The 144,179-nt window shown below is 44.1% G+C and overlaps 2 protein-coding genes and 1 pseudogene across 11 annotated transcripts; 1 reads left to right on the top strand and 2 right to left on the bottom strand.

Annotated features, from left to right (window-relative positions):
* Positions 1-11,856: 11,856 nt before the first annotated feature.
* On the bottom strand, positions 11,857-21,081 carry LOC113628561 (cytochrome P450 2J2-like). Its single transcript, XM_027122361.1, has 9 exons — positions 20,868-21,081; positions 20,036-20,185; positions 19,178-19,338; positions 18,517-18,690; positions 17,950-18,105; positions 16,987-17,112; positions 16,329-16,333; positions 12,194-12,412; positions 11,857-12,073 (listed from the first exon to the last, which is right to left on the bottom strand). Exons 1-9 carry the CDS (start codon positions 21,079-21,081, stop codon positions 11,857-11,859), a joined length of 1,422 nt encoding a protein of 473 aa, XP_026978162.1.
* Positions 21,082-37,087: 16,006 nt separating this feature from the next.
* Positions 37,088-125,587, bottom strand: ABCC5 (ATP binding cassette subfamily C member 5). Of its 10 annotated transcripts, none has more exons than XM_027110507.1 (30): positions 125,462-125,587; positions 122,026-122,209; positions 97,995-98,152; positions 97,654-97,809; positions 96,831-96,978; positions 91,778-92,011; positions 91,454-91,627; positions 90,643-90,790; positions 87,921-88,069; positions 87,406-87,513; positions 82,863-83,334; positions 79,215-79,286; positions 76,903-77,027; positions 76,711-76,783; positions 74,437-74,640; positions 73,416-73,559; positions 70,898-71,000; positions 67,498-67,682; positions 66,725-66,871; positions 66,294-66,423; positions 64,655-64,808; positions 64,435-64,563; positions 61,618-61,804; positions 59,818-59,907; positions 57,069-57,258; positions 53,156-53,315; positions 42,283-42,361; positions 41,139-41,252; positions 40,316-40,480; positions 37,088-38,554 (listed from the first exon to the last, which is right to left on the bottom strand). In XM_027110507.1, the coding sequence occupies exons 11-30, from the start codon at positions 83,205-83,207 to the stop codon at positions 38,453-38,455; spliced, it is 2,898 nt and encodes a 965-aa protein (XP_026966308.1). In that variant the 5' UTR covers positions 83,208-83,334; positions 87,406-87,513; positions 87,921-88,069; positions 90,643-90,790; positions 91,454-91,627; positions 91,778-92,011; positions 96,831-96,978; positions 97,654-97,809; positions 97,995-98,152; positions 122,026-122,209; positions 125,462-125,587; the 3' UTR covers positions 37,088-38,452. The 10 variants fall into 10 exon arrangements, with proteins under 10 accessions (XP_026966308.1, XP_026966267.1, XP_026966258.1 ...); XM_027110466.1 differs by having other exon boundaries at positions 82,863-83,219; XM_027110457.1 differs by having other exon boundaries at positions 82,863-83,219; positions 122,026-122,275; positions 125,462-125,566.
* A 9,418-nt stretch (positions 125,588-135,005) lies between these two features.
* Positions 135,006-140,218, top strand: LOC113628514 (5-hydroxytryptamine receptor 3C-like; annotated as a pseudogene).
* Positions 140,219-144,179: the final 3,961 nt, after the last annotated feature.

The following is a 144,179-nucleotide window of genomic DNA, read 5'->3' as shown; positions in this document are numbered from 1 at the left end:
AAGCAGAAGGCTCTCTGGGGGTTTGGAGGAGGGAGGAAATAATGCTGTCAAGGGATAAGGAACGGGAGGCAGGGGAGAAGGCTTCCCAGAGAAACTGATGGTAGTTACCAGGAGAAGAGAAGGGATGAAATGTTCTAGGTAGAGAAAGTAGCATTTGTGATGTCTTCCAGGGCATGACTTCTTTGAGAAACTAAAATAAATTAACTTTGGCTCTGTCATAGGTGTCAACTATGAGATTTGATTTTACCCTATTTGCAAGCTAATTAGTTTAGATGGTGGCAGAAAACAGGAGACTCCCGGGTCAGAAAGAAAAGACTTTATTACCCACAGCACAACAAGCATCATGTGCATCGTGTTTGCAGGGGCGCGCCTTGTTCTGCAAGTCCTACAGGGCCAGGTGAATGCTGAACATGCAGTGGTTTTGCATCTCAACTAAAGAACACTGAGCTTGGGGTATCTACCATTTTAATAGTATTAAGAAAGAAACAACAAGGCCAAAATGGAGTCACCTGTGCTAAGCCCCACATCAGGAAAACAAGACTTAATACGTAACCTAATTGCATTTTCAGCCTCTCCCAGGAATGTGTCCTTTAACCAGTCAATATGGAATTACCTGGTCAGCACTAGTCGGGTAATCTGCCTGATAGACCCACAGCTTCCCCCAAATGAAGGTGACCTTGCCTGAAACAATCCACTCTTTTGCTAGAAGCTTTCTTTTTCCTCCCCCTTCTGCCTATAATAAGCTTCCATTTCGGACAGGTCCTGAGAGCTCCTTTCTAAGTGCTAAGATGGGATACTGTCCAATTCATGAATCATTAAATGAAGATCTAATTGAGATCTTCAAATTTACTCAGCCGAACAAAAGTGGTAAGCAAGCAAACAACCTTGAGATAAAGGCATTTTCTTCCAGAGCAAAGGGGTATATTTGCTTATAGCCTTGCATCTTAGTCTACTTGGGCTGCCATAAGAAAATACAATAGTCTGGGTGGGTTAAACAACAGAAACTTCTCTCACACAGTTCTGGAGGCTGGAAATTTGAGATCAAGGCACTAGCGTGGTCAAGTTCTGGTGAGAGTTCTCTTCCTGGTTGCAGATGGCTGACTTACTGCTTTGCCTTCACGTGGCAGAGAGAGACAGCAAGCTCCCTGGTGTCTCTTCTTTTAAGGGCACTAATCCCATCATGGAGGCCCTACCTCATGACCTCATCTACACCTAATTATCTCCCAAAGTCCCCATCTCCAAATACCATCACACTGGGGATTAGAGCCTCGAAATACAAATTTTAGGGGGGTCACAATTCGGTCCATAACACCTTGGAAGATAGAGATTAGTATCACTTGACAGAGCAAGGGCATGCTTACTGCCCATTATAGAAGTTTCCAGTTCCCTAAACTCAGCATTCCTCTCCTATAATGCAAGCCACTCAGTGTGCAGGTGTCATTTAGCCTTCATTGCATTGTCCCGTGGGAATTGGAACCCAGGGAATCAACAGAAAAATGTTGATATTCTGGCTAATGCTATTGCTCTAATAAGTTGTACTTCATCTTTGACCCAAGATTCTGTGTTTTCTACCAGCATCCATAAAACTGTGTCAGGCTAACTTGTTCAGAGCCCTCACAGTTCTTGATAGGGATATGTGAATTTGTCATTTTCTAGGGGGAGCTTCTCTAGCTGCTAACAAGAATTTGGGTGTGGTCATACGGTTGATGGCTAAAGAGGAAGGAAGCTGGAAGTCACTAAAGATGAGGCAGCCTAGAAACTGAGAGTCCTGGATGTTGACTGGGCTACTCACATTAACTTGGCGTCACCAGGATGACAGCAGGACTTGGAGAGGAATCCTGAGGCTTCAGTGAAAGAGAAGCAGTGACCAGAAGATTAATAGTGCTGATGAACGGCTAGAAATAGAGGACAGAGTGTCAACAGAGGATAAATACAAGCTCCAGGTGATCTGTGGACAAGTGATCTGAAAGAATCATTAGGGCATGAGGAGGATGTGGTCCACCTCCAGAACCCAAGGATTCTGAGGTGGGGATGTGCTGGATGTTCTCTTCTTGCTCCTCCAGATCACTCTTGTATCCTGCTCCAGGCCCCTCAAGACTAACCTTTATGGACCAGATCAATGGGCTCCCCTGCCCTCTGGCTTTCAGCTGGACTCAGCCAATTGCAGGCACCAACAGGAGATTGGAGCATGGGAGGAGAAAGGCACTTACTCCATCCACTCTCTTCCTCCTTGATCCACACGGGTTGGCCTCTGTGTTCTGTTATTTAAGCTCTCCTCATTGCTTTGAGCGAGGCTGCTATTTCTGGTGAGAACCTGAACTGACAGAGGAAGAACAAGCAGCCTCAACTCAAAGTCTGAGGCAGAAGCAGGGTCCTCAGGGGACAGCCAGGAGTCAGGATGAGTGGAAAGGATCTATGGAGGTGTGCTGACTATAATCCAGGCACAGGAGTATTTATTATTATTTGCCATTTATTGTGCACTTAGTATGTACCAGGTACTGTGATGGGTATTTTGCATACATTGTCATATTTAATTTAATCTTAATATCAACCAAATGAGTTAGCATTATTATCTCCACTTTGTAGGTGAGAAAACTGAGGCTATTGATAATCTGACACTTTGACTCATTTCTATGAATTCAGATAACTTCTACCTTGTCATTTTGATGATTAAATGACTTTGTATGTGTCAGGTGGCCAGGTGCACATTGTTGAAACTCAACATATAGTAGCGAGACAGCAGAAGCAAGAACTACAATCCTGCAGCCTGTGGAACAAAAACCACATTCACAGAAAGATAGACAAGAGGAAAAGGCAAAGAGCTATGTACCAGAAGAAGGAACAAGATAAAACCCCAGAAAAACAACTAAATGAAGTGGAGATAGACAACCTTCCAGAAAAAGAATTCAGAATAATGATAGTGAAGATGATACAGGACATCAGAAAAAGAATGGAGGCAAAGATTGAGAAGATGCAAGAAATGTTTAACAAAGACCTAGAAGAATTAAAGAACAAACAAACAGAGATGAACAATAACTGAAATGAAAAATACACTAGAAGGACGCAATAGCAGAATAACTGAGGCAGAACGGATTAGTGACCTGGAAGACAGAATGGTGGAATTCACTGCCATGGAACAGAATAAAGAAAAAAGAATGAAAAGAAATTAAGACAGCCTAAGAGACCTCTGGGACAACACTAAATGCAACAACATTCGCATTATAGGGGTCCCAGAAGGAGAAGAGAGAGAGAAAGGACCCGAGAAAATATTTGAAGAGATTATAGTCGAAAACTTCCCTAACATGGGAAAGGAAATAGCCACCCAAGTCCAGGAAGCACAGAGAGTCCCAGGCAGGATAAACCCAAGGAGAAACACGCTGAGACACATAGTAATCAAACTGACAAAAATTAAAGACAAAGAAAAATTATTGAAAAAATTATTGAAAGCAACAATTTGTTATAACATACAAGGGAACTCCCATAAGGTTAACAGCTGATTTCTCAGCAGACACTCTACAAACCAGAAGGGAGTGGCATGATATATTTAAAGTGATGAAAGGGAAGAACCTACAACCAAGATTACTCTACCCGGCAAGCAGCTCATTCAGATTCAACGGAGAAATCCAAAGCTTTACAGACAGGCAAAAGCTAAGAAAATTCACCACCACCAAACCAGCCCTACAACAAATGCTAAAGGAAAGTCTCTAAGTGAGAAACACAAGAGAAGAAAAGGAACTACAAAAACAAACCCATAGGGCTTCCCTGGTGGTGCAGTGGTTGAGAGTCCGCCTGCTGATGCAGGGGACATGGGTTCGTGCCCCGGTCTGGGAAGATCCCACATGCCGCGGAGCAGCTGGGCCCGTGAGCCATGGCTGCTGAGCCTGCACGTCCGGAGCCTGTGCTCCACAACGGGAGAGGCCACAGCAGTGAGAGGCCCTCGTACTGCAAAAAAAATAATAATAATAAATAAATAAATAAAATAAAGAATGTTACAAGAGACAAGGAAGGACACTACATAATGATCAAGGGATCAATCCAAGAAGAAGATATAACAATTATAAATATTTATGCACCTAACATAAGAGCACCTCAATACATAAGGCAACTGCTAACAGCTATAAAAGAGGAAATCGACAGTAACACAATAATAGTGGGGGACTTTAACACCTCACTTACACCAATGGACAGATCATCCAAACAGAAAATTAATAAGGAAACACAAGCTTTAAATGACACAATAGACCAGATAGATTTAATTGATATTTATAGGACATTCCATCGCAAAACAGCAGATTACACTTTCTTCTCAAGTGCACACGGAACATTCTCCAGGATAGATCACATCTTGGGTCACAAATCAAACCTCAGTAAATTTAAGAAAACTGAAATCATATCAAGCATCTTTTCTGACCATAATGCTATGAGATTAGAAATAAATTACAGGGAAAAAAACACAAACACATGGAGGCTAAACAATACATTACTAAATAACCAAGAGATCACTGAAGAAATCAAAGAGGAAATCAAAAACTACCTAGAGACAAATTACAACAAAAACACGATGATCCAAAACCTATAGGATGCAGCAAAAGCAGTTCTAAGAAGGAAGTTTATAGCAATACAAGCCTATCTCAAGAAACAAAAAAATCTCAAGTAAACAATCTAACTTTACACCTAAAGGAATTAGAGAAAGAAGAATAAACAAAAGCCAAAGTTAGCAGAAGGAAAGAAATCATATAGATCAGAGCAGAAATAAATGAAATAGAAACAAAGAAAACAATAGCAAAGATCAATAAAACTAAAAGCTGGTTCTTTGAGAAGATAAACAAAATTGATAAACCATTAGTCAGACTCATCAAGAAAAAGAGGGAGAGGACTCAAATCAATAAAATTAGAAGTGAAAAAGGAGAAGTTACAACAGACACTGCAGAAATATAAAGCATCCTAAGAGACTACTACAACCAACTCTATGCCAATAAAATGGACAACCTGGAAGAAATGGACAAATTCTTAGAAAGGTATAACCTTCCAAGACTGAACCAGGAAGAAATAGAAAATATGAACAGACCAATCACAAGTAATGAAATTGAAACTGTGATTAAAAGTCTTCCAAAAAACGAAAGTCCAGGACCAGATGTCTTTACAGGCGAATTCTATCAAACATTTAGAGAAGAGGTAACACCCATCTTCTCAAACTCTTCCAAAAAATCGCAGAGGAAGGAACACTCTCAAACTCATTCTATGAGGCCACGATCACCCTGATACCAAAACCAGATAAAGATACTACAAAAAAAGAAAATTACAGACCAATATCACTCATGAATATAGATGCAAAAATCCTCAACAAAATACTAGCAAACAGAATCCAACAACACATTAAAAGGATCATACACCATGATCAAGTGGGATTTATCCCAGGGATGCAAGGATTCTTCAATGTATGCAAATCAGTCAATGTGATACACCATAGTAACAAATTGAAGAAGAAAAACCATATGATCATCTCAATAGATGCAGAGAAAGCTTTTGACAAAATTCAATACCCATTTATGATAAAAACTCTCCAGAAAATGGGCACAAAGGGAAGCTACCTCAGCGTAATAAAGGCCATATACGACAAACCCACAGCAAACATCATTCTCAATGGTGAAAAACTGAAAGCATTTCCTCTAAGATCAGGAACAAGACAAGGATGTCCACTCTCACCACTGTTATTCAACATAGTTTTGGAAGTCCTAGCCACGGAATCAGAGAAGAAAAAGAAATAAAAGGAATACATATCAGAAGAGAAGAAGTAAAGCTGTCACTGTTTGCAGATGAGAATCCTAAAGTTGCCACCAGAAAACTACTAGAGCTAATCAATGAATTTGGTAAAGTTGCAGGATACAAAATTAATGCACAGAAATCTCTTGCATTCCTATACACTAATGATGAAAAATCTGAAAGAGAAATCCATTTACCACTGCAACAAAAAGAATAAAATACCTAGGAATAAACCTACCTAGGGAGACAAAAGACCTGTATACAGAAAACTATAAGGCACTGATGAAAGAAATTAAAGATGATACAAACAGATGGAGAGATATACCATGTTCTTGGATTGGAAGAATCAACATTGTGAAAATGACTCTACTACCCAAAGCAATCTACAGATTCAATGCAATCCCTATCAAATTACCGATGGCATTTTTTACAGAACTAGAACAAAAAATCTTAAAATTTGTATGGAGACACAAAAGACCCCGAATAGCCAAAGCAGTCTGGAGGGAAAAAAACAGAGCTGGAGGAATCAGGCCCCTTGACTTCAGACTATACTACAAAGCTACAGTAATCAAGACAATATGGTACTGGCACAAAAACAGAAATATAGATCAATGGAACAGGATAGAAAGCCCAGAGATAAACCCATGCACCTATGGTCAACTAATCTATGACAAAGGTGGCAAGAATATACAATGGAGAAAAGACAGCCTTTTCAATAAGTGGTGCTGGGAAAACTGGAAAACTACATGTAAAAGAATGAAATTAGAACACTCCCTAACACCATACACAAAAACAAACTCAAAATGGCTCAGAGACCTAAATGTAAGATTGGACACTATAAAAATCTCAGAGGAAAGCATAGGAAGAACACTCTTTGACATAAATCACAGCAAGATCTTTTTTGATCCACCTCCTAGAGTAATGGAAATAAAACCAAAAATAAACAAATGGGACCTAATGACACTTAAAAGCTTTTGCACAGCAAAGGAAACTACAAACAAGATGAAAAGACAACCCTCAGAATGGGAGAAAATATTTGCAAACGAATCAATGGACAAAGGATTAATCTCCAAAATATATAAACAGCTCTTGCAGGTCAATATTAAAAAAAACAAACAACCCAATCTAAAAATGGGCAGAAGACCTAAATAGACATTTCTCCAAAGAAGACACACAGATGGCCAAGAAGCACATGAAAAGCTGCTCAACATCACTAATTATTAGAGAAATGCAAATCAAAACTACAATGAAGTATCACCTCACACCAGTTAGAATGGGCATCATCAGAAAATCTACAAACAAATGCTGGAGAGGGTGTTGAGAAAAGGGAAGCCTCTTGCACTGTTGGTGGGAATGTAAATTGATACAGCCAATATGGAGAACAGATGGAGGTTCCTTAAAAAACTAAAAATAGAACTACCATATGACCCAGCAATCCCACTACTGGGCATATACCCAGAGAAAATCATAATTCAAAAAGACACATGCACCCCAATGTTCATTGCAGCACTATTTACAATAGCCAGGTCATGGAAGCAACCTAAATGCCCATTGACAGGCAAATGGGTAAAGAAGACGTGGTACATATATACAATGGAATGCTACTCAGCTATAAAATTGAACGAAGTTGGGTCATTTGTAGAGACATGGATGGATTTAGAGACTGTCATACAGAGTGAAGTAAGTCAGAAAGAGAAAAACAAATATCGTATATTAACACATATATGTGGAACCTAGAAAAATGGTAAAGATGAACTGGTTTGCAGGGCAGAAATAGAGACACAGATGTAGAGAACAAACGTATGGACACCAAGGGGGGAAAGTGGCGGGGGGTGGTGGTGGTGGTGTGATGAGTTGGGCGATTGGGATTGACATGTATACGCTGAAGTGTATAAAATTGATGACTAATAAAACCTGTTTAAAAAAGTAAATTAATTAAATTTAAAAATTTAAAAAAAAAAAAAAAAAGCTATTGGAGCAGTTTACTAGGTGTAATAACAGGAGACTTTTCTTTTCTACCCACTACAACCTCTGGACTCTTGGGCTTATGAGATATATCACAACACTGTCCTCTGATTCAAAGCTTGTACTGCATCCTGTAAGATAGAAGCCCATTTAAAAAAACAAAAACAACAACAAAATAAACATATAGCAGCTATCATCGTGAGCTATTAGAAACTGAAGTGGAAGCCCATCCACAGGGGAAGGGCGCCTCTCATCATCATTTTCATTTTAGGGCCATAAATGAAGATGTAGTGCTTATGTGTGTGTGTGCATGGGGGAAAGAGATCTCCATCAACATCAGCTGAGCACTTATCATGTACCAGGCTCTATGCTGAACATTGGCATTCACACAGTCCTAAGGGAGAACTCCTATTATCATTCCATTTGACAGATGAGGAAATAGAGGCACACAAGAGTTTTATTGATAGCAAAACTGATATTTCAACCCGGGTCGAAGCCCATGTGAAAGAAAGCTTCCTGGAAAAGTTGGCCTTTGAAAGGAATAACATGCAGGGGGACAGGCAGGCTCAAAGACAGGAGGCTGGATGGGGGTGGGGGTGGGTGTTAGAGGGTGCTGCAAGCTTGAGATAGTGGCTCCAATGCATGTTTTTCACACCACAAAGCAATTCTGACATGATCTACCTGGAGATTCCACAGGTTATGGGCTAAGTCCCGCAGGACTGCTCCCATTCCCCAATTGTGATGTCAGTCACAAATTCAGGGTATCACCCGTGCCTCTGACCAACAGGCTATAGGCACTCCTGTTGCTTGGGAAATTCCAAGGGTTTGAGGAGCTTTGTGCCAGGAACAAGGGACAGAGACCAGATGCATTTCTTATTATACCACAGGGGCTCTAACAGGGAGAGAATTGACAGAGGATTAGGAGAGTGAGGCAAGAAGTAGTTGCATCAGGGCCCACTTTATTTTCTCCACACTAGAGCCTGCCTGGGTCACCAGAGGCTGCCAGCCCTGGGAGGGGATCACCCAGGCAAGAGAACCCTAGACTTTCTGCTGCTTTCTGGGACCCTGCTTGCCCAGAGGGCCCCACTCTGGACTCCCCAGGCCCTGGGTATGGTTCCACACAGAAAATGAGGTGTCTGTGAGAAAGCTTCAAGATTTCTAAAAGCCTATAAGAGAATATTACTCAGCCATAAAAACGAATGAAATATTGCCATTTGCAGCAACATGGATGGACCTAGAGATTATCATACTAAGCGAAGTCAGATAAAGACAAATATATGATATCACTAACATGTGGAATCTAAAAAAATGATACAAATGAACTTATTTACAAAATGGAAATAGACTCACAGATATAGAAAACAAACTCATGGTTACCAAAGGGGAAAGGGGGAGGAAGGGATAAATTAGGAGTTTGGGATTAACATATATACACAACTATATATAAAGTAGATAAACAACAAGGACCTACTGTATAGCACAGGGAACTATATTCAATATCTTGTGAGAACCTATAATGTGATAACCTTTTTACAAGAGAATCTAAAAAAGAATATATGTATATATATATACACACACACATATATAACTGAATCATTTTGCTGTACACCTGAAACATTGTATGTCAACGATACTTCAATTTAAAAAAAGAAGAAAAAAAAAGCCTAGAAGAACCGTACATTTGCTTGCAAAAAGGCCAGAGGCTAACTAATACAAGTTTCCTCATTTCTGGCTGGAATTTTCCCAGCTCAGTGTAGCAGTTGTGGATGAAAAAATTAATAGTCGATCTAAGAAAGAAATGGAAAATTTTACTGGAACCAACCTGAGGATTCTAACCTGGGAGACAGTCTTTCAGAAAGCTCTAAGGACTGTTCCACCCATTAGAGGTCAAAGCACAGTTATGTACATTTTGAGACAAATATACATCAAATGACGCATTATTGACAATTTACACAATCCAGATCTGTACGTATAAAGCGAATAGTGGGTCATGTGTCATCATGGCCCCTTACGAGATTAAGAAGGAAGGTTATCTCCTAAGGAGGTCTGGTTAATGCAGATGCACGACACACACTTAAGGGGAGGGAGGAGGCCCAAACCGGCAAAGAAAACTTTTGTTTAAATTTGTTCTTGTCTTGCCATAAAATATGAATTTTATTTCATCACAGTGATGACTGATGTCCTACTAATTAGAACTGTTGGTTCATTCTGTCCACTGAAAAAACACACAACTTAAGAGCGGGAGCAGTGAGTTTCAGTTTTATTCAGGGACTGTACTGAGGACTGTAGCTCGGGAGACAGCCTCTCAGAGAGCCCTGAGGAACTGCTCCAAAGAGGGAGGGGAGGGGCCAGTATGTATATGAATTTTTTGGTGGAAAATACATGTAGTTAAGCATTAAAAAGGTTACTGCTAATCACAAAGTTAATGATTTTAGTGCTTATCTATCTATGCATAGGAAAATGCAAGAATCTGGGGGTCATTGAAATTCTTCCTGAGGTAAGCATCTTAACTATCAAGGGGCCTTTATACCCAAAATACAGAAGCTTCAACCTGTTTTTTCCATCCTGAATTCCCCTCAGAGTGCATTGTCATGGGTGACTACACTACCACTGGTAAGTGGGTTGCAACTTAACCCTTTGTATAAGGGGATGATGAGTGACACCCTTTGTTTGTTTGTTTGTTTTAATTTTTATTGGAGTATAGTTGATTTACAATGTTGTGTTAGTTTCAGGTGTATAGGAAAGCGAATCAGTTATACATACACATATATCTTTTTTTTTAAGATTCTTTTCCCATATAGGCCATTACAAAGTACTGAGTAGAGTTCCCTGTGCTATACAGCAGGTTCTTATTAGTTATCTATTTTATATATAGTACTGTGTATATGTCAATCCCAATCTCCCAATTTATCCCTTCCCCTGCCCTTATCCCCTGGTAACCATAAGTTTGTTTTCTACATCTGTGCTTTGTTCTAGTTGTTTACAATTCATAGGTACATCTTTTAAATAAATCAAAGGAGAAAGGTAAGACATTTCTTTCTTAGAAGTCAGATTTACTGAGATATGATTTATACACAATAACATTCACCTTTTTAAGTAACAGTTCAATGATTTTTGACAAACACATACAGGTGTGTAACCATCACCACAATCAAGACACAGAACATTTCCATCATCCCAGAAAGTTCCCTTGTGTCCCTTTATAGTCAACCCAGAACCCTACTCCTAGACCTTGCCACCAGTTATGTTTTATGTCCTATAGTTTTGTCTTTTCAAATATCACAGAAAATGGAATTCAGATAGTATGGTTTGTTGTGAACATATAGTTTCATCTTTTTTAGTTAAATACCAGGAGTGAGACAGCTGGGTTGTATGGTATAATGTTAATTGTACCAGGAATTCCCAAACTGTTTTCCAGTGTGGTTGTACCATTTTACATTCCCATCAGCACTGTGTGAGAATTCCAGTACTTGGGCTCAGGGCTTTGTTTTCAGCAATTCAAATAGGTGTGTAGTGGTATCTCATTTTGATTTGAATTTTCTTAATACAAGTTATTCTTTTTTAATAAGCAAGACTTGTCTGGAGACACGGTGTTTCAAACCTTGGGGCATCCTAATTTGCTGGCTTTGCCTGATACAGAGAGTCGGGAAGATCTTTCCCTGTCCCGTGTTGGCAGGGACCTGCACTTCTCGCATCCAGTCAGTAGAGGGCAGGAGAGGACAGAAAATAAGCCTCCCAGTTTTGGACTATCAGGGGCCAGCATGGATAATACTTGGATGCACTACTGTATTTATAGTTTTTCTCAAATGCCTCTCCCTCTGAACCTCTTTAGCTGCCACCTTGTGAGGCTTGAGTCCCCAGATTAATCTTGTGAAGTGATTCAAGGCCAAACCTCTTAACCAACCTTGTAAAATCCTAAGAACTGAATTACCCAAACTGAGCCACCTTTGTAGAGTCCTTAATACGTCTACTCTCCAACGTCACTCACCAGAGCCTGTGTTAGGGGGAACCACAGGCAGCTGAGTTGGTGAACCTCTGTCCTTCTTCAACTTTTCAGGAGCCGAAAGAGACTAAGGAAGGTCTTTGTGGGGGACAAGTCTCCAGACCGCCCCCGCGCCCTGGCATTGGCTACACGCCCTCCTCTCCAGGACCTGGGTTGGGGCAGTTCAGATGGGGCACGGCACAGATCTTCTGGGGCCGGGGCTGCCGAGTGCCCCCAAAGACGTACTCCCGCCTGAGCCCTGGGCTCCCCTCTGGCAGTTGGAACCAAAAGGTCCTGAGGAGGGTGGCAAACATCAGGAAGAGCTCCATCCAAGCCAGCTGGTCCCCTAGGCACACCGATGCCCTGTGTGAAGGAAAGGTCAGAGGGTGGCAGCTGTCCCTGTGCCTGTCCTGTCACACCCACCACCCATGACCCAGTGCTGTGTCCAGTACCTGCAGAGAATGGCAGGAAGGCCTCACTGACCAGGAAGTTTCCATCCTTGTCCAGGAAGTGGCCAGGGTTGAATTGTTGGGGGTCTCCCAACACTCAGGGTCATAGAGCACAGAGGCCAGGTTGGACAAGATGATGGTGCCCTCCAGAGAGGAGCTGGTATGGCTCAGGGAGCTCAGCTGGCCCAGCACCCAGCCCTGATGCTGGGCTGATATGAGCTCAGAGAACACTCGGTGTGCAGAGGAGAGTTGCCTGGGACCAGGGGGCCTCAAAGAGATTCAGCAGACAGGCCTTCACATCAGTGAAGTTGTTGGGCATTATGCTCTCCCGGCTAAGGGGCACCCACCTCCATCCTAAAGACTCCTGGCCCAGGCTAGAGACTCAGCTTCTGCCTCCTAGGAAGAGGGCCAGTGGCTATTGGGCATGAACGGAGGGGACCAAGTTCTGCACAGGGCAATGAATACTGGTGGTGTGTGTGTGTGTGTGTGTGTGTGTGAAAGAGAGAGAGAGAGAGGAGAAATGGAATGGCAGACAAACAAAGTGAAAGAAAGACTGAGTAACAAGGCAGATACAAGAAGAGACAGAAAACTTCAATCCTTAGGATTAGGGAGAGGAGAGAGTGACCTCTAACCCTAACCTAACCCGAGCCCTCACTCTACCTCAAAGAAGTGAGTAACTGGAAAGAGAATCAGACTGAACAGATGGGAGAAGAAAGGAGCCAAATGCTCCTGTTGGTGACTTCAGCTCCTTATCACGTGGGCCCTGGGCTGACCAGGAAGCCAAAGTGGAACCAGGATGGGGTTGGCTATGGACCCGGGACCTGGGAGGTGCAGCTCCAGGTGCTCTGAGGAAGGCCTCATAGCCTGTGGCTCATTAACCAACACCAGAGAATTAAACTGGTCACCCCTGTGGGGACTAGAGAACTAACTGGCCACGAGATTCTCAGTTTTGACAAAGGCATCTTGAAATTAAAAACTCAGCAGTTTGAAGCCTGCACACCAAAGAGAAGCCGGTGAAGAATGCAGAAGTTCAGACAATGTAAATACTTTCAGAAGGCACTTTTCTTTTTTCTTCTTCTTCTTCTTTTTTTTTTTTGTTTTTTAGTTGCTCTACTGAAGCCTTAAGGGAGGGGCCTGACCTTAGCCATCCAGACTGACAGGCACCCAGACCTCTTTACTCCGTGGCTTTAATCAGAGGGATTGGGAAGCACGTGTTCTCGCTGCTGCCTGAGTGAGCTGTTTGTTTCTTAGTTATAGTCCTGGGAATTTCCCTCCATTTTCACTACCAGGGATGAAGTAACCTCTGCATTACAACAGTTCTTAATAATCACCTTCAGATGCAGAGGCTCCTGGCAAGATGCTCTTTTCCCTCCAGAATTATTTCTATCCTGTTCTGGGTAATGTTCTGGACTCCTTGCAAAGTGATTAACTTATATTAATTTGTGGGACAGGCTCAGACCATAGCCTACCCAGCACACAACATGGGCAACCCTCCTTCTCCTACAAATTATAGAGCCATCTGCCTGCTGGATACCTCCTGGGGATTCTATCCCAACTTCTTCCCAGTAAATGGCAGCTTGGAGCTTACAACCAAATAGAATGTCTGAAGAGAGACAGGCTTGAAGCGCCACCTCTGTATTAGGGACCATTGCTGTTGTCGCTGTCACTCGACTGAACCGTTTAGGAATATCTGTAACATTTACTGATCTACTGTCAAGCTTTGATTCTACTTTCAGGAGACATCTCTCGCCCAAGTTGGAAAAGCTCAGTATTGATTCCAGGCTGTTAATGGCTCCCTGGAGCTCTTATCACAGAACACCTCCTAGAATCAAATTGGCAGGAATGGGCTATTAATAAGGAAATTTCTAATCCCAAACGACATGAAGCAGAGCTGAACCTTAGTTCCCTCCTTTTTAACTTGACCTTGGAACAACTCTTGGACAACCAGGGCCTGGGGGCTTCTACCAGGATAACAGCAAAATGAGTTGATGACATGGTCCTATCCTCACAATTAAGGAGACATTTGTCTAACCTCTGAACTTGATGGCCAAATACTGTCAAGGACTGTTCAGTATTAGCCAATCTGGCAGACCAATAGACAATGCAAAACACCTCCTTCCAACATGCTGATTCACTTAACTTCCTAAAGAGGCATTTCTAGAGCAATATGAACGGCAGGGAGTATGGTAGAGCAAAATATTTGGAATCAGAGGGACATGAATTCGAAACTCAGTTAAGTACCTTACTAACTGTGTGTTTGCGGCAGTTACTTGAGCTCTCTTAAGCTATCTGTTAAAAAAAAAAAAGATTAACAGTAGCAACAGCATCTAAAGGACAGGGTTATTATGAAGAAAAAAATGCATGGAGTCAGGAATCTCAAGTCTGATCAAATTAATAAGAATTTAATAATCACATCCTGGCAGGGCCCTTCCTGTCAAGTCTTCCCTGAACCATGGTTGTAAAAGTTGAACAAAGATTCTCATGATGGAAAAAATTGGGCCCCCATACCTTCTATCCCCATTGTTTTCACGGTGTACCACCTTGTACCATTGAGGCTTCCTCCAGGGACAGGCTGGAGCATCAGTGCTGAGCCAAAGTCCCTTTCTGAGGAAAGTCTTAACACAGCGCACCTCTGTGCATAGGGCACCAAGATGAGTGACTCTGTTTCATCTTCATTAAAATGGCAACCTTGCCACCTACACACCTGTGCTACATTTCCTTTAAAATGACACCCCACTCCCAAAATGATTCATGATGCCTGGCATTCACTCCCCGTACAACCATCTCCCCTTGACGGTGGGCTGGCTCTAGTGACTCACTTCTAGCAAATAGAATATGGCAAAAGTGATGGGATACCACATCTGAGATTAGGATACAAAAAGACTGTAGCTTCTGTCTTCTCACTTGCTCTCTCTAGTGAAGGTCAGCCGCTATGTTTTGAGCTGCCCTATGTAGAGGCCCAATGTTAAGGAACTGAGGGTGGCCTCCAGCCAACAGCCCAGGAGAAACTGAATCCTGAAGAAAGCAATGCAAGTGCTCTGACAGTGGAACCTCCCCATGGAGCCTTCAGATAAGACTGCAGCCCCAGCCAACAACTTCATCATAACATCATGAGAGACCTTGAATCAGAGGCATCCAGCTAAGCTGCACCTACATCCCTGACCCACAGAAACCCAGATCCCCAGCCCACAGAAGTGCTGTTTTTGTAAGTTGCTAAGTTTGGGGGTAATTTATTACATAGCAAGAGAGATAGACAACTGATTCAATAAATATCTCTTATCTAGGATCTGCATGACAGTCAGTCATTGTGAGGACTGAGTGCTGTAGTGGACTCAAAGCCCTTAGCACACAGTAAGGCTTGGAAAAGAGCAGGAATTATGATGTTATGATCCAGTTCATGTCAGAAACCTGCACAGAAACCTGTTTCAAGCTGAATCACCAGAGAGCTACAAACCTGAAATCTATTTTTTAACTCCATGCAGAAATGTGTTCATGTTAAACTTTCATCGTTTAAAATGGGTTGAAGAGGGCTTCCCTGGTGGCGCAGGGGTTGGGAGTCCGCCTGCCGATGCAGGGGATGCGGGTTCGTGCCCTGGTCCGGGAAGATCCCACATGCCGTAGGGCAGCTGGGCCCGTGAGCCATGGCCGCTGAGCCTGCGCATCCGGAGCCTGTGCTCCACAACGGGAGAGGCCACAGCGGGGAGAGGCCCGGGTACCGCAAAAAAAAAAAAAAAAAAAAAAAAAAGGGTTGAAGATAAGAAGAAGCTACCATATGAAAGAATATTTCTGTGTCTTTAAACTCCTACTGAAGGCACCACCCAATACATCGTCCACGGGCCCTCAAAAAGGTATTCTGATTGATGATCTTCATAATAACTTCTTGAAGGGTGATAAGCCAGTTTTCCTGATTCAGGCATGCCTCCTTTTATGACATAATGCGAGTCATACCTAATCGGGATTTCCTTTTTTGACTTGATCCAGGGAAGCTCAGACTCAAGTTTTATGTACATATACAGTGGCTGTTCTTGACCTAAACAGTTTGATTTAACTTTATTCCTCTATCTCTCCTTATTCAGTACTTGTTCTCTTAACCTAGTTATAAAATGAAAGAAATGAGAAAGGCGTTTCTACTAGAAATCAGTTCTAAGGATATAACACAAAATGCAGACCAAGCCTAAGGCACATAAATGGCAAATAGGCTAAAAGTTCACCAATAAGGGTTAAGAATTAGAAAACATCCATCTGGTGGAACATTATGCAGCCATTTAGAGTGACGTGGAACAGTGGTTTTCAAAATGTGGTCCCGGGGCCCAACACATCCACACCACTTGGGAACCTGTCAGAAAGGCAGATTCTCAGGCCTCACCCCCAATATTCTGGGAATGGCTCCCAGCAACATACATTTTAGCAAGCCCTGCATGTGATTCTGGTGTACCTAGAAGTTTGGGAACCAGTAATGTAGAAGAATCAGAATGATATGTTAAGTGAAATGAAGGATTCAGAGTTATACATTCAGCATAATCACAGCTACGTAAAATATATGTGGACAAAAAAGACTGGAAAGAGGTGCATTAAAATGTCTGCAGGGGTTACTTCTGAACAACACAGAACATTTAAAAATATCCCTAATTGAGTGTATTCTTTCGCAATCATAACTCTCCATCCGGAATGCCATGGATAGAGATGAAGGGATGGATGGATGCATGATTGACTGAGTTGGCAGACAGGCAGAAGCTGTAGCAGGTGGCTGTGCTGGGCAGGCAGCCCAGCGAAGGGTGCTTTCTGCAGGCACTGGATCGAGCATGAGGTCACACTGGGGCCACCTACCTTGGGCACGGGGTGGCCGTGCACATGGGTGGAGGTCACGCACTGGCGCACGGCATCTGTGGTCACGACGCGGCTGAGGCGCTGCACCTCACGGACGGTGCGGGTGTAGGGCAGTAGCTCGCGGTCCTAGTAGCGGATGGCCTGGGAGGTGCCCAGCACTGCATCCAGTTCCCGCTGCACCCTCTCTGCAGGCGGCTCTGCGTGGGTCCCGGGAAGGGCTGCAGCCCGACCTCCCCACCACGCCCTACCGTCCTCGTCCCCACCCAGAGACAGTCGCCAAGGTTCATCGCCCCTAGGTTGCCCTACCCCACTCAGCCACCCCTGGTCCCAACAGTGGCAGTCCCTCTCTGAGGCAGAGCTTGTGAACAAGATTTTGCAGGACTTGCTCCTCCGAGGGGAACTTGAGGGAAGGGCTAGGACCCAGATTTCAGCACCCACTGTGTGCCAAGTGTTCTATATACAAAGAGTCCTATGGGGTAGGAACTGTTGTCTCCACTTTACAGACAAGAAAACTGAGGCTGTGACAGGACCGGTACTTTTCTGAAGGCCACAAAACTAGTGGAACCAGGATCTGAACTCAGGTCATGGCCAGTTTGTCCCTGAGAGAACTCTAGCCGCCTTTCTTTCCTTTGTGATCTTGGTGGACATTGACACAGGGCCTGGCACTTAGTAGGTGCTGGATCATTACTGAATGGGTGAAATAATGTTGCCTCATTTCACACTGTTCCTAAGTGGTTGAATTACTTACCCAGGATCACTCAGTCAGTAGCAGGGTGGGACTAGAAGTCCCCACCCCCCAGCCCCTCCATCTGATTCAAAGCCATGAACACCTCCTACACCACAGCAGTGAGAGCAGGACCCACCCCTGGGGCCACAGACCAAAGACAGTGATGGGGACAGGTTCCTTCAGCCCAGAAGCCCACAGCAGGGGTAATGGGCATGGGGCAGTCAGCAGGGTGTAACCATGGCCCCCTTACCCCGGATGGCTCCATGCTGGACCACGTAGATGAGTGCCCAGCACAGGGTAGTGGCCGTGGTGTCGGTGCCTCCCAGAAACAGGTCGACCACTACCTGGATCAGGTTTTCTTCATTGAATGTAGAGACAGGGTCGTCCGTGGCCTGGTGGGTGGGGGATGAGTGGTGGGGAGAGCAGCTCTGAGTCTGAAGCTCTCCTCTCACAGAGCCCTGGCATCTCCCTGACTGAGGCCTGGCCTGTCCCTAAACTTGTGGGACCAGAACTCCTCTGGGGTCAGAAGGGCCTGAGTCCCAGGACTGCACTGACTTTTGAGGGGAAAACTGCCCTGACATCAGCCAGGTCCCCTGCTTCCCACCCTACCCATGTCTGCAGGAGCCAGCGCCGGCCTGGGTAAAGATAGGGAGGGAAAAACCCAAACGGCTGCTGCTTCAGCGTGTTCTGAAAAACTGAGGTCAGGATGAGGAACTGAGGCCGTGGCCTTGAAATGAGATGCAGCCGGGAAGGCAGCCCCCTCCGTCCCTCCCTCCCTCCGTCTGCAGCTGTTTCAGGCCCACCTTAGTGATCTGGGCCAGGTAGCAGCTGATGAACTCCTTGGGGGCCTCAGGTGTCCTGAGTTTGTGTCTGCTGATCTCCCGGCAGATATAGCTTCGCACAGCCTTCTGGTACCTAAACATCTCCTGGTGGGGGCCTGGGAGGCGGTGGAAGGCCCAGGGGAACCGATCATACAGCTGTGGGGGAAGAGGCCTGCCCAGGGGCTGCTCAGGTGCTGACCCTGAGCCAGGGCAGCTCAGAATGGTGCTGGGGGCACCAAAGTGGTCTGGAACCTCTGACATGGGCATCCCAGGACCGCTCGTCATCTGGAAACTCTCCACACTCCCAAAGTAATCTAGACAGTAATGAAGGCAGTAGTAGCAGAGACTGGACCCAGGGCTCAGCTAGGATGTTGCAGGCCCAGACAGCTGTATTTAAGGGGGTTTAACCTGTCTCTTACTCCCTGCCCACACTTCCATGCTCAACCACAATAAAGGAACTTTGATGCTGTGAATCGTCATTTTGCTGAGCAGAGGCTGCCTGAGGAACCCAGAATCAGGCCCCATGGCCTTCCTCCTGCCTACCTGACACCCTCCCTGCTATGCCCTGGCTGAGGCCCCTGCCTACCCTGGGCCCCCAGCTGTCCAATGGTCGGCACACCTGCCTCCCCGAGGGCCAGCTTACCCTGCACCAAATGGTGCTGACAAAGGCCAGGCCAAAGTCGATGGCTTGAATCAGTTCCTGGAAGAAGGGATCCTCCAAGAGGAAGCGGCAGCCAAACACGAGGGTCCCAATGACTCTGGCCGTGGACGTGACAATGTGTACCCGAGGGTCGAAGGGTCTACCTGAGAACAGAGAGGCAGGGCTCAGGGCGAGGAGGCAAAAAGAGCACTGCCCTGAGTGTTCATCCAGTCTGTATAAGGTCACTCATTGCATCACTCATTCATTCCCAGTCTTCAGTCATTCACTCAGCAAATGCTTACGGAGCAACTTCTATGAGCCAGGCTTGGTGACAGGCGCTGGGTTTGCAGGGAGAGGTGTGGGAGACAGACCCATTTAAACACACTAGAACGTGGGGCAGGTATGTCCCAGCTGGGAACAAAGGATGCAGGGACCAGCTGTGCCTGGGATTTGGGGAGGGCTTCTTAGGCAGGTGATGTCAGCCAGGTCTGAAAGGAGCAGTGGTTTCTCACAGGGAGGAAAGGGGAGTGGATTAGGACATTCCAGAGGGGGAACAGCATGTGCAAAGGGTCTGTGGTATAAAAGGCTCAAGATGTTGAGGGAGGACATTTCCCCATCTGTAGAGAAGGGCTTCAGGCTTCTCAATGGACTGGACGTTCCTGGGCCTCTGTCTGCCCACTTGCCCACCTTACAGAAACTCCTGATTTATTGATGTAGCACAAATCCCCTACTGGACCCGCAAAGGGTCCACCCCTTTACACACACACACACACACACACACCCGAGGGCTCAGCCTCCTTGCAGGAGTGTGCTTGTTTGTTGTGGAGGGATTAGGGTGGTCTTGCCCCAGCCGCTCCTTACCCTGCTCCTGGTGGAAGCCCTCTGCCAGCTCTGCCGCCTCTCCCTGCAACTGCAGCTCCAGTGCCAGCTTGCCTAGGCCTAGCTCCCGAAGCGTTGCCAGGCAGAAGCGTCTCTGCTGCCTCCACGTGTGCCCATTGCTGCAGATGACCCCTGGGCCCAGGTTGGGGGACAGTCAGCAGCCCATCCCAGCCTCCCAGGCCAGGGCCACCTGGCTCTCACTCAGGCAGGGAGAGCAGACCCCTGGGCAGCCTTCCCAATCAGCTCGCGGCTGGTGTTCTGACCGAGGGGCATTTGGCGGTCATGTGGTCCGTGGGCCTGGTACCATCAAGGTGAGCTCAGCTATGCCCTCCTCCCAAGCTGCCAATCTGATTTTGCCTTTAAGAGTCCCTACAAGAAATGGAGGAGGAGATAAAGAAGGGAAGGGAGGACGGAGCCTGGAGGGGAGGAGGCGGGGGGAAGGGCATTTGCTGAGCCAGGCGCTGTCCTGGGCACTCTTGGCTGTAGGGCTCACTTAATCTCCCCCACATCCCGAGGAGGCGAGAGCAGCCACTATCCCCATCTAACAGATGGGCACACTGAGGGACGGAGAGGGAGGCTGCCTCGCCCGGTCACACAGCTGGCAGGGGCACAGCGGAGACTTGACTCAGGTCTTTTTGACCCTCCAGAGCTGGTTCCTTCCCATGCTGCCCCCTCCCCTCGCACAGCGGTGTTTGAGGAGACCCGAGTCCTCCTGGCAGATTCCTCCCTGTTAACAGTTCTGGGTCACCCCAGGGGACTCCTGGGTGCAGTCACCATCCAGCCACCCCGTTCCCAGCAGAGAGGGTAGCCTTGCCTCTTTCTCCAAACACGTCCCGGAAGAGCGGGGTGAGGGGCCGGCCTGAGAACTGCTCCGAGTTGGAGACCAGGGCTTCCTTCACCACCCAGAAGCCACTCAGCACCACCACGGGCGTCGGGCCCACCCACGTGGTGAACACGTTGCCGTGAGCCTGGGCCAGATGCGGAGAGACAGGGTCCCAGGGCTGCAGAGAAAGCTCAGCTGGCCCCATTCCCGGGAACCTTCCTCTTGGCATGAATCTCCACCTTCTCGCACCCAACACTTACCTCGGGTGCACCTTCTCAGAGCACCCGCCACCCCATTCGTCAGACAAGCCAAACCCTGGGTTCCCACAGCCAGCACTAGTGCCAGCTGGGGTCACATCACAGGCTCCCTGAGCACCTAGAATAGTCAGGGCCCAGCACTTACACATACGGCGTCTGGTTTGGACCCCAAGGATCCTGGGAGGTGGGTATGCTCTACCCATTTTACAGATAATAGTCAATTATAACTATACTTTCTTCAGGGCTCAGTGTCCAGTGTGGCCTTTACATATATTACTTGAGTGCACTTTCAGTATAAGTGTGCGAGGTAGGTATCATAATCTCTAGTTTATGAAAATGGAGGCCAGGGAATTCCCTGGCGGTCCAGTGGTTAGGACTTGACACTCTCACTGCCAGGGGCGTGGGTTCAATCCCTGGTCGGGGAATGAAGATCCCGTAGGCTTCACGGTGTGGCCAAAAAAAGAAAAAGAAAAACAAAGAAAGAAAATGGAGGCCAAAAAAGAAAGCAAAAGACCAGGGGTCATACCCAGGTGTCCCGACTCTCAGTGCAGTGCTTTTCCTACTACATGAGGAGCCTGGGGATCGTGGTCATCTAGAATCTTCAACCAGAATTTTATAAAATACTTAGTCAACATTGATGACAGCTGAGCATTGTCATGGGGAGGGGAATTGTCTCCTCCAGTTCTCAGCAATAAGTCGGCTCTGGCCCGGATTTCAGACCCCCCACTCAGGGCAACAAAACCCTCCCACTGGTGGGATCCACCCACCCTAGAAGGGGGCTTGGTGTAGCAGTGCTACCTGAGTGTGCCCTCGGGGGTCCCATTCTCCCCAGTTCCCATCTCAAGTGGTTTTTCAGAAAATTCCTTCCAGCCACAAACAGTGCTCTCCTGGAGCAGAGTCCTGTTAAAGAGTGTTCTCCACCTCATTACATTGGCAGTGGAGCTCTGCCGCAGAAACCTCTTGGGTGACCTCTGTGCAAAGTTTTTTTTTTTTTTTTTTAAATATTTATTTACTTATTTATTTGGTTGCTCCAGGTCTCAGTTGTGGCATGTGAACTCTTAGTTGCCGCATGTGGGATCTAGTTCCCTGACCAGGGATTGAACCCACGCCCCCTGCATTGGGAGCGTGGAGCCTTAGCCACTGGACCGCCAGGGACGTCCCTGTGCAAAGTTTTTACATTCAATGTTTGCAATCCCCCAACAACCCTGCATTTGACAGATGAGAAAACTGAGGCTTGAGGTCATAGAGCAAGTGAGTGGCAGGTGCAGGATTCACCTCCCCAGGCGTGTCTGAGCCCAGTTCCTTGCTTCTAGTGTCCCTGGGCTGAGGGGGAGGGTCCATGTGCCCCCCTCTCCGGAGGGCCTCCAACTCAGGACGGATTCCCTACCTGGAGAAGTGTCTCTGGGTGCAGCTGAAAGCTTAGTTGCCATAGGTTTCCAAGGATGGGGAAGGGGAAAGGACCAGGAGGAACGGGGCTCCTTTCCCAGTAGATGGTGCCAAGTTTCAAGAGCAGGAAGGAGACAGCCAGCAAAGCCAGCCCGCTGAGCAGGGAGAACATCTTGGGCCTGCACGTCCCTCACCCCTTTGCCTCCAGCCCTGGGCTGCCAGTGCGCTCCAGCCTTCTCTTTAGCTCTGTCCGGCCACCCTCCTCTCCAGCGCCTTCTGACCTCCGCTGTTATCCCAGCACAATCAGGCAGTGTCACGTTGGGAGGCAATCCCAGGAGTCTTCTCACAATGGAGTAAATCCACTTGGTCACGCTAGTCACACCCAGGCCTGGCTACTCAGCAGGGCCACAGGGCCCCGGCCTGGGACAGGTTGGGACAGCTTCATTCCCAGAGCAGCCTCACCTCTGGCCCATGGAGCTCAACCCCAGTCAAGGTCCTCTCGGCCTCTTCCTGCGAGTCTCAGCCGACCGCCTGGGTCAGCTCGGCGAGGGACGGGGCAGCCACTGGCAGCGGCGGTGTCTCCCCTTGGGATATGCTATTCTGGCTCAGCATGATGCAGACTGCGCTCATCTTTCCTGCTCCCCTCTGCCCAGGTGCTAAACAGTGTCTCTGGAGGCCTCTCCAGCCTCCCAGTCACCCCCACCCCTGCTCCAGCCTCTGGTCAGCTTGAACTCTTCACCTGCCCGGGATCCCCGTGTTTGTCAGTTGTCACTTTCTGTAGCCTTTGCTTTTATCTCAGCTGACCTGGAGCCAGATTGCTGAGTCGAAATCCTAGTTCTCCCCTTACTAGGTGAGGACCTTGGGTAAGTTATTCAGCCTCCCCCTGCCTTGGTTTTCTCATTTGTACAATGGTGATGATAATTTTAGGCACTGCCTCAGAGAGTTGTTGTACCAGGTGTGGCGGGAGATAAATGGTTCACTCAAGTTGAGTAAATTGAAGATAGTTTAAGAGAGATTTACAAAGGTGTGTGGGCAGGAGGTAGTGGAACCACAAGGCACGGTGCAGTGCTCCAGGGTAGCCACGCGGGGGGAGTCCTGCCCACTCAAGGCTGAGAAGGAGAGGGGCATCGATTAACCCGTGTGGAGTTTCAGTTCAGATAGATGGAAAAGCTCTGGAGATGGATGAGGGTGATGGCTACACGACAAAGTGAACGCACTTAATGCCACTCAACTGTACACTTAAAAATGATTAAAATGTGGGAAATTCCCTGGCGGTCCAGTGGTTAGGACTCCTTGCTTGCACTGCAGGGGGCCCAGGTTGGATCCCTGGTCGGGGAACTAAGATCCTGCGAGCTGCACGGTGTGGCCAAAAAAAAAAAAAAAAAAAAGATTAAAACGGTAAGCTTTATACTGTGTATATTTTACCACAATTTTTAAAAAAGCCAAGGGACAGAGACATCAGTAGAGGAGCCTGGAGCCCTTAGTTTGGTGGAGACCCACCAGTGACTCTTGGTGGATCACTGACAAGAACTCTGGCCTTCAGTAGTGAGATGCAGCTGGTTTATGGCAATCCTGCAGAAAATAAATACCCCATCCTCACTCTGCTCTACCCTCTGATGTCTGTAATGTAATGTGCCTCCCATTGGTCAAATCCAATTAGAAGCTGGAGGGCAAGAAATCCTGTAGAAAATGTAAAATGGTGCAGCTGCTTTGGAAACCCTCTAGCAGTTCCTCAAATGGTTAATCATAGAATTAGCACATGACCCAGCGGTTCCACTCCTAGGTGTATACCCAAGAGAAATGAAAATATATGTTCACACCACAATGTGTACACAAGTGTTCATAGCAGCATCATCCATAACGGCCAAAAATGATGAATGGTCCATCAACTGAGGAATAGTTCTCAGACTTCACTCTGCATGTGGAAACCCTGCACTAATCTCTCCATCCACACAGTCAGTCCTTCCCCATCTCTATGCCTTTGCTCATGTAGTTCCCTCTGCCTGGAGGCCCTTCCCCCAAGTCTCCTCCTCTAGAAGTTCCATCTATCTTCAAGGCCTCTCTCACCTGGATGTGATGACAAGGATGCTCCCCTCACAGGGCTGTTGGGAGGATGAGCTGAGACAATGTGAGATGCAAGTGCTTGTGGATAATGTACACACTGGTACAAATACTGTTACTGCTGCAATTTCCACAAAACTGCTGGCTTCCGCTTTTTATAAGTTGCCTTCCCCTCTTCAACATGTCATGTTCCTTCTTCCTCAAATTGTTGCTTAAGAGCCTACACTTCTCGAAATGCTTCTCTAGCCAACCTCGCCGGTCTCTATCCACTACCTCCAAACACCCCAACCCTCTCCCACAGTGGTCCTTGCCTTGGCTCTGTTAACTACATGGGTGTCCACTCCATCTCTTCCACAATATGACAAGGTCCTAAGGGCCTTTCTTTGGGTTTCTCCAACAGTGTCACCCGATTGCTCAGAGTCCCAAGGTGCCATTAGGTAACGTGGACTTACTAACAGAAGGACCTGGTGGCCCCCCAGGCCAGTCCCACTGCTCACTTTCCTCTGTGTGAGCACACCAGTGTCCACTGCATGAGAGCTCCTGCATGGTGGTCCTTCCACACACGTCTAGACATTTGCTTTACCCCCTTCTCTCCCCCACTGCAGTGTGGGGACCTTGGAATATCTCACATATAACCTAGTGCACCGTTGCAGCCTTTGAGTTAACTCAGATGGTTTTGGTGGTTTGGGCACATGGGGATGGTGTTCTGGGGACGGCTGGGGTGGGTGGTGCTGGCAGGCATGAGGGTTTTAGTAGAGGCTTTTGCACAAATGCAGGGAATTGGGCAGTGGCTGTGACGGTGACTCTGGTTTGGGAGATTGTCGTAGGATAGAAAGATGGGTCGGTCCTCTGTCTTGTGACCCACGGACCACATTTCATTCGGGTCCAGCTACATTCTGGGTGTCTTGGCTAGGTAGGAATGTTTCTCAGAGCCTCCTCAAAATCAGATATAGCATTGGAAGCCTTTTCTTTAAGACACAGAAATTTATTCCCCTAATGGGAGACTTGCCTGGTCAACATTTCTAAGTGTGTTGAACTTTGACAAACTTCCTCCCCTCCTTCTGGCTCCTGAGGGTGGGATGTGGCTCCTGGAGGAGAGACACACACAGCACACAGGGCCAGACCGCAATCCGATTCTGGGGATGGCAGGTCCAGGACCTGGAACGGAGGCTCCAGGACACTAACCCCCTCCTCATTGCTTGGCCAAGGCCCTCAGTGTTACACTGTGAGGTGTGGGCTCCCCAACAAGATGGTGGAGGTAGGCCACACGGTTCCCACTTAGAGGGAAGTCCCCATGCAGTGTCTGATCCTGGGGTAGCCCACCCTCAAGTCATACCTTCAGAGATGGTCCCCTTATGATTCCAGCCACCATCACCATCCAGGCCATGGGGCTCCCTGTTTCCTGTTTAGAATTCTAAGCCAAGGGCAGACAAAGCTCAGACCCCCATCTCTTATTCCTCTAGGAGCGACTCAAATCAACTAAAGATGTCTTGGCTGAGAATCTGCCCTGTGTGAGGTATCTGCCCATCGAATTCCTAAACCAGTGCTTTCTATGACACTGTGATGGATGTTACTATAAGCAGGTAAGGTAGGGGATCCCCGGAGAAAGAAAACCAAGCAAGCCTGGCTTTCTGGACATAAAAGAAGCCATTTTGGGCCTAAGTCATTTTGTGATCTATGCCTGGCCACAATGCTGGCCCTTGATCGTTAAAAACTAACGACCCTAAGGGAACAAAAGAATGCAGAAACAAACAACTGTTATCAGGCAAGAGAAGTAAAAATAGCAAAGGTAATATGGGCTGTCAAGACTCCCGGTTCTGTTACCACGGTAAACATTAGCCTGAAGGGTTCAACCACCAGATCAACTGGAACCTAAGGGATGATGATGTTGACCTTTTCTGACCCTCGTGACTTCAATCAACTAAAGCTTGGACTCTGTAGACCGCCCAGGCCCCTTTATGAATATACATCTACACTTAGCTTAAAACGCCCCAGTTTTGCTGTTTGGGGAGAAACTGCTTTGGGAAAGATCCCAGTGTTCTCCTTACCTGCTGCGAGTAGTAAATCCTTCTCCTCTCCTGCTCTTTGGCTTGGGTGCATCTTTTGGCTCGACACCCACCGGGAGGCGAACCCAGTTTCTGCGTACCATTATTGCTTCTGTCTTACAGATGAAGAAAGCAAGGGTGAACTGATTTGCTCAAGAAAGTGGTAGGGCTACAATTCTAACCCAGGTCTTCTGTCTCCAAGTTCAGTTTTCTCTTTCCACAGCTGCCTTCTCAGCTGGGACAAGCCAACATACTCAAAAGGGAGTTTACTAAAGGCCAAGAGAAAAACAAATGTGAGAAACCCTGAGCCAGTCATGCTTCCAGAGATCCTGATGCGGCTGTAGAGGCCTCCTTCACAGGGCCCAGGCTGCTCCCAGGTCTGGCTTTGCACCCTGTCTGATGCTGCACCCAGGAGCCCCTTCTTCAGAACTGAGATGCCTTTTCCACTCCTCCTTTCTCTCCTCTCCCCCATCCGGGGGGACCCCCTTCTGTGGCCCCTGGAGAAACAGTGGCTATGGACAGCATATCACAGCCTCAACCAAGGGGCCTGGGCCCCAGGCAGAAGGTATTCTCCAAAATAGACTGCTCCCTGCAATGTGATGGATTCCAGATAAAAGGCTGCTTCCTCCCACCTCTAGATCTCCCCAAACCTGGGCCTAATCCATGCTCACTTCCACTCCACACCCGCTCCAGCAAGGTTTGGGCTAGCTGTAGCCCCACCCCTACCTCTCCCTCCACTCTGAAGGGGAGGAGACAAAAATAAGGAGGTACGGAGACCACTAGAGATAAAAGAAATAAGAAGAGGTGAGGAAGGAGAGGTCCCTCAAGTTATCTCCGTACACGTGAACGAAGAGAGGGACTTGTACTTCCTACATTTGTGTTGAATTTGCACAATGCGCCTTATGCCTCCTGGGAGTGAGTGGGAAAAAATACAGGTGGCCTCCGGACAGCTAGATGAAGTCCCCAAAGAACTGGAGCTATTTCTGGGGAAGATCGGGAGACCCACAGGTCCCTAACTGAAGGAGGGTCAGACTCAGAGACCATAATACCCAGGCAACCGGGACAACGGCCGGCCCTAAAGGACATGTCATGCTTTGCACATTATAACATTAATTGTGCCTCTTTCATTCTCCAAAGTATCCCAGTTTGACCACTCCCCATGAACACCCTACAGCCTCCGACTCCGAAAGTCTCCAGGCTTTACAGGCAGGGAAATGATGATGTGATGTCTCACTGTAATGAGATCTCGGCATTGAGAATTCTGCTGAGCGTTCCAGTTCCCACAGGGAGTGGCTTGCTTTCAACCTCAATTTGAGAGGGGGAGTGGGGCCACAAAAGACACTCCCATGCGCCACTGCTGTGCCCCAGGAGTAGGATCCCAGGGCTCGGGAGGAGGCTTGGTGTCTGAAGAGCGCGGCAGAGGGTAGCCAACACCCTCCCCATGTACACGGGCACACCCACTCCCAACACCTCCTGCCTTCACGGAGCTCCGGAGTAGTTGAATTAGTCATCAAACCAGAACGATGTTTTCATTATACTCAGCCTATTCCTCTTATGCAAACAAGATTTATGGAAGTTTTTTGTTAAAAATATTAACTATATTTTAAACAGTCAAAAGGAAAGACCCAAAATCTTACGGAGGACACTGGAAATAGACGGAGACAAATGTACTTACAGTGCCTGAGCTTAAGAATAAGAGTGGAGACACCATGTGTTCCAGAATCCCCCCTGAGAAGGAGAGAATTTTCCCAGCAGCAAATTCTGAAAGGGATTTACTGTGCGGACTATTATCTAGTAGACAAAGTTGTCAACAGAGATTTTCTGGAAGACGAGCAGCAGCTTTCCTCATGGGTCCATTTCTGAGAGTGACTCTAGTACTGACCAAGGACAAAGAATTGAAACCAGAGGAGTGACGGTCTCTCTGTAAGTACAAAATGGCTCGCCTAGTGTGGCGTGATTTACAGGGAGAATCCAATCATACCTAGGAGTGGGTAGTATCACGTTTCTTAGTCAAACACTGTTTTGCTTATCTAACTATGAATGCCAGCGGTGGTATCACATGGTGGGTGGCCAGGACCGAGCACCTACAATCTTGACCAGCTGCCAGGCTCCCAAAGGAAACATCCACCAAGGACGCTCTAGGCAAAAACCCTTCCACTGATTACTTCAAGGCTCTGCCCTCTGTGAGGCAGCTTGGTGGGTTAGTCTGGACAGTCTGGTGCAGAGGGCTCCTGGGGCTGATCTCAGAGAGGCCCCTTTTTGGCCTTTTAGCACCAGCCCCGGGCTCACATCCTTATATTAGACCTTCAGACCTTTCCACACTCAAGGTGAGAACGCATGACCCCAAGGTAAAGAACACCGCCGACAGGAGCAAAGGGTGTCTGTACAACCCAGGCCAGAACCGGTCCAGGCACCTCCCCAGTTATGAGAGAGCCTGGCTGCTCTCAGCATGCTGGCTGCATAGAACAAGAGCAGAGAATCGTGGAGGAGGAAGGAGGGAGAGAAAAAGAGACAGCTACAGAGGGTACATTGTTTCAGTCTCTCTTTTTTTTCAGCCGCGAGCTCCATGTGTCTGTTTTTGGTCTCCAGCGGCCAGCAGAGTGCCCAGCACTTAATGGGTGCTCCATAAATATTTTTTGGGGAAAGGAAAAAGTCCAGAGGAAGCTAGAGTCCAGGTATTGGGAAGCTGGGAGGGAAGAGATAGTTGGGTCAATAACATGGGAAGGAGAAGTGAGAGCTTGGAGGGAAGGCCTCTCTCATAGGCCCATGGGGATGAGGTAGGGGAGGACCCCAAGTGGGCCTGTTGACACATTTTCTGTCATCAGTGGACAGAATGGTCCCAGGACCACAGCCCACTAGATTCTTTGTCAAGGACACAGAAGGTTGGTCAGGACAGTGTCCCTCAGCCCCTAGAACCGTTCTGGGCAAGGTGAGTGTCTTGGCCCCAGCAACCGTGTGCCCACACTCCTCCCTGGTTGGCACTGGGCCAGTCCTGGGTGGGTGATGGGGCTCCTCTTCAGGAAGGCGGTTGTACCATAGCTGTGGGAGAGCAATTCCAAGCTCTGACAGTTCTCACTCAGGCAGCAGCTGGCTTGGTCTTCCTATGCTGAGTCCACCAGAGGGGGTGGGTGGGAGTTTGCCGGAGCCCAGGCCAGAGACAGCAGCAGGATAGGGAGAAGATCCCAGGAAAAGAGGTGACCCCCTGCCTCCAAATACACACCATCTCCCTCGTGGGAGCTAGGAGGGATGGACACGGTTCTGGAGCTATGCTTCAAATGAGGTTACCAGGACCCAGGTTTTTCAGGACATATTTGTTGATTCACGTTAATCAGAACTGGAGCTGGAAGAAATCTTAGAGACCATCTGGTCCAGCACATTCATTTATTCCTGAAGCAGCTGAGGCTGAGGTCATCAGATGCAAGAGAACCACTAGAAGTCTGGAATCAAACTGTCTGGGTTTGAATTCTATGTAATTTACCACGTACTGGATGTGTGACCCGAGAGAACTTAATCTTCACGGACCTGTTTCTTCATCAGCAAAATGTGTTTAATAACACCTACCTAGTGCAATAATTGAGAAAATTAAATAAGGTCATATTGCAGGCGCCTCCACAGTGCTTGGCACACAGGTGCTCAGATAATATGAGTACTCTCTTTCCTTGTTGAAGGTGACAACACTGATAGGTTATAAAGCTTATTAGGTTTAAAACATTAATTAAAATACAACAAATCAATACTTATTATGAAATAGACATGAGGATTTTATGAGACTAGTATTTTGTTTCTATACCTGTAAACAGGCTCCAACAGGTCACTAATTCCCTGCAGCAGAGGTGGCTAGATGTTCACCAAAGCTGTTTTGTCCTCAAAGCAGTTTTTGCCTCCTGGGCACATAGCTAGACATTGCCCAGCTTCCCTTGCAGCTACAGAAGTGAGCTCTAGCCAGTGGAATTTGAGTGGAAGTAATATATAATATCTTTAGGTCTGGCCCACAAAAACTTCCTGTTCAACACTGCATGCTCTTTCTTCCCTGGTTTACTAGCCCACACAGAGGATCTGGCTGAGGACTTCAAGCCTAGAGGTTGGCAGAATGACCAGAAGGAGAAAGCCTGGGTTCACGAGTGACTCTCACTCCCCACCTCCCAGCACCACACTGCTCTGTGACAGGCTGGGGTCATTGTGATAAGCTGCTGAAAGCAGTTAGCAGATTCTGACTATCTACTTGGACTCAGGGAATTATAAGCCGTGAGAGGACAGAATGGTGATGTGGAAATTGCCTTTAAAAATCAAATTTAGGGACTTCCCTGGTGGCACAGTGGTTAAGAATCTGCCTGCCATTGCAGGGGACACGGGTTCAAGCCCTGGTCCAGGAAGATCTCACATGTCACGGAGCAACTAAGCCCGTGCACCACAACTACTGAAGCCCACGCGCCTAGAGCCCACGAGCCACAACTACTGAGCCCATGTGCCACAACTACTGAAGCCCGCACGCCTAGAGCCCATGCTCCGCAACAAGAGAAGCCACCGCGATGAGAAGCCCGCACACCACAACGAATAGCCCCACTCGACACAACTAGAGAAAGCCCACATACAGCAAGGAAGACCCAATGCAGCCAAAAATAAATAAATAAATATTTAAAAAATCAAATTTAAAGACAACATGGAAAACTGAAAACTGAAACAACCTAAATATCCATCAAAATTGGATTGTTTAGAGACTTTCCTGGTGGCGCAGTGGATAAGATTCCATGTTCCCAATGCAGGAGGCCCGGGTTCGATCCCTGGTCAGGGAACTAGATCCCACATGCATGCTGCAACTAGTTGCATGCCACAACTAAGGAGTCTGCATGCTGCAACTAAGGAGCCCATGAGCTTCAACTAAGGAGCCTGCCTACCACAACTAAAACCCAGTGCAAGCAAATAAAAAAAAATTGGATTGTTCATATAAAAAGCACATCAAAGTCATCTTCTCAGTGAGACTGGACAGCCTCTCTATAATTTTACCCTCTGGTGCCCTTCGCTGCTTTATTTATTTTTTTCCTGGACCTTATCATTATCTAATATTCCATATATCTTACTGACTGACTGTTCTCCCAATAGGATGTAAAGTCCATGAGGGCAAGGATGTTCTCTGTTTTATTCACTACTATACTGTCAGTTCTTAGAACAGTGTCTGCCTTATACTAGATGCTCAATAAATACTTTTTGAATGAAACAAATAAGTGTATCTCTACAAGACAATGCTATAAAACTATTAAAATCATGTTTCTGAAGAATAGTTGACATGAGAAAATGTTCATAATATATTAGTTGAGATCATACAAGTTGTATATGTAAGTTATCCTAATTTTATTTTTAATGACTTTTATTTTATTTTGGCTGTGCCGTGAGGCTTGTGGGATCTTAGTTCCCCGGCCAGGGACTGAACCTGGGGCCATGGCAGTGAATGTGCCAAGCCCTAACTACTGGACCGCCAGGAAAGTCCCTGAATTATATTTTAAATGAATAATGCTGTTATGTGTTTTTAAAAAATGCCTGGAAAAATACAGATCAAATTATTAACAGTGGTTGCCTTTTTCTGTAGGGAGTGATTAAGATGCATTTCTACTCTCTACATTTTTTATGTTTAAGTGCTACTTGGATTTCTAACAAAAATGCATACATAGTATTTTTCATAATTTTTTAAAAAGGAAAAAAATACATGTTTAGAAAAAGCTATAAAGAATACAACCAGGCATGAAGAACCTAGGGGCAAGACAGGAATAAAGACGCAGACCTACTAGAGAATGGACTTGAGGACACGGGGAGGGGCAAGGGTAAGCTGGGACAAAGTGAGGGAGTGGCATGGACATATATACACTACCAAACGTAAAATAGATAGCTAGTGGGAAGCAGCTGCATAGCACAGGGAGATCAGCTCGGTGCTTTGTGACCACCTAGAGGGGTGGGAAAGGGAGGGTGGGAGGGAGGGAGACGCAAGAGAGAAGAGATATGGGGATATATGTATATGTATAGCTGATTCACTTTGTTATAAAGCAGAAACTAACACACCATTGTAAATCAATTATACTCCAATAAAAACATTAAAAAAAAAAAAAAAAAGAAAGAATACAACCAGGGACTTACCTGGCGGAACAATGGTTGAGACTCTGTGCTTCCACCGCAGGGGGCGAGGGTTCGATCCCTGGTTGGGGAACTAGGAACCCGCATGCTGCATGGCACAGCCAAAAACAAACAAAAAACCCGTTAAAAAAAAGAAAAGAAGGGGCTTCCCTGGTGGCGCAGTGGTTGAGAGTCCGCCTGCCGATGCAGGGGACACGGGTTCGTGCCCCGGTCGGGGCGGGAAGATCCCACATGCCGCGGAGCGGCTGGGTCCATGAGCCATGGCCGCTGAGCCTGCGCGTCCGGAGCCTGTGCTCCGCAACGGGAGAAGCCACAGCGGTGGGAGGCCCGCCTACCGAAAAAAAAACAGAAAAAAAAAAAAAAAAAGAAAAGAGGGCTTCTCTGGTGGCGCAGTGGTTGGGGGGGTCCGCCTGCCAATGCGGGCGACGCGGGTTCGTGCCCCGGTCCGGGAAGATCCCACATGCCGCGGAGCGGCTGGGCCCGTGAGCCATGGCCGCTGAGCCTGCGCGTCCGGACCCTGTGCTCCGCAGCGGGAGAGGCCATAGCGGTGAGAGGCCCGCGTACCGCAAAAAAAAAAAGAAAAAAGAAAAGAATACAACAAGATAACACTGGCTATTTTTGGGTGATGGATGCCTCAGTAGTGTTGTGAAACCACCCCACAATGTAATGGCTTAAAAACATTTTATTTTGCTCAGGAATTTGGGGACAGTTCTGGCTGGCCAGTTCATCTCTGATTTACGTGGCATCAGCTGGGATGACTGGGGCTGGAGGTTTCACTTCCAAAATGGCTTCTTCACTCGCATGTCTGATGTCTCAGTACTCCCCGGCCTCACTCCATCTCCATACACTCTCTCATCTTCCAGGAACCCTCCATATGCTTTGTAAATCTCACGGTATGCTGGTCTCCAGGTAGCTGCACTGCTGACATGGTGGTTGGCTTCCAAGAGGCAGGAAGTGTGAGCTGCTAGGCCACAAAAGGGCTTTGTGCAAAACTGGCACAGCACCACCATATTCTGTTGGTTAAAGTAGCCACAGAGCCCACGCAGATTCAAGGGGGTGGAGATACAAGACTCCACCTCTTGATGGGAGAGTAGCAAGGTCACATTGCAGGAAAGCCCATGAGATGGGAGGTACTGTTGCAGCCATGCTTGTAAAACACACTGCCATGGTAGGGTTCAGGCAATTTTGGGTTTCTGCACTGCACCTGTCTGCATTTTCCAAATTTTGTACAAAAAACATGCATTATTTTTATAATAAGGAAAAAAATTTATTTAGAAAATATGTCTCACGACCATGCAGGCAACCATCAGTGCAAGGTAAGGTTTCTGTGTGCCCCCCCCCCCACCCGTGACTCATTTCCTCTCAATATTAGGCCCTATTTCTAGGTGATCAATCAGGAAAGGGGTAGGAAAGGAGCTGTCACATCACTAAGCCACACCTCAAATGCCGACCAGGGATTGAACCCGGGCCCATGGCAGTGAAAGTGCAGAGTCCTAACCACTGGATTGCCAAGGAATTCCCGAGGAATCAAATTCTTTTTTGTCATGACCACAAAGAAAAGTCTGCAACACTGGCTTCTATTAACAAATATTCACTGAGCATCCACGTATAAGGCATGATTCAAGAGTCAGCTAAGTAGTGTCATACTTATTAAGCACCTTCTATATGTAAAACGTAATACTTAAGCCAGGAGTTATAAGGTATACAAAATATACCTTATAATTAAAGGTATATTTAATAAGATGATTTACTGCCTTCAAGTTTATATTCATGGGCTAAAATATAAGGAAATAATCAACCATTATATGCAGAGCAAACGGAAATAAACCTCAAAATAGATTTGTGCGCAAAGTGTTGGAGGAACCCAGAGGAACTTAGTTTTAAGAGAAAGGCTTTGTGGAGGACATAGTATCTGAACTGAGTTTAAGAAAAAAAACATGGTTTTGTTGAAAGAAAACATGGCTTTGTTTGACAAGAGAGAATCAAGGGATTCCAGGCTAAGAAAATAGCAAAGACTTAAAGGTGTGAAAATATTGACTTGTTTTTGGAAAGATTGAGTAGAAAAGGAGGGTTGGAGGCAAATAATGGACACCCTGACTGCCAAACTCAGGAATATAGGCCACTCTACAGGCAAATGTCCCCTGAAGATTTTTGGAGGATAAAGTATTTGATCCACTTGCATTTTGGTTTGCGTTTTGGCAGTGGTATATACAGTGGTTTGGAGAAAGACACTGAGGCAAGGAGACTAGCTATGAGGCTGTAACTACAATATTTAAAAAAAGAAAGGAGGTGAGTCTAAATTAGGGCAGAGGGCGAGAAGGGGGTGGTAGTGGTGATACATAGGACCTGGAAGTGGCTAAATTTACTGGGAACGGGCAGGAGAACTGAAATAACTCAAGGCTTCTAGCCTGAAAGACTTAAGGAAGTCAGAGGGGCTATTAATTAAGACAGGGAGCACTGATTTGCAAGAAGCTGTTTGAGGGGCCTGGGAGATGCGCCCAGCAGGCAGCAGAGATTGGTACTAAAGAGAGAGGTCAAGTCCACAGTTGAAGGTTTGTGTTGGTGGGAGTGAAAGAATCCAGGCAAGGAGAGCAAAGGGAGAGGGCAAAAGGCAGGGAAATGCCTCCTTTTAAGGGGACAAAGCAGGTTACAGGGGTGGGAGGAAACCCAAGAGATGAAAGAACAAAACTGAAGGAGGGGAAGTTAGTGTCACGTGCTGCAGTGAGCTTGACTAGGGCAACCACGTAGGGCTCCTTCTGCTGACCTTGTTACTCTTCTTTTTTTTTTTATTTTTATTGGAGTATAATTGCTTTAGACTGTTGTGTTAATTTCTTGCTGTACAGCAAAGTGAATCAGTCATACGTGTGCTTATATCCACTCTTTTTAAGATTTCCTTCCCATTTAGGTCACCACAGAACACTGAGTAGAGTTCCCTGTGCTATACAGTAAGTTCTCATTAGTTATCTATTTTATACATAGAAGTGTATATATGTCAGTCCCAATCTCCCAATTCATCCCACCCACTTCTTCCCTCCTTGGTAACCATAAGTTTGTTCTCTACATCTGTGACTCTATTTCTGCTTTGCAAATAAGTTCATCTCTACCATCTTTCTAGATTCCACATATAAGCAGTATTATACGATATTTTTGTTACCCTTCTTGGAGGGTAAATCCAGTGCATCCAAAAACATGGTTGCTTACATTGGCGCCGTCCAACAGAACTTTCCACAATGATGGGAATGTTCTATGTCTGCGCTGTCCAGTACAGTAGCCACAGGCCACATGTGGCTACAAGAGCACTTGAAATGTGACAACTGAATTTTTTTTTAAATTTAATTAATTTATTTATTTTTGGCTGCGTTGGGTCTTCATTACTGCACGCAGTCTAGTTGTGGCGAGCGAGGGCTACTCTTCGTAGCGGTGCGCAGGCTTCTCATTGAGGTGGCTTCTCTTGTTGCGGAGCACAGGCTCTAGGCACGCGGGCTTCAGTAGTTGTGGCACGCGGGCTTCAGTAGTTGTGGCACGAGGGCTTCAGTAGTTGTGGCATGCGGGCTTCAGTAGTTGTGGCACACGGGCTTCAGTAGTTGTGGCACGAGGGCTTCAGTAGTTGTGGCACGCGGGCTGTAGAGCGCAGGCTCAGTAGCTGTGGCGCATGGGCTTAGTTGCTCCGCGGCATGTGGGATCTTCCGGGACCAGGGCTTGAACCCGTGTCCCCTGCACTGGCAGGCGGATTCTTAACCACTGTGCCACGAGGGAAGCCTTGAATTTTTGACTCAACAGCCAAACCCCTGAATTTTCAAGACACCAGTTTACAAAAAGGGCTGGGTTTAAGATACGATTTCTGATGACTCAGCAGAACCAATACCAAATAGTTTAATGCCGCTTTCTTGGCCGCATTCAACATGAGATATTGAGAAACTCTAGAATGAGTACCCTTTCGAATGGGCACTTAATTCTCAATGAGTTAACCTGAATGAATTGGCTGAAAGGGCCATTATATTGTTTGAATTGCTGAAAACCCTCAACAAACTTCATTTAAAATGTGTTTCACCACAACCATCCATCTTACCACATCCCTTCCCACTCCCCACCCTCTTATTAGCAGCACAGGAGCTTGGTTTGACGACCATGCCCAGGAACACAGGCTGGAGGGACTAAGGCCCGCCGCAGTGATTCCAGGCAAGTGGGGCTCCACGCCCCTTGCAACCAACCAGCTCTGCTACTGGTCCCTCCCATCTGTCACTCCACAGCTGGATATTCGGCTCCGAGGCTCCGGGACTCCGAAGCCATTCAAAGACAGCTTGTTCCCCTCCCAGAGAATTATTTTATACACCAAGAGTTTTAGAAAATCCAAAATAATTTTATTCACTTTTTCAGATTTTTGCCTCCACAAGGTGTTCAGCAAACATGCTAAGGCGACAGAATGTCTAGTTGGTCACGACATGCAACGCTGACCATTGGACGGATGACAGCAGCGACCACGCCCACCTGAGCTACTGGCCCCAGAGCACAAACGGGGTTTGTGGGAACACACCGAACCACACGGCACTCAGAACCTGAGGTAGGTCTCTTTACAGTACAAAAAACTTCTACACCAGTGTGAGACACTGATGAGCAAGAGCTGCTTAAAGTCGCAGACTTTGGAGAGAGGAAGAGACTCTGCAGCGACCACAGGGAGAAAGGGGAAAAGACCCACAAAATCCTGAACCCTGTCACTGAACTGTGGGCTCGTGGGGCAAATGAAGGCAAATGAAGAAGTACCACCGGGAAAAGCAGCAGTGGGCTCCAGGGTTTGGACCGATGGGTTGAGGAGCCGGAGAGCGCTGTGCGGTGGCCAGCGTTAGGAACCTGAGGCAGTGGGACACTTGGAACAGACTTGATGCTTGTTGAGAAACAGCAGAGAAAAGGAGGAAAGCAGGAAGGACACTCCCCCCTCACCGAGGAACGTCTCGGCGATTCTCATTTCCGACGGAGGGAACGAAGAGGGGTCTGGGACTTTGCCCCACTGCTCTCCCGACAGAAACAGTGAAGTGACAACAGGACAGAAAGCAGGAGCCCTGAGAATTCACGGTGCTCTGCGTGGCCTCCAGTGGCCCCCGCTCCACCCCGCCCTGGAGTGGCTGCTGGGGAGGCGGCAGGGGGCCCACTGGAGGGCCCGCTATTGCCACACGCCTTCCTTTTGGACACCCAGAAAACCCGGCACCATGAAACAACCAGCTGGGGAAGAACATATGCTACCCTTCCTATAGTCTAATAGTGAAACCAGATCCTAGTGCAGCAAACTGTACAAAAATGATAGAAAGGAATCTGCACTGTTCTTAGCACAGTGCTTATTTTAATATAAAATAAACGGCTTACATTTTCACTGGAAATATAGGCTATGTACAGAATTATATATAGATATAGCTACACGTATAAAGCTTCATTATAGGCCTCTGATACATATATAATAACGGTTCCCTGAACCTTTTAGAGTGCAATTAAGAACAAAAACTAAATTTTGTTTACATGAATATGGAATAAATACAATAATCAAAATATGACTCTCCCTAAAAGTGAAACACACAAGCCAATCCTGAATTGCTGTGCTAAAGATAAAATCGGGAAAGGCAAGGTTTCGGCAGGAGGACACGATGAGGGGCCCGCCCCAGGCAGGGAATGGCAATGCTCCAAAGAAAAGAGACTTGGGCAGCGGCGGGAGGAGTTAGCCCTTGACGGCGATCTTGTTCTCTGCAGCAGCAAACATGGCATAGAACCGGGAGCTGTCATTGGACAGAAGGACCGATGGGGTGTCGAACTCCACCACCTGTAAAGGAAGGAGATGGTATCAGAATGTGACTCGGGGACACATGGGGTGATTTAGAGGATCCACTGCTCAGGAACGGGGGCAAAGCCCAAAGCCCCCTGAGGATGGAATCAAGGTGGCAATTCAACTAGCCCTGTCATGCCCAAATGGGTTCTTTTTTTTTTCTTTTCCGACTAACCAGGGTTTAGTTAAGAGAAAGGTTAGAGAGAAAAACCTCCAGACCTCCTTCACATAAATCTCAATTCTTTCAGCCTTGGGTATGAAGGAATCAATCAACAAGGTCCTATAAGCTGCAGAGGAAAAAATTGCAGCTCAAGTCAAAGGCATACCAGGCAAATGTCATCTTGTTGTGCAACCTGATCTGAATCTATGGCTAGAAAAGGAACAGCTCAGGATGCCTAGTTGGCAGGGGGAAAAAGGGAAGTGAGTATAAAGTCAGTATAATCAACTCAGACAATTATCCATTCCTGTGATGGACTTCTAGGCGGCCACTGGAAATCATATTTCAGTAGAAAATGAATGATATGCTGGCAGAACCTGCCTCCCATGAGAGAGGACACATACTCTCCCAGCCTCCCCTGCTGCAGGGCAAAGGCATGGAACACAACTTTGGCCAAGGAGAGGAAGGGGACATCTCCTAGGGTGCTTCTAGGAAAGGTTGTCCTGACCGAGAGACAGGCATAAGGACAAAGTGTTCTTCCTTAGGACTGGCTGTGTGAGGGTATGACGTTGGGTGCTAGAGCAGACATCCTGCATCATAAGGGGAAAGGTAGACACTGGCCCTATTGAGGGATAGGCAGATTATAAGCAGATCCATATGGGAGAGGTAACAAGAGGAAAGGGCATTTTCGGTAGATGGGACTGTATGAGTAAGACACAGAGGTGAAAAAGCTTAGGGGATTCAAGATTGTTTATAGCCAACAGCACTGCAAGGAAATAGCAGGAAACGAAGAAGGCTGGGGGGCCAGATTGTTGGAAAGCTGGGACCAGCAAGAAGTTTGGCACCACTACATGACTGTAAAAAGCAGACATATAGGGACTTCCCTGGTGGGGCAGGGGTTAAGAATCCGCCTGCCAATGCAGGGGACACAGGTTCGAGCCCTGGTCCGGGAAGATCCCATATGCCACAGAGCAACGAAGCCCATGCGCCACAACTGCTGAGCCTGTGCTCTAGAGCCCGCGAGCCACAACTACTGAGCCTGCGTGCCACAACTACTGAAGCCCACGTGCCATAACTACTGAAGCCTGCGCGCCTAGAGCCCATGCTCCACAACAAGAGAAGCCACCGCAATGCCTGCATACAACAGCAAAGAGTAGCCCCCACTCAACACAATTAGAGAAAGCCCACACGTAGCAACAAAGACACAACGCAACCAAAAATTAATTAATTAATTAATTAAAAAACAAACAAAGAAAGCAGACATATAGTGGCTGGTCTCAGTAGCTTTGGGAAATTCTTGTGCATGTGAGTGAATTACTAAGTACATGTGCTCTCTGACCTAAGTCAAAATGTTACTGTTTACAAGCAACAAAAGAACAGGTAGTAAAGCATAATGAGAACCCCATAAGAGTGTTCCCAGCTCAATCTCTTGACTGGGAGGGCTGCATCCCACCCAAAAGGAACCAGACTACAGTCATTATGGCTGCTTATCTGAATGCTCAGACTACTCTAAGAGGGCCATCTGCCCAATCCTGCCAGGGGCCAGTTTTCCTCCCAGACAAGGCCACATGCCAAGCCAAGGTCCCTCGGGGGCTCAGTACCTGCCCCTGGGCCAGCACCATAATCCTATCAGAGCCCAGGACTGTATGTAGACGATGGGCAATCGTCAGCATGGTGCAGTCGGCAAATGCTTCTCGGATGGTCTCTTGGATCAGCAAGTCTGTCTCCGTGTCCATGGCAGCTGTGGCTTCATCTAGAATCAAAATCTGCCGGGGAAGAGAAGAAAAAGAGGGGTCCGACCAATTCCTTAAGCATTCTGGTTAATCTAGGTTTCACTAAAATGTATTTTATGAGTTGAATTTTACACCGTATATATTTTTTTCTAAATAGGTACACGCATATGTAAAAATACTGTTTTGCTTAGAACTGATATAACTTCAAACCCCTAGGTTTGCCTTGATTTCCATGAATGGAAGGATATATGTGAAATACTGATCTAACAAAAGACTCGCCCCACTTGCTCTGTAATTCTAAACACGTACAGTAATCTTTCTGGACCTCCCTTTTCCAGTTTTAAAATGAGGGGACTGGATTTGAGGACCTGGATGTGTCTTGTAGTTTTAAAATTTTTCAAATCCATGGTTTCCAGTACTACAACTACTCAGTGGCTAGAAACAAATTGCCTTTGGAAACTGAAGGCTTAGGGAAGTTAAAAATAAAAACAAACAAGCAAACAAAATATCCATATACCCAAATTGTGTCAAGGTTAATTTAGAAACATCTCTGGGCACACTCTTAAGAAGTGCTGCTGGGCTCAGAGCCAGGGATGCCTTTGGACCTCATGCCACAGGCAAAAGCTGTTCTTCCATCTTCCTGCGCATCTCTGCTGATCCCCCTTCCCCGCCACCCACCAAACTGCCTTACCTTACAGTGACGGAGCAAGGCTCTAGCTATGCACAAGAGCTGCCGTTCCCCCACTGAGAAGTTATCCCCATTCTCCATCACTTCAGATTCAAGTTTCAGAGGTAGCTGAGCAATCTAGGGAGAAAGGAAGTCGAGATTAGAAGGGTAAAAAAAAAAAAAAAAAAAAGTAAATTTTGAAAGATAGGAAAAAAAAAAAAGAATCTAAATTTTGTCAAAAATCCAGTGGCAAAAATAAATTATTCTGAAACAGTTGAAAGAATTATTAGCCCAGAACCTAGCTCACCTAGAAAGAAGGTACAGGTGTGATGATCACGTAGTAGGACCACATTTTCTAGGCCATTCCATATTTCAGCTAAACTATTCTATTAGTCTCATATCATCAAAACGTCCCAGAAATTCCAATATTTCGTCCCCAAAGCCTGTCATTTTTGGTTCTGAAAATATGGTCATGCGATGAGAAATGGGGTAGACGAAATTACTCTCTTTCTGAAGTCCAAAGCTGTAGGCCCACGGCTGTCAAACCTTTCTTTCCATAAACTATAGAACCTGTTCTTCAAGTGAACTTGTTTGAGGCAGCCCGATATAAAGGTGAAGGCAGAGCGGATCTAGTTGAATTAGCGGAAGAGACCCTGGGCTTGTGCACAGGAACACAAGAGACCCTACTTCAGGCCAGGGGTATCTGTAGATTGTGGCCCCTGGACGGGGCCTGCTGAGTTACCTTAAGAGGTCTGTGAATCCATACACACACTTTCTCCACAAGTGATATATCTCTTACACATATATAGATGCTTCAAAAAGATGTTGTACTGTTATAATGAATAAGAATAGAACTTGATTTTAAAGCATGACTGAATTCTGAGTGGTTGTCATTAATATCTTCTCAATGAATGGATAGTAAAAAGGGCAATATGACCATGGGAGGGGGCTAAGGGGGGAGGTGAGGGTCGGGAGAGAACAACCTTTATGCCCTTTCTGAAATGCCTGGGAAGCCCTGCTCTGAAGTGCTCCTCCACAGACATCCTGGAGGTGGAGGGAAAGGCTGGGCTGGACAGAGGCAGCCACAGCAGGCTGGAGACTGACCACAGCATCACTGTGTTTCCAGCCCTGAAATGCCAGCAAAACTCTCCGTCAGTTCTTTACTTACACATTCTTTCATGTGTGTCCTTTCTAGGGCATCCCAGATCTGGTCTTCAGTGTACTGGTTGAAGGGATCCAAATTGGACCTAGTGAGAAACATAACAGGAATTCTCAAGGATCCAACATGTACGTGACCATGCTGCACAGGCTGACTGTGGTAAAGGTTTAGACACTGGGGCTCAAACTCCATCCAGCCACAGCGGGAGGCTGAGATGGGAGCGCTGCTGCCTGCCTGTCGCAGGAATGAGCCTCTTTCTTCTTTACAAAACTTTATTATTTTTATTATGTAAATGATACAAGTTAGTTATAGAAAAATTAGGAGATATAGACATACAAAGACAAAACAAAAACTAATGTATGTTTAATGACTTCTTATCAGACCCTCAGAAACAAACACTGTTAGCTCTTTGGCATAGATCCTTCTAGATTTTTTCTATGCATATACATGTTAAAATCTCTCTCTTATATGTATAAACTTAGAAAAACACCCTCTTTCTTCTTGCTGCACCAGGGTGAGAGCCTGTCACTGAGCAGGGGTCTCAACAGCTAGCTGACCAGGAAAGGAGCCAATCCAGCAGGAAGGCAGAGGAGAAGGCTGAGCATAATGGGTTCAGGAGGAAGGATTTTACTGGCATCGAAAACTAGTTTGGGGACTCTTGCTTACTGTACTAACAGTATCCACCTCAAGGACATCAAGATTGATACCAAAAGAACAGGTCTAGGTATTTCTGGAAGTGTTAAAGACAGGAGAAAAAGCTCTTTGTCATGGAGGATGAGGGTGAACAGGTGGTGATGAAACATATTGCGTGGAAAGGGGGCTGTTGCATTAATTTGGGGTGTCTTGTCTCGAGCTAAACATCGCGTTTGTGGGTCTAGTAATCTGAAAGGTATTAGGTATAATTTGCTTTGCTCATAAATTATGGTTGGCATATGGGAAATAGAAAAATATTTGAGAGAACCTTAGCTCTGATCCACACTCGTCTCTGTGTCTGTGGAGACTAATCCCAGGCGTGCAAACGCAAGCAGGTCATTAACGCAGAATTCCGCCCGAGAGGAGAACGCAGGTAGGCACACGCCATCTCCGGACTCCTGAGCAACTCTCTAAGCAGCCCTGCTCTCTCGTGACCCTTTGCACGTGTGCTTCCCCCGACTTAGAACATGCGACCTCTCCCCACCTTTTTACTTGAGAGGCACTGGTAAGACAAGGGCTCTGGAGCCAGACTGCCTGACTCCTTCACAGCTTCTATCAATGACAGCTGTGTGACCTTGGCCAAGTTAGCCTAACTACTCTACGCTTCAGTTCCCTCAACTGTAAGACAGGGATAAAAGAGCACCTTCTCAAAAAGGTTGTTTCGGGGACTATATTTCACATGTATAAAGCACTTACAGCAGTAGCTGCGGCAGGACCGGCAGTGTGTACGTGAGAGCTACAATTACTGTGTTATTATTATCATTGTTCTTATTCCCTGGCTGTGATTCCTTCTTGTCCTTCAGCTCTCAACTTAGATGGGGTCTTCAGGAAGTGTCTCCTTACCCTTCAAGCTTGGACTGGTGGTCCCCCTGCCCACCCCTATAATGGCACTGGTCACTTTGTTCACTTGTCTCTCTCCTCCATTGGATTAGAATCCTTGTCTGGATCTTATTCACTGTTGTAGCCCATGTATACTGTCTAATATTTTTTGTAAGAAAGAAGAACTTATTCCTCCCATGCTTATTTGAGGTCCTGATAACACATTAGTATGTCACAACTTAAGTATTTTCAGTAATAACAGAGGCAGAAAGCAGCATGGTGGAGGGCGGTGTGTGCACACACAGGATCCGGGCAGACTGGGTTCGATCCCTGCTCTGCCTCTTACCATCCGCGTGACCTTGGACAAGTTAGTCCTCAGTCTCCTCATCTATAAAATGGGGGGATAGTGACACAACCTGGTAGGCTGCTGTGAACATTAAAGCTGTGTAGATACAGTGCCTGGAACATGGCAGACACTTGATAGCTGGTAGCTGTTAAACTGACAGGGGACATGGTCACTTTAGATGCCTGGTTGCACTGCTTGGTGGTTTTGACTCTTATATTTGATGCATTTTTCAAGTGGACACAATAATCCCAGGATCCTGAATACCAGGATCCGAAATAGTTCTGATCAAGTCCTAGCCGTGAATGGTCTAGATGGGGAAGACATTCTCTGCAGGCATGCCATCTAGGAAGAGCCCTCTCACTTAAAGAATGATGGTCTAAAACTGAAATGGCAGAGCATGGGCCTAAGTCCAAGGAGAAGCTCACCTGCTTCTAATCAAAAAGAGATGCTGAAAGCACCTGATCTTGCTTGTCCCTCTAACACTCTGGAGTCTGCCTGAGCTTGCCTCAGGGTTGATGAGATCTGCTCTCTCTCCAGCTGCCTTGTACACTGATACACCAACAGATCAGGGTGAAACCTGTGTTCTCCATCCCAAGTCTGAGGGATAAAAGGTTAATCACGTTTTTGTTTGGTTCAACACAGACTGGTGGGAATTCCCATGGGGCAAGATTAGCACAATCCACCCCCCCCCAAAACAACAACAACAACAAGATTAGCACAGCCTCTGAGTGACATTTATCTAGATGGCAATGCAAGTTTTCACAATAAAATATTTTCTCTCCTTTTGTGTCTAATATGGACTTTCTCATAGTTTATAGCAGATTTCCTGAACTTAGGGGTCACAACAGGCATCTCACTTTTGAACCATAATGCTCAGAGCTCTGTTTTCTCTTTCTTTTTTTTTTTTTTTTTAAAAAAAACAAGTTCCTCGGAGCTCTTTACAAGAGTCTTCGGAAGTCCTCATCAAACCTAGACAGAAGGGGCACCCGCCCAGCGGGAAATCACAACTGGTTCCATACAGGGGTCATGTCCTGCTTTGCCTGGTCTCTTGCTCCTTGCCCTCCACCTTGGTCTCTATCCAGCTGCCCCACGGGACTGCACGCTGGAGAATGGCCTCTGCCCATTACAGGGAATCAACTCTGACCTCGGGCAGTAGGACCCGAAGTCGGTGCACATGTGGTTTAGTGCCGGGCTGCTCTGGATCTGCATCCTGCTCTGACTGTGATTCCCACTTAGCGTCATGGGACCCTATCGAGCTAGAATCTCCCCCTGTCGGACAGTTCTGCTAGGTCAGTTCCTGTTGTGTCTCCATGGGCCCAGGTTCCTATCTTGACAGCCTGCTCAGGCTCCCAAGTTTCGGGGCCCCACCGTGCTCTGGTTTTATCTGTGAGCTCCCTGATTATAAATATCTGCCTTTTGGGGTCTCTGAACACCGCCCAGTTGCCACTGCTGTGGTCTATTTGCCAGAGGAAAATCCATATTACCTAAGGCTGGAATTCCCAGCACCAATAACTTGATAAATTGCCACCTATGGTTTGATACCTCACTTTCTGGATTTCCGGTTTAGCCCATCTCCTACCTCTTAAATCTTCCCTTTCTCTACCTCTTCCTGGAAGGAATGTGTAATTCAAGGTTTTAGATTCTACCACTTGTTCAGATTCCTCCCATGTCTGCTGAGTTGAGTCCTTTGAACAGAGTTAAAGACCTCAACAACCATATGTTCAAGATTGAAGGGTCTGTAATGTTGGTTTCCAGGAAAGGAATGTGTACAGTTTCCCTAGACTTAGTCTAGGAAGTGTTCTTTAATACTGTACAGTGATGCCTAGTGTTATGGGTTGAAAAGTGTCTCCCAAAAAGATATGTTGAAATCTAACCCTCAGTACCTAAGAATGTGACCTTATCTGGAAATAGGGTCAGTGTAGATGGTATTAGTTAAGATGAGGTCATCCTGGAGTAATGAGGTAGGGTGGACCCTTAATCTAAGTAGGACTGATGTCCTTATAAGAGAGCCACATAAAGACAGAGACACAGAATGAGAGGGCCCATGTGACAACAGAGGCAGAGACCGGGATGATGAACCTACAAGCCAAGGACACCAAAGACTGTTGGCAAACCACTAGAATGTAGTAGAGGCAAGGAAGGATCCTACCGGTTTCAGAGGGAGCATAGCCCTGCTGACAACTTGATTTCATACTTCTAGCCTCCAAAACTGTGAGAGAATAAATTTCTGTGGTTTGGGGCCACCCAGTTTGTGGTACTTTGTGGCAGCGTGCCGAGAATACAAATACATCTAGTAATTCGTCAGACACCTCTTACCAGACAAATAGTAAGTACGCAAGAGTGTACTGCTCACTGAGCAGCTGCCCCATCAGACTCGGCAGACACATAGAGGGGCTTGACATTCAACCCCGCCCAGGCCCATCACACCAGCTGAAGGAGACTCCCAAGACTAAGCAATGGGTTCCAGATATGTAAGGAATATTTACGTACACCAGCAGGTGGTAAACATGCACATTAAGGCAGACCAGACTGATCTCAACAGGGAACTCAATCAGGAATGAAAAAGAAATATATACCCTCAATAGAGGGGCCAGATGGTCCTGGTCTCACCCACAGATACGAATGAAAGCAAAGTTATACATCCACGGCATCAAGTACTCAGCTGGGTAGATGGAAAGAAAAGCATCTGAGCATGAAGGCACTTATTTTTAACAGTCGGAACTCCTGGAGTCCTATGTTGCTCAAAGTGCATTTTCATCTTTGGTTCTTTATATGTTATTTTTAGCAATATTCTAAGTTTACCTACTGACTAAGATTACTGATTACTGATTACTGATACTGATTACTACTGATTAAGGTCAAGAGTATCTCCCGGGGTGTTTGAGGATACAGCAATCCCCTCCAGGCACACAGAAGACACCATGCTGAACCACATCGTCCTCTGTCGGTGGTGTGTGCCTCCCTGCAGCCTCAGCCTCAGGACAGGAGACTACGGGACCCTCAGACCTCCGTCTCTCAGGAAGTTAAAGGAAAACTCAAAATAGTTATTCAGAAACAAGGCTTGGCTTTTAGTTAAGAGTACATGAAAAAGACTAAGAGAACAGCAGAGGTTGTGTGAAAATTTTTTTCAAGAAGGGGGACAGAGGCTGTGCAAATCTGAAAGCAGATGAGAGTTTGAAGATGTCAGAAAAAGAAAGGTAACTAATGGTCAAGACCCCTGCGGCAGCAGGCGCAACCCTAGTTTTTGGAGAAAGAGATTACCTCTCAAGGTAGTGACTAAGGGGGCTGTGGTGATAACTTCAGAGACAATACAGTGAGCGGAGTGAGGGAGAGCCCAGGCTCTCAGCCAGACAGCCCAGGTTCTTATCTTTGGGCAAATTATTGAACCACTCTGGGTTTTAGCTTCTTCATCTATAAAATAGGCATAATAATAGCACCTACCTCATTTGAGTTTTGAGTGTTTGATGAATTAATACAACTTAAATGCTTAGGACAGTTCACCGCGTAATAAGTCCTCAATATGCTTAGCTACTACTATTATTGTTGTTGTTCCTTAGAGCAGCAGTATCTGGCACCAAAGGACCTTTTTCTTTCTTTTTTTTTTAAAGACAATTTTTTTTAGAGCAGTTTTAGGTTCACAGCAAAATTGAGAAGAAGGTACAGAGATTTCCCATATACCCCCAGCCAGAAGGACTTCAACAAAAGTTAGATAACATCTAGTGTTCTTCATATAGCGATCCTAGACTTAGCATTACTTTCTGACATTGAGATTAGAAGCTTTGGGGGAATTCCCCAGTTCCACAGGGTCTAAGACATCAAAAAAAGTAAAAGGGGGTCCCTTAAACAACAGAATAATTCAAAGACAAATGAAAGACCTTGAGATTCTAAGATTCTGCTTCAAATCTGGAGCAACTTCCATCCCCTCTAGAGCGCTAGGTGCTTGTGCTTGAAGGTGTCTGGGCCCAGAATGAACCAAAGCAGAGTGGGTCAGCTGTGGGCTCAGTTGTTTTTTGTTGTGATTTTGAGTTGAGAGCTTGAAATATTCCTCAAAAGCAGAAAAAAAAAATTAATGGGCAGTTGGAAAAGGAGAGAGAGCAGCTGAACAGGAAGAACTGAGAACACTGCCTCTGGCTAATGAAGGGATGCCAGGCAGAGATGCTCCAGGTGATGAGAAGTGCTCACCCCCCACAAGGAGACTGAGTGACAGCTCTGTCACTAGAGTGACAGCTGAGGACAACTAGTCTCACTAAGGGGCAGATTAACCGTCAGCCAAGGCAGGCTGCAGATAGTCCACAAGGATGGAAAGCATTTGGGCAGGAGCTGGTTACGGCAGAGGCAAAGAGATAGGCTTCCTGAGACCAGGAAGCACAGGTCCTCTGGGGAAAGGAAAGGACTGCCAGGACCACGAAAGAGGGAAGGTCAACAAAAGTGTTTAGGGCTGGATGAGACGGGACCTCTCTTCCTGGAGCCAACCATTAGGGCAAAAGGCAGAGGAAAGGCACTGGCCACAGAAACACGGGCCCTACAATTCAAACCCAGACAGTTGGATGAGGGAGGGCAGGATGCGCTATTGGAATGGACTGAGATTCTGGCCAATCTAGGCAGGAGTGTGCCCCTCAATGATCTGGTCTATGATTTATTTATATTTGCATGCAGAACAATTCAGAAATGTTTAACTTGCAAAATTCTCTGAGTTCTGTTTGTTTGATTTTGGTTTTACGTTGATTTCCCTCTAAGAGCTCCTGATATGTTTTAACGGCATGTTGGTATCTCCAGGAGATGTATGCACCCCCAATGCTGGTTAAAGGCAGTGGAGATACAGTTTCCAAATTCAGAGTCTCCAGGAGGTAGCTGAGGAAGCAGCTGATCTACCCTGCCTTTGCCTTGGGAAACTCATTATAGGCCGCCTAATTTTCTAACAAAAGCAGAAGAACACCAAAAGCTGGATATTCTTTTAAACCTATGAGAAACCTGAGGGGATAAAGGGAAGATAGAAGGTCTGGGATTTAATTTTTCCTCAGTGTCTACTACCAACTTAAAAAGTCAAAATTACAGCAGGCAGAAAGTGAAACTTATATGATTTCCTAGGTTTGCACAGCTGACTAACCAAACAGTGCTCCGAGCTCAATTACTAAAAACCCAGTCAACAGCACACCAGCCACTGAGCCTGTCCATCAAGTGGCAACATATCTCTGGAGCTGATAACAAATGGCCCCATCTCCCACGAAGGCTGTGCTTCCACAGTGTTCTACAAACAGCAGCCAGCCGGTCAATGCTTAACCATTAACTCCAGAAGCCCGAGTCACAGACCCAAATGAAGGGCTGTAAAAATTTGAAATGAACACTGATACTTCTTGGTGGCAGCATATTCAAGGGAAGTCTAACATTTAACATGCCTTATTTCCTAGTTCTCTTCTTTTTTTTAAATTTATTATTATTTTTTACATCTTTATTGGAGTATAATTGCTTTACAATGTGTGTTAGTTTCTGCTGTATAACAAAGTGAATCAGCTATACATATACATATATCCCCATATCCCTTCCCTCTTGCGTCTCCCTCCCACCCTCCCTATCCCACCCCTCTAGGTGGTCACAAAGCACCGAGCTGATCTCCCTGTGCTACAAAACTGCTTCCCACTAGCTATCTATTTTACATTTGGTAGTGTATATATGTCATTGCTACTCTCTCACTTTGTCCCAGCTTACCCTTCCCCGTCCCCATGCCCTCAAGTCTATTCTCTACATCTGTGTCTTTATTCCTGTCCTGCCCCTTGGTTCATCAGAACCACTTTTTTTTTTTTTAGATTCCATATATATGTGTTAGCATACGGTATTTGTTTTTCTCTTTCTGACTTACTTTACTCTGTATGACACACTAGGTCCATCTACTTCACTACAAATAACTCAATTTCGTTTCTTTTTATGGCTGAGTAATATTCCATTGTATATATGTGCCACATCTTCTTTATCCATTCATCTGTCTATGGACACTTAGGTTGCTTCCATGTCCTGGCTATTGTAAATAGAGCTGCAATGAACACTGTGGTACATGTCTCTTTTTGAATTATGGTTTTCTCAGGGTATATGCCCAGTAGTGGGATTGCTGGGTCATATGGTAATTCTATTTTTAGTTTTTAAAGGAACCTCCATACTGCTCTCCCTAGTGGCCGTATCAATTTACATTCCCACCAACAGTGCAAGAGGGTTCCCTTTTCTCCACATCCTCTCTAGCATTTATTGTTTGTAGATTTTTTGATGATGGCCATTCTGACCATTGTGAGGTGATACCTCATTGTAGTTTTGATTGCATTTCTCTAATGATGAGCATCCTTTCATGAGTTTGTTGGCAATCTGTATATCTTCTTTGGAGAAATGTCTATTTAGGTCTTCTGCCCATTCTGTTTCTTTGATATTAAGCTGCATGAGCTGCTTGTATATTTTGGAGATTAATCCTTTGTCAGTTGCTTCATTTGCAAATAGTTTCTCCCATTCTGAGGGTTCTCTTTTCATCTTGTTTATGGTTTCCTTTGTTGTGCAAAAGCTTTTAAGTTTAATTCAGTCCCATTTGTTTATTTTTGTTTTTATTTCCATTTTTCTAGGAGGTGGGTCAAAAAGGATCTTGCTGTGATTTATGTCAAACAGTGTTCTTCCTATGTTTTCCTCTAAGAGTTTTATAGTGTCTGGCCTTACATTTAGGTCTTTAATCCATTTTGAGCTTATTTTTGTGTACGGTGTTAGGAAGTGTTCTAATTTCACTCTTCTACATGTAGCTGTCCAGTTTTCCCAGCACCACTTATTGAAGAGGCTGTCTTTCCTCCATTGTATATTCTTGCCTCCTTTACCAAAGATAAGGTGACCATAGGTGCATGGGTTTATCTCTGGGCTTTCTATCCTGTTCCATTGATCTATATTTCTGTTTTAGTGCTAGTACCATATTTTCTTGATTACTGTAGCTTTGTAGTATAGTCTGAAGTCAGGGAGTCTGATTCCTCCAGCTCCGTTTTTCTTTCTCAAGATTGCTTTGACTATTTGGGGTCTTTTGTGTTTCCATACAAAGTGTGAAATTTTTTGTTCTAGTTCTGTGAAAAATGCCATTGGTAGTTTGATAGGGATTGCATTGAGTCTGTAAATTGCTTTGGGTAGTAGAGTCATTTTCACAATGTTGATTCTTCCAATCCAAGAACATGGTATATCTCTCCATCTGTTTGTATCATCTTTAATTTCTTTCATCAGTGTCTTGTAGTTTTCTGCATACAGGTCTTTTTTCTCCTTAGGTAGGTTTATTCCTAGGTATTTTATTCATTTTGTTGCAATCGCAAATGGGAGTGTTTCCTTAATTTCTCTTTCAGATTTTCCATCATTCTTGTATAGGTATGGAAGAGATTTCTGTGCATTAATTTTGTATCCTGCTACTTTACCAAATTCATTGATTACCTCTAGTAGTTTTCTGGTAGCATCTTTACGATTCTCTATGTATAGTATCATGTCATCTGCAAACAGTAACAGTTTTTCTTCTTCTTTTCCAGTTTGGATTCCTTTTATTTTTTTCTTTTCTGATTGCTGTGGCTAACATTTCCAAAACTATGCTGAATAACAGTGGTGAGAGTGGGCAACCTTGTCTTGTTCCTGATCTTAGAGGAAACGGTTTCAGTTTTTCACCACTGAGAATGATGTTGGCTGTGGGTTTGTCATATATCCTAGTTCTCTTCTAAATGATGATTTAAAAAATTAAGAAAAATACGGTTCTTTTTCCTGAGCCAAAATTATAAGGTTAATTTTATTCTCAAAGGCATTTCTGTGGCATCTAAAAATAGAGAGATTTATGGGAAGGAAGAGCAGATTTGGCAACACCTTTCAATTTCTTAATTTTAGACCTGAGTCTTCAATAAATTATAATTCTCTTTAATGTTGCTTGTTTAACCTTGTTATCTCAGTACCCAAAGGGAATGATATCCTCATCAACAGATCCAGTCTATGCTGTCCAAATTCATTAGTGTTTTAGAGAAATGCCAAAGTAAACACACCCAAGAGCACTGACCCCACACGAATGCAGGTGAGAAGTCAGCTTATCCACCAAACCTCCTTAAATCAGTGGGTTCAAATGCCACTTCTGAAGAAAGCGGGGCGACTGTGTGTGTGTGTGGAGGCCTAGTTTTAAAGACAAGTCTGAACATTGCCTGTGGTTATTTGAAATTAAGTTGGTACCTTTTTTTTTTTTGGAAACTGCTAAAAATTAAAGAGGGAATGACAATATCACTTTTAGAGTGATTTAATAAAAGGAGTCCTATCTAGGTCAACTGTATAGTTAAAGCTGTTTTTATTTAGAAGGAGTCAACTTAAATAGAAATGGACTCAAATTATGGAAACACATTGCTTTTAGGAGGCAGAAGCTTCAGGCTAAAGGTAGAATAAAGCCTAGGAAAAGATAACAGGGTTAAACATATATCCTTCTTAGTTATTTTATCTTTGGCAATCTGGCAGATTTCAGAGACAGGCATCATTCTAGAGTAAGAACAAAAGGCGGGGAAAAGATACTGGAAGATGAAAAAACGTGAGTAGTAATAATGCCTGAAGACCATCGTGAGAACTGTGACTTGGAGGGTACCTAGAAGAGAGTACAGCACGGGGAGGACGATGATGGCTGCTACCATGTATAGGATGCTCGCCCTTTGCCAGCCTCTGTGCTTGTATAAAATTTGCACAAATTTATTCAACCTTCACAACAATAGTGCTTAGTAGTATCCCCATTTCACGGAGGAGAAAACAAGCTTAGGCGTGGTTAACTTGTCTAAGACACACAGTCCAGATGTCTCTGACTTCTTACCGCCACACTGCACGGCCTCTGGGCCTCACTTAGCTAATGAGGTGGCTCGCACACTGGAGCTGCCCCTTCTGCAATGGGGAGCACATGGTGCCATGGGAAAGCACTAGATCAGAGGCCACTAGATCTCAGTCCCCGATGGGGCTCTAACATGCCCACCTGGCCTGAAATGTGGCATGAAACATGTGGGCTGAGCTCCTCACCTGACAGTGCCGCTGAAGAGCACCGGCTCTTGGGGAATGATGGAGAGTTTGCTCCGGAGGTCAGCAAGGCCGATATCACTGATTCTCACTCCGTCGATCTTGATACAGCCTCCAGATAACTCCACCAGACGGAAGAGGGCCATGCCCAGAGAGGACTTCCCTGATGAGTCAGAAGATGGGCAGAAAAGTCATTCAATTAGCAAATTCTGTGAAGACAAAACTGGTTTATTCTCAGGGCAACCTCATCTATTTTTCTATTTCTGTTCAATCATTATTTCAACTGATTAACTCAGGTAATGTATAAAATGATAGCCAGAAACAAAAACCAAAACCAAAACCAATGAACTTTCCTGGGACTTCCCTGGCAGTCCAGTGGTTAAGAATCCACGTTTCCACTGCAGGGGGCACGGGCTTGATCCCTGTTTGGGGAACTAAGATCCCACATGCTGCATGGTGCAGCCAAAAAAAAACCCCCAAAAAACAATTAACTTTCCTGAGCTACCAAGCATATACATTTACATCACACAGCTCCAGCCTAAGAAGGAGTGGGAGGGACCGTTATACTCTCATGAGAGTAAAATGGAGAAACTCCTCCTTTTCACCTTAGGAACAGGTACACAGGGTTAATGCTTCTCAGGCAAAGTGAGAACAGACAGCAAGGAGCTAGTGGCAAGTCAGAGGACAAGCTGTTTTCTCTCTCTTCTGTCCCCTTATCTTAGCTGAGAGAGAAACAAGGCCAGGCCTTGCATCACTGTGGCAGCTGGGAAATGGAAGAAGTTCCCGGCTAAACACACAAGGGAAGGTGGTTTGGGCTTGAGAAAATGAGTGGCTATAGATTCTCTACCACAATAGGAAAATGCGGTAGAAAAGCAGGTTTGGGGGATAAAATAGTGAGTTCAGTATCATAGTGATAAGCAGAACAGCTTTGCTTAATTGACTCTTTTTTTTGGCTACATTGGGTCTTCGTTCCTGTGTGCAGGCTTTCTCTAGTTGCGGCAAGCAGGGGCTACTCTTCGTTGCGGTGCGCGGGCTTCTCATTGTGGTGGCTTCTCTTGTTGTGGAGCATGGGCTCTAGGTGCAAGGGTTTCAGTAGTTGCAGCACGCGGGCTCAGTAGTTGTGGCACTTGGGCCCTAGAGCGGGTGGGCTTCAGTAGTTGTGGCGTGCAGGCTCAGTAGTTGTGGCATGCAGGTTTTAGGGCACATGGGCTTCAGTAGTTGTGGCACGTGGGCTTCAGTAGTTGTGGCGCATGGGATCAGTAGTTGTGGCACGAGGGCCTAGTTGCTCCACAGCATGTGGGATCTTCCTGGACCAGGAATCGAACCCGTGTCCCCCTGCATTGGCAGGTGGATTCTTAACCACTGCGCCACCAGAAAAGTCCCTTAATTGACTCTTCATTTAAAAAATGATACAAGTAATTCAAGCAGATTTAACATCAATCTCCCATAATCTCATTACTGCTTTTTTTTTTTTTTTGGACACATTTACTTTTAGTTTTTTCCTCAGAGTTGAGATCATACCAGAGAAATAATATTGTAACTGCTTTTCCCTCTTAACATTACCTAGCAAGCACTCAATCATATTATTACCTTTTCGAGACAAAGTTTTAGTGGCTGCAACAAATTCCATCATGTGGCTGTACTCTTACTTATTTAATCAGTCCTCTAACATTGCACATGTAGTTTATTTAAAAATTACTATACTAATGCTATGGCAACCTGGTCAGTGCTCAAACTGCTCCTATCTCAGACGATTTCCTTGAAACGGATTCTCAGAACGGAAACTACTTTGTCAAAAAGATATAAATATTTTAAAAGCTCAGTGTTCTACCCCACCAAAAAAAAAGGTTTGACATAGTCCTATCTATCTACCATTCTGCAAGTCAGAATGTAGATAGTTAGATGTAGAACCACAGGTTTTCATCTGTTAGAGCAGTTTTCCCAGTTCTTGACCCTCCTCCCCTCCTCTGGCTCCATGTTCTGAAAGACCTCTCATGGCAGCCTTGTGACTGTCTATTCAGAGGTCAGTGAGGGCACAAATACCTGCCTCACCCCAATGTTTGCAGCCACAGTCCTGCTGTTGAGATTTGACCCCCGTCAGACAACCTGTGGGAACCCAGAACGTCCATCTCCCTAAGGCAGGAGTCCTCAGGTCCATCTACCAGAAACGAGTTGGGAAACCTGAGTCCATGTAGCAGGACAGTTCTTGATGAGGCCTCTCTTCCTGGAACTGGCTTTTTCAGGACTGGAGGATCTGGTTAGGGGCCCCTCCCAGGTAGAAGGGAGGAGGTGGAGGCCCTCCCCAGTGCCGTAGCAGTGGTTCAAGATTTAAGCTGAGGAAGGAATGGCGCTCAATTAAACAGGTTAAGTTGTTCCACTTTAACAAAAGATCTGAGACTAGACTACCTTTGTACTGATGGAACGTGCTGGTAAAAAAGGCAATGAGGTCCTCACAGTGGTTACAACCATGGTAGAGAGCCAGGGCCTATGACATAGTCTCAGAAGAAGCTTATTAGGATTACAGTTTAGACTTTGTAAGTCGGGCTATTTATAATTATTTTATTTCTGTTTATGTCTCATCTGTCACTACTCATGGTTTAATAAAGTCCTGGTGAAAATTTCGGTCTGTCTTACCTGTGTTAAAGGGAAATCACAGGAAGGGAGGTCAGTCAGAACTTTCAGGGGAGCAGTGCACCCCTGGGGGCCAATGTAGCAGAGGGAATTCGAGGGAGAAAGCAAAGTAAGAGCCGTGGGGACATTCACCCTCCTTGGCTGGGTATTCTCTTTCCAATGCACAAGCCTAGAGGCAGTACCTTGTTTTGACATGCAATAAATCCTTCAAAGAGGAAGCAGCTTTTTCTTTTCTGCTTAGCAGGTTCTTTAAAGTAAATTGTCTCAAAAAGACTTTTTTTTAATGGCAAGAAAAAAAAAGCTAAAAGAGTTTTGATGCCAAGGAAGCATGGAACTCAGAAAGCTAATGAGAAGTGACTCAGAGAGACCTCTTACACAAGGGTAAACAGGTTAATGAAAGAAGACGAGACTCAATCTTGAAATGTTATTCAGGAAGGAAAGAGGGAAAGAAACACATTATTCAAGTCTTGACTCTAGAAATCTAAGGGGCATATAGTAACACATTTCTAAGAACAAGAGTGAAATTAAATGCCTAAAATGAAGGCCTAGTCTCTATTTGCAACTGATGTCAGATCAAGAAAATAATTTGTCTTCAAAGGAACATAGGTTCCTCACTTAGAATGATGCTGGCTTCTGATAAATATGAGGCTATACAGGTAACACATCACAAAGACCTTAAATTTTTTGTATATTTTGACTTCACAGAAATAAGGATGTTCACTGCAGTGCTATTCATAATAGTGAAAAATTGACAACAACCTCAATGCCCTTCAATTGGAGCAGGGTTAATATAAATGATAGTACATCCATAAAATAGAATTTTATATAATGCTGCATAGAAATCATGTCATAGAATATTAACTGACATGGAAAATGTTCGGTAATTTTAAAAGCAGGCCATGAAACAGTGTGTATAAAAGGACCTCATTTTTGTAAACACATTTGTTGATAGAAAAAGCCTAACAAGATATCCACCAAAATGTCAGCAGTAATTATCTCTGGGTAATGGAGCTATGGGCGCCTTTCCCCTTTTGTACTTTGCTATATGTTCCAAGTGTTCTGCATTGAGAATGTATACTTCTATGATTAGAGAAAGCATTAAATGTTATGAAAGCAGCGTTGAAAATAAGCCTAGAAAAGTGGTTTCAGAGACCGAGACACTAACTGCTCATCTAACAGGAATCTGATATGAAGGGATGAGATTGGTATTCAATAAACAGGAAATCATGGGCCCCAGACTTGATTCTGGTAGGTTCAAATGTTTCTCCAGAGAGGACATCCTTACCCGATCCTGTCCGTCCCACGATGCCAATCTTCTCCTTAGGTTTGATGGTGAAGGACACTTTCTTCAAGACCAGGGGGAGATTTTCTTGGTACCTCATCTCTGCATTCTCAAAGGTGACCTCTCCTTCCTGTGGCCAGTCAGAGGAGGGAGACTTGTTCTTAATTCTGGCAGGTGCTTCCAAGGAAAGAGTCTGGGGAGACAGAAGTGGCTGGTTTAGACTGACTATAGATTCCGGGGGAGCTGCAAGGCCTTGTCACAGAGAAGTAGAACCAGGACACCCAAAGCAACCACACAGAGAAAGCTGCCGCTCTGTTCCCTTGCTGAGAAAGAGACCCCTGGCAGTGAATGCTCATCACCAGTAAACTAGACAGAGACAAAGTACAGTGGTCTCTACACTTAGCAGTTTACAACGGCTACTAAGCAGCAGCTCGGGAAGGGCAGTGGCTTTCAAACTGCCTTCTGCCATAAGGAATTCTTCCCCAAAACCTCCTTGGAGGGACTCCCCTGGTGGTGCAGTGGTTAAGAATCCACCTGCCAATGCAGGGGACACGGGTTCGAGCCCTGGTCTGGGAAGATCCTACATGCCGTGGAGCAACTAAGCCCGTGCACCACAACTACTGAGCCCGTGCACCACAACTACTGAAGCCCGACTGCCTAGAGCCCGTGCTCCGCAATAAGAGAAGCCACCGCAATGAGAAGCCCGCGCACGGCAACGAAGAGGAGCCCCCGCTCGACTCAACTAGAGAAAGCCGCACAGCAACAAAGACCCAATGCAGCCAAAAAAACCAAAAAACCAAAAAACACTTCCTTGGAGACCAATGTGAGGCATGAAGCCTTCCATCCCTCTTCAAGCACAGCAGTTTTTATTGGAATTTTTTGAAAATATTCCTCTTGAAACAGGGTTCCATCATTTGAAAACCACTGGGCTGAACCCAAAGGAGGGAAAGTACATTTATGGAACATTAATGAGACCCTGGCATCCTGCCTTCTCAGTCAGTCCAGGAGAGACAGACTCTACTCCAAACTCCACCACTAATAGCTGTGTGACTCAGACATATCACTTCTTCACTCTTCGTCTTAGTTTCTCATCTGCAAATTGTGGGGAATAGATTAGATGATTTTGGAAATCCATTCTAGCTTTAAAATGCTGTGTTTAATACAACCATTGGATAATTTTTGTCATCAACAGTCACACTTCACGATGCTTTAAAACTCTCTGGTGACTAGTCATGGAGCTTATAGCCTCATAGGGAAGCAATGGCCAAAGACTGCAGTGTTCTGGCAGGCGGGGGTGGAGACTGAAGTCTAAAACTCCGTGTTGGGACAGGCATCCAGGTTGGGGACTGGCAGTGGGGATCCAGTCCTCAGGAATATGACTGGTTTGTGCAGAGTATACTCTGTACCACGGCTGACCATCACCCTGACCTTTCCAGCAAGAGACTCACACCAATAGTGATATTAAATCAATAGTGATATTAAATCAAACACTACACACCCACATGTACACCCACAAATTGTCCACAGACCAGAGCACTGGGCCAAGAGACTCATGTATAAACATGAAGAATAGCCTTTAGCAGATTTATCAGATAGCCATCCGCCATTCTTTCTGATAACAATCATTTATGAGTTTAAGAAATATCCTACGACTGATGAGGTTCATTGACAAAATAAATCAGCAGGGCATGTCTCTACTAGAAAATGCAGTTTACATAATATACTTGTTCTCAGTGAAAGGCTAGTTTTTTAAAACTATGTTTGTAAGTCAACGTTCTAGTTGGAACTTGGAATGTATTCATTATCTGTAAATAACGATATAAATGCTAATAAAGTCTCTGGGCTGTTCACAAAATAGGTAACTCCTGAGAAATAGATTAAATTGAGAATCCTAACTACTCAGGACTCTGCTTCTCTCTACAGACAACTGTTTTCGAGTTCCAACTATGACACCAGCAAGACACTGCCCCATGGCAGGGCTGCAAGGGTTACTGGGGAAAGGTGGGAAGAGCTAGATCATCTCAGTACCAACTCATTAACTGGTTTCTGAACTGTGAATGCAGTTTAGAATTAGCTACGGAGCTTTTAAAACGTCAGAAGTCTGGGTCCTATCCCAGACCTATTGCATCAGAATCTTCAGAGATGAGGCCCGTGTTAGTCTTTGCCTCAAGCTCCATATGGGATTCTGATGGCCTTCCCTGGTTAAGAACAAGTAAACTAGACTAAGACTTGAAATAATACATGGTTTTAAATAGTGTAAGGAAAATGTTACATTAGTCAGCTTAACTGAATTAATGAGATTAGTAATACTTTGGGGACTGCCCTGGTGGTCCAGTGGGTAAGACTCCATGCTCCCAATGCAGGGGGCCCGGGGTTTGATCCCTGGTCAGGGAACTAGATCCCACATGCACGCCGCAACTAAGAAGTCCGCATGCCACAACTAAGAAGGCTGCACACCGCAACTAAGACCCGGTGCAGCCAAAATAAATAAATAAATAAATAAAAGGAATGCTTTGGAAATTAGCTGATGAACATAGGTTCTCAATCAGGCACAATTCACAAATATATTTAGATAATCTTAAGATATTCTCTTCTCCACTCCACACATGCTGGAGAGACCGCTGCCTCTCCTGTGGGACAAGATAAGGCAGAGAAAACAAGCATCCTCCTGGGACATTCACTCGAGGCTGTAAAAGGGTAAAACTGCTCCATGAAAAGTCAGATTGTAGCAAAAGGCCTGTAGCAGCCTGACCTTGATGTAGTGGTTGATCCTCTCAACTGAGGTGAAGCGAGCTTCTGTCTCAGATGCCAGTCTGACAGTAAACTGGAACAGTCCTGTTAACTGACAACGGAAAACAAGAATCCAAGAGAGAATTTACTATTAATACACACCAGGCCAACGCCAGAAAACCTCCTTCATCTAAGGGATCACAACTCAAGTTACAAGAACTAACTGGGCACATGCAGCAGCTGATTTTAGGGACCGAATCATTCTCTAAATATTTAAGACAATGCCTAATAGCACCCAATCAACTGCAATTCTCAGTGAATGCAGGTGGCGTTCTGGTACTGCTGGCACTAACTTTCCTGTATCTGAGGGCTTTCCGCCCGTCTTTACATTTCCAGTAATTCAACTGTAGCTGAATAACTGCTGTGCTTCATACTTGCATCTACACCTGATGTAGTAGTCACAACAAATGGAGATTATATCAAGCTCTGCGCAGCAGTGAGAATGCTTCCAGCAAGGTCAAATAAGAGAAATGAGGCTGGGCCAAAACCGAATGCAGAGCCCCTGTGTGCCTCAGACTGAGGACTCTGAAACACAGTATATATAAAACACAGATTCTCCCCCCACCTCTAATAATCAAGGAAGTCTGCATAACATGGACAAATATCTTTGGGTATCTGTGAAGATACGTATCTCTTCTTAGGTTTCTTCTGGCTACTTATTTTTATCTTTCCAATATAGAAAAATGTCAAACATATACAAGAATAGAGAGGAGAGTATAATGAGCTCCCATGTATCAAACATCCAACTTAAAAAATTATCAACTTACAGCCAATATTGTTTCATCTATACCACCCCATCCTTCCGTATTATCTGGAATCAAATCCCATATAGGCTATCATTTCACCCATAAATATTTCAGCTTATATCTCTCTAAAATATAAAGACTCCTTAAAAACAACCATTGTCACATCTTAAAAAGTTAGTAACAATTCTTTAACATCTTCAAATATCTAGTCAGTGCTCAAGTTCCCAATTGTTCTTTGATCTATTTGAAGACCTTCAACCATTCCTAGGAGCCAGAAGGGTTTACATATGTAACAGTATTGGGAAAATCAGGGGCCTGAAAATAAAACACACAGAAGAAGTGTATTGATATATATTTCTTAGAAGACTAGGAAGAGGCCAGAGATGAAAGGGTAGTGAAGACAGAAACCTACAATTAAGAAACCATTTTCAAAATCATATTTATTTAAGAAAAAAATAGCACCTATTTCATAGACAAATGCAACAGAGTTAAATCCCTTTATTCCTATACAGTCAACCTTCAGTATCCATGAGGGATTGGTTCCAGGACTCCCGCCAATAAAAAAAATCCACGGACACTCAAGTCCCTTATATAAAATGGCATAGTATCTGCACATAAACTATACACATCCTCCTGTATCCTTTAAGTCATCTCTAGATTACTTATTATACCTAATACAATGTAAATACTATGTAAATAGTTATAAATACAATGTAGAAAATAGTTGGGCAAAAATAAATAGTTGCCCACCTACAGTAAATTCAGTTTTGCTTTATGGAACTTTCCAGAAATTTCTCCCCCCAAATACTTTTGATCTGCAATTAGTTGAATCTATGGATGTGGAACAGGTGGATGTGGAGGGCTGACTGTATACCAGTCCAGAGTGTTACTGCCAAAGCAGACGGGGAAAAGCTCTAGGAGTCGGAAGTAAAACAATGGCTTAGGGTAGAGCCCCCTACCAGCTCTCTCCTAGGCCAACATACGAGCAAGAGGACGCCCCCATCCCAGAGACTAACCTGGACAGCATAGGAGATGGCAAGCCCCGCGTAGGCCGGGGGAATCTGCCCATGCATGAGAACAATCATCAGCCCGGTGGTGGTGATCAGGGCAATGCTGATCAGGTCTAGCCGCACTGCCAGCCACCGCATCGCACACGTGAACAAGAAGAAGGGTCTCTGGTTGTTATCCAGTAGCTCCTGGTACCTGTGAGGAAGACAGAACACCTAATAGGCAAATAAAGTACCACACAACCCTGGACATGGAGGATGCCAAAGCTCTGGTGAGTGCTGGGTGGAGGGCTAATACTGAAGTACTACTGTTTGTAACCAGGAGTGTGAGATGGAAACTTAAGGAGTGCAGAGTATTCCAGGCTCCACAGACAGGAGGACACGAGGGTTTTCTAGTTTTACCCTTTCAAAGAAACGTGTTAAAGATGCTAGGGAAAGATATCTACTTCTAAAGCATAGGGAAAGCAGGAGGGAAGGAGACCAAATAAAGAGACTGCTTAAGCTTTAGAAAAATGTTTTAGGTCAGGGGTCATTTCCTCAAAGAAAGAGAGGTTACAAAGGTAAACTGCAGAAATGGCACAAGACCAGAAAAAAAGAAAACCTTGGACCGAAAGTGGAAATTGCCTGCTGACACACTTGTTTCCCAAGGCCATGGAGCAAAGAACCAGGAGCAGTGATTTAAACCAGAGCAAAAAGACCTAGACAATCTTTGTCACTGCAGGAGAACACACCACTGTCACCGGGGGGCTTAGAGAGTAGATCACGCCCCACCTGAAAGTCTGGCACCTACAAACAATTAGAACTCCAGAGTGGGAGATCTGGGTGGGCAAATGTGCTTTGCTTTAAAAAAAATCACTACCCTCCTTACAATAAGATATGTGCACTTTAGAGAAAATTAAGAAAATGCAATAAAAGAGGAAAATGTAAAATTCCAGTACTCTCACCACTCAGCTAAAACCAGAGTTAATATTCTGCTGCATTTACTCCCAGCAATTTTTTCAATGCACTCACACTTCTGTGGGTATGTACATACACACGTACACAGTCAGCATATTTCACTTTTTTCACTTAAAGTTAGGATGCATTTTTCTGAATTGTTTAACTAAACCTTCCTATTTTAGAGTTCCTTTTTAACATTAATTACTTAATTTTTGGAATGAATAATATACTCTACAGGACAGAATATTCACAAGGTACAAAAGGTTTTATCCTGAAAAGTTGGTCTTTCTCCTGCCCTCCTCCAACTACTCAGTTCCCCTTTCCAGTGGCAACTATTAGTTTCTTATGTGTCCTTTCAGAGATATTCTAAATGTTACAGATACAGACACATCATTAAAAGGAGCACACAATACCCACCCATCTGTACCTTGCTCTTTCACTAATATACCTTGGAGATCATTCATTATCAGTACCTAGAGAGCAGTCTCATTCTTTTTAGGGGCCATATCATAGTCCACCACATGGGGACAACACAGCTTATTTAACCAGTCCTCTACTGAATGACCTTTAGTCTAATTCAATCTCTTGTTAACACAAATCTCCACAATGACTATATATGTACATAAATTTCTCATACAAACAATATTCAACAGCTAAATAAAATGTCAGTCTAATGTCAATGAATGTCTTTTACTGTTCAGAAGATAAAAAAGTAAAAAGAAAAAATAATAATAATAAAAAGCAAAACTCCGGGACTTCCCTGGTGAGGTGGTTAACAATCCACCTGTCAATGCAGGGGGCACGGATTCGAGCCCTGGTCTGGGAAGATCCCACATGATGCAGACCAACTAAGCCCGTGTGCCACAACTAATGAGCCCGTGCCCTAGAGCCCGCGAGCCACAACTACTGATCCTGTGCCCTAGAGCCCACGAGCCACAACTACTGAGCCTGCATGCCACAACTACTGAAGCCCATGATCCTAGAGCCTGTGCTCTGCAACAAGAGAATCCACCGCAACAAGAGAATCCACCACAACAAGAGAAGCCACCGCGGACCTCCCTGGTGACGCAGTGGTTAAGAATCCACCTGCTAATGCAGGGGACATGGGTTCGAGCCCTGGTCTGGGAAGATCCCACATGCCACAGAGCAACTAAGCCCCTGCGCCACAACTGCTGAGCCTGCGCTCTAGAGCCTGTGAGCCACAACTACTGAAGCCTGCAAGCCACAACTACTGAAGCCCACATGCCACAACTACTGAAGCCCGCGTGCCTAGAGCCCGTGCTCTGCAACAATAGAAGCCACCACAATGAGAAGTCTGTGCACTGCAACAAAGAGTAGCCCCCGCTCACTGCACCTAGAGAAAGCCTGCACACAGCAACAAAGACCCAGCACAGCCAAAAATAAAATAAATAAAATAAATAAATTTATAAAATAAAAATTAAAAAAATAAAAGTAACCATTCCAAAAACAAAACAAAACAAAAGAAAAAAACAAGAGAAGCCACTGCTATGAGAAGCATGTGCACCGCAACAAAGAGTAACCCCCGCTCTCCACAACTAGAGAAAGCCCACGCGCAGCAGAGAAGAACCAATGCAGCCAAAAATAAATAAATAAAATAAATTAATTTAAAAAAAAGCAAAACTCCATCAAATATAGCCATTCAGAACTGAAAGCTAACAGACTCCAAATCTGTGTTTTTGTCTTTCCATTTGCTCAGAAGGGAGTTCCACCAAGCAAGTGAATCTTAACCAGAGATCATTAAATTACTAATACTCTTAGTAATGAGCTTTATAATCCAGAATTCTGACCTTGAAAGGCTTCTTAAACTCTCATTAAATGCTGAGATGCTGGCTCCCCATTGAGCCCTCGGGCCCCCATTGAACTAACCTGTGCAGAAATTCCTGCCCTTTGTTGTAGGCATGGATGGTGGCAAGGCCCTGTATGCTGGATGTGATGTGGGAGAGGAAAGGTGACTGCGTGATATTGTCCAGACGCTTCAGCTCTCGGATCAGAACCCTGGAGAGAGAATGTGTTCTGTGTCAGAGGGGTAGACTAGCAACTCTGGCTTCATCCTTTGCCCTGGAAGACATGAAGACTTCCTGTTTACCTGGAGACAATGTGCAGAATTGAAAAGAGGATGATGAGGGGCCCCACTGCCACAAGGAACCATGGGAAAACTCCCGCGATCATTCCAACACAGAAGAACACAAGGATGACGTTCTGGATGAACATCTCAGCCTGGAACGGCAGGCGCACATCGACTGGGGAAACCGTAAAGGAACACGTGTCAGATGCTGGGATCCACAAACCGGGAAAATGGAATTTTAAATTTCTCCCAATTTTTAAAAAACAAAAAGAGGCTCCCTAAAATCCCTATCTGAAAGTTATGATTTTTGCCTTTTAAACAGTCTGATCAAAGAAAAATCTGGAAACCTGGTTGCTCTAATTTTTCTTATCCCAAGAGCATTTAAGTGACCTTTCTCCCCTGTGCCTTCTTTTTGGTTCACTATGCTGCCCAACCCCTTTAAACATTTCTTCCACTTTGCAAAGTAATATATGCTTGTTGTAAAATATTTGGAAAATAAATATGCAAAAAACTTAAATAAACATAGTCTTTATTCTTACCAATATCAATGAACTGCCGCTAACATTTAAGAAATTTTTCATCATGGAAAATTTTAAACATACACAAAAGTTGAAAGAGTATAGAACCTCCAACAGTTATCAACATTTTCTTCACCGTTTTTTGAACATCTCCTCCCCCCGCCTATTTTCATGCATATCTGAGACATGTTGATACCACTGATTTTTTTTTCAATCTTTTTTCCATTTGTCTGTGTGTTTAACAGAAATGGGATCATGTCATGCACATGTGTAGCACTGTTCTGTGTATCAGTGATGGTTTTGATCCCTTGTGACCTCTGGCCATGGCTTTACACTGGCCTATCAACATCGGAAACAAACTCCTTCTATGGAGGCAACACAGTACAGTAGATAAAAACATTAGCTCTGGGGTCAAAAAGATCTGGGCTCAATTCCCAGCTTGTTATTTAATAGCTGTGTGATCTTCAGCAAGTTATTTAACCTTTCTAGGCATCAGCTTTTCCGTGTATTCAGTGGATGAAACGATATCCACACCTCATAGGGCTGCTGTGAGGATTAGGATAACGCATGTAGAATATTCAGTACACAGTAAGCCCTCAATAAATGTCAGGCAGCATCACTATCATTATGGGCTACGGGAGTATAGTTGACCCTTGAACAACGTAGGGGTTAGGGACACAGACCCTCTGTACAGTCAAAGGTCCACATAGAACTTACAGTCAGCCCTCCATCTATGTGGTTCCTCATCCGTATTTCCATATCTGCGGATTCAGCCAACCTGTCGTTCAAGGGTCAACTGTATTTAAGTTCTGGTGCTGGCACAGCCCATGAGGCATCCAGCATCCAGCAAACCTGTCAGAGGTTATAGGTGTCCAGGAACCTATGCACTACCCACAAGTAAATATGTGTTTTGGACTCTGAGATGCCCCTGTCCAAAGCCTCTATGCTAACTCAGTGCTCTGAACTGGTTTTCAGTTTAAATAAGATCAAATAAGAACTCAGACAAAAGGTGAAAAAGCAGATAGGTCCTTAGCCTAAAGAGTTTGCAATGTGGAGAAAATGCCAAAACTAAAATGTTCCTGACGCAAACATCGACAGCCACCGTGCTCCAGAGCACAACAGAGAGGAGCAGTGAGAAATACCTTCATCCATGTCTTTGGAAAACCTGTTGAGAATCCTCCCAGTGGGGGTAGTGTCAAAAAACTTCATAGGGCTTCGAAGGATCCTTCGGAAAAGCTCGTCGTGGAGCCGGGAGGAGGCTCGCAATGTGCCCTGAGGGGCAGAGCACAGCGTGATCAGAGATCCGGGACTCAGGCAGGCTCAGCTCCCACTCCACAGGGTCGCAACTCCACAGGACATCGATGCCCAAAGCCGGAGAAGGGCGAATGGTCGTGGAGGAGGGAGGTGGCTAATAGGAAAAAGCTGAGGCTCATGGGATGCAGGTCACTTCGGAGAGGGCCATCCTGCTTTAAAGGAGCTCCCCAACTCAGAGTACACCTGAGGGATGCCAGGCGGAATCCTAACCACACAGCCTCTGGGGAGAGGAGGAGCAGAGGCCCCCACCGGTGCATACCTTGACAAAGACCACTCCGCGAATGGCTTTCAGGATCAGCATGACTGCCATGGAGAGGGCGTAGATGCTGGCATAGTACTGCATGAGAGGATTGTCCTTCATGCTGCTGCTCACAGATGTCCTGTTTTCCTGAGCCACCGTGGTGTTCTGTTTGGAGGCAAGGGTCTGTGAGGCAAGACTCCCAGGGACTGCCAAGAACCCCGCATCAGGGCCATTCTTGGCTCAAGGGAGGGTACAGGATAAAAACTCTGGGACCTGGTTGAGGCAGACACAAGGCAGACTTTGCCCTGCTCCCTCTCTCTTTTCTTTCTTTTTTTTTTTTTTTTCGGTACACGGGCCTCTCACTGTTGTGGCCTCTCCCGTTGCAGAGCACAGGCTCTGGACGCGCAGGCTCAGCAGCCATGGCTCACGGGCCCAGCCGCTCCACGGCATGTGGGATCTTCCCGGACCGGGGCACGAACCCGTGTCCCCTGCATCGGCAGGCGGACTCTCAACCACTGCGCCACCAGGGAAGCCCCCTCTCTCTTTTCTAAGGACAAGAGCAGGCAGCCTACAGTTTGCTACTGATAAGCTCTATTGCTCCGTGAGTTGGTCAGGGAGCAATTATCTGCTGAGGTTACATTAGAGACTCATCAAGATCTTATCCTGGGTAATCCTTGTTCATTGCTTCTTTTAACTGAAAACTAGAACAGTTTCCCTAAGGAGAGACAGGGACTATGGAGAGATGGCCACTTTATGAGACGTATAATTTTCCCATTAATGAGGAACCTTACCCCACTTCCTTGCTTGATCCAGTAACTCAACCACCAGTTGCTAAAGGCGGTACTGCCCACGTTCAGCATGAAAAGGGACAGAATGACCAGGAATGCCAAGGGGCCCCCAGCAGCCTGGATGTAGACACCATATACTGACCAGGGCACGGAACCCTGCCCCTTCTCTTCCATTTGCACAAGCTGCCCTAGGTAAGGAAAAGAGAAACGTGAACTCAGAAAGGAAAGGCTGCTTTTCAAAACTAAGTCACCTGTAGAACAACAGAATCAAAGGGAGCCTACAGTTTCACAGAGCTCTAGATGAGAATTATTTCCCCTTCATCAGGAGCATTTATTTATCCATGTAACATTTACTAAGCACCAACTATGAACCAGGCCCAGGATGAGGTCCTGGAGCGGTAACGAAGATTAAGACCAGGTCCCTGCCCTGGAGATCTGGCTCAGATCATCCTTCCACAGTCTAGTAGGACAAACAGGTAAATAAATACATAATTATAATAACATGTGCGAACTCCAACGCTAGAGCTATTTGCAGGGCAGCATGGGAACATCCAGGAAATGCACATAACCTACTTGTGGGAGCTGTGAGGGGCTTAGCAGGGCGTTTTCCCGGAAGACTTTCTATGCAGTCCATATTGCATTATTTATTTATTTTTTTGGCCGCGCCACGTGGCTTGTGCGATCTTAGTTCCCTGACCAAGAATTGAACCCAGGGCCTCAGCAGTGGACGCGTCAGGGAATTCCCCACACCATGTCTTGAAAGGTAAGCCAGAGTCGGCCAGATGGGGAAATGATGGGCACAGGTGTGGGGAAACAGCAAATCGGTATACACAGATATCCAATTCAGCGTGGCTGGAACATTCTGTGTGCCTAAGGAGTGGCAGGAGATAAGGCTGATTAAGGAGGCTCTGGTCAGGGGATAAAGGCATTTGAACTTTATCCTTCAGACAAGAACTCCTCAAGAGAATGGGCTACAGGGGTGTAGAGATTTGACTCCCCGGCCCTGCTGTGCACTAGATGGGCCTGGGATGGCCAGACCAGCCACCTCAGGCAGCCTCTACCATGCATCCCAGGGGCTCAAAGAAACAGTGGCGTTTTTCTGTGTGTGCCAAATCAAGAAAAAGATTAGAAAAGGCGGCTTTGACGTTGGGAGGCCACTGGAAGGCCTCAAGCAGGAAAGGGAGTTGGCTGGTTTTTAACTAGATCTCTCTGCTGTTCGTGTGGAGGACAGATTTAAAAGGAGGCAGCTGTAACAGTCTGGGTAGATGATAAAGGCCAGAACCAGGGTCATGGCAATGGGGACGGAGTTTCAGGAGGTAAATTCAGTAGGACGGCGTGACTGACTGTGGGAGGAGAGAAAAGATTCCAGGATATTTCCTAGGGGCTCCGTGGGCTGGTCAGGTGATTGATGCTGACAGGAGAATACAGAGAAACATCCCCACAGGAAGCAGCCTCTCCCCTTTATCATATATGATGTGTAATTACCTTGGAACAAGCAACACATGCCTTGAGCACTTTGCGATGTGAGTCTCCAGGTTAGTGGCTATGTAAATAAGGATAAATGTCCCCTAAAGACATTCTGTTTTTTTTAGACTGTCTATGGCAGGAACTGACAGATGTCTCAGGCTTCTGTGCTGTGTTTGCTTTGTGTGTGTGAGAGTAAGGCATCTCAATTCACACCGGAATTCAAAAGCTCACATGTGGCTAATTGAAAGAAAGACAAGAGGCAGGGAGTGGTAAATCAGGATGGTCACCTCCTAACGCCAAATGCTTTAAGAACGAGGAAATGAAAAAAGCAGTGGCAAACCCAGGAAAGGTCCTGGATTCAACACGTCAGGTGAGGAGGTGACACAACAGAAAGAACTTTAAAACAGGACTGCATTTTTATTTATTATTATTCTTATGCTTTGCAAACTGATATGCAGCTTCAAGTTCACAAAAGTGAAAATGCCTAAGGTATTGCATATAGCTTTTCTAACTCCCAAGATTTGTTTCAGTTGATAAGATAAAGGGTTTAAAAAACAGGACCAAGTACTCTGGATAGGAAAAGCAAGTAGGAAAAACCTTGGCTGTAACTCTTCACCACAGCCCTGCTGCAGTCTGCTTGGGACAAGCAGAGGAGTGTATCATTGTAACAGGGGAGGTTCTGAGGATGTAGGCATTCTTAAAGCTGGCATGCCTCTGCATTGGTTGGCATGACTTTTAAAGAGCAGAGATGAACCCACGATTCAATTTTTGCTTAGTCAAGATGACTCAGCTATGACTACCTACACCTCACCCCACCCTGCATAGGAAAAGAGGGCATAGGATTAAAGGACATTCTTGTTGCCTTGCTCGGCTTAAGAAAACACCAAGTGCCTCATGGTCTCCCAACAATCATACAAAAATCTGGTATTCTAGAAATATAAGGCCAGGCGCTCTACAACACACAATGCTATTAAACAGCATGAATTACCACATGGCGTAATTTCTGATAAACTTTTATTTATTTATTTTTTTTTTTGCGGTACGCGGGCCTCTCACTGTTGTGGCCTCTCCCGTTGCGGAGCACAGGCTCCGGACGCGCAGGCTCAGCGGCCATGGCTCACGGGCCTAGCCGCTCCACGGCATGTGGGATCTTCCCGCACCAGGGCACGAACCCGCGTCCCCTGCATCGGCAGGCGTACTCTCAACCACTGCGCCACCAGGGAAGCCCCTGGTAAACTTTAATGACACACTTTCCACCATCTTTCTGTGCTGCCAAAATGGTGCTCATGAACGTCCTGGCTGGCTGATACTCTCAAGAGCATCATCAATGTGAAAAAGAGAGGCAAACGTCAGGTTCTTATCAGGCCATGCTCCAAAGTCATCATCTGGTTTCTAACTGTGATTGTGAAACATGGTTATATTGGCAAATTTAACTGATGATCACAGGGCTGGGAAAACTGCCGTGAACTTAAACAAGTGTGGAGAGATCAGCCCTAGATTTGTTTTGTTTTGTTTTGTTTTTGCTGTACGTGGGCCTCTCACTGTTGCGGCCTCTCCCGCTGCAGAGCACAGGCTCCGGATGCGCAGGCTCTGCGGCATGTGGAATCTTCCCGGACCGGGGCACGAACCCATGTCCCCTGCATCGGCAGGCGGACTCTCAACCACTGCGCCACCAGGGAAGCCCCAGCCCTAGATTTGATGGGCAACACAAGATGTAGAAAAATGGCAGGTCCCATCCTGTCAGTTTGGTTTCATTGTACTGACAACCTCATCTAGCATCATGGACCATGAAAAAGCAAGTGTGTGAAAACACACTGGAGGGAAAACCATGGGATCCTTTTTCTAGGGATGTAATACGTATGTGCAAATAAAATGCTTCAGTGGAAAATAAAAACCAAAACAAACTTTAATGACAAATCTCAAAAAAGTTCATTACCTTCCTCTGGCTTCACTGCTTTCTCCTTCTTTACTGACCCTGTTTTAGGACACTTGTCTTGTGTTTTCTTCTGTGAACCACTGGTTTCCTTTTTAGAATTAATCTTAAAAAAAAAAAAAAAGTGTCTCCGTCATCATGATATGGCCATTCAGACAAATGTCCAAAGGACACGTTAGCGAATCATCCATCGAGCTGCTGCTCTTATTGAAAAGGGACACATCCAGCTTCTTAAAAGTTAACTTCTGTAACCTCCCCAACTCCTTAAATCTTTAAGCTGGGTTCCTACTATTCCACTGACACTGCTCTCCCCAAAGTAACTAAAGACCTAAACTCCGAACACAGTAGCCTTTATGCTGTTCTCATCCATTCCAACTTGTCCAGAGTATGTGAGCTGGGGTCACTTCCATTCTGTCCATCTCTGATCCCCACATCACTAAATCAAATCACAGATCTACCATGGGATAAACTTCCGCTTCTCAGCCTGCTTTTGCAGCACCTCCACATTCTGGCCCTAGCCTGTCCGTGCCTCACATCACACTGCCATTTCCCACTTCTAGACTTTTATCCACCTGGTTCTTCACTTGGGATGTTCCTCTCCTCACCCAACTCAATCACAGTTGTCCCCATTCAGATGGATTCAAATCTTAATTCTCCCTGAGGCAACTTAACACTCCTCTAGAATAGAGTTCACCCTCCCCTGTTCTCCCAGGCACTTGTTAGTACTTTCACAGCATGTTGCTACATATGTGACCTGGTGTTGTTACATATGTACATATGTTGTTACATATGTACGAGCATAAGAGTATTGGTCTTCCCTAGAAGACTGCGAGTCCCTCAAGGACAGAGATGACATCTCACTCATGGTTATAACCTACACAGGGCCCAGCACCCAGAACTGCCCATAATGGGGCACGCTGGGACTTACGAAACATTCATCAAATTGAACCTGAGATAATAGAAACTACTTAATGTTCTCCTTTCCAAGTTCCTCTTATATCTTTATACAGGAAATTCTCTATACATAGTTTATTACATTTAATTCTATGTCACTGTCAGCCTCATGACCCCAGTTTGCTCTCCAACTAGATTTTTAAAATTGACAGTGAAAAAAAATCAGAAAATAATATAAAATTTAGAGCCACATCTGGAACATAAGATAGGACTCTAAATTTTATATTTACCATGGTGCATGAATAAATGCACTCTCTAAAGAGAAAATTACTATTTGTTGACCACTGACTGGGATAAGAACATTACATATTATTTCAAATGCACCAACTCAAAGAGGCAGGTGCCACCCCCATTTTTAAGATGAGGAAACTGAGGCTCAGGAAAGTGAAGTGATATACTGAAAGCACGCTCCTTCACTCAACATGCTCCCTCTCGATATTCCTTTGCTCCTTGGACATTTCATGTTTTAGCTTCTCTCCCTCTCATTTTCCCCTCCATGTGTACAGTGAGGAGGAAATGATCTGAAGAGCCCAAAGCACCGTGAGAGTCACAGGGAGAGATCATAAAATCCAAATCTGGATCAGGTGTCTCTATAGCAGTTACTGATGACACTCGCAATGTCAGAGTTATATCAAAAGGCCAAAAATACATCATGAACAATGAGTTGTACTGAACCTGAAATCAAACAGGATGATACCCAAACACTGAAATAAGAGTCCCAGAAAAGGTCCCAATAACTTTTTGCTTTCATCCTACTCAACATCAAAATGACCTAGTAGCTAAGAAGCGGCTTTTAGCCCAGCCTGAGTGAACTCCTAGGACCCAAGGCGACCAGAGGATAAAAAGGTCAATATGAGAGCCAGCTCTACGCACGCCCTGGTCTTTGCCTAACTCAGAGCCCAGAACGGGCGGCCAGCTTTCCGTGTTGCTGCAGGAGGCCCGGCAGCGCAGCACTTTGGAGTCAAACTGACCTTTCCAGCAGGCTGTTTAACCCTTCTGAGCCCCCGTTTCCTCAGCTGTACAGTGGAGGTTAATCGTATCTGGCCGCAGAGCTCTGTTAAAATGGCTGAACAGGATGACAGCTATAAAGTGCCTAATCCAGGAATTGGGACACAGCCGGTACTAGTTAATGAGTGCCAAGTCGGCAGCCAAGACACCATAGATAATTTTCAAATGTATGCAGTATTTAATGTCTCTTCTCTGCCACCTTATTCATTTGATTATTAAGAAAGGAGCTTCCTAATGTTTCAGTCAGGATTTGATGGAGTTTAGGAAGCTAAGTTATGACTGAACAGCAGCACACACTGAGGCCACGTCCTTCTCCTTGTCATTGCCTTGCTGATAAACTCTCAGTGACAGAAGACCTCGGTTCTCTAACCCCACAACCCTGCCCTCGCAGAATAGAACCAGTATGCGGACTAAAGCACAGCAGTCTGGTCACCAGAGAACAGGGCCCCTGCCAACAAGACACGGACAATGAGTTCAGCTGAGATTTCTCCATCACTCACTACGGTCCTATCTCTCTTGCTGGAAAGACACACACACACACACACACCACGAATCTTACCTCAACTGGGGGTGTCTCTCCCAGCAACAGGTTATTAAAAATGGTAGCATAATCACCATTTAGATTCATCAGTTCCTCGTGGGTGCCTCTTTCTGTAATACAGCCCTCTTTCATGAAGATCACTTCATCACAGTCAGCCAGGTACTGGAGACAAAGACAGGGACAACAGCGTGGCTGATACTTGTGCGAATACATCCAAACGCCTAGACCTTAGTTCAGCGGTTCTCATCTGGAGGTGAACAAGCCCCCCAGAGGATACTTCGTAATATCTGGAGACATTTTTGGTTGTTACGGTTGGGGGGGAGGGGGTACTAAGGCCATCTGGTGGATAGAGGCCAGGGATGCACAGGACAAGCCCCCCACAAGAGGGAGCTCTCTGGCTCCCAAACCCCACTGTGCTGAGACTGAGAACCCCTGTTTTAGTTTGTCCTGCCTCGTGATGTAGTTCAAAAACCAGTTCCTCTAATTTTTGACATAAATCTGCTGATGAAGCCACACAAAGGCCTGCATTAAACCTCACATCCCTTCCCTGCGCTCAGAAGTACATATAATTACAGTCTTTCTGCGGCAGAATGGGGGCTTAGCCCCCCAGACTTGACAACATATGCAAAGCGGATGGTAACATCCTTGAGCTGCTCTCTGAAGTGGCTGCTGGTCATGGAACGACAGAGGGAGAAGAACTTGTTTTCCCTAAACAGTTCCCACTCGCGCATAGATGTTAACACAACCCTTTCCAAACTGTCTCATACCCAAACTCCATTTTCAGTCTACTCCTCTCAGCCCTTTTACTTACTGATTTACATGCAGAAGCTAACATGCTCCAAGGATCTCTGACTCAGATGGCCATCTGATATAACAAGCTTTATTAGTACAATGGGACAGGGGGCTATTTGCTGAGCAAGTGAACACTCGTGATTCCAGGGACCTCTAGGAGCCCCACAAAGGTACCTGGACCAAGCCCACCTCCCTGTTTCTGATTTCTCAAGCCAAGGTGGGGAGCCTGGGGAAGGAAGCACCATACCTGTAACTGGTGGGTAATGAACAGAACCGTCTTCGACTTGAGGTGCTTCTGGATAGCACTGTTGAAGATGTGGTTGCCCACATGGGCATCTAAGGCACTGAGGGGGTCATCCAGGATGTAGATGTCTCGGTCACTATACAAGGCCCGGGCGAGGCTGATCCTCTGGCGCTGCCCACCACTCAGGTTGGCTCCGCGCTCGCCAATCTACAGGAGCCCAGAAAGCACGGGAAGCCTCCAGCTCAAGTCCAGAACAATGCTCAGTGATCACCCCAGTCACCTCACATCTCCCCCACCCAAACCAGCTTCTTCTCTTCACTTCCCCACCTGGATGAAGTGCTGCCATGTCCTCCAGGGCCCACACAGAACTGGGGGGGCATCAGCCCGGATGCCTCCTCCCCTCCCACCACCATCTGGCTCCTAACCAATCCTGTATCTGAGCCTCGACACGCCCTCTTGATGCCCCGCTACAATCCATTCTCCATGGGCAGAAAGACCTTTCCAAAACACAAAGCTGACCATGTCCCACCCTTGCTTAGTCCTAAAGAACATAATCTAAGCCCCCAAATATGGCAGACAAGGCAGGCCCTTTACCACCTGGTTTCCCAGCAACTCTCAGCCTCCAGTGTCAATCCCCCTTCCATACCCTGGGATCTGAGCATTTTCAATTGTGTGTCTATTATGAACACACACCACCACTGTCATGCCTTCTCCTATACTGTGTCTGCTCAGTTCTGGCGTCCTCTCCTCTGTGAAGTCTCCCCTCCCCCTCTCCACTAACACCCAAAAGAAAGGGGACTCTTTCATCAGCCTATTTTGTGCCTATTTGTCGGGATGTCTCTCTCGATTGTAAGCTTTTTGAGGACACAGACTATTGTCCTTTTCTTTTATATTCCCAGTGCCCCCAGCAGCTTCTGCACATGCAGCTGGCATATAACAAGCACTTAATAAATATTACTAAATAAACGAATGAAAAAAAATCAATTGTCAAACGGCAACTGGCTCTGTATTTTTAAAAAAATCTTATCTAAAAAAAATTCAATTAATTCAGAGGTTTTCAAATAAGAACATGTATGAGAATTACCTGCAGGGCTTGTTAAAACATATTGTGGAGCCCCACCCTTAGAGTCTTGGATTCAGTAGGTCTTGGGTGTGGCTGAGAATCTGCAGTGATGCTACTGATTTGCTGCTTATCAGGGGACCAGGATCTGAGAACCAGTCAACTAATCAAACCATTCAAATCTGGTTTGAGGGCTTAAACTGAAGTCAGCTGAATAAAAGAGTCAGCCCCGGAGACCTCCAGGACAGGTCATGGGAGGTGAGTGTCAACACTGAAGGCACTAGCCAGTTCCAAAGACAAGCCTCTGGGAACTGTTCCAGGGCAGAGAAGCAAAGAAAGGCGGGTTTGTGCTAAGGACTCTTTCTTTCTAGAGGGAGAGGCCTCTCTAGAAACCATGTGTGAGTAAGGAAGTTGGCAGAATGAAGTTCAGGGGAAGAAGCTCAACAAGCACATGCTTGACTTTGGTTTTAAAAATGAATAGGGTAGGGGCTTCCCTGGTGGTACAGTGGTTGAGAGTCCGCCTGCTGATGCAGGGGACACGGGTCCGTGCTCCAGTCCAGTCCGGGAAGATCCCACATGCTGCGGAGCGGCTGGGCCCGTGAGCCATGGCCACTGAGCCTGCGCGTCCAGAGCCTGTGCTCCACGATGGGAGAGGCCACGACAGTGAAAGGCCCGCATAACGCCAAAAAAAAAGAAAAATGAATAGGGTAGAAAACATGAATTCTGAACCAACAATGGGATTTTGTTTAAAATCCACATGACATGAAATATTTATATGCTTAAAACAGGTAGTGTTGGGGCTTCCCTGGTGGCACAGTGGTTGAGGGTCTGCCTGCTGATGCAGGGGACACGGGTTTGTGCCCCGGTCTGGGAAGATCCCACATGCCGCAGAGCGGCTGGGCCCGTGAGCCATGGCCGCTGAGCCTGCGCATCCGGAGCCTGCGCTCCGCAACGGGAGAGGCCACAACAGTGAGAGGCCCACGTACCGCAAAAATCAAACAAACAAACAAAAAAACAGGTAGTGTTGATATTCCTGCCCTAAGGACCAGATGCTTTCCTAACAGAAAGTCCCAGAGAAAGTAAAACTCCCGTGTAGGTTCTTCTCCCATGCATTTAAGATGCACTCCTAGGAGGTGGCTCTGGCATAGCCCTGCCACCTATCTTCCAGAATCCTCTCTGCTAAACACCCTGGCCCACCAGGGACAGAAGACTTGTACCTCCGTCAGGTCACTGTTGGGAAGGATAGCCAGGTCAGGCCTCAGGCAGCAGCTGTTCAGCACAGAGTTGTATCTGAAGGACACAAAGAGACCCAGCATCAGGGACGCGGTTGGGGTAGAGCCTGCTGACTCGGGCTGCCTGTGTCTCACACAGCCAAGATGAAAGCATGACAGAAACCAAACATTCCTTGCCTTTCTTCATCAAATTCCTTCCCAAAGAGGATGTTGTCTCTCAGAGTGGCATTGAGGATCCAGGCCTGCTGCGCCACATAAGCGAAGGTTCCATCGACTGCAATGCTGCCCTCTAGAAGTGACATCTAGGGAAAGAGACACCATCTAATGGCATCACAACGCAAAACCATCACCCTAAGCCAGCAGAACCCCCGACATTCCACAGAGGAGTTGAAAATCTTGGCAATTTCCTTGGATACTTTTTGAACCCAAATCTGGACCTCACCTTTGTTCCACAGAGAGCAAAGCTACAGCAGTAGCTACAGCAGTCAAGAAAATCAAAGTTCTCCTTGCTTACGTGTGATGGGAGCCCAGCATAACCCATGACTTGAATGAACAAATACTTCATTCAGCAACCCATAAGCTACTTTATTATCCTCTTTTCCTAACCGCAAACTGTTCTAATTGAAGGAAGCACAAGCAGAAGGCCCCTGCAGAATTCCCCTGGGGAGTATGCTGTAAAGATTTAGAGCTAGTCCCTGCCTCAAGATGAGCGCAGGTCAACTCATCCACAGAATTAATACAGGCTGTTGGCTACATCAGCTGCTTCTGTAAAATGAAGACCAGAGGGGGAAAAAATTCCAGTTAGACATCAACTAGTATTGCTGAGTATCTACACAATGATGACAGACCCTCCCCTCCAACATGAAGAGACTACATGATGAGCCATGTGCTTTGAATTGTGTTTTCCATTGCAGTGGTCGACATGAATCGATTTACCCATTTTATGCTCTTTCAGTGTTCCTTTTGGAACTAACAGTAGACGTTTGTCTTGGGTTAGGAATGCTATAGCTTGAAACAGTTTCATTAACCAATCTGCACATACAAGTTTGTCCTCTCAAACATGGTAATGCACAGTGTACACACACAGGCCGTAACGCAGTACCACAACTGCCCCCAAACAGGTAAGTACACTGATAACGCACTCAAGTGTTCAGAAACCCCCTGAGGGTCTAACTGTGGAAATCCAGCTCTCTCGGCTGCTACAGTACAAACACCCCACACTGCAGACCGCCAACAAAGAGTTACACTCTAAAGAAGCAGGGCTGACCGGTATTCCCAGACTCTCTGTCAGAGAGAAGGCTGTCAGGATTTGATCCAGAAGCAAAGACCCACTCATTTTTCAATTTAACTGCTGCCCACTAACCCTTCCTTCCCCTTCACTCCACCTGTATCTCTCATCACTGGCCCTGAAATCTGGCTGATGATCAGAAATTACACAGGAGGTCTTTGGTTTTTTACGAAGACCACTGGCTGAGCCCAACCACTGTACAGCCTCATAAGGCAGAAGCGGGTGTGGGTGGGAAGCTGCACCTCCAGATGATTTGAATACAGGCTTCCTCAGACCACCCCGGGCACCACTGCTCTAGAGGAGAGCCACAACTCCATCAACTGTGACAGTGACGCTGAACAGGACCAAATATTCCACAAAACAATCTTCCCCAGCTCCTTCTCCCATTTGTTTAATTTCCTCAATATGGAAAAATGACTCAGAGGACTTCATCCACCAGGAGGAATAACCTTAAGTTTATCCTCATCTCACCCAACAAGTCAAGCTAGTTTAATCCAAATGCTGACAGCCTTCTTCTGGGCCCTCTGAGCACTATTCACTCACTGCCCTGTGCTGTGCTTGTGTGTCTAGAAGGCCCAGCACCCCAATCAGACCATGGACACTCCTCTTTTTTTTTTTTGGGGGGGGCAGCGCCACGTGGCATGCGGGATCTTGATTCTGCAACCAGGGATCAAACCCGCGCCCCCTGCAGTGGGAGCATGGAGTCTTAACCACTGGACCTCCAGGGAAGTCCCAGACCATGGACTCCTTGAGGGCATAATTCTTTCAATGGTTAGGCTGAAAACGGAGTGGGTCTTTACTTCTAGATCAAATCCTGAAGGCTCTCTCTCTGAGAGAGAGGCTGGTGAGGCTGGTCCATTTGTTGGCAGTCTGCAGTCTGTCCATCCCTTACCTCTGACATTTCCCAACACACTGTCCGGCATACCTATGGCACTCAGTAAATACATGCTGAATAAAAGAAGGCAAGAGAAACAAATGACTCCAGCTGGGTACCAATCAGTCATTCAGCCCCCTTCCAGATACAGTGCTGTTGTTAAGGGGTAGGAAAGGCAGGGGGCGGGGTATGATACAGACCTAGGGTCATTTTGTTTCCACCTTTCCTGACTCTCTTCAGGAAATAAGTTCATTTTTCCTGAGACTCTGGCTAAGCAGAATCCAGAGAAAGAAGCAGAAAATGCCAAGGACAATCACAAAATCTTACCTGGCCTAAAATGGATGAAATGAGAGAGGTTTTTCCACTTCCCACACTGCCACAGATTCCAACCAGTTTACCCTGGACAAAGCACACGAGAGAGGAAGGTCGTTAAAGCACTACTGACCATTCATCTCTAGGACTTCGGATTTCTTTGAAGAAAAAAATGTTAACGACAGTCCATCACTATGGGAATGTCATCCTGAGGACACAGCAAGTCACTTACCTCTTTTCTCCCTCATCAGCCACCCACGTCATAGGGTTTCTGTGGGGATGCACTGAGGTAACAGATGTGTAAGCCTTTTGGAAAAATTAAATATGTGACAGACATTAAGGTATCCCACATCACTTTTAGAAAGGCCTACCCCCTTTCCTACTTTGTTGGTAACCCATGCTTTTTGATAACTTGTTTATTTTTCTTGTTGTTTTTGGAAAAGAGGACAGGACTCTTGAAAATTACTTTATTTTCATTTTATTTTATATGATTTTTTTCTCCAGGGTCTATAAATCATTTTCATAAAAATTATGTGCACTGTGCACTGTTGTTTCCATTTTTCTACAAAACACCTCCAAGAATCTGAGGGCATATTTTTACCATCAATCCCACATGAAAGTGGAAAACCAAGCCTGTGATTAACTGAATATCCTCAGGCAAAATGATGAGTTCTCCACGGGCAGTGTTAAACGTTTTCAAGAACAGACATGATATTAACAGGGCCACTTGTTCAGCAACACTCTGTTGCCTCAAGACTGGCAGCGAGGAGAGGCACGGAGAGTGGTGGTGTGGAAAGAGCGTGGATTCTGGAGGCAGACAGGTCTTGATTTGAATCCCAGCTCCACCAGCACTTTCCAATTGTGTGGACTTGGTCTTATTACTTAAATGAATACTGTCTCTCTAACTGAGCTTTGAGCAACTTGGAAGGAGCCATCCTTGCAGGACCAAACACAGTGTCTGGTACTTAATAAAAGTATAATGGACAAAGTTTTTGACATGGTTCAGGAAGTTGAAAGATTACAGCCCGGTCATGATGAGGAGACCAAGTCACAGGCTCAGACTCTGCTCAGGTCGGTCAGGTTAAAACAGAGAATACGCTGTTCCGATGACTAAATGGTCACTAAAGATGTCAACAATGAAGTAAGTGCCTGGGGCACAGAAGACATCAGGTGAATATTAACTTCCTACCTCTTCCCTAAAGAGGGGGGCTGGGGGAATTGTGGTATCTCTTCAAATAGCTAAAGGTCTGTCATGTGAACGTGGATGGTAAAGGGCAGAAGGAGGATCAACAGATAGAAAGGAGAAGAGTAAATTTCAGCTGATTACAAGGAATAATCCTCTAATAGAGCTGATCAGCGATGTGATATAGTTGCCTCAATCAAGATAATCGTTATTAAATAAGGAGCCTGCCGTTAAAAGTTAATTGAAGTCTGGACTTCCCTGGTGGCACACTGGTTAAGAATCTGCCTGCCAATGCAGGGGACAGGGGTTTGAGCCCTGGTCCGGGAAGATCCCACATGCCGCGGAGCAACTAAGGCTGTGCGCCACAACTACTGAGCCTGCGCTCTAGAACCCGCGAGCCACAACTACTGAGCCCGTGTGCCACAACTACTGAAGCCCGTGAGCCTAGAGCCCATGCTCTGCAACAAGAGAAGCCACCATAATGAGAAGCCCGTGCACCGCAACGAAGAGTAGCCCCCGCTCGCCACAACTAGAGAAAGCCCTTGCGCAGCAACAAAGACCCAACACAGGCAAAAGTTTAAAAATTAATTAATTAATTTTTTAAAAAGTTAATTGGAGCTATAAAAACTGACTTGTGTGCCCGCCAGGGATGAACCATGCTAGTTGTTGCAGGTGGTCTCATAGAGGACCATCTCCCCCAGCTCTTATCTATAGCTTCCAAGAGCTGGGAGCTTTTTGTTTTCCCTTTAGTCCAGCTCTGGATCTGTGTAACAGGCCTCACACCGCATTAGTACCCCCTAAGCCCACTTCCAATTAAGTAGATGAACATTCCTTACGACCTCCATTACCACCACCCTTGGTCCAGAAAACTCTTATGTTTTTCCTTGGTTCTTCTCACTTCCCTCCTTGTTTCCCTACATACTCTTCTGAATCCAGAAGCTAGAATGATTCTCTTCATACGTAAGTCAGATCGCATCACTCTTCTCCTCCAAACCCTCTAACGGCTTCTCTATCCGTTCAGAGTAAAGCGGAAATCATTCCAGGAGGCTCTGGCACCCCAAGCCTCTCTGCCCTCAGCACCCTCCCCTCTCTCCCATGCTCACTCTGCTCTTGTGACAGGCACGCTGCACACTCGGGGCCTTTGTGCTTCTGTTCCCTCTGCCTGAATGCTCTTCTTCCTCCACGTATCCATATGGCTCGCTCCTTCAAGCCTTTGCTCAAATACAGGCATACCTTGGACATATTGTGGGTCTGCTTCCAGACCACCGCAGTAAAGCAAATATCGCAATGAAGCGAGTCACACGAATGTTTTGGTTTCCCGGTGTATATATAAGTTATGTTTACGCTATACTTTAGTCTACTAAACGTGCAATTACATTATGTCTAAGAAAAACAATGTAAATACCAATTTAAAAACACTTTATTACTAAAAAATGCTAACCATCATCTGAGTCTTCAATGAGTCATAATCATTTTCCTGGTGGAGGGTTTGAAATATTTTGAGAATTACCAAAACGTGACAGCGACATGAAGTAAGCAAATGCTGACGGAAAAATGCCTACAGGCTTCCTTGATGCAGGGTTGTCAGAAGCCTTCAATTTGTAACAAATGCATTATGCCTGTTATTACTTTTTTTTTTCTTTTTTTGACTGGGCCGCATGGCAGGTGGGATATTAGTTTAAATGAGGCCTTCCCTTAAGAGGCCTATTTAAATTGAGCACACCTGCTCCCCCCCCCCCCCCCCCCCCCCCCCCCCAGCAAGCACTCTATCCCCTTTCTTCGTAGCCCTTTTACTTGTTTACCATCTATCTTTGCTCAGAAGAAGGTAAACTCCAGGGGGGCAGGGATTTGGGCCTATTTGGTTTTTCACTGCTCTATCCACAACTCTGTAACAGTGCCTGGCAGGGAGCTGGCACTCAAAAATGGAATGAGTAGATATATATACACCTGGGACCCTCTGGCTGCTGCAGCCCTCAACATGGCGCTGGCTCCCAGTCACATTCTGTATTTTAAAAGCCTTAAACCTGAAGTGTCTATGGCAGCCACTCTCTATAGGAGGACCTGTGGGAGACTCTAGTCCTGTGTTACCTGGGCCGTGACATCATATACCATAACGATCCTTTCCTTAAAAAATAAAGTTACAATAGAACTGCTGAGCACAGCATCACTGAGAGTACCTATTATATGTCAGGTTCCGTGCTATGCACAGCCCAGTGCTAATAAGAAGCTCATGCAGACCTACAATAACTAGAAATCATTATTACAGCTCACGTACAACTAAATCAGATCTATTCAGGGCAAAATTGCGGAAAACCCGCTCGAATGCTTCATTTCCTTGCTTATAAAATGAGTATCTCATGAGAGCAGTTGTTATTCATTTCTATTGTTAAATGCCTAAATATCCCTTCTAGAGGCGGAACTGGCCAGATTTGCTCTTTAGTTCAAAACCACTCCCAGATAGACACCTGGTAGATGGTTACCTCTTCAATTTCCAAGTCGATGTTGTACAGCGTCCTCTGCAGGCGGAGGTTCCCCAGGTGGGTGTGCTTGCCCTCTTCCTCCTCAGGACTGGGCCGCTCATCACTGTCCAGCAGGAGGTGGCCCTTCTGCTCTGCCAGCACCGCCTGATGCTCAGTGGGCTGCAGCTGCCTCACCTTCTCTTTCTTGCCCCTGGCAGCCCTCTTGTCTTTTTTCGTTTTGGGGGTCAGCTTGGGTGAGTTCTGGAGACTGGAGTGGGAGGAGTCCCATGCCAAGGTGGCATTTTTCATCTCTATCGTGATGTGAGGGCTGGCTGGTTTTTTCTGTATCATGTGAACCTCTTCCATTAGAAACAAACTCTGATAGGAGTTGTGAGAGAGGTGCAAAGATGAGACACTGGATCAAGACCAGGGAGACAAGCCTAGGGCGTACACTCACGAAGCAAAACACATCAGGCTATACAGTGGAAGGAAGCTGAAGGGCAAAAGGTAGCTCATTAGTGTAGCCCAGCCTCAGGCCCACGGAGAGGTCACGGGAGTGTGGGGACACCCTCGGGATGGACAGGGGCCTACTTAACTGGCCCAACACTCGACGCTACCAGTTACATGCTAAACTACTTTCCTTTTCCACCAGTCTAATGTGGGCCAAGGGCTATTTAACTGACTGGTCTGCAGCCCCTGTTCTCACTCATGAGTCGCTGAGTAGCAGGTAGTAAAATGCAAGCAGGGAAACCAAAGGGCAGCCACGCTGCTCCCCTGCTCAGACCCTCATCACTCTGTCTGCCTTCCAGACCACTCCTGCAGAACCCCCAAGCCTAGGCACTTCCCTCATGCACATGTCAGGGGGAGAGGCAGCGCTGAGATTGTGACCAGGCCTAGCTCACTCCGGTTAGAAAGGAGTACCTAAGGTTCTATTGACGGCGGAGTACATCTTCTCGCCAACAAGTTCTCATGTCTTCCAAGTCCTGCCTCGGAACTTGTGAGAATTCAAACAAAGGGCTTGCGTGGAAGGGAAGGGTATCTCCCTCAGAAACATCCTTGGGAAGAAAGAAAGACTCTTCCCTCCCACTCATTCCCCAAGTCCCACTGAGGTATATCAGGGGAAGAGAAATGGAATGCTTGAAAAACTAAATGTCTCTGAAATTAGATCTGAAACAGTGACCATAATAAACCTCTGCCCAGGACCAACATGTGACCATGACTTTGAACCCACTTCTGACACCTCCCTTAACCCAGTGATCTTCCCTATAGGGTGCTATCCCATTTGGATTCCCAGTACGATTAAAATTTTTTTTAAACGTTAGAAAGTCTTTAGAGAAAAGATGGCTTTTAATGGCAGGACTCTTTGCTTAGTTACCGAGAACCCCCAACTATTTTAAAGTTTGCAGGTGCTATTAAATGTACCATATAATCCCCTCGCCTAAGAGCAAGCTCTTTCTCCTAAATCCTAAACTCCTAGCTTGCTCTTTGCATCCCTAAATTGGCACGTCTCCTATCCATTCCCAATCCCTGATCTTCCCAGAAATGTCATGTTTCTAAATCTCCTAGATAATCTTCACTCTTGGTCAACCTTTAAAAAAAGTAGTTTTTTTTTTAAAGTTCAGTTTTCTGAAAAGAGCCATTGGTTTCATTTGCTCAGAGCCTTCCTAAGAGACTGGGCTGAGAATAACATGACAAATATTCTGCCCACCTTCACAGAGTGAAACCATATGCTGACAGAATTCCTATCATTTCTCTCTCCTAAAGAGTTACTAAATGGGTCTTGTAGGCCTCATGCACTATAAAAACTATGCTAGTGCCTCTGGCTTGCACAGCTCGTCCACACTTTCCCTTCCCACAGGCTCCCTGCAGCCCCGCACTCCTCCCAGAAGGATTTCAGCTTCAGGTCACTGTGCCTGGACATGCTGAGGCACACAAGCGCCCCACACACCTAAATTTATATCTACTTGGATTTGCACCTGCCAGGACAACAGAATCTTAGAGATACATAAACCATAAACCTCAACTTTACATCAAAACACTACTCTCACTCACTGAAGCAATCAAATCAGAATGTATCTTTTGAGCAGAAGAGGAGAGACTACTCATAGGGTTGCCAGATAAAATACAGGATGCCTAGTTAAATTTTGATTCCAGATAAATAATGAATAGTCTTTTAGTATAAGTACGTCTCATGCAGTTTTAACTGGGTGGCCTGTGTTTTTATTTGCTAAACCTGGCAACACTATACTGGTGACTGTCTTATCAGAAAAGTTACAAGGTGGCTTCTCACTGCCTTTCTAAAGTTATCATCCTCCCAGAAGTGGAGGCGGGGGGGAAGGAGGAGATTTGCCAAGAGGAATTAGCTAGAATGAGACTCATTCTCATGAGGCATACAACAGAGCTGGGGGTGATTTTGCTTCTATTATTAACTCTGAAGCTTCCTGGATAGAGGAAGGATCTGTAGCGTGAGAAGCCACCTGCTAAAACAGGTTCTCACTAGTAAGTGAAAAGAAGAGAGCTCTCGAGAAATAAGGGGGTTGGGGTGGTGTGTGAACAATCTGTACTATAAATTCCTATTCCTTCGTCCAAAATGCCACCAAAGCCATTCACTAAAAAGGACAGAGAAACAAATAGGGGGACAAATTTATGCTCAAAACATCTGCCTTAGGGGTGGACATTCTGTTTATCACAGATAATTTCAACTGATCTGTCTTCAAGTTCACAGACTTCCTTTGTCACCTGTATTCTGCTACTAAGTCCATCCAATATATTTTCAAATTTTGATTAATATATTTTCTTAGCTTAAAATTTTTTTATTTGGTTATTTTCTATATCTTCTATTTCTCTGCTGAGACTTTCTACCTTTTCATTTCTAAGGTCTTTTTCTGATAATTCCAACATTTGGGTCATCTCAGTATCTAGACTTTCTTTGTATGCAGAGTAATGTTGGATTGTATCCTGGGCATTTTGAATATTATATTATGAGACTCTAGGTCTTGGTTAAATCTTATATAAAATGTTGCGTTTTTCTTTTAGGAGGAAATTGATCCATTTAGGATGAGCTCTGGTCTGCTTCCTGTGGGCTGTTATAAACAAGACAACAGGCCCCAAATGGAGTCACTTATGCTAAGCCCCATGTCACCAAACTGAGACTTAACTATAGTTTCAGCTCTCCCAGAAATGGAATATTAAACAAGTCAATCAGGAATCACCTGATCAGCACTAGTTAGGTAACCTGCCTGATAGACCCCTGCCATCCCCTAAAGGAAAGTAACCTTGTAATAACCAATGCGATTTTCTGCCTAGAAGAACTTCCTTGTTCCTGCTCCCTTCTACCTATAAAAGTCTTTCATCTTGTACAGCTTCTCGGAGCTCCTTCTGGTTGCTAGATTGGATGTTGCCCAATTCATGAATCACTGAATAGAGCCAATAAGATTTTTTAAATTTACAAAAAAAAAATCTGCGTTCTTCAAAACTAGATATTGTGCGTTCTGCAAAATAAGGCTCTGATTACAATTAGACCATTTCTTTTCACGTGGCTCTGGATCTTGGCCTTCTAGTAGCCAGGCTGGGGCGAGGGAGGGCTTGGGGCTAGGGTCGGGGGGCACATTCTTGAGGACTAGCTTTCTTGACCAAACAAAATTCACCTGGTTAACCATAAACAAGTAAGATATAAATAAATCTTGGGAAGCTATTCCCCATGCTTCTTAAGAGGAAAACCCAATTTGTTTTCTGCTGAACACCTAAGGTGATGATATTAATCCCTCAAACACCTGAGCTTCAAGCCTTCAAGATCTTGCTTTCGTATTGCTCTCAGCAGCCAAGAAGAATTAGCAGGAGCTACTCTCTGCAGTGGCTTTGTCAAGAGAGTCCAGCCACACAGGTGCTGGACGTTTTTTTTTTTTAAGTATTAACCACTTTCAAATATCTATCTCCCTCCACCCTCCCAAATATATCTACCTCTTGTATCATGTATTTGTATTATTCTGAAGGCACAAAAAACACAGTCAAGGCACAATCAACTAACCACCTGCAAGGAAAAAAAAAAACCCTGATACGTACTTAACTGCAGTTCTCAGTATGATCTAGTCTTATGACTATTCCCATGTCACTGCGTTACCTGTATCATGAGTGGCAACCACAGGGCAGGGAAAAGAATCAAAAAGAGCTTATTCCCGACAGTATTTTGGTAGAGGTAGATGCAAATCAAGGTGAGAAAAAGCTGACAGCCTCCTGATAATTCTAATTGCCTAGGTTTGAATCACTTAAAGACCCAGTAAATTATAACATATATCCATGTTAGGTCCAGGCAGAAGGGACTACCTCTGAAGGGGAACACTGAAATTTTGGAAGCCCAGAACTAGGCTGTCTACAAAAGGTAAAAATTCATATTTCTTTGAAAAGGTCCCCTGAGCCTCTTCCACTGCCCCCTTTCTTACCAACTTGCCGAAAGGCTAAAGGTGAAAAAAGCCAAGTGCAGCCAGCCCATGTGGCCCATTGGAATAAAGGCAGCAGTTAGTTTTGCCACAGCTCCTGACACGGAGGAGGGAAGGGAGCCACTTACCTTAAATCTGTCGACAGCAACGGATGCTTCTGAGAGGGACTTTACTGAGAACGGTGTAACTTTCAAAGCAAAAGTCATGGAATTGAAGACAGTCACCACTGTGAAAGCCTGAAAATAGGAAAAGAGAAGAAACTGAGCCTGATGAGGCTATGCGACTAAAGTAACACGACGTCATCAATTTCCTTTCAGGTTTAAGGAGGGCTGTAACTTGACTGTCAAATGTTGGTAAGAGTCAGATATATTTCAGATATATATTTTTTAAGGTAGAGTTTTTGAGACCTCTAATTAAAATTCTCAGTGAATCTAAATCAAACAATGACCTGTATTTTCAGAATTAAACCCAAAGTTGTAAAACAACCCGTACACTTATTTGTGCACTGGGGCTAAATCCTCACTCTTCCACTTCTCAGATTAACCGCATGAATGAAAGAAATCCAAATCTAGTAACCAGAGGACTAGAGCATCTCTATATGTGGTATTTCTAAAACGTCCCCAAGCCCTGAGGGCTCACTGACCTGTGCTGCTGTCAGATCAAAGCCAAGGGTCATGTGAACAGAGAAGGTCACAACACTGGCGATCACCATCACAATGGGAGCCACACCGACGGTGATGCTCTGAAAGTACCCGGCTTTTTCCAACATCCGACGTTCCTCCTCTCGGATTTCTAAGAATAAAAAGCAAGCCAGTTTCTAAAAAGCAAGTCGAAAGAAACCATGGGATATTGCTCCTCTGTCACCAAACAAGACTTGGTAGGTCTTCAGCCACCATAGGTTTTAAAACGACCCTGTAACATTTACGATGCAAAAAACTAGGTCAATATGGCCATCAATTACAATCACAAAAGCTGGCATACAAGCTTGAGGTTTGAAATGCATCAAGTCACAGGAATGAATCTAACAGAAAACAGTCACTACTTCTCAGTACAATGATCATCTTCTGCCTTAGTCTCATTCTTTTTGCAAATTTCTTTTGTTTAGAAGGAATGAACACATGAATCATATCTGCTAGTGGCAGTTTTGTTTGCTTCCCTGGTTGTTTATTTCTAGGTTAAGTACTTATAAGAAAGATTATACAATGATAATGGAGAATTAAAAAGGAACTAAGATTTACTAGGGTGTCTACTGTAGGTATGTTGGTGCTAGAATAGAGGCTTTCACACAAAAAGCAGTAAGGGTGATTGGAAGAAGATGAGTGAAATACAATTTTTGTAAGCAGAATGATTTTTCTTAAATATTTATAAAACTGACAACCTTATTATCAGAGCAACCATGGAGTACAAAAGACCAGGGAGTAAGAAGTATGACAATGAAGCGGTGAGGTATTTTCAAAAAATTTTCAAACATAAAAGCAATTTTTCTGGGAGACTATGAACTGACCTTTAAAGGTATTACCACTCTCCCAAACACTGGGAAATATATTGAGAGCCAGCTCTCAAGTCATAGTTTTAAAAAATTCGACTCATTGCTTTAACATGTATCACATAACTTGCCCAAGTCTATAATGAGCAAGGATGCTCTTTTCAAGCTAAAAGACACAGGTAAAGATACCAAAGTCAGGGGCTGAAGGATGAGTGGAGTCACAGAAAGAAGATTATAAAACTGAGAAAATTAGAATCTGAGAGCCGGAAGGGACTATCATTGGTGACCCTGCCAACAGGCTTAGCAGATGTCCTGTTAGCACCCAATTGTTCCATTCTATTGGCAACAAACTCACTACTTAAAGAAGGAGGCTAATTCACTGCTGGATGCTTCTGACCACTCATAATTAAAGTGTATGAAGTGGACACAATGTTCCTGAAGGTTTAGTCAACAAACCAAGCAGTGAAAATAAAACAGCTTCCTTGATCTGAACACTGTATTTCTATTCAACCCAAAATTGCACCAACTTTTAAACTTCTTTTTTTTATTTTTTGGCCACGCCACGCAGCATGTGGGATCTTAGTTCCCTGACCAGGAACGGAACCCACGCCCCCTGCGGTGGAAGCGCGAAGTCTTAACCACTAGACCGCAGGGAAGTCCCCTGCACCAACTTTTTAACTGGATCATATTCAGGTTAGCTCACTGTGAGATTATGGTCAATGAACAGCCATATCTTTTATATTTAAATTAAATTTAAATGTAACTATGTCTTCTCATTTGAACTCTAAAGCGCCTTTAAATATTTATTTATTTTATTTATTTATTTATGGCTGTGTTGGGTCTTCGTTGCTGCGCTAGGGCTTTCTCTAGTTGCAGCGAGCGGGGGCTGCTCTTTGTTGTGGTGCGCAGGCTTCTCACTGCGGTGGCTTCTCTTGTTGCAGAGCACGGGTTCTAGCCGTGTGGGCTTCAGTAGTTGTGGCACACAGGCTCAGTAGTTGTGACTTGTGGGTTCTAGTGCAGGCTCAGTAGTTGTGGTGCATGGGCTTAGTTGCTCCATGGCATGTGGGATCTTCCCGGACCAGAGCTTGAACCCGTGTCCCGTGCATTGGCAGGAGGATTCTTAACCACTGTGCCACCAGGGAAGTCCCCTAAAGTGCCTTTAAATACATTTTTCTTAACTTCACCTTTTTTAGGGCCCAAGATTTCAACTTTTGTTGAGATCTTTTGGAATGCCCAGCTAATGTGCTAATTATTCCTCCAAACTTTGTGGCATTTACATACAACATGTTTATGTCTGCAATGAATTTACGGACCAGGATCGGGGCAGGCACTGAGAACCTTGTGACTCAACACAAATCAATTATTTGAGAAGAAACCAAATTAAAAAAACCCTGTGAGTGAGTGGCAGAGCGAGGCCCAGAGTCCAGCTGTCCTGACCTCCAGCCTAGCCCTTCTCCCAGCACTACCCCCAGGGTCTCACACCCACCTACCCGTAGTGCGCATGCACACACAGAGTGGTGGGGGCAGAAGTGCCGCCACTTGATACTGTTTTCTGTGATGTCCTCATGGCCAGACCAGAAAATTACGGGCTGGATGAGAGTATAGATAGGGGGCTTTGAAACTGAATGAATTACTCATAACCAGCTGAGTTATCTTGGGAAAAATCACAGTTTTCTCAGGTCTCAATTTCCTCATTTGTGAATTGAGGTTATGGGTGCCAGTCTCTAAGATCCCTATCAACGTAAAGCTCATAGGCGAGTATTAAGAACATAAGGTATTATGATCCTATGACATTAGGATTCCCAGGAGCTAATGTGCTCAGGAAGCACAGAAGCCAACATCCTTCTACCAGTTACACATATGAAGTCTTTAAACTCACTTTGTACACTCTGAGAGAATGCTTTGACCCAGGCATACATTTTAATAAATTTAATGTAGGTAAGGACTTCATTCATCTTCTGGACACGGTCGTCTGTGATGGTCACACATTTTCTCCTGAAATATGCAGTGATCCGTGATACAAACATCTGAAAGGAAAAGCGATGTCATGCCAAATCACAGCTTATTCAGAGTTAGAACCGTCTAGTCTCTCTGGGAGATAAATCCGCTTAAGGTTATTATAAATAAAGTGAGCATCCCGTGGTTATACTGCTTTTTAATAGAAGTGGTCTATTAAATGATAATCAAAGAGTATTTGACTCTTATCCTTTGGAAGAAAGTTAAGACAAGTAAATATTTGTCCTCAGAGTAATCACAGATATCTACGCTACCAAAGGGAAGCGGGAGAGCCATATTAGTTAGCATCACCTTGAGGTGGCGTGACTCAAGCTCTCCTGCGTTACCTGGGGAAAGCAGGGTTCACCTGATGACCTCCTTCACTCACACTCCCTCTTTTTAAATCTCATTTAGGAGCTACTGTCTTTACTCATGTGACGTCCTCTGAAGTCAAAATGCTGCCTGTATGGATTGAACCCTGTCTAGCTCTTTCCAGACGTCCTCTGAAGTCAAAATGCTGCCTGTATGGATTGAACCCTGTCTAGCTCTTTCCAGACATTTCCAAACCAGGTACCTGCTTAAAGGAAATTTCCAATCAAGGATGTGATACCTCGGTGGTGCCTACTATATATAGCCCAGTGGAAGTAACTCATCTAAAGAGAAGCTGCCAAAATACGGTAAGGAAGCTTACTCACCATTGCAGGATAAAAGAGGATAAAAACAGCCGATCCCAGGAAGCCTGTTGGTCCCAGAATAATGACATTATAAATCATGCCCAAGATGGCAATAACAGGTCCTCCAGCCAACAGGCTGCCAACGGCAGCTGCCTCGAACATCCTCTGTCCGTCGTTGGAGCACAGGTTGATGAGCTACGAGACACAAAGAGCAGTGAGTGGACACTGCGAGGACGCAGGCACTGCCTCAGGAGGAAGAGGAAGGACAGAACGGGGACCCAAGGGAAGGAAGAAGCTCAGGTTGGGAGCTTTCTCTCTGCCCTGAAGCCAACACCCCTCGCTCACCTCACCCACGGACTTCTCCTTAATGTTCTTCAGCTTAAGGATCTTCTTAAACGCCATGGTCAGGATGGCCCCCCGCAAGCGGACCCCAGTTCGGTAATTCAATGCCCACGTCAGCGCAAGCGACCAAGAACGCACGATTTCTGTCAGGAGGAGGCCCAGGACTAACAGCAAGCTGTACTGGAGGTTAGACTCTGTGTCCTGGGTGTACTCCAGGAGGTGTTTCACCACGAAGGCCTACAGGGAGAAACACACACCACCGTCAGCTTCTCCACGGCACTCACACGCCACACCACAGTTTTATGTTAAGTTAGAAAGAGGAGGCAGCTCCACTGTACAGTGATAAGTGCCTAAGCAGAGAAAGACCTTCTCGGAGGACCAACTATTGCTGACGGCCCACTTGCAGCTATTTACGCAGAGCAATTTGCAGGAGGTAGGTCTAATTTGAAACTTTCTTCTTTCAGGACACCACCAAAACCCATACTCTTTCTAATGTAACATAAACCTGTCCATGAGCTGAAATTCATTCTCAACACACGGTCATTAAAAAGTATATATTTGACCTTATTTCCAGTATCTCCACACAATGATACATTTCTTTACATGAAATTAAGACCCTTTTTTTTTTTTTTTGGATCGTTTCAAACGTGCTTATTTGATAAAAAGGAACAGTGTACCTACAGTTGGACTGGGGAAGAGTGAGAAGTGCATTTGCAAAACATTCCTGAAAATAAACATCAGCAGTTTAATAGTACAGAAGAGAGCAAACAAAGCTGACTATTCAAAATCCAGAGACCCTCCCCAGGGCCCTCCCACACTCCCCGCTCCCTCCCAAAAACAAAAACATGTTACCTCAGGTAGCACATGTCTAACACCACCTGCAGGGAGGGAAGGCAGCAGCCCCCAAGAACCACCGAGTGCCACCTCCAGCTCTGAGGTCCTGCAACGCCGGAGCACACACTCACACGAGGCACATTCAGCAACAGGATTAAATACCAGGAAGTGGGAGGTAATGTACTTTTATTGAATATGAAAAAAATAAAAAGTACCATCTTCAAAGAGCATCTCACAGACACTGTACAACAGGAGGAGCATTGCGGTAACATACATGGGAACATACAGAGTCGAGTTATACAGGGCTAGCCAGCCAACAGGTCTGGCCTCGACTGTTGTTTTAACTACACACAGTGGCAATTACAGCATAGAACCAATATCTGTTTCCAGAGTCCGGAGTAGCGCATCAAGCTGACAGCACTTAATCGGTTAGGGCTCCTGAAGTTGCAGTTAGCCTGCAATAGAGGAGATTCTCCAGGAATAAAGACCTTGCTGCTAAGGAAAGAGAATTAAAAAAACAAAACTGAAAACTCCCCAAAGAGTTGGCTCTGCTTAAAATCACTGGTCCTATTGGTTCACTAGGCTGTGAGGAGTGACCTCTGCTCAGGAGGGAATACAAAAATCTAGGCCTCAAGGAAAAATGGGTGGCATCCTTCAGAGTCTTTTCGAGTCCTTGCAGCTAAAGTTGATCTTGCCAAAAATGAAACAAAACAAACCACAACAAAAGAAAGCCAAATCAATCCCCCTCCCCGAAGGAAGAAAATAAAATTAAGGAGAAACCCATTCACCCATCTACACCGATCCTTATAGCAAAGGGTACTATAGCTGGAGACCAGCGCTTGAATGACAGATAAAAATGGAGGCCAGAAGCAACTGTCCTGAAGCAGCTAATGCTGAATTCCAGAACCCAGACTCTCTCTGGGTAAATCGGTATTTCTTGCTTTTCCTGAGAGGAAATTAATATCAGATGTCGACTAGATCCTAAGAGATTCCCACCAATCAGATTTATGTCAAGTCTCAGTAAATAACCTGATCAAATAAATAGGAGATTTCAGATTCCAAGAACTATTGTATCCCACCTCTCCCCTCCCTCAGATTTTTAGGTTTTATATCCATTGCTTGGGTCACCACTGCATACAGCTGGGTTGTTGGTTTACTAGCAAGAAGATTGGCTTCTTTTCCAGTATGCAATCCAAAATGTGGAACTGAGTCACTGAGTGGCAGGGTCAAAACCCCATTTTCCTCACGTGAAGCAACTCAGTAAGATGGCGGTGCAGTAAAGCATTTTCTCACACACCTCGGCACTGACGGAGCAGTCTCCAAAGGAAGGCGTGAAAGGACAGCAGGTTGTAGTTTGGGGTTCCTTCCTTCCCATACCTTTATTGTGCCATTTTTCAGCACCAGGTAATAGCATTAGTACCTCCCAGAGAGGAGGAGCAGAGGGAAGGTGAAAGACAAAATGAATGCTTACACTATGCAAAACTTTCAAAGGGGAGGGAAAAGAGGAAACAGCAGATTAAAGAATTTCCAACACATAGGGGTTTTTTAAAAAACAATTACATTTCAAACCATTTTGTATGGAACAAAGAAAAAAAAAAGGTTTTCATGAAAAATCTAACCAAAATTTCGTTTTAAAAGGTTACAAATTAATCATTTAAATTTAAACAAACTGGGAGAAAACTTGAGACTGTCAGCATAGTTGTCTGGCTGTGGAAAGCATTCCCAGTGAATAAACATTACCTTACCTGAACTCTTGGCGAGAGATTCTGCCCAGCTTGACTCTCTCATTCTGACCGCAGAATACAGCCATCCTGAAAATTCTAAAGAACAGCTTCTGTCACTGGTTCCACTACAGAGACACTCCCCCCAAATCCAGATCCTGACAGCATCAAGCAAGCTGCAGCTGGAGAGAGGTTGGAAGGGTGGGAAACTTACCTCTCTAGAGGCTTTTCACTGTCCTTTCCCCAAAAGGCCCGTGAGCAGAGTTAGCATTCACCAAGAGATAGCACTGCAGGAGGGAGCCGTCTCTTGCAGATCTACAGGGCGGATGCTAATTCTTTACACACAAATCATAGGTCAGGCCTGGTCTTTTAAAACTGTTTTAATCCAAGAAGGCCACAAATCACCTCTGCAAGTTTAGCAATTTGGTCACTCATCGTAGGTCAGGACCATACCCTTAGGGATTCTGGCTCTCCATTAACACTATGGTGACCCTTGGACACCGTGTGCAGAGCACTGGTCCACTGGCATCACTGAAACCTTAGATCGTCTTGATCATTAATGTCCAGCCCCAGCTGGCCAGCAGTTAAAAAACAAAACAAAACACAGTCACTTGATTGTGTTTTATTTGCTCTGCATATGGCTACCAAGGTTCAGTGAGACCTGAGGGGAGAGTAAAAAAAATATATGGTATCTGGGGAGTCAGATCTTACGTAGATTTCTGTAAGAACAGACTAAGCCAGTTTGAAAGCCTCGCCGTATTAGAAAATGTGCAAAAATCTAAAATGGATGTTCTTCCAGAGGATTTAAATCCACAGATGGAAGGTATGCTCATTGCTAATACTAATCTCAAACCCGATCCTTCAAATTTCCAATTAAAAAGAAACTTGTCAGAATTAGAGCTCCAAAAAAGAAGTTTTCATTGCTTACAATTTGAAATCTTTTTTTATTAATTAGAGACACTGTGGATGGGACCATTGCTTTCTTGATTGTTCTAGGGGAAAATCTCCCAAAGTAACACAGGCCTTAAGGTGCTCTTCCTCAAGAGGGTGGAGAAAAGGAAAAGCGTGCTGCTGTCTTCCTATTAAAGGAAGGCTCTCAGCTTTCCCTGGCATCTAGAAGAGTTTACTAGAGATTAGTATTCCAGTGCGCTGTGCCTTAAAAGAGAGATAAAGGAATATGCAGATGCTCAAGTGAGTGACTGTAAGGCCCCCCAAGCTGAACAAGCATAAGAAACTTTTTTTCCCAAGTAAAAAATTAAAGTCCCAACAATCTATGGAATTTTGGGGGGGGGGGGGGGAGGTGGGAGGAGCCAATTAAATTCTTGCGTTGGCCGAATGGAATCAAGGAAGCCTGTATACCGTGCTACCCAGCTGCAAGAATTCTTCCAAAGATCAGAGCAGCCACCAGCCCTGTAGTGAAACAATGACAGAAGCTCTTCTTGGGGGAAGCTGGTCCTATGAAAACGTTTGCCATTTTGGTCAGTGACATGATATTCAGTTACATGGTCCCTCTTACTTAAAATTTATACAAAAGTATGTTAGTTGGTCAATGAATAAGAAACCCAATACCAGAAAAGTAGTGTTCTCTGCTCCAGAAAAGAGATCAAAACTTTTAAAAGGCATCAGACATTAAAAACAAAAACAAACAAACAAACAAAAAAACATAACAGAAAAACTGCAAATTAGTTTTACCTAATCACCATGCACCTTAGGCCCATACTTACCAAAACCATGACCCTCCAGCTTACCCACACACGGAAAACGCACAGAATAAGGAGTACTACGGCTCCGATGCCTCAAGGCAAATATGTAGAGAATAGATTTAATCAAAGTCTCAAGTGTAAGGCAGCACAGCAGGTGTAAGAAACAGGTGTCCAGAAAACAGCGTGACCGTCACTCTTCTCCCCTACTCTGCTTCAGCAACACTAGGAAAACCAGGGCTGCAACCCCAACACCTGCCACACGGTTTACACTATAAACCAGAACCTGAAATGGACTTCAGGTTAGCCTCTAAGAACCTCAACAGTCCTCCAGCTTCTTGAGGGCTCATGTGCCACAGAACCGTCAAACATGTGACAACTCTGCCCCCAGACCTTCAGTGTGTCACCAGCACCAACGCAACAGCCTACGCCACACAACACTGCTCTCGGCTGCTCACGGAACTGTGAGACACCTTTCCCGAACCGGGACTGTCGTTTCGTGTCGATACGCCGCAAAGCAGCGCGGCCCTGGGCAGAGCTGGAGTCATTCAGCTTCACCCCCACCCCAGGGAAGCAAGCCAGGTCCGCTTCTCCTCTGGCAACACAGCCCCCTCCTCCTTCCAGTTCTCACAAACCACCATTCACCCCAACATCAACTGCGCCCTTGCAACAGACCTGGAGGCATCTCTAAGGCTGCTAACTAGCCCAAAGGTGAGGGCAACCCCTGCAACAGAACAAGAAGGTTACAGCTGGCCATGGCTGGGGCCCTGGAGACTGTTAGGAAGGATGGTTAGGACTTACTGGTCCACTGAAGCCAGCCAGCTGCGTGATCATCAGGCACACGATGGAGAGGATGAGCCTGGTGCGGCAGAAGGTCCACACAACCCTCCGGAGGGAAGCATCGTCTGGCCCAACTTCATGCAGCTCTTCTTGCCACAGTCTCTCTAGTCTTAACAAGGGCACATGTCCTCCGTCACACATCTCCCCAGGGAATACGCAAACCCCCACCCCCACCCCCACCCCCCACCCCCCCAACCTCCCTCCTGCCACCATTCACACCAGTCTCTCCTTTCAAGTTATGTACAGTCTTCACCTTCTGGGGAAGAAAGACCTTTCCTGGGTAACTACATATTTACCCTGTATAGGGAGCCTCTCGGGATTCAGAAAATGATGAGAACGAAAAGTCTCTCCTTCCACCCAGAAAAATTATCCCTGAATAGAATCTGCCTGTGGATAAGAACTTCCTTCCTCAAGGGTCCCCAACCCTTTCTGAAGGATCCTGTGGTAAAATGTAGAGTCGTAACTAGATTTTAATCATGACAATCGGCTACCACAAAAATGTATTCTGTCACAAGGCAGCAACATAATCTCCCTGCAGACTCAGGAAGAGAAGCGGGGCTGAGAGAGAGAGAGAAAGCCCGTGGTTAAAACAGGATTAAAGATGATATAGGAGTTAAGCAGAAGAGCAAAGGGAAAGTCACCCCCAGGCTACCCTCCCTCCATAGGATAGCTCAGATCCTAAAAGGACACAGAGCTCTGGACCTGACACTGCTGGACCCACACTCCTAGCTCAGGCCCTACACAACCAGTACGTGGGAGATGAGGGTGGATCAGAGACGCCTACCTTCTACAGTTCACCTCGGAAGACTCGTGCTTGGACAAAGACCACACGTCCTCCATTAAGAGCTCCCCCTTCTTGTGGGCTATGCGAGCCAGAGGAGAAAGCCAAGAAAAAGTCATACAGGAGAAGAGCCCAGCATTGTCCACTGGGTGCTGGTGTCTGAGGACAGAAAACCCAAAGCACAAAACTGTCAACACACGTGGAGAGGCTAGCCAACACTTACAATACAATGTTTAGTATACAGAACTCCTGGCTAAACCCAGGTTTTCCCCAAATAGTCTAATCTTAGCCCGAATTTTTTTTGGTGCTTCACAGACAAGCCACTAACCAGCAGAACCTCTTACTTGGAAGTGGTCCGGATGGGCTTCAGAGCACTTAAGCTATGATGGTACTTTCCCTTGGGATGTTCCTCATCCAGGATTCTGAGCTGAGAATGCATGGAGGCATCCAGGGAAAGGCCCTCAGCTCGGGCTGCTGCTTCCAAGGCATCTTGGCAATCCAGCTGTTTCAACAGATAGGGAGGGAAGGCAAAAGCACAATTAAGGAACAGTAGAAAAACAGAGAGCACCAAATCTGCCTGACATTAACAGCTCAAACTGCAAACCAGATTCATCTTACCCAAGAAATCCCAAGGGTCAGTAGGTTAAACACTAACTTGTATGATATGAACTTGCTAAGGAACATTAAACCAGATACTTAAAATTTCTAAACTAACAGACTTCATTTTTGAGTACTTTCAGAAAAAATTGAGCAGAAAGTACAGAGAGTTCCCATATACCTCCTCACCTCCCCCCTCTCCTCCCCGTTTCCTCAATAATTAACATCTTGCATGAGTGTGCTACATTTGTCACAACTGACAGCCCAATACTGATATATTATCACTAACTAAAGTCCACAGTTTACATCATTATTCACTCATTGGGTTGTATATCTTAAAATTTATATTTTTATCACTAAAATGTTTTATCTTTCATTTCCCAATATAGACTGAGAGTCAATTACTACACTACTAACTGCAAATTCTATTGCCCATTTTCTATGGCAAAAACTTCACAATCCCCCCCCACTCCCGCCTTATCAGCCCTGTGATGCAGAAAAAGCCGGGACGCACACATGCCTCCTCTCTCTCTCTTATCAGCAACAGGGAGAGCAGAAGCGGGGCTCTCACCCTGGCTGCCCCGCTAAAGAGCTCCTACCCAGACTTCTGCAGCATGAAGCAGAGAGTCTCATGGGTGGAAATACAAAGTTATACATATTTTACTATAAAGTTTACAAGTACCAATTAATCATATTAACAAAAATGCGTATAATTCAAAGTCTGACTGTGGCAGAAGAGGGTGGACCAAAAATCTGGACACGTCTACGCCCGTTTACTCTAAAAGTAACCCAAAGTCACTTAATTTTTTTAAAAAGTTTATTGAAGTATAGTTGATTTACAATGTTGTGTTAATTTCTGCTGTACAGCAAAGTGATTCAGTTATACATATATATATATTCTTTTTCATATTCTTTTCCATTATGGTTTATCCCAGGATATTGAATATAGTTCCCTGTGCTATACAGTAGGATCTTGTTGTTTATCAACCAAAGTTACTTTTGCAGTTACTGTTGCAGAAACATAAGCATTCTTTTCCTCAAGTAAGGATGATAAGGACCTTATGCTTTTCTCACATTCTCACAAATATTTCCAGCAATTATTGTGAACTAGCAAGAAAGAATAGATCCCCAGATCAAGAAAAAGTTAAGTGGTGCAGCACCTAACACACTGTGCCTCACACGAAGTGGAGTCTCTATTTTGACACACCACCTCTTTTACACACAAAACAGAGGCAACTCAAATATTAAGGATTTGTGCCTGGGGGTCACCTGCATGCCTATGTGGCTCTCTCCTCAAATACAATAGCTTAAGTTCACAGCACACTTATGAATCTTCAGATAAGTCACTGCTTAGTATCAGGCAAGTACACAGCAACTGGGAAGCATTTTTTCCCTTTTGTCAAAGGCAAGGCAAACTTCAAAACAAAGTCTACCTTCAAGAGAATAACAACAAAACGTGACAAAGGAGTCAACACCAAGAAAAGAATGAACTCATATAAAGTCCTTAGTTATTAGGTGAACACTTATTTATGGCACCTAAAAATGAACTTAAGTCTACTGAGATTCAAGTACACAACAAAGGTTTTTTTGTTTTGTTTTGTTTACTTAATATTTATTTAACCTTTAAGCTGCCCATAACCACAAGGGGAAGAAAAGAAAACCATTGGATTGAGAAAGCAGAAAGACACACTAAAAATACAAACATATTCTCTATAAGGGAGTAGAAACTGAGAATACATACAGAGTAGGTACAGAAGGTGACAAGGACCAGCCTTATTTGGATGTTCTAAGCTTCAAAAGAAGACAAAAATTAAAATAATACCATTTCAAGTACACACTGGATAGCTGCCCTAAATGAACTATATGCTGGGTCAAAAGGCAAACCGTAACACATTTCAAAAGACTGATATCACAGTGTATGTACTCTGACCACGAGGGAATTCAATTAGAAGTCAGTAACAAAGATAACATGAAAATCTCCAAATATCTAAAAATTGCAACACACTTCTAAATAATACGAGTTAAAGAAGACATCAAGTCGAAATTAGTATATATATTCTGAGCTAAATAATAAGAAATTGTAACACATCAAAATCTGTGGGATGCAGCTAAAGTGGAGCACGGAGAGAAATTGTGAAGGCTTTCAAAGCATATATTAGAAAAGAACAAAAAGTGAAACATCAGTGCTCTAAGGTAGGGGTTGGCAAAATTTTCTGTAAAGGTCCAGCTAGTAAATATTTTAGGCTTTGTGGGCCAAGAGACAAAATAGAGGATATTATGCAGGTACTTATGTTACAAAAGAAAACAAATTCTACCAAATGTTTATTGCCAAAATTCAAAATATAGTAATACTAATTGAGTACAATTTTTTTGGTGGTACAGGTCTACTAATGAGAAGAATGAAATTCTTTTATGAGGGAATAACATTTCACTTAACTGGGGTTTAAAATAGTTTTCCCTTGGTTACATTTCTTTATACTAACGATGAAATATCAGAAAGGGAATGTAAACAAATAGTCCCTTTTAAAATCACATCAAAAAAATAAAATACTTAGGAATAAACCTCACCAAGGAGGTGAAAGACTTATATACTGAGAACTATAAAACATTAACAAAGGAAATTGAAGATGATTCAAAGAAATGGAAAGATATCCCATGCTCTTGGATTGGAAGAATTAATATTGTTAAAATGGCCATACTACCCAAAGCAATCTACAGATTTAATGTGATCCCTACCAAATTATCCATGACATTTTTCACACAACTAGAACAAATAATCCTAAAATTTGTATGTAACCATAAAAGACCTAGAATTGCCAAAGCAATCCTGAGGAAAAAGAACAATGGAGGAGGCATAACCCTTCCAGACTTCAGACAATACTACAAAGCTACAGTAATCAAAACAGTGTGGGGCTTCCCTGGTGGCACAGTGGTTGGGAGTCCGCCTGCCGATGCAGGGGACACAGGTTCGTGCCCCGGTCCGGGAAGATCCCACATGCTGCGGAGCGGCTGGGCCTGTGAGCCATGGCCGCTGAGCCTGCGCATCCGGAGCCTGTGCTCTGCAACGGGAGAGGGCACAACAGTGAGAGGCCCGTGTACCGCAAAAAAAATAAATAAAACACAGTGTGGTATTGGCACAAAGCCAGACATACACATCAGTGGAACAAAACAGAGAGCCCAGAAATAAACCCATACACCTATGGTCAATTAATCTTTGACAAAGGAGGCAAGAATATATAATGGGGAAAAGACAGTCTCTTCAGCAAGTAGTGTTGGGAAAGTTGGACAGCCACATGTAAATCAATGAAAGTAGAACACACCCTCACACCATACACAAAAATAAACTCAAAATGGCTTAAAGACTTAAATGTAAGACAAGACACCATAAAACCCCTAGAAGGGAACATAGGCAAAACATTTTCTGACATAAATCATACAAATGTTTTCTTAAGTCAGTCACCCAAGGCAATAGAAATGATTGCAAAAATAAACAAATGGGATCTAATCAAACTTATAAGCTTTTGCACAACAAAGGAAACTATAAACAAAATGAAAAGACAACCTATGGACTGGGAGAAAATATTTGCAAATGATGCGACTGACAAGGGCTTAATTTCCAAAATATACAAACAGCTCATACAATTCAATAACAAAAAAACAAACAATCCAACTGAAAAATGGGCAGAAGATCTAAATAGACAATTCTCCAAAGAAGACATACAGGTGGCCAATAGGCACATGAAAAGATGCTCATCATCACTAATTATTAGAGAAATGCAAATCAAAACTATTGTACAATGAGTTATCATCTCACACTTGTAAAAATGGCCATCATTAAAAAGTTTAAAAATAATAAATGCTAGAGAGAGTGTGGAGAAAAGGGAACCTCTTATACTATTGGTGGGAATGTAAATTGGTGCAGCCACAATGGAAAACAGTATGGAGGTTCCTCAAAACACTAAAAATAGAGTTGCCATATGATCCAGCAATCCCACTCCTGGGCATACACCCACACAAAACTATAATTCAAAAAGATACATGCATCCCAGTGTTCACAGCAGCACTATTTACAATAGCCAAGACATGAAAGCAACCTAAATGTCAATCGACAGATGAATGGATAAAGAAGATGTAGTATATATACACAATGGAATATTATTCAGTCATTAAAAAGAATGAAACAATGCCATTTGCAGCAACATGGATGGACCTGGAGATTATCATACTAAGTGAAGTAAGTCAGAAAGAAAAAGACAAATACCATATGATATCACTTATATGTAGAATCTAAAATATGACAAATTAACGTATTTACGAAACAGAAACAGTCTCACAGACATAGAGAACAGACTTGCGGTTGCCAAGGGGGGAGAGGGGAGGAATGGATTGGGAGTTTGGGGTTAGCAGATGCAAACTATTATATACAGGATGGATAAACAACAAGGTCCTATTGTATAGCACAGGGAACTACATTCAATATCCTGTGATAAACCATAATGAAAAGAATACAAAAAAGAATATATATGTAAAACTGAGTCACTTTGCTGTACAGCAGAAATTAACACACATTGTAAATCAACTACACTTCAATAAAATTTTAAAAAATAGTTTTCCCTTTTCATCAAAATTGATTGTAAATTCATCGTTAATGCTGATTTGTAACAAGATATTATAATTTCATCTTTGAAAACCTCTTTTCACACAGATAGGTACAGCCAAATACTGAATCAATCCATGAGTATATGATTTTAGTTGAGCGTACTAATCTCTTGGTAGGCATCATAGGATTCTATTAGATTTCCCTCTTGACATTTGCCTTTATCATATCATTACATTGCAGATTTGTCACTTCCAATTCAAAGTTAGGTGGAAGTCACTGCATGGCAAAATTTAGTGGACCATTTTTGTGTGTGTGGCAAAATACATGCAATATAAAAATTGACATTTTTACCATTTTTAAGTGTATTTACCATTTTTAAGTGTACCATTCAGGGGCATTACTTATATTCACAATGTTACGCAACAATTGCCACTATCTCTTTTTTTTCAATAAATTTATTTATTTATTTATGGCTGCGTTGGGTCTTGGTTGCTGTGCATGGGCTTTCTCTAGTTGCGGCGAGAGGGGGCTACTCTTTGTTGCGGTGCTCGGGGATATTCTTCGTTGCAGTGCATGGGCTTCTCATTGCGGTGGCTTCTCTTGTTGTGGAGCACGGGCTCTAGGCGCGCGGGCTTCAGTAATTGTGGTATGCGGGTTCAGTAGTTGTGGCTCACGGGCTCTAGAGAGCAGCCTCAGTAGTCGTGGCACACGGGCTTAGTTGCTCCACGGCATGTGGGATCTTCCCGGACCAGGGATGGAACCCATGTCCCCTGCATTGGCAGGCAGATTCTTAACCACTGTGCCACCAAGGAAATCCCTCATTACTACCTATTTCTAAAATGAATGGATCTTTTCAATTAATCTACCACAAAGGAGGCAAGAATATACAATGGAGAAAAGACAGTCTCTTCAATAAATGGTGTTGGGAAAACTAGGCAGCTACACGTAAAAGAATAAAATGAGAACATTTACAAAAATAAACTAAAACATGGATTAAAGATCTAAATGTAAGACAAGAAACCATAAAACTCCTAAAAGAAAACACAGGCAGAACACTCTTTGACATAAATCGTAGCAATATTTTCTTGGATCTGTCTCCAAAGGCAAAGGAAACAAAAGCACAAATAAACAAATGGGACCTAATTAAACCTAAAAGCTTTCTCACAGCAAAGGAGACAATCTACTGAATGGGAGAAAATATTTGCAAATGATATGACCAATAGGAGGTTAATATCCAAAATATATAAACTGCTCATACAACTCAGTATCAAAAAAACAAACAACCCAATTAAAAAGTAGGCAGAAGACCTGAATAGACATTTTTCCAAAGAAGACATACAGATGGACAATAGGCAATAGCTCAACATTGCTAATCATCAGAGAAGTGTAAATGAAAACCACAATGAGTTATCACCTCACACCTGTAAGAACGGCTATCATCAAAAAGACCACAAATAACATTAGTTGGCAAGGATGTGGAGAAAAGGGAACCCTGTACACTGTTGATGATAATGTAAATTGGTGCAGCCACTGTGGAAAACAGTTAAGAAGGTTCCTCAAAAAACTAAAAATAGAATTATCATATGATCCAGCAATCCCACTCCTGGGTATATATTTGAAGAAAACAAAAACACTAATTCAAAAAGATACATGTACCCCAATGTTCATAGCACCATTATTTACAATTGCCAAGATCTGAAAGCAACTTAAGTGTTCATCGACAGATGAATGGATAAAGACATGGTGTGTATATACATATATATGTATACACACACATACATATACATACAATGGAATACTACTCAGCCATAAAAAGGAATGAATTTTTGCCATTTATAACAACATGGATGGACCTGGAGGGTATTATGCTTAGTGAAGTTTGTCAGAGAAAGACAAATAGTATGTTATCATTTACATGTAGAATCTAAAAATTAAAACAAACTAGTGAATATAACAGAAAGAAAGAGACTCCGGCTTCCCTGGTGGCGCAGTGGTTGAGAGTCCGCCTGCCGATGTGGGGGACACGGGTTCGTGCCCCGGTCCAGGAAGATCCCACATGCCGCGCAGCGGCTGGGCCCGTGGGCCATGGCCGCTGAGCCTGCGCGTCCGGAGCCTGTGCTCCGCAACGGGAGAGGCCGCGACGGTGCGAGGCCCGCGTACGGCAAAAAAAAAAAAAAGAAAAGAAAAAGAAAGAGACTCAGAACAAACTAGTGGTTATCAGTGGGGAGAGGGGAAGGGGGAAAGGCAAGATACAGGAAGGGGATTAAGTGGTACAAACTACTATGTAAAAAATAAATAAGCTACAAGGATAGATTGCACAGCACAGGGAATATAGTCAATATTTTATAATAACTACAAATGGAGTATAATCTATAAAAATTTTGAATCCCTATGTTGTATGCCTGAAACTATTATAACATTGTAGGGACTTCCCTGGTGGTGCAGTGGATAAGACTCTGCACTTCCAATGTAGGAGGCCCGGGTTTGATCCCTGGTCAGGGAACTAGATCCCACATGCATGCCGCAACTAAGAGTTTGCATGCCACAACTAAGGAGACCGCGTGCCTCAGCTAAGGAGCTGGAGAGCTGCAACTAAGGAGCTTGTGAGCCACAACTAAGGAGCCCGCCTGCCACAACTAAGAGCTGGTACAACCAAATAAATAAATAGATTAAAAAAAAAACTAATATAACATTGTAAATCAACTATATCTCAATTTTTTTTTTTTTTTGCTTTACGCGGGCCTCTCACTGTTGTGGCCTCTCCCGTTGTGGAGCACAGGCTCCGGATGTGCAGGCTCAGCGGCCATGGCTCACGGGCCCAGCCGCTCCATGGCATTTGGGATCCTCCCAGCCCGGGGCACGAACCCTCATCCCCTGCATCGGCAGGCGGACTCTCAGCCACTGTGCCACCAGGGAAGCCCCAGACCTCAATTTTTAAAAATTTAAAAATTAAATAAAATAAAATGAATGGATCTTGAAATATGGAAATTTCCTTTGTACTTCACTGAGGTTCTGAAACACACTGCTGGAACTGTAATTTAAGCTCAGAAAATATATAAACTACAAATCTTTAAGGGAATGGGGACCCCACTTCTAATTTCAAGTTTTGATAGCGTGAGAACTATATAAAGTGACTTGACATTACTTATGATTCAAACATTAGTTGTCACTGAAATTACTTTGTCACAGTCTCATTTCAGATTCCTACCAGCAATCTATGAGAGATCCAGTTTCTCCACATACTCGTCACTGCCTGGTATTGTCATTATTTTTTATATTAGCCACCTGAACAGGTGTGGTTTAGTGTTTCATCATGATTTTAATTTCACTACCCTAATGGTTAATGATGTTTAACATCTTTTCCTATTCTTATTTGCCACTCATACATCCTTTTGGGTGAAGTGTCTGTTTAAGTCTTTTGCCCATTTTCTAAATGGATTGTTATTCTTAGTGTTGCATTTAGAGAGTTCTTTATCTATTATGGATTCAAGTCCTTTGTCAGATGATTTGAAAGTATTTTCTCTCTTAATAGGGTCATTTCACGGAGCAAAAGTTTTATATTTTGATCAAGTTTAATTTGTTGATTTTTTTCTTTTAAGGATTGGGCATTTAGTGTCATGTCTAAGAACTCTTAGCTCTAACCCCAGGTCATGAATATTTTCTACGTTTTTTTCTAAAAGTTTTATAGTTTTAAATTTTGTTCTGTGATCCATCCTGATTAATTTTTTGATTAATTTTTATATAAGGTATAAAATTTAGGCAAAGGCTCATTTTCTTGACTATAGCTGTCCAATGTTCCAACACCATTTGTTGAAGATTCATCTCTCCATTAAGTTGCTTTTGCACCTATGTAAAAATGAGTTGGCCATACTTGTATGGGTCGATTTCAGGACTCTATTCCATTGACCTATTTGTCTATCCCTTCACTGATACCATTAACTTGATTACTGTAGCTATTTAGTAAGTCTTAAAATAGCATAGTGTGATATCTCCAACTTTATTCATCCTTTACAAAACTGGTTTAGCCATTCTAGTTCTTTTACCTTTCCAGGAGAACCAAGTTCAAGATTGAGGAGAGTTTTATAAACATCTTTTGACGTTACGGCACCAGAGAAGGAAAACTTGGTATGCCATCCATTAGTATTCTCACATAAGAATGACATAGTAGCATTAAGAGAAAACTAAAATCTTCACATCTTCATTTATTCTTTCAACAAATAACTTACTAAGCACCTATGTACAAGACTGTCCCAGATGCTGGGAATAAAAAATATTCTAATTTCTATCTTTGTAGTACACTAATTTCATTTTATTCATCTCTAAAATGCCTAGTTACAATTTTCATCAAAACCTACGAATAGAAAAGTGAATGGTTGACAACAAACAAAATCGTCTTATTGCATGAGTTTTGTTCCTTTGACTATATACATGATGTCATGTTCCACGACCCCCTGGTAGTAAGTTACTTCCCTTATTGGAGAATGCCAAATTCAAAGGCTCTCTAAAAAGACTCAGATGAGAGCAGGCAGGCAAGGTTTCATTCCCAAAGGCATATCATGAGTACTATACAAGCATTATCAAATGCCTGTAACATATCAGAGACTGAGGACTCTTGCAATGTTTTTGATTTTAGAACAAGGCACTCAGTATAATTTTATTCTGACAAAGAAAAACTCCCATAGAAGTGGTTGAAAAAGTGGTTGAACTAATTCTCAAATTTTCATAGAATAATAAAACATGGAGTAAGAATGAACACAGTAAAGGTATGGAGAAGTCTATATCGTTGATCTAAGACAATCAAAAGTTGCCATTCTAAGCAACCCACTTTCCAAGTCTCATCGTATTTTTGCTATTCTTTCCTAAACTGCTTCCCAAACTGTCAATCTTGCTGTCATAGCTTACTCACTGCCCATATAAGTACAGTGAAATATCTGATGGAGATAAGAAGATTCATGCAGGATGCTCTGTTTTGAAACAGTCCTGCTCCATATTTGCACCTAGTTCCTTCAGTGACACGACTCTCAAAACAGTAAGCAACAGGTGTTTAGCTCTTGAATGATAAAATAACACAATCAAGAAAATCAAGAGAAAATCCCCTTACTCCAATAAGACTATGTTCTCTACGGTCTTAAAGTATTCATACTCCTTAGGCAGAATTTTCCCATAGTTGGAGGCCACTGTGAAGTATAATGGTTTTGCACATGGATTTCAGAAGACAGACACGGGCTCACAGGCTGATTCTGCCACCAACTTTCTGCATGTTACCTAGCCACTTTAAGCTTCAATTTCCTCATTTTTACAATGGTACATGCACCTACCACAAAGTGTTGAGAGGAATTAATGGGATAATGAAAAGTGCTTAGCAAAGTATTGGGTATATAACAAACATTTAATATATAAACTATACACCAATTTATCCATCTGATAAATCATACAGCCTATCTTAACTATTCCTCTTTCCTTTAGCTTTCCCTGACTCTTTCAAGATTAGGGAATTTATTTCCCTCCTCCTATGTCTTCCCTGCACTGTGTCACTGCAATAGGATGCTTCTCCTAAGAACTCCTGGAGGGCAGGCTGACTAACTCTTGTTTGCACCCCTTGCCCCTGGCACAGTACAGAGCCTGGCACCTATTATTCAAATGGCAACCAGAACATCTCCATGTTGCCCCACAATCTGCATTATTATCATGTAAAACTGCATGACATACCACTAAGAAATCTTCTTAACCGATCCACTTCTGTTTAATTTCTCTGCTCTTTTGCTTATTATTAATTGTATAATAAACAATTACAGTTTATTTTTCTCTTTCTGGATTACTTAGGATAAATTCCATCAGTGGGATTACAGGATTAAAGAGTGTAGCTCGAAGCAACTAGACATCCATCCAGTTTGTTTAATTAACCTTATTATAAGATATGTACTCCACTACTATTGCAAAAGAGAATTGCTCTTAGTTTTAGTACTTTCAGTTCTATTTTGTTGACCTGAGCCTGCCTCTATCCCACCTACTCTGGGACATTAGCAAGAAACAGAGGAAGTTAGGGCAATCTTCTTTGTTTATAGCCCGATCTCATGACTAGCATGTATCTGTAAAGGCAAACTGCTTACTTGAAGGTGATGGGAAAATTTGGGCAAATGAACTAATAATAAACCAACATAGCATTTACTATGTGCCAGGCATTGTTTTAAATGTTTTACAGATACTAACTCTTATAATTCTCATAACTACCCTATGAGGTAGATACTCTTATTTCCCCTGTTTTACATCTGAGGAAACTGTGAAGTAGCAGCAAAGATTTGAAGAGATCTTTAAAAGCAGAGATCGAATCCAGGCTCCAGAGTTGAGGCTCTTAATCACTATGCTATGTGCCATTCCAAGAAAAAACAAGCAAATAACTCATCACTGTACAAGATGACCTCAGATGTGTCTTTATAGACAGCCAGCTCTCCTCTCTTCCCCAGGGTGAGTATCAGATTAAAATAAACTATGACTCTGCTAACTAACCTCATTATAAGCAAATGGTAATTTCCACAGTCAAAGGCACAAGTACATGATTAGAACACTAGAATATAAATAGACTATTTTACTCAATTGCAAAACTCCACTTCCTGGTTGTTTTTCAACCAAAGATGAGTAGATGCTAAATGATGAATACATTATGGACTGATATTTAAAAATAAAATAAAAGCATCTTTATACTACCCTGCCAGTAACTGCATAGATGTCTTATACTTGTAACTGTTTGGTTGGACGCCTAACTTCTCTTTCTTTCTAGGCTTCCCAAAAAAGCATACCTGGCCAAGCAAGCCAGGGGGAAAAATGTCTATCTAAAGTAAAAACGAATTTAACCTACCATATTAACATTCTGTAATGTGAGTTACCACGTTCTAAGATTGAGTGGATTAAAAATAGAAATGGGGCTTCCCTGGTGGCGCAGTGGTTGAGAGTCCGCCTGCTGATGCAGGGGACACGGGTTCGTGCCCCGGTCCGGGAAGATCCCACATGCCGCAGAGCGGCTGGGCCGTGCGCCATGGCCGCTGAGCCTGCGCATCCGGAGCCTGTGCTCCGCAACGGGAGAGGCCACGACAGTGAGAGGCCCACGTACCGCAAAAAAAAAAAAAAAAAAGAAATGAACCAAGAAAAATGACTTAATATATTTAAGCTATATGGGCTTATTATATGAACGCATAAATAATATAACACGGTAGGGAAATACAATTGAGTGAATATCATTGGGACAAATACAAACAGATTGGAGAGGAACTGAGATCCAGGTTTCACACCATACATTAATCCATCTGGAATTAACCCCAAAAGTTACATTAAAATGATGAAATAAATAGAAGAGAATTAAACAGCATATTTAGCCACCTAGGGAAGGAAATAGTCTCCATTTCCCCCCAAAGCCTGAAACTTATCAAAGGCAAGATGGATGGCTTAAAATATAAAAAGGAAAACTTTTTGCATAATGAAATTAGCATTAAGGGGAAGGGAATACAGCTAAAGGAGTGACCAGGTAACTAATATAATAATATATTTTGAACAGTCAGCTTTTACTGAAAAACATGTCTTATCCATTCATTCAGCAAGTATTTATTGAGGGGACTACACGCCAGGCACAGCTCTGGGTGCTGGGGACACAGGAGTGAAAAAACAGACTTGCACCTCGAAATCACTGCCTTAATGCAGGTTACATTCTAGTATTTATAAAAGGTCAAAATCCAGAATAATCTACTAAATTGGTTCAGAAGCTTCTCTCAGCTTCTGAATTCAATGTTACCAATCAAGAAATTAAAATTAAATTTTAAGATACAACTATATATACCTTAATAGAAATAGAGATAAAATCCAACCCGAGAAGGAGGGAAATGTAAGACAACCACATATCATCTGAACCTTGACCCAATTTTTAATGTCACTGGCAGGTACTCAGGGGAACAAACTGGTCATATGTAACACTTTACATATGCTTTGTCTCCATAGTATTATTATAGGAAGGAAAATTTTCCAAACAAAAAAAATCATTTAAACCCAATGGTTTACTGGGAACTAAATGCCTAATAGAAGATTAATGGCTAAACTACAGTAGAGCAACACTCCAGTGCAGTGCTGCTTAACGGAAATAAAATACAAGCCACAAATGTAATTTAAATGTTTCTAGTAGCCACATTTAAAAAGTAAAAAGAAACAGGAGAAATTAATTATAATAATATACATTATTTAACCCAATATATACAAAATACTATCTTTTAAACATGTAATCAATAAAAATTATTAATGAGATATTTTATATTCTTTTTTTGGTTCTAAGTCTTTGAAGTCTGGTGTGTGTTTTTTATTAGGTTTTTTTAAAATTAATTTACTTTATTTATCTATTTTTGGCTGTGTTGGGTCTTTGTTGCTGTGCACAGGATTTCTCTAGTTGCAGCGAGAGGGGGCTACGCTTCACTGCGGTGCGCGGGCTTCTCATTGCGGTAGCTTCTCTTGATGCGGAGCATGGGCTCTAGGCGCGTGGGCTTCAGTAGTTGTGGCATGCAGGCTCAGTAGTTGTGGCTCGCGGGCTCTAGAGTGCAGGCTCATTAGTTGTGGCGCATGGGCTTAGTTGCTCCACAACATGTGGTATCTTCCCAGACCAGGGCTCGAACCCGTGTCCCCTGCATTGGCAGGTGGATTCTTAACCACTGTGCCACGAGGGAAGCCCTGGTGTGTGTTTTATATATACAGAACATCTCAATTCGGACATGCCACATTCCAAATGTCCAATAGCTACATGTGGCTGGTGACTACAGTATTGGATAGCGTAGTCCAGTAGTTTTCAATTGAGGGTGATTTTGCTTGCCCAGGGGACATTTGGCAATGTTTGCAGACATTTTTGGTTGTCACAACTGTGCGTTCAGTGGGTAGAGGCCAGGGATGCTGCTGAACATCCTACCATGCACAGAACAGGCCCCCACAACAAAGAATTATCTGGCCCCCAAATGTCAGTAGTGCTAAGGTAGCCCTAGCCAAACAGCTAACACGGCTAGTACTTGATGTATGATGATCCAGGGGAATGTGTTTTATGAGGCCTATTTGTTTTTTACGTTACAATGCTTTAAATCAATTTTAGAAGTAACTTTTTAAGGCTTCTCCTGCGACGAGATGAGGGCACTCATTTCTCTTTACTTCTCTTACGGGGCACTGCAGACTGAAGGTCTCTCCATGGCCAGATGTTGCGGCCACAGAAGGTGTCCGCAGCAGTTGATTCATTCCAAAGGGAAAAATACTGCTTGATCCAGGAGTTGAGAAAACATTAAACAAGGAAATACTGCTGCCATTTGTATCTTCCTGAGGACTGTGGCTAGGAGACATGAGCATTTTTTTTTCCTACCAAGGCGATGGGGATGGAGCAGGGCAGGGACAGTGGGGAACTAAAAGGGGACAATGAAATTTAGATTCTGCCATGGTTCAAACAAAGGTCAGGGAAACACAGAGTCATTTACCTGCCCATCCCGTGAGGGAAACAAGGAACTTTCGATCCATAAGCAAACAGAGAGGTTTTCACAAGAGCCCTCCATCCTCTGGGCACTAAGACCATCCCCAGGGCTGGGATAATTAGCTCTCACTATCACACCACCTGGCTTCCGCTTATCTAGTTTGTCCCATCTCATTTTAACAGGCTGCCAGAGCGGAATGTCTGCTGACAAGGCAACCACGGGCTTCCCCCTGCGTGGAGGCCCCTGGGACAAGATACCAGGGGCCAGCAATCATTCCCCAGGCTAAACAATCCTTTCCCAACAGCAGGACAACAGCAGGGTAGCCTTGCTAAGCCTGGAGGCTGAGGAATCAACCAGAGGCACCTCTCAGCTTCCAAGGGTATTAAAGGCTGCAATATTCCCATCTGGCCCGCCCCACAAGGAAAGCCGCACTTGGGGCACAATCAGAACAGACAGGCCTCAGACTCTACAGCATATTCTTCCTACCCTCTCCTTAATTCACAAATACAGAGTGGGTAGCCTCTTCTCATAAACCCTTCTGGCCCAAGTAAAAGCTTTTCTGCAGGTGTCCCAGCCCCACAGCTGCCTTTACGGCAAACATTTAGAAAGACAAACTTTTAAGAGGAACTGTTACACTGTCAAATACAGTTTTCAAGAGACTCAAAATGTTAACAATTAAATAAGTTAAATTTTCTTTTAAATTAAAAAAGAAATGAAAAAGCTGATACCTTCCCAGGAACAGCTGACTCCAGGCGTCCCCAATTCTCCCTCTCCCCGACAAGTTAACACTACAAAGGACATTTCCCCTCCCAATTCTCAGCACTTCCTTATTCCAATGGGTTATTAACATGATTCTGACCGGCTCTAGCATTTCCCTTAAAAACTTCCAAACAGCGGTCACTTCAGTCAAGGGACCGCGAAATTCTAGAACGTAATCTTCACAGGAAGGAAGCAGAATATAATAGAAAGGGCTCACTATTCATTCAAAGTCAGGGAACCTGCTAACTTCAGCCCTATTGCTCAGCAGCTATGAATTAACTTGTACCCCAGCTCACTAATCTGTAACTAGGCTGTATTACCCTCATGCTGAGGATAAGCTATTACAATTCACAAGTGTAAATATGTAAAACCAATGGATATAACTTACCACCATCACGGTGAAACAGGTATTTTTCCGCAGCTCATAACCTAGCATTGCCCCAGAATCCGGAGAAATTTGAGGGCTTTCAATTGTTTCATAAGCTAAATTCCAAGGAACTTTTCTAAAGTTCCTATTACACTGGGGTGTGAGATTAACTTTGTTATTATAATGATAAGGTTTCAAAGGACTAAACTGAAAATAAATCACAGAAGGGATTGGAGCCCCATTGGTTGAGGGGACAGAAGAGACTTTATTCCATGAGATCTAAGGCAGAGGTTCTCAGTGCTGCTGACACATTAGGATCACCAGGGCAGCTTTTAAACAACATGGATGCCTGAGCCTGACCCCAGAGACTAGTTTAATGGGTCTGGAACATTGGTATTTTTTTTTAACGCTCTTCAAGTGATTTTAATACGCAGCCTGAACTGAGAACCACTGATGTAGACGGTAGGATGCTGGTCATTTGCATTTGACAAAATCCCTTCAAGATTTTCAGGCTTTAGCTTAAAAAAGCCAAAATATAATTTGTAAATGAAACTCCCTTCAGTGATCAGTAAGTACCGTGATCAGTAAGAGCCCATGTTAAATGCCTAGAATAAGACATTAGTGGGTCCAACATGTGACTCCTGTACCGCAGAGCAGACTGGAGCCGCTGACAATGGTGGGAAGCAAAGGCAAAGGTGAAGATTTGGGCAGTCTGGCTATTTTTCCACTGTGAGAATACAACATTTCAGGAAACTAAGTGACTGCTCAACACCACATCTGCTTTAGTAAACAGAAGTTTTCATCGGATATCTAATAACAGATAAGTTGATTCTTTGAACAGCTAATTCAGAAAAATCTTAAATAATTAAAACATATATAACATCTAATTAATTATCTAAATAGGTTAACTCCCTAAAAGGGGGGTAAGGAGGGAAGGAATAGACTTAATAAGCTTAATTCTACGGACAGGTTCAACCATTGCAAAGACTTCCGGAGGCTTTGTTTCCTGTTTCCGGCATTGACCTTTTTATTTTTGATTAAGAGAGAGGGAGGGACAGAATGGTGAAACATTCAAAAAAGCATTAGCAAAAGGCTACCTCAAAGCAAAACCAAAGTTTCACTGAGAAAGTTCTCACTAACCATTTGTAACTTCCAAGTTATAGATCTTAACAAAATAAAGGTTTGGGTATTTAAAACTGCTTAAAAAACAAAAAGCTAGTTCCAATACTTTTCATCCCTTTTGACAGAAAGCTCCTTTAACTCATGCCAACAAGCTATATTTATTTCCCTTAAGCAGCATTTCCTAGGAAAGAAGCAGCAGTCCTGCTGCAGATGGCATAAGAGAGCTCATGATCAAGGCAGCAGGCCAATCTTAGGAGACCCACGTGGTAGACTCAGTCACCACGCAGGAAAGCCACCTGGGCTCTGCACCAATGGCAGCACTGTTGTCATCTCTACCGGAGAGCTCTGGGCTGCTATTGGAGACCAACATCTGGCACCAGGCCAGACACCGTATCATACCGTACTAAGATTTATAAAGCTTTATAGATGCCTTCAGGGAAAAGAAAAAAAAAAAAGGCAGGTGTTCTTACGCATCCTATTACTAACTGTCCAGAAAATGTGCTGAGTCACTGAGTAGCATTCAAGAGAAAAATAATGCAGAGACTGCAAATACTAATCTCCTTCACCCTGCTCTCCTTCCTAACAGCAAGGAGACTCACAGGTAATACTTTCGACACTGAAAACACAAGAGCATGGAAAAATTCGCATACCCTTAGTCCATAAAGAAAAGCTTTCAGAGTTAAATTCTCTAAAAGTGTAATGTACTAGACAGAACTATTTTATGGTAACAATAGTTGTCTCTAGGTAGAGGGGTTAAGGGTGATTTATTTTTTCTATAATCTTCTACAATTTGCACATTTTCTATAATGAGACCATAATTCTTTCATAGTAATATATCTTAGAATCATATTTCTTGGTAAGAGATTACACCCACATCTTTGTCTCTAGCATGGAACTTCAATTCACCCAAATATTTCCACTCACTAATTATGAACACTCCAACCAGGGCTACAGTGTCAGCCGAACAAGGAACTAAAGGAGACACTAAGTGAAGGTCACTGGACTTTGCAAATACTTGCTTTGTTACTTTGCCTAGAAGCAGAATATTCTAACTTGGTAGAAAGCAAATTCCACCAGTGGTACACTTCTTTTTTTTTTTTAATTTATTTATTTTTGGCTGCATTGGTTCTTCGTTGCTGCACGCAGGCTTTCTCTAGTTGCGGCGAGCGGGGGCTACTCCTTGTTGCATGTGCAGGCTTCTCATTGCAGTGGCTTCTGTTGTTGCGGCACATGGGCTCTAGGTGCGCGGGCTTCAGTAGTTGTGGCATGTGGGCTCAGTAGTTGTGGCTCGCGGGCCCTAGAGCGCAGGCTCAGCAGTTGTGGTTCACAGGCTTAGTTGCTCCGCAGCATGTGGGATGTTCCCTGACCAGGGCTCAAACCCGTGTCCCCTGCATTGGCAGACGGATTCTTAACCACTGCACCACTAGGGAAGCCCTGCTTATTTTCCATCTTTCCTCCTTTCCTAGATTACACATGCTAGGGAAAAACAAGTCACCTTTGGCTTTAGCCTGAGCACACTGAGAAAACAAACAACCACCACAATAAAAAAACTTATAAAAGCGTCAAATAGCTTGGTCTTGCTTTTGCTTAACTTTTAATTTAAAGCAACTAAAATCCAAACTCCTTGGCCTATTATTCAAGAACACATCATCTGAAACTCACTGACCTATCCTTCTACATATATGACTTCACACTTCATGTTCAAAGCCAACAGCACCTAGTTGGTCCTACCCACAGCTCTTTCTTCTACCAGGCATGTTCTTATTTCTCTGAATTCTAACTGTTCCTCTAAGTCTCCAACCAAATGCTACCTCCTGCTGAAGTCTTCCTTGACCTCAAAAACTGAAGCACTCTCTCCTTCTTGTTAATCTCCATAGCATCTAAATTACAGTAATCTATGTACATGCCTATGAGTTTAAGATACGGAGGGCAGGCAGGCCCAGCACTAATTTATCTTCATGTGCACCAGAACACTTCATTCAGGGCTGTGCGTGCATCTTGGAGAGTGCTCAAATGTTTGCTGAATTAAAAAAGTGAATAAACATCACATCTTAAAACAAACCAAGCCGGGGGCAGGGGGATGAATTGGGAGATTGGGATTGACATATACACACTAATATATATAAAATAGGTAACTAATAAGAACCTGCTGTATAGCACATGGAACTCCACTTCACTGTACAGTAGAAACTAATACAACATTGTAAAACAGCTATACCTCAATTAAAAAAAAAAGCACACACAAACCAACCAGACTTGGTGGAGTTATGTGATCGACATGTGCATATCTGAATGCAGTTATAAGAAAAGGAGCTGTGCTTGGAGAGTCATGCCTCAGACACAGGAACAGTGTTAAGGAGCGGTCTGGACATAAATCTTTGTTAGTTGAAATAATGCCAGCCTAATGCCAACCAAGATAATACTTAGGCTCAAAGAACTAACAGCAACAGAAGGCACCCCTATTAGCACTTCAGGATTAAAGGATGTCTGCAAATCATCAAGTTGTGTGTGGCCATAAGCTTTAACTCAATAGTCCTGAACAAAGGGGAGGTGTGAAAATGCATTATTTTTAACTTAATTAGCTCTAAGCAGATGTGATACAAATATCTGAAACGCAAATGATTAGAGCAATTTTCCCAAAGAGTATTCCAAAAGATTTGGTCACAATATTAAGAAACAGGCAAACTGTGTACTCTGCAACTTTGCTTACAGCTTGAGAGAAAAAAAAAAAATCACCCGCCTGTTTAAAATGAGAATTTAATCCCTGATGCTTTGCTTCTGAATTCTGTTTGACAGTTCCATGTGTCCATGTTAACTGGATCTATTGAAGGCTAATGGTGGTGAATAAAACCTTGTTTTCCAATTAAGAGCCACAGACTATGTATCCTTATCTTTTGCTACTTTGGGAGGTACTGTTTTTTTATTTCTGATGGATAATAGATATGCCTGGCATCTGGGAGGTCCCATCCCAGATTTCGTCTCTAAAAACTAATATGGAAACAATGGTTATGATCAAGAGACACGAAACTGTAATCTCTACCCAATTATCTACTTACATTCCTTTTTTAAAAAATTAATTAATTAATTTTTATTTATTTTATTTTTGGCTGCATTGGGTCTTCATTGCTGTGTGCAGGCTTTCTCTAGTTGCGGTGAGTGTGAGCTACTTTTCATTGTGGTGCGCAGGCTTCTCATTGTGGTGGCTTCTCTTGTTGTGGAGCACAGGCTCTAGGCGCCCGGGCTTCAGTAGTTGTGGCACGCGGGCTCAGTAGTTGTGGCTCACGGGCTCTAGAGGACAGGCTCAGTAGTTGTGGCGCACAGGCTTAGTTGCTCCACGGCATGTGGGATCTTCCCGGACCAGGGCTTGAACCCATGTCCCCTGCATTGGCAGGCGGATTCTTAACTGCTGTGCCACCAGGGAAGTCCCTCTACTTACATTCTTAAAACGGTATGCTTATACAGCCATTCTACTTCCCAAATACTTAAATTACCCATTTGTAAACTATCGCTGAACCAGAAATTTGTCATCTTGCTGATTTCCTCTATTAGCAAACTGTTATATGAGACAAGTTCAAGATATATTTATATCTAAGATTCTGGATTTTGGCAGGTAATATGCAAAAAGATTCTAGGTGGTATGTGAACTTTTAAAAACACTTGATATTTACACATTCCTTTTAACGTGTGTAAAAAATAGGTTGCATAAACCTATAATTCTATTGCTTAGGTCAAGGCTGAGCAAAAAAAGCCAGTACATTAAAGGAATTAAGGACTTTCCTGGCGGTCCAGTGGTTAGGACTTCGCCTTCCAATGCAGGGCGTGCAGGTTCGATCCCTGGCTGGGGAGCTAAGATCCCACATGCCTTGCGGCCAAAAACCCGAAACATAGAACAGAAGCAATATTGTAACAAATTCAATAAAGACTTTAAAATGGCCCACATCAAAAAAAAAAAAATCTAAAAGAAATAGTTTAAGTAAAAAAAAAAAGTTCAGAGGGTACAGGATATGGTAAAAAACAGGAAAACAGTACTCAAATGTAAACGTTTAGGAAACATCAAAGGATAATGAAAATGAAACTCATGTGGACTGCTCAGATTTTATAAAAGGGGTTGGTATCAGCCTCCCGTTTCTTCAGGATGAGGCTGAGCCACACAAAGGAAACTTGCTGTCTGGTGCCTGACTTAATAATTTAGGGGACAAAAGGCACAACAGTGACTCCGTTTCCAGTTCTTCTCCACCCACAGAGGAAAAGTTTGCTGCTCCCACTGCACACCCTAATGTCAGTTCTGCTCTAACCAACTGGACAGGGCCTCTGTCGCCAGAAATTTCACAGGGCCACACACTACCTTCCCAGGTTCCATCTCTTCCTGCTCTACAAGCTACCCATGGGCAAGCTTGCTCACTCCTAAGGCTTCATCTACATGGATGCACTAATGACTCCAGAACTTGTGCCTGCTCTACTCCTTGCCTATGCTCTAATTATCTACTAATCATCTCATGTGGATGCACTTCAAACTCCACATGTTCAAAAGCAAACTCATTCTTACCTCCTCTCCTTCCTTCTCTTCCCATGTGTCCATCAATAGTTTTAAATCCTTACCATGAATCCCAGGCACCCCAATGTTTCCCTCCCCTTCCAGAGATGCCCTCAAATCTCTCCCCTCTCCTCCATCCTCACTATTATTCTTGGACACAGACCCCTGGCCTCTTTCACATGGGCTGGCACAGAAGCCTCCAGATTGCTCCCTGCATTTTGTCTCTCTCTTTCTCTCATACAGATTTTTCCTACACTGTCTCAAAACTAATCTTCCTAAGATAAAAATCAAGTCTTAAAAATCTCAACTCAACTGCATTAGCCATTAGGTAATGCAACTTAGAACTACAATGAGATATCAGACATACCTATCAGAATGGCTAAAATAAAATTAATAACATCAAGTATTGGCAAGAATGCAGAGAAACTGGATCACTCATACATTGCTGGTGGGAATGTAAAATTATACAGCCACTCTGGAAAAGAGTATTGAAGTTTCTGATAAAACTAAACATGCACTTACCATATGACCCAGCAATTACATTCCTGGGAATTTACCCAGAGAAATGGAAATTTTATTCACACAAAATCCTATACACAAATGGCTCAGAGCAGCTTTTTTTGTAATAGCTACAAACTAGAAATAACCCAAATGTCCTTCAACAGATGAATGGTTAAACAAACTGTGGTCTATCTATAACATGGAAAATTACAATTAAAATGAAAGAACTATTGATACACACAACAAATTAGATGGATCTCAAGGGAATTAGGCTGAGTGAAAAAATCCAATGTCAAAAGGTTACGTACTATATGATTTCATTTGTACAGCATTCTTAAAATGGCAAAATTACAGAGACGGAGAACAGATAAGTGGTTGCCAAAGATTGGGGGAGAGACTGGGACTTCCCTGGTGGCGCAGTGGTTAAGAATCCACCTGCCAATGCAGGGAACATGGGTTCGAGCCCTGGTCCGGGAAGATCCCACATGCCGTGGAGCAACTAAGCCTGTGCACAACTACTGAGCCTGCGCTCTAGAGCCTGTGAGCCACAACTACTGAAGCCCGCATGCCACAACTACTGAAGCCCGCATGCCTAGAGCCTGTGCTCTGCAACGAGAAGCCACAGCAATGAGAAGCCTGCACACTGCAACAAAGAGTGGCTCCCGCTCGCTGCAACCGGAGAAAGCCCGCAGGCAGCAACAAAGACCCAACGCAGCCAAAAATAAATAAATAAATAAATTTATTTTTAAAAAAAAGATTGGGGGAGAGGGCAAGGGAGGTGGTTGTGGCTCTAAAAAGGGAACATGAGAGATTCTTTTGGTGGAGCTGATTTGTATCTCTACTGGGGTGCTGGTCATACAGATTTACACATGTGGAAAAATTGCATAGACTACGCACACACACAAATGAGTGCATGTGAAACTGGTGAAGTCTTAATAAGGTGGCTGAATGGTATCCATGTCAATCAATATCCTGTTGTGATATTATACTATAGCATGCAAGAAGTTACCACTGGGGGAAGCTAGGTAAAGTACGTATGGGATCTCTCCATATTAGTTTTTACAACTGCATGTGGATCTACAATTATCTCAAAATAAAAAAGTTAAAAGAAAAAAATCCTCTCAATAGCTTCCAATAGTTCCCCAACACCCATAGTAAAGGATTCCTTAGCATGGCGTGCAGAGCTTTCTCACATACATCCTATGCTCTAGACAACTAGCTCTAAGACCTAACACTTTTTGAGCACAGGCTATGTGGCAGGCACCATTCTAAGCATTTTATATGTATTAGTTCATTTAATCCTCAAGGGAACTCATGAGTTAGGTTCTACCGTTGATACCATTTTAGTCATAAACCACTAAGGCACAGATGACTTAAGCAGCTTGAAAGCATCCCCACCTCATCAGTCGTCAAAGCCCTGCTCCAGTGTTACCTTTGTGACTTTTTCCAGTTTAAGTCCTATACTAACAGTGTCTAGCATTCAAAAGATACCCGATATGTGTTTAATTAACATAAGGTTTGGACAAAGGGACAAAGAAAAGGTACAAAACTGGCACCTTAAGGATTTGATACTGATTACCTTGAATCTATGTTTCCCCAAAGTTAAGCTCGAATGGGAAAGCACTGTATAATATACAGTAGAAACAGAAAACAACCATCAGTTAGAAAATGTTGATTAATAAGGCAACAGCTTTCAGGTAGCAAAGAGGGACAGGTAATGTCAGGCTAATGAAACTCCAGTGTCAGCTGCAGAGCCATATCTTTCTCCAATTTTCATGGAACAAATAGATGAACACAAACCTCAACTTCCTACCCAGCAACCCCCGTTCTTCTTTATCAGTTACTTCTGCAATTCAAGAAAAGGTATAATTTTTTCCCCTGAATAAAGATATTTCTTCCAGTTTAAAATGTATATTCATTATTTCCCTTGGAGGAAATTAGGTTATTAACTAAAGGCTCCTTTACACTCATGGGTTTACTTGAAAATTTTACTGATTATCCTCCAACAATCTAGAATTGTTCCAAGTACACGCTGAAGTCTGAATGAAAATCTCCAAAGGAGTCACCTTTTAAAGGTAGACAACAGAGGCAGAGGGAGAAAACAATTTTAAATACATGAATGAAGTTTAATGGTTCATATTCCCTCTGCTCCCTGCCCAGGCCTTCCCCTATCCCACATGGCATAAACTGTCTTCTCTCAAGCAAAGCCTTTTTAGAGGAGAACCCAAGGGGAAAAATAGGTGAGAAGCTGAGAGCTAACCTCTCCTCTTTCATAAATAACCATAAATTCTTAACAGTGACCTAAAGTCAATAAAGAAAAAGAAACTTATTTTAAATTAGGCATCTTGTGAAGAGAGAAAGTGTGGTCTAGCATCGCAGCAGGTAAGAAGAGGGACTCAAGCAAGGCAGTACTGACCGGTTGAGTTCTCTTGTACTTGGAGTCCTCGCGGTCTCGGTGCTGCCCTGAATTGCTGGTTCTCTCCCGCACATTTCTATAACCAGGGCTGGGGATGATATACTCCTTTCTTATGTCAATGTCCTTCATCTTCTCTGAGTGGAGGTGCCAGGGCTCACAGACTCTTGGTTCCACTTGAGAATTTCTGAAATTAAAAATCCATCAAGGACAGGTATTTCCTAAATTGTGCTTCATCGTAAGTGAAAGTGCTCTAAAATAGGGGAAAAAAGGACAAAAGCATTAAAGTTTTCTGTCATTATATCTATAAAAATAAATTTTCAAAAATCTTTCAATTACCCTTTAATTTTTTCAAGAAAAAAATTCAGTGTGATAGAATCAAGAAGAATTCTCTCCTCCCACCTCTAAGGGGGGAAAAAAAAGATTAAAAAAATAAACACAGTGACAGAGACACCCGCCTTCTTCACCTTCAACTATGTTCAATCACAATGTATAGAGCATTTATATACGTATTTAAAAAAAAAAAAAAGACTTTCTGGAAACAATTTAAGTTTGTTCCAAGCATTACAAATTCCACAATTCTAAAACAGATAAATTTTACTAAATGAAAACTTATAAAACACTTATTCTACCAATGATATATCTCATCTCTGTATTTTTATGATTAAGTAATGGGTTAACTGATGCTTTTAAAGCTCTGTGAAGTTACATAGCTAAAACACAAAATAGTACTACACTTTACCTTTAAAAACAAATTCCCCTTGGGTTACTGAAAGTGTTCTAAAATTAGATAGAAGTGATGATTGCACAATTCTGTTAATATACTAACCAAACACCACGTTGTATACTTTAAGGGGTGAATTTCATGATACAAAAATATCTCAACAAAGCTGTTATTAAAAAACAATAACAAAAACAAATTCCCTACCCTGTCCTACTAAGTCTTACCTCGTATCTACCTGAAACTGTTCTAAACCCCTGCTAGCCTGGTTATCTCTAATCAATATCTGATATCAATTCTGGTTACTTCTGAAAAAACAAAACACATGCATACGTCTCTAAAACATTTCCCCCACTCTAACATGGTTCAAAGCTTCCCAGGTACAAGTTGGGAAAACAATTTTCATACCAGCCTCACTAGAAATTAAAGAAGTGTAGCTGTGTTGCCTTTTGAATTCCATAAATTCCTAGCTATCACTGAGACTTAAAAGTACAACAGTACGGACATAATTCTGATAGCTACAATTCATTTTTTAAGGTATCAGAAAAAAAGGAGAACACTTACAAATCCTCTAAATAAAAAGGACTAAATCTCCTCCAGAGACGTATTTCCAGCACAAAGAAAGCTTTACTTCTTGCCTTTCAGGGGTCTGGCTCAAGTACCCTGAGTTGATTACTGCTAAGTTACTTATCTTCAAAGAAAAATGTCACCTTGTCCAATGACAAACTGCACCATAAAGAGCACCGGCTTACAACCAAGAACGCAGCACTCATGTCACTGAGACCTCAGCAAGCCTAAACTATAAACAGACCTGGCATCTGCCAGTGTCCCCAATGTCGGGATGCCGCTGCAGATCAGAATAATCCTTCTTACAGGGATCACTGAAGTCCAACCTTCCCCTCCAAAGGTTCCCCAGACTAGCTGATTATCTGGAAAGCAGAAAAGATTAGTCCTATTTTGAAAGAAGGCAAGTGGAGGGGAGGCAGTTTGAAAGGGGAGAGGCCAAAGTATTGTAACTCACTCACAATACCAAATGCCATGTCAGGAAGAACACAAAGATCATCTCAATTGTCTAAGAATTCATGTAACCTCAGTTTCTTTCAATCACTTTATTCCAAGTTATTCTATGTTGGAAGGGTGTGGGGAGCAATTTCCCATTCCCTCTAACACTCCTGCTTCTTTAATTTCCTGGGGAAAGAGGCACAGCTATGAAAGTAGGCAAGCCTTGTGCAGGGACAAAGCTAGTATCTCCTGGCCTTGAACAGAAGGAGGATTCCAGCTTCTGTGGATCAGGGATATAAGACAGGGCAGCCCACATGGAGACCAGCCAAGAGCTAGGAAGTCCAATGGGTCTGGGAAACAAGGGCCAAATCTGAAGAAAACAGTTAAGGAAAGATCACTAGCTAGACTTTTTAGGGATACCTTTTGTATTTCTCTCTTTTCTTCTTTCTGTTCTCCCTTAAAGTTGTTTAAAAGTCTTTTTTAAAATGCTAACTTGCTCCAACTATTAAGAGAGGGAAAAGGAAAGGTATTTTTATTTTTGAGTCAGAGCTGAACGATGGCACTAGCAGAATATTCGAAGTGGGAGAACCCAGAGAGGTGCTCAGCGCAGAGGCCACTTGGTCAGCTCCCTTTTTTTTTTTTTTTAACCAAAACTCTCTTTCCAGTGATAAAAGTGTAGACGTTCTCCTGCACGATGATGCAGTCGAAACTGCATGGGGGGAGGGGGCTGCACAGGATTACAAGGACTGTAAGTAGCCAGACTGGTGTTTCCAAATTGCCTTCATTACAACATTCCTTAGGTTTCCAACACCTCAGGAATCTGGTTCCAAGCCCTGCAGCTACACAAAAAGACCTGAAGCTACAAGGATATGTATTTACCACCCCCTTGATATCCACTTGCTGTGCCCCAGCCTTCTGCACATTTCACTTACTCACGCTGGAGACCCCAGAATGACCTATTCATCTTCTTCAAAACCTCCTGAAACTTTGCCAGTCTTTCCTGTGCCCATCTGCCTCCTGCCTCCCCACGTCCGTGCAGAAACCAAACGACCCCTATGTTTTAAATACAAAGCACCATGCAGCTCTGTGCGGCGGAAGAGGACAGGGCACTAATGACAGTCAAGAAATCTAGATTCCATTCCGGACTCTGCCAAGTGTTTGCTGTGCGTGCTTCTGTCACGAACCTCCCTCTACCCATTCGCCAAAACGAGAGGTTGGCTTCTGAGGTCGCTGGCAGCTCAGTCTCCTCTGTGGGGATTGAGCGGGGGTGCCCCAAGCCGCCTCCCTACAACCTTGAGGATGGGGGCTTCTCTCAGGCCAGCTTCGCCTGGGATGCCGGGGCCCTAGGGCGTTCCCGCGGCCAGTTCGGGCCCGCAGAAGCGATAGCTACCCACACCCACGGGCCGCGGGCGCAGCACCCCCTGGTGGCGTTAGCCGGGAATGTGGCCGGCAACCCCAACCACTCATCCCACCCTACCTGCCTTCCGACGCCAGGACCTCACCACCTCACCACCAGCCCTCAGGGGTCAAGTCCCGAGGAGGAGGCGGCGGCGGGAGACTAGAGGGAAGCCTGGCCCCGTTTCTCAGGTCTCCGGCTTCCCCCGACCTGCTTGCATCCTCGATCGCAGTCCCCCACCTCCGGACGAAACACACGGGAGATAGTCCCCGCGACAACCCGAGGGAGAAGGAAGGAGTACGGCGATCGCCGCTACCTACCAGTGCCCCAGCTCCAAAAGGACCGCGTCGGCCACTCTACCACGCTCCCGAGCATCAGCCCCGGAGCAAAACAAGCCTTTATAGCGGCATTGGCCGCCAGACTGCGCAGGCGTGCTGCACAAAGAATTCCCAAGACTGAAGGGAATTGTAGTCCCCCTTCCAGGAGCCCGAGGCTCGATTCGCGGCAAAGAACTATATTTCCCAGAAGCACCGTAGAAGCCCTGGAGGAGGTGCAAGTCGCTCCTCCCTTCCACCGCGCTGCAGGCTCTGCACCATCCTTCCCAGAGGTTCTGCGATCCTGTCTGGAATCTTCTGTGAGGCCCTGTGTTCCAGTGGGTGGCCGGGAGGGTTGACAGTATCCCTCTGTGGGCGGGCAGCACAGTCAGTGTTTGTAGGCAGGGCGGTCACGGCGGTGCTTGGCCGTTTATGCACCGGAAAGCACTGTGAAGGTCATCATAGCCTCTATGTCCTCTCAACCAGCCAGCCCCAAATCTTATGTGTGGCCCTTCACGTTTTACTACTGCTTGCTCACGACTCTGCGCTATCACCTTTCTCCTTTTAATCCCACTGCCCATCACATAATGTTATAATGCCTGGTTTCTAGCAAATAAAGGCCAGGATCACAGTTTTTAGAGTGGCAAGAGCCTTAGAAATGGCATGCCAATTCATCCCTTTCTTTTTATAAAAGAAACTGAGGTTTCCAAAGGGACTGATCACTTTATTTCTCTTGGTGTTTCATCTGTATCTTCAACATGATCATAACATAAATAACTACTGTGTTGAGTGCCTACCTGTTCTGTACCTGGTGCTTTACACGCTTATTTTTTAAAGTCTCCATATCAACCCTATGTATAGGTATTATGATTATCCATTCCAAAGATTTAAAAGGGGAAAGTAAGAAAAGTGACTTCTACCTTTATACAACTAGCTAGTACAAAACACAAATGGAGGGAATTCCCTGGCGGTCCAGTAGTTAAGTCTCTGCACTTTCACAGCCGAGAGCGCAGGTTCAATACCTGGTCAGGGAACTGAGAACAGAGATTCCACAAGCCCCATGGCACAGCCAAAAAAAAAAGCATACCAATGTACCATAAAGCTGAAGTAATTAATACAGTGTTCTTACACAAGGATGGATTACTATACCAATGCAATAAAGAGCCTAGAAACAGACTCATTCATACATGTAAACTTGATCTGTAACAGAGAAAACATTAGAAATCAGTAGAGGAAGAAAGAAGATTCTATGAATAGCGCTGGAACCACTGGTTATACGTATTTTTTAAAACTCAGGAATTACTACTTCATACCACACAGAAAAATCAATTTCACGTAGATTAAAGGCCTAACTGTGAAAGGGAAAACTTTCAAACATTTAGAAGAAAATGTGAAATGTCTATGTGAACTTAGGAGTAGAAAAGAACTTCTTAAACAAGATACAGCAACAAATTAATAAAGGAAAGTTTGATAAATTTGTACTATATTAAAATTTAAACTTCTATATAAGATGCCATAGAGTACAAAGATAAACCACAAATTATAACTGACAAAGTTTTTAATACAGAATATACAGATAATTTCTACAACTCAATAAGAAATGGTAAATAACTTAATAGGAAAATTGGCAAATGACGTGAACAGACAGTTCACAAAAAAGAAAACTCAAGCAGCCACTCAAAGATGAAAAGACACCCAGGGAGATTAGCTCAAGATGGTGAAGTAGAAGGACGTGAGCTCACCCTTTCTTACGTAAACACCAGAATCACAACCAACTGCTGAACAGCCATAGACAAAAAAAAGCTGGAACCTACCAAAAAAGATACTCTACATCCAAAGGCAAAGAAGAAGCCACAGCAAGGTGGTAGGAGGGGCAAAATCGCGATAAAATCAAATCCCATACCCGTCAGGTGGGTGACCAACAAACTGAAAAACAATTATACCACAGAAGTTCTCCCACTGGAGTGAAAGTTCTGAGCCCCACGTCAGGCTTCTCAGTCTGGGGGTCTGGCGACGGGAGGAGGAGCCCCCAGAGAATTTAGCTTTGAAGGCCAGCGTGGTTTTTTTTTAAAATAAATTTATATTTTTATTTTATTTATTTTTGGCTGCATCGGGTCTTCCTTGCTGCGCTCAGGTTTTCTCTGGTTGCGGCGAGCAGGGGCTACTCTTCGTTGTGGTGCGCAGGCTTCTCACTGCGGTGGCTTCTCTTGTTGCGGAACGTGGGCTCTAGGCACGCGGGCTTCAGTAGTTGCGGCTCGCGGGCTCTAGAGCTCAGGCTTAGTAGTCGTGGCGCACAAGCTTAGTTGCTCCCCGGCACGTGGGATCTTCCCGGACCAGGGCTCGAACCCGTGTTCCCTGAATTGGCAGGCGGATTCTTAACCACTGCACTACCAGGGAAGCCCCACATGTGTGTTTAAAAATGTAGAGCCAGGGGCTTCCCTGGTGGCGCAGTGGTTGAGAGTCTGCCTGCCGATGCAGGGGACGTGGGTTCGTGCCCCGGTCTGGGAAGATCCCACATGCCACGGAGCGGCTAGGCCCGTGAGCCATGGCCGCTGAGCCTGGGCGTCCGGAGCCTGTGTTCCGCAACGGGAGAGGCCACAACAGTGAGAGGCCCGCATACAGCAAAAAAAAAAGGAAAGAAAAAAAAAAAGTAAAGCCAGGCTTGGGCATGATCAACAACAAATCTGAGGTGTAATTGCTTCTGGTGTTGGAAGGAGGAGAATAAGATCAGAGAAGGATATACAAAGGGCTTCAACTGTTTCTGTAATATTTTCTTTCTTTAAGAAACGACTTTGGGCTTCCCTGGTGTGCAGTGGTTAAGAATCCGCCCGCCAACGCAGGGGACACGGGTTCGAGCCCTGGTCCAGGAAGATCCCACATGCCGGGGAGCAACTAAGCCTGTGTGCCACGACTACTGAGCCTGCGCTCTAGAGCCCACGAGCCACAACTACTGAGCCCACATGCCACAACTACTGAAGCCTGTGCTCCTAGAGCCCGTGCTCCGCAACAAGAGAAGCCACCGCGATGAGAAGCCCGCACGCCATAACAAAGAGTAGCCCCCACTCGCTGCAACTAGAGAAAACCCGCACGCAGCAACGAAGACCCAACGCAGCCAAAAATAAATAAAATAAATAAATTTTTTAAAAAAACAGATACACACTACAATATATAAAATAAACAACAAGGACCTACTATATAGCACAGGCACCTATATTCAATATCTTGTAATAACCTATAATGGAAAAGAATCTGAAAAGGAACCCATATATATATTATATATATTATATGCATATATATATATTATATATATATATATATATATATATAGCTGAATCACTTTGCTGTACACCAGAAACTAACACAACATTGTAAATCAACTATACATCAATTTGTAAAAATGACTTATAAATGTTAAAATTTAAAAAAGCTTGGCAGTGGGTACACAGGTGCTTCTAAAATCATTTGCTGTACTTTTGGGTAGCCTTTAAGGATTTCATAATAAAAAAGTTTTAGTATCATAGAAACAAACCATTTCTCCTCTCAGTGGGGATATGTTCAATTTAACAGAAAAATCTTGAGGATTTATATAGATATAGATATAGGTATAGATACATAGATATATATCTACTGAGAATTCCTTAAGCACCTCTGGCCATCTGGTGGGATAAGAAAAACCTTTTTCAGTACACCTCAAGCCACCTTTCCAAGGCATACTGGTACTTCCAACCATGCTTCAAACATTGTAGTACCCAAAAGCTGCATATCTGATACCTTCATATAAAATAAAAATATTCAAAAATCTCCCTGAATACTTCAAAAATAGGTTTTTAAAAAATGAATGAGCACTATACAACCCTGGTTCAACATCTCAATACACAATGGTACTACCTCGGCCTGTCCAAGAATAGCCTGGGCCAAAGACTTAACTTATTTACATGGTATTAATTGCAAAGCATCCCCTCCTTGAAGTGTATTTATGTTGTGAAGTGTTTTGGGGCAGAGGCTGATATTCTCCAACCTTCAGGCAGGGGGCTAGAGAATCTATGTTGCAATGCAGAATTGTTAAATATATTTATGTTGTGTAAGGTACTCAATATATTCATTTATTCAATATTTATAGAGATACAATGGAGCTAAAACAGACAAGTTTCCTGCCGTCATGGGGTTTAGAGTCCTGGATAAACATTAATCCAAATTTAAACTATAATTGATATGTACCAGAAAAGAAAGGTTAGTTTTACATCTGAAGAATAGTAGGAGTTAGCGAGGTGAAGATGGTGGAAGTGAGCAGAGGAGAGAGCTCTCCAAGCAGAGGGAACAACAAAGGCCGGGTGGTGGGAGAAGGAAGCGAAGGTCTCCAAAGGTAGATCATGTTATAGGTCTTTAGAGTAAGAGCAAAAACCAACGATTGCAAGGTTTTAAAAGGTGAATGGGTTAAGCGTTGAGAAATCAAATTTACATTTTGAAAACTTCCCTGAGGCTGGCAGACTGGAGAAAGAATTAAAGACAGCTAGAATGGAAGAGAAGAGTCAAGCTAGGAGTGACTGTCATCATCCAGGATGGTGGCTTGGACTAGAACTGTGGTGGAAAAGATGGAGAGAAGTAGGCGGACTCATGAGAAATTTAAGAGGTCAAATGGACAAACGTTGATGGATTAGATACTGTGGGATGAGAAAGAGAGGTGTCATGGGTAACAGCTTGGTTTCTGGTTGCAGAACTGGATGGACGGTGGTCCCATTCATTGATATAAGAAATGCTCTATTCCAGCAGCCCCCTGACACCCTCCTCTACCCAGCTTGTCAGGAGCTAATGTCAAGTGTGATCACCCCACATCTGCTGTGGCACTCCTGAATTCTTCTGCCAGTTATAAAAACAAAACTTCACTTTTGCAGATCAATTTTGCAATGAAAGTCATTTTCATGGAATAAGACTTTAAAAAAAAATAGTTAATAAATGGAATCTTTTATTTAACATCATGGTAACCATATAGTGCAACAGAATAATGCACCTCTTTAATGGTCTCAGGCAAATTAAGAAAGAAGAGAAGAGGATTTAAGATGTAAACAATGCTGAATAAAAGCCAAATAATATCATAGCATGTTATAGAGACAAAGGTTTCACAGAATTTTTAATAGAGAACTGCGTGGGAGAAGCTGAGTGTTCACAGAGTACACAGCGGTATAGGCATGTTATGATAAGTCATATCACATATTCACCTTATGAAGGAAAGAATTACACACTCCCCACCTTTGCAGTAATAACCTCCTAAGTTCATTAGCAGTAGCAGTAGTAGTTAGAATGAAATGAAGAATTGCTTTTTAAAAAATGTTTACGAGCTATTATATTTTGATGCACTATCAAATTGGCTCAACAAAATAACAGATAGGTGTTCCAAAAAACTAGCTCTGTATTATAAAGAGGGAAAAAATGACATCAATTATCTAATTTTAATAAAACAATATTATGCACTACATTAAATTAGTGTTGTGTTGATTCTGTAGTCTTGTATGCAATAATTTGTACATTTATTTTAATTTTATAGTGGTATGAGAACTAAAGGGTATAAGGACTTTATACATGGTTTTATGAATATACATATTTAAGTAATATTATAATATAAATAATTTAGGTCAACATCAGGGGTTTAGGATAATTTTTTCCCTTAAAAGAGGTCTGAGACTTATTCAAGTTTGGGAAACACTGGGCTATGAAATGAAACCAAACTTTAGCTTGGTATACAAGACCTGTGATCTGGACCCACGTTATACCACAGTTTCATTTCCTGTCACTCTCCTACTCAAATATGAGGTCCTGATAACACTGTAATTTCCATGTTTTTACTCTAGCTGTTCCCTCCACCCAGAACAATCATCTAAATCTACTCAGCTCAAATAACAAGCATCACAATTAATAGACAGGCCTTGGAATTTTACTCCTCCCAAAATGACAATTAAGGATTACTTAAGCAAACAAAAGAATGCAGTATGTCTAACATCTCTAATGGTAAAATGTGCATGAGGGATTTTCCCACATTGTGAAGTATCGACTGGGTACCTGTCAGGTCACAGACAAGAGGCAACAGGGTCCCACTAAGCCGGAGAAGACAGAACCAATAGTCCAGCCAAGATGGAGGCTTCTCACTAAACAGGCCTAGACAAATCGGAAGAGTGGTCGCTCCCAGTCATCCCCCAAAGCTTCTCAGGTGTGTTGCTTTATAAACATGGGATTTTGATCAGAAGAAGAGATAAACAGCTTTGGTCTACACTGGTGATAACCTTTCTGGCATGAATATCAGTCCAGGAAAATGTAAAACTGATGCAGGCTGTGTGTATTTTTCACTCAAAATAATTCACTTATTGAATTCCATGAGGAAAAACCATATACTGTTAAAACACAAATTATATACGTTATCGATTGCAAGACCACCAATGAGAAAAATCAACATTGCCCGTCTACTAAAATGTTACTGTCTGAGCATATTTGAGAGGTAACAATACCAGAGAATGTTTTTAAATTCTCATCTTAAAATTAGATCTAGGTGGATAACATATGGCCAGCAGCTGGTAAGCCATTGATCTAAAGGAAAAGAAAGAAAAAAAAGCTTCTTCCTTGAGGCAGTCTAAGTTTATATTGCTCAGGGATTCAGAAACAGCTTGAAATTGGTATCTATTTACCTTTTATTTGTTTGTGGGTTCTTACAGTTCTAATCAAAATTCAGATTTAAAATACTTATCTAAAGAAAAAGCCCTTATCTCGTTTATTTTTTAAATTTCTTTTTTTTTAATTTATTTATTATTTATTTACTTATTATTTTTGGCTGCGTTGGGTCTTCGATGCTGTGCACGGGTTTTCTCTAGTTGCAGCGAGCGGGGGCTACTCTTTGTTGCAGTGCGCAGGCTTCTCATTTTAGTGGCTTCTCGTTGTGGAGCACCAGCTCTAGATGCGCGGGCTTCAGTAGTTGTGGCTCGTGGGCTCTAGAGCGCAGGCTCAGTAGTTGTGGCGCACAGGCTTGGTTGCTCCGCGGCATGTGGGATCTTCCTGGACCAGGGCTCGAACCCCTGTCCCCTACATTGGCAGGCAGATTCTTAACCACAGCGCCTCCAGGGAAGCCATATTTTTTAAATTTCTTGATTTATTTATGTATATGCTGCAGCATTCTATGTTCTCTCTGTAGCAAGTCTAAGACAAATTTTTCAAGTTTTCTTTCTTCTAGATTTACGCTATTTACCTAAAGCAGTGTTTCACAAAAATATCCGTGGAGTACTAGTCCTGCAAGATATTCTGAGAAAAAGGAATTTCCAAAAGTCAACTACATTTGGGAAATTATATACATGATATTCAAATCACATTAGCATTTTTTTAAAATACTCTGAGAAATCCTACAGTAATAAAACCTGTTTCTCCTTGTTTAATTCAGCATTTCTCAGACTTATTTGAACTTGAACAATGAAAAAAAAGTTTTTCAGAAAAGCATTGAACGGGATTTCCTGGTGGCGCAGTGGTTAAGAATCCTCCTGCCAATGCAGGGGACACGGGTTCAAGCCCTGGTCTGGGAAGATCCCACATGCTGCAGAGCAACTAAGCCCATGTACCACAACTCCTGAGCCTGCGCTCTAGAGCCCACGAGCCACAACTACTGAAGTGCATGCACCTAGAGCCCATGCTCTGCAACAAGAGAATCCACTGCAATGAGAAGCCTGCACACCGCAACAAAGAGTAGCCCCCACTCACCGCAACTAGAGAAAGCCCGCATGCAGCAACGAAGACAAAACACAGCTAAAATTTAAAATAAATAAATTTAAAAAAGAAAAGCATTGAACATCCTGTAGAACTAGTGTTCTGCAGAAAATGTTTTGAGAAATGCTGATCCAGAGGAATCTTTTAAAAAAGAAAAAATAAGTAAACTTCCTGAAGGGGGAAGGATTCTCAAAAGATGAAGAGTGGTGCTAAGGAGAGTGGAGGGAGGGTCCTTATCAGTATGCAGCTGAGTGAAGCTGAGAGAAAACACTTTTCTGCTCATGAGAACTGGGGTTAATTCAGTCTACTCAGACGTTCTAAGTCCAGAAGATTCCATTCAGGCTGAAGCAACCTGAACAACCTTGACAGAGTGAGGATAACAATTACAACTACTCTTACTGCCACTTTTAATGTTATTGCTGCTCCAATTCATAAGCTGCTTAGGATGGGATAGGCAACGTACAAATATTATCTCAAACCACATAGAACTCCTGCATGACAGGTTGTATCCTCTCAATCTTAAAGAGGAGGAAACTGAGGCAGAGAGCAGGTGACACGACTCTAACAGAAACAGGATTTGGCCTTAGACCTTTCTTCCTGTCTCATACCAACTAGTCTGAAAAGCTTCTTCACTGAAGCAACCTCTCCCTTGGTTTTCCTAGCCACTGATGACACTCCCTGGGGCCTTCCCTCACAGAAATCATTCTAGAATAAAACAGGTTAAACAACTGATGACTTTGGCCCACTTTCCCATATGTCTGGTTTCCACCAGGAACCAAATATGTGCACATTCTAAATCTGACAAGACCCGTGATCGCCTAGGCATGGCATGGTATTTTGAAATTACTTCCTAAGGCCCTTTAAGAATCGAACAAGAAAATTAATCTTAACACTCAAAGGCAAACTTAAACACCAACCAAGGCCAAGCAGGTAACGTAAATGAGGGGAGCTGGTCAGGAATAAGACAATATGGGTGACAGAAACTGTGATGATCTAGAGAGAAATATTCTCCATCCAAAGGGCTTAACCGCTTCTTAGCTTTGGCAGAAAGCATTGCTGTCAAGCGGAAATGTGAGCCCCGTACTGCTTGATCTTATCTTTCAAACAAAGCCAGAAACAGTTTTTACATGAAATCTCCCTATTTTTAAAATGTTGACAACTAACTAATTTCCTAAAAACACTAGCAGGGCCAAAAACAACATGAATTTGCAGGCTGATTGGTCATGACCTCATAAAGCAACTTCTACTGAAAAACTCTGTGATCTCCCCTCCACCCCATCCCCTCCTCCAGTATACCTGGGTCCAAATTGCTTTTGACACACGCGAAAAAATCAGAAGTTAAGACTTGCCAGTACAGAAGTCATATTTAAAACCTCAGAGTCTGAAGTTGATTATATAAAAGGAGACACCCCCCTGCAATTATTTTGAAAGATGGCAGCAGGGTTAAAATAAGTATGTGTGCCACTTGAAGGCAATAGAGTCATTTTGTGCCTTTCCTATGGTCCATTATATGCCAGAGTGACTCTAAAGTATGAGGAAGCCATTAGCACTGCTCCAGTGACCAAATATTTTTTCTTCCTCCTCTCCAAACTGATTTGTCAGATTACTTTTGGAGACCAGGTTCAGGTCTAGTTAGGGCATGGGGTGGGGTAGTCCTCCATGATATTCTGTTGTCACTGGGGGTGCTCATTAGAGAGATGGCTAACGCTACCTGACACCTGAATTATTCAAAGCTAAGGCTTGAGGTGTGGCCTATGGTCTTTTAAGGTCAACATTATCACCAAGTCCCCAGAGAAGAGCCAAGCAGAGGAAGATGGAAAGAGGTTGGCTCCATGGGGAAGGATTCCCCCTCTGCCTCATTCTCCACCTGCTGCTTCAAGGTAAGATGGGACAAGAGTAAGAGAACAGCATCCACATAACTTCTGGGAAACAGAGAAACCAGGCTAATTCTTATTTCTAGACAGTCAATGACTGGGTGTTCATTTTGGTAAAAATGGAAACTCATGACACTGACAGCTTTGTAGCTCTTTCTAGGGTCCTTAACAGTTAGTTGACGCCTCTCTTAATCTATTTCTCCACTCCCCATACATCTATGGGCCTCTTCCCTTTCCCCATGTCATTCTCTTTCCAGACATATAATCTACCCCACGGTTTCTGGGTATCAACTGACATTGAGAAGAAGAAAATTCTTTCTCAGTTCCCTTAAGCAAATGAAAAGAAAGATGCCAAGGGGAAGGAGGTAGAAGAGAAGATCTGTTGTGAAAGAGGGAAACTTTTTCAGCACAATTTTCCCAGTCTAGAGTAATTTCTTGTTCATTATTGAGAATAAGCAATGAGGGATAGGACAACATCAGAGACAGATAAGAACAGCCTCGACCAGAAGATGTTACCACATACATTCTCTGTTTCTGCCCCACAAAGTATGACAAGAAAAGGTTTGGGTATAAGATGGGTATCAAGGAACTCTTTTTAAGATAGTCTCAGTGGTGATGAGTCCTGAGTTTTAGAAGAGAACAATTACAGCACAAAGCAAGGACACAATATATACCATTAAACTGAAAACTGAGTTCCTTCTTTAAGGAGTTCCTTCCTTAAGGTCCCACAGATTGCTCACTACCTACCTGATTATTTCTCTCATCATTAATTCATGACCATCTATGCCCTGTTCATATAGTGAGGAGGAGAACTGTGATTGCAAAATCTGTCACTGACATTCACCCAAATGGCTCAAGGACAAAGGTTTGTGGTGAGATTGTTAAGAACACAACAGGACACTAAAAAGTGGTGGTCAGGACTGAATTTGCATACACATTTAGACAAGTTTTGTGTAGACAGAGAGACAATGGAATTGAGGATGGAGCGCTGACTCGGCTCACCTCATCAACTTCCACCATTTGCCTACCAGCCCAGCCCAAGCTCCCTGGTCCAGGAAGGAGGAGTCCAGACATTTCTCCCATGACCCCTGTTGTCTCTCTGTGCAGAAACACTTCCCAGACCCCAGTGCTGGCACTCCTTTCACAGTCTCTGCTCTCTACAGGAAGAGGAGACAATTTCACCATCACTTGCTCAGGATTCGACCAGCATGGGGTGGATCCCGCTGCCTTCCAAGCAGTGTTTGACAGAAAGGCCTTCTGTCCAGTCACCAACTTCAGCATCCCCACTCATGTCCACATCTCCTTCACCCTGTCTGCCATCCTGGAAGTAGTAAGTCCTGACCCAACTCTGTAATGGTCTAGTGGTGAGCAGTGGGTTCCCTGACTGGATTTTGTAAAATTAAAAGCTCATTCTATGGGGTAGGGAGGAATGACAGGGAATGCTACAATGACATCACTGCAGGCAAAAGCTCTCCCTTTTTGGGAATACGCCACAAGAAACATGATCCCAATGGACTCTCATACTGGTGCTTTCACTTGCATTTCTCATGTACCCTGGATTATATGACCTACCATTTTTAGTGGCTTATGAAAATTTTTGTAATTGCCACACAGAACAGCCTTGGAAATGAGTAAAAGGTGGGTGGTGGCACTGGACCTGACTTCATAAAATTAATGATCCTGGATGAAAATTGTTTTTCCAGGATACACATCTTTAACTGATGACATCATTCCTGTGGCTAAATGTGGTGAGATAGACTCCGTTTCCCCTTTGTTGTGACACCTCTCTTTTTCCACTCCAAGGTCCAACTTCACAGATTAAAATGGATAAAGCTGAGAATACCCACAAATTAGACAAATTCATACAGAACCAGCCAATCATGAAAACATAAAACTTCCTGATTATTCTGCCACTTTAAGGAGGGCAGAGATGGGGCTCAGGGAGCAAGTGGCATAAACCAAGGTCATGGAAACCAATATTTAAGTGGCTCCAACACAGGGAACCCAAAGCCAAGCTCAAGGTCTCCCTTGAGACCACTGAGGGGGAAGTGGAAGCAAGTAACACTTAGTGACATCGTAACAGCTGTCACCAGAGAGAGGGTGGGAGAGTAAAGAAATGAGTAAAAAAAGGAATGCAAAGTGCAAGAGACAGAGGAAGACTAAGACCAGTTTTCACCCCCTGTTTGTCCCACACCACGGTTTCCTCTAGATCTGGTACAATCCATTCCTTAGGTGGAACCCAGTGGAACGTGGGGGCATCAGGAAGCTGAGCGTGGCAACTGAGAACCTGTGGCTTGCAGATATCTTTATCGAGGAGTTGTGAGTATTGGGGCTGAAAAAAGCCAGAAGGAGACCATATCTCCAGGGAAGAGCATGAGTAACCAACAGGGGCCACACAAAGACTCACCTTAGAAAGGAGCAGTGCCTGAAACCCCCCAAACATGGCAATAGGTGGAAGGGGGAGGTCAGATGAGTGGGGCTGGAGCACAGGAATGGGTGACCTGAGAGAGGAAGAAGGCCAAGTCTGATGGGGAACCCACAGCACTCACCTCCCTGTCCTTCTCACACACAGTCTGGATATGGATCAGACCCCTCCAGGTCTCATGGCTTATGTCGACGGTGATGATCACATCAAATACAGTAAACCAACGCAGGTGACCAGCATCTGCAACCTGGACATCTACTTCCCCTTTGATGAACAGAACTGCACCCTAACCTCCAGCTCTTTCATCTACACAGGTGAGTGAGGCTCACATGTTGAGAGCTAGAGAAAGGGTTTGGGAAGAAGAGGATAGGAAGCTGGGAACAGTGAGGGAATCTCACCGAAAGGGGTGTGAAAGCTAAGTGGTAAGGAATCCAACAGTCTGGGCAAAGGGGTTGGGAGCGCTGGGGGAAGCTGAGTTGCCTGGATCTCCTTTGTAGTGCAGAACATGGTGTTGGGCATGGAGGAGGACGTGCAGGAGATTTTGAAAACATCACAGAACATCGTTTGGAGCAAGGGGGAATGGGTACTTCAGGCTATCCACCAAAGAATGATGAAGATGCCTGTGGGCACCAATGAGTATGACCAAATCATCTATGTGAGCTCAGGGGCCCTGGATGAGATCTTCTCCTTAGATACATAGCTTATGTCCTCCACCAGGATGTAAGCTCTCCCACGAGAAAATAAGCTCCCGAGGGACAGAAATTGTTATCACTTTTTTCACTGATAAATCTCCAGTACCTAAAACAGTACCTGGCACTCAGTAAATATTGATTGAATGGATCCTCCCCGAGGAAGAAACAAAGCTCCCATGGCAGTGATTTATAGTGAGCATGACCCTCCGCCCCCTGCCAGGGCTATCAGAACTTTTTGGAGGGCAGGAATTTTTATATTTATTTTTTAAAAGAGGTGGTGGAAAAGTTATGCAACACTGTCTTAGGGATATTATGATTCCAAATCCTGGTGACTCCCAAATGTCTGCTCTGTCTTGTTTTCCCTCCCCCTGGTTTTAAATGTCCACCAGCAAAGTCACTAGAGATTAGACCTTGATGAGGAAAGCAAGCAGAAATACAATGCACGCAATACCTGAGAATCTGGTCCCTCAATTCTGCTAAGAGCACATTGGTAGTAATAAAAATTTAGGTGGAGAAAGTTGAACTTTGGGCCAAGAAGGAATGAGATACATTTCAACGGTAAGCAGCATGGTAGAATCAAGCCATGGAAAGGCAGTGTAGTGATTCCGATGGCTTTGCTGGAGAGGCAGGAATGAGAAAGGGACTTGAGGTGATGTTTCCTTACTAGAAAGTAAGGAGCAAATCTCAACTCTTGCTTCTAACTGGCTTGGCAGCCTCCCAGGCTTCTCCTCAGTTGCCTCCCTCTCCCCTCCTTACCAGGTGGCCATCAGGCGCAGGCCCAGCCTCTACGTCATAAGCCTCCTGGTGCCCAGGAGTTTTCTGATAGCCATCGACGCCCTCAGCTTCTACCTGCCGGCAGAAAGTGAGAACCGCGCCCCATTCAAGATGACACTCCTGCTGGGCTACAACGTCTTCCTGCTCATGACGTTGAATGACTTACTCCCTGCCAGTGGCACCCCACCCCCCCATCAGTATGGTCCCTCCCACTTTCCGGGGAAGCAAAGGCAGCAGGGGACATGGTGGCAGGCAGGTAGCAGGAGAACCGCTGCCTCTCCACTTAAGGAGGGAATGGATTCTGAGGAAAGATTGGATTTTGGGGAAAAAAACTGTAGTGAGGAATCTGCCCAGATTTATTTATAGTTTGCTTTGCCTTCAGGTGTCTATTTTGCTCTGTGTCTGTCACTGATGGTGGTCCGCCTGCTGGAGACCATCTTCATCACCTACCTGCTGCATCTGGCCACCACCCAGGCCTCGCTGGCTCCGTTCCCTGCTTCTACACTGCACCAGTCCAAGGAAACGCTGCCCCGCTGCACCCCAGAAGGGAACACGGGCCTGGGCCTCAGCCCTGCCCACCTGCCTGGTGAGGGAAATCAGCACTGCCCACGCGTCCTTTCCCATCACCTCCCCTTCTCTGCTCCCGCCTCCTTCCTGTCCCCACAACCTCCCAGCTGACCTTGGCAGCCCACAGCTGAGTCTCTGTCTCTCCCTAGGTGTGAAGGAGCCCATGGAGTTGGTGGGGAAGGCGCCAGGTCCCAGGGAGGCAGAGCTAAATGGGTGCCCTGGGTCAGTGAGGGCCCAGCAGGAGGACGAGGCTCAGAAGCAGCACTCAGTCAGCCTGTGGATGCAGTTCAGCCACATGATGGACACCCTGCTCTTCAGCCTCTACCTGCTCTTCCTGGCCCCCTCCATCGTCACGGTCATCATCCTCTGGAACACCTAGGCAGATGCCCACCTGCAAGCTCCAGGCAAGAGCTTCTCTTGCCTCCAGGAACCAGCCGGGCTCTCATTCCTGTCCAAATCCCACCTTACAGCCCTGGCAACCACCTTGTTTTCAACCCAGCCCTTCTGTTCAGTTTCAGACCAGACCTGAATGGTCTCCTAAGCTCTCCTGAGTCAGGTCCTTGCTCCTGCACTCCATCAGCTCCCCTCAGCCCTCCCACGAATCCTGCCTGCCTGGTTCCTCAGGATTCAGGTTCTTGGAATACTTCCTTGATCAAATCTCCTCCAATAAACCCCTTTGCAGAAAGCACTGGCTCTTCTCTGCAGTATATTATAGTTTCAAAACCCTTGAGGTTGAGAGTCTTCTTGCAGAAACTTCTCATTACCAAAGTAAGAAGGATTTTCTTGTTTGTTGTTTGTTTGTTTTTTAAGTCTATTAGGCAACATGTGAAAGTGGGGAGAGGGGAGAGAAGAGGCCAAACTCTATTACAAGGAATTATAATGAAATAGGGATTAACCTCCTAAATCCAGTTATCCCGGATTTAAGCTTCAGAAATTAATAATGTGCCAGAACCAGGCATCTCTTGTTTAAAGAGTGAAGCCTTTTGTCACAGCCTGACATATGACTCATTCATCATTAAACACTTAGAGTGTTAACATAATCCCGAATTCTGCTAACTGTCTGTGTTGCAATTAGAGTTGATCCGTCCCTAATCATGCTAAGAAAAGAACACTGGGTCAAGGAGAGCACGTTTGAAAATGGCATCTGCTTTACTTGGGAGTAACACAAATGCCTCCATATGAACTGGAAAATCCCCCTTCCTGGCACTTGCCTTATCATTTTGAAAGTCTTTGTCTCTTGGCCCATTATTTCCAATAGCTTCTTGGGGGAAGTGGAGACCCCACTGTATCACTGTACACCAGAGCTGTGGCATGATTTGCTGGACACCAGGTTCAGAAAAGCACAGATTCGAGAGCAACTTAATTACAACTTGAACACAATCTTTCATTTTTAGCAACCATTTATTTTCCTTTCTTTAGTTTATTCTACTACTGTCTATCTGAAGCCTAAATTTCCCAAGTTATAACAGGCTAGGAGTAAAAAGAAAGTCATAGTATTGTTCACTAAAGTATATTTCCTTGGTTCCTCCTCTCCACTGCTCTTCCTCAAACTCCTTTGGCTTCCTCTGGTCACAAAGGGCAGCAAGGCTGCCAATGTCCACTAGAAGTGCTGCTGCTGGTGGTGTGGGCCTGAGGTCCCATCCCAATGTTCGCGGCAGGAGCTTCTGCCCTCTCAGAGCCCAGGCCGCTGGAAGGCTGAACCCACAGTGCAGATGTTCCCACTGGATGCTGAGTCACCAGGACCAGCTGGAACTTGCTCTTTCCTTGCAGTCCCCTTCTGCTGGGACTCAGGCAGAAGTCCATGGGAATCTGGGCATACTGAGGCAGAAATACACTGCTATACTCTGAATGGCTCATTTCACTCAGGCTCCTGGTCTTCCAATTAAACTTGTGCCCCTTAATTCTCCTTTTTTTCTGCTTTTTTTTTTTTTTTTTTTTTTTTTTTAATTTCAGGAAGGTCTTCGGCTCTTCGGTTTCTAGAACCTTGTCAAACACTCCCTTCACCATCACCAGCCCTCCAGGCATGTCAAAGATCTAGCTAAGCTTAAATCAGGAGCCCTGACATTCACCTAAATAAATGAGCATGTCTGTTATTATTTTGGATATCTGTTATTATTTTGGCAGTTCCTCAACTCACAGCTTTCTACAAAGTGGGCCTTTAGAAAGGACACACTATAGGTATACTAATAACCAACACTTATTTATCTATTAATATGTGACAGGCACTTTTCTAAGTGCTTTATATGAATAAGCACACTTAATCCTTATGGTAACCCTGTGAAGCAGGAACTACAGAGCCACACCTACCTTGGAGACAAATGTGGAATTTTTCAGATTTTAAAAAGGTAACAATCATGCATGTACTATATGTTACTAACACCCCAGGTCAGCTATGGAGTAGCACCCTCTAATCAAACACAATTAATATTTCTGCAGTGAAATCTATGAATATTCACACTCGGTAGCAAAAATGAAACTACAGACAGACTCACAACTGTTCATGTCAGGCTTTGCCACCAAATAATTTATGAAAAATAATTTGGTTTTCAAAGCCCTTTAGGTTATAAAACTGTGGTTTTGTATTATTATCCCCATTTTATATATTCAAATAAATGAAATAAATGAGAAAATGAAGCACAGAGAAGTGCAGTGATGGCCACTGAGCTGTCTCCCAAGTTTCCACAGCTAGTCAGGTGACAGAGCTTCAGTTTGAACCGAGGAAGCTGGCTCAAGACACGGGACTCAGCCTCTGCCACACGACCCTCCAGACTGAGGATGAAACCAGACAGGTTCTCCAGGAGTCCCGTGTTGGGACATCAATCCACTTCAAGTCTTTTTTTTTTTTTTAAATATTTATTTATTTATTTGGCTGCACCGGGTTGTGGCATGCGGGATCTTCATTGCGGCATGCAGGATCTTAGTTGAGGCATGCAGGATCTTTAGTTGCGGCATGTGGACTCTTCAGTTGCGGCATGTGGGATCTAGTTCTCTGACCAGGGATTGAACCCGGGCCCCCTGCATTGGGAGCACGGAGTCGGCCACTGAACCACCAGGGAAGCCCCCACTTCAAGTCTTCATCGGCTAACACTATAGGAGAATTAAAACAGGAAGCGCAAGTCTCTGACCAGGGTCCCTAAGACAAACTTTCTTTTCAATTTCCTTTTACTCCCTCCCTCAGTTTTTTCTACTCCTCACCCCTCCTGCCCACCCTCATCATAAGTCATAACACCCAAGTCCACTACCTGTACTTTCTCCACTGCTTTCTGGAGTATATATTTCCCCAAATCTGATCTGGGCAATCCTTCTTTCCTTTGTATTCTCTATGGATTTAGCTTTTTGCTGCTGATATCTATTGCCAGATACTTTAGGATGTTCCACTCCTATGCCCTATCCTGAGACACTCACCTCACCTGGAGACTCATCCTTGACTTTGCTGAGTAGCTCACTTACCCAGATTTCAAGAGGTTCTAAAATTATGTGAGGTCCATTTGCATCATTTTGTTCGTTCTTTCCACCGATCATCACGGTACATATTTCTCTACTTATTTTCTTCACATTTTTTCCATTACATAGCTTTATGTTTTATTTGAATAGTAAATATGCACTTTATCTTTTTTGACATATGGATTAAGATACTAAATCTCCTTTCAGTAAAAGAAGGCATGATATAATTATAGTGATTTTATTTTTCCACAATCAAAATCTGAACATGTGATCTTAACACACACTGGATAATCATACAGAACCTTTGAAATCAGAGAGCTCCCAGAAAAGTAACAAATGTGGTAGCTGTCTTTCTATTCCATCTATAACAGAATCACACGATAAGCACACTTTGTGCTAATGACTTTCCTCTTGTTAGGTGGCAAAGCTTTGAAAGGGCTTTGCAAGGTAATTTATGACCTCTTTAGGAAAATCTGCTGACAGGCAACTGGTCCAGCCTGGGCCATCTTGCATTTGATGGCCTGTTTCTGCCAACAGCTCCTCACCGCCCACTCATCTGCACTGCTACCCTTTGGTTCTTGCACACATTTTTGTTCACTTTCTTTTTCTCTAAACCATTATAAGCAGTACTTCTCCACATTCTCTACATATTTTTTTGGTTCCATATTAACACAGCATTAAAGTGTATTATCTCATTATTGTCTTTGCCTCTCTCTCCTCTTCCTGAAGACCGATTCTAGGATATGAAGTCACGGAATTCATTTCAAGCCTATCCTTTTCCTCCTCTCCAGTTTATGATTCTCCCTTTGATAAACTCTCTTATTTAATCATCGATTGGCACTGGTTCCTTCTATATAGCAGGGAAAAAACTAGCATAGTAGAGAGACTTTGGGATCTGGCAGCCCTAATTTGATTCCATTACTTGTACAAGTGGCTTAACCTTACAAGTTTAAATGTCTTCATTTATGAAATGGAGCCAATAACACAGATTAAATTGTTTTTTATTTATTTATTTATTTATTTATTTATTTACTTTTGGCTGCGTTGGGTCTTCGTTGCTGCACGCAGGCTTTCTCTAGTTGCGGCAAGTGGGGGCTACTCTTTGTTGCGGTGTGCAGGCTTCTGATTGCAGTGGCTTCTCTTGTTTCGGAGCACGGACTCTGGGCATGCGGGCTTCAGTAGTTGTGTCACAAGGGCTCAGTATTTGTGGC

The sequence above is a fragment of the Aethalodelphis obliquidens genome, unplaced genomic scaffold (genome assembly GCF_003676395.1).
Source record: "Aethalodelphis obliquidens isolate GAN/ISIS:26980383/991018 unplaced genomic scaffold, ASM367639v1 scaffold1, whole genome shotgun sequence".
NCBI classification, from domain to species: domain Eukaryota; kingdom Metazoa; phylum Chordata; class Mammalia; order Artiodactyla; family Delphinidae; genus Aethalodelphis; species Aethalodelphis obliquidens.
This window is presented reverse-complemented; position numbering and strand designations above follow the sequence as displayed.

What these genes read in the sequence shown, in the direction of transcription:
- LOC113628561 (XM_027122361.1), bottom strand. Translation starts at nt 21,081, where the DNA reads ATGGGGCCAGCTGAGCTTTCTCTGCAGCCCTGGGACCCTGTCTCTCCG. An exon ending in GGACGTGTTTGGAGAAAGAG is followed by an intron (nt 20,186 to 20,867) that starts GCAAGGCTACCC and finishes ACCTGGGCCCAG; the next exon opens with GGGTCATCTGCAGCAATGGG. An exon ending in ACCTGGCCCAGATCACTAAG is followed by an intron (nt 18,106 to 18,516) that starts GTGGGCCTGAAA and finishes CCCACCCACCAG; the next exon opens with GCCACGGACGACCCTGTCTC.
- ABCC5 (XM_027110466.1), bottom strand. Translation starts at nt 122,154, where the DNA reads ATGAAGGACATTGACATAAGAAAGGAGTATATCATCCCCAGCCCTGGT. An exon ending in ATTCTCTCAGAGTGTACAAA is followed by an intron (nt 88,070 to 90,642) that starts GTGAGTTTAAAG and finishes TTTTATTCTTAG; the next exon opens with AAATCCGAGAGGAGGAACGT. An exon ending in GGATCAAGCAAGGAAGTGGG is followed by an intron (nt 66,872 to 67,497) that starts GTAAGGTTCCTC and finishes GCCTCCAAACAG; the next exon opens with AACACCACGGTGGCTCAGGA.